The sequence below is a fragment of the Ornithodoros turicata genome, chromosome 1, assembly GCF_037126465.1.
Source record: "Ornithodoros turicata isolate Travis chromosome 1, ASM3712646v1, whole genome shotgun sequence".
Lineage (NCBI taxonomy): Eukaryota > Metazoa > Arthropoda > Arachnida > Ixodida > Argasidae > Ornithodoros > Ornithodoros turicata.
Genome location: NC_088201.1, coordinates 3,550,000 through 3,675,653, shown reverse-complemented (window position 1 = coordinate 3,675,653; position 125,654 = coordinate 3,550,000). Strand labels below are relative to the sequence as shown.

General features: G+C 46.2%; 5 protein-coding genes across 16 annotated transcripts; 3 read left to right on the top strand and 2 right to left on the bottom strand.

Annotated features, from left to right (window-relative positions):
* Positions 1-13,044: 13,044 nt before the first annotated feature.
* LOC135377320 (epsilon-sarcoglycan-like) lies at positions 13,045-31,166 on the bottom strand. Its single transcript, XM_064609671.1, has 9 exons — positions 30,897-31,166; positions 30,720-30,812; positions 30,128-30,264; positions 27,178-27,250; positions 25,014-25,212; positions 24,768-24,948; positions 16,213-16,430; positions 14,913-15,020; positions 13,045-13,567 (listed from the first exon to the last, which is right to left on the bottom strand). The coding sequence occupies exons 1-9, from the start codon at positions 30,946-30,948 to the stop codon at positions 13,501-13,503; spliced, it is 1,128 nt and encodes a 375-aa protein (XP_064465741.1). The 5' UTR covers positions 30,949-31,166; the 3' UTR covers positions 13,045-13,500.
* Positions 31,167-31,843: 677 nt separating this feature from the next.
* LOC135377317 (N-acetyl-D-glucosamine kinase-like) lies at positions 31,844-41,611 on the top strand. The gene is made up of 10 exons (XM_064609668.1): positions 31,844-32,091; positions 32,678-32,762; positions 32,855-32,953; positions 33,630-33,771; positions 34,791-34,901; positions 37,451-37,563; positions 37,625-37,712; positions 38,390-38,487; positions 38,640-38,718; positions 41,284-41,611. Exons 1-10 carry the CDS (start codon positions 32,066-32,068, stop codon positions 41,445-41,447), a joined length of 1,005 nt encoding a protein of 334 aa, XP_064465738.1. The 5' UTR covers positions 31,844-32,065; the 3' UTR covers positions 41,448-41,611.
* A 6,259-nt stretch (positions 41,612-47,870) lies between these two features.
* On the top strand, positions 47,871-54,900 carry LOC135377315 (hexosaminidase D-like). 12 transcript variants are annotated; one of them, XM_064609655.1, is made up of 4 exons: positions 47,871-48,110; positions 48,272-48,304; positions 48,520-48,609; positions 52,902-54,900. In XM_064609655.1, the coding sequence occupies exons 1-4, from the start codon at positions 48,094-48,096 to the stop codon at positions 54,592-54,594; spliced, it is 1,833 nt and encodes a 610-aa protein (XP_064465725.1). In that variant the 5' UTR covers positions 47,871-48,093; the 3' UTR covers positions 54,595-54,900. The 12 variants fall into 12 exon arrangements, with proteins under 12 accessions (XP_064465725.1, XP_064465729.1, XP_064465734.1 ...); XM_064609659.1 differs by having other exon boundaries at positions 47,873-48,110; positions 48,280-48,304; XM_064609664.1 differs by having other exon boundaries at positions 47,874-48,110; positions 48,280-48,393.
* Positions 54,901-56,864: 1,964 nt separating this feature from the next.
* Positions 56,865-61,587, top strand: LOC135396644 (exosome complex component CSL4-like). The gene is made up of 7 exons (XM_064627731.1): positions 56,865-57,014; positions 57,158-57,276; positions 57,491-57,654; positions 60,004-60,037; positions 60,136-60,186; positions 60,542-60,623; positions 61,411-61,587. Exons 1-7 carry the CDS (start codon positions 56,999-57,001, stop codon positions 61,530-61,532), a joined length of 588 nt encoding a protein of 195 aa, XP_064483801.1. The 5' UTR covers positions 56,865-56,998; the 3' UTR covers positions 61,533-61,587.
* Positions 61,588-65,523: 3,936 nt separating this feature from the next.
* Positions 65,524-86,083, bottom strand: LOC135379201 (spondin-2-like). Its single transcript, XM_064612443.1, has 4 exons — positions 85,882-86,083; positions 72,976-73,196; positions 69,145-69,472; positions 65,524-65,729 (listed from the first exon to the last, which is right to left on the bottom strand). The coding sequence occupies exons 1-4, from the start codon at positions 86,051-86,053 to the stop codon at positions 65,524-65,526; spliced, it is 927 nt and encodes a 308-aa protein (XP_064468513.1). The 5' UTR covers positions 86,054-86,083.
* Between the last annotated feature and the right edge of the window lie 39,571 nt (positions 86,084-125,654).

The following is a 125,654-nucleotide window of genomic DNA, read 5'->3' as shown; positions in this document are numbered from 1 at the left end:
CATCGTCCAGTCGACTCCAGAGGTCCTCAGCGAACCTTGAGTAAGGAGGCCGGGTTGCACCATCCCGGAGGCCCAGAGTGTTCTCCAGTGGAAAAGAGGCCTCTCGTCCCAAGTGACCTGTTGACCGTCGTCCGTGTATAGCGAACGCGTGCTCAGACTGGCGAAGATCCCAATCACGGTGGTGCTGACTAGTAAAAGCAACCTACATCATTTTCAGGTTCCGATTAACACGTTCGGTAATGTTAGCCTGAGGGTGATACGGGGAAGTCTTCTCGTGCTGAATGCCTAAGACAGCGCAAGAATCTGAGAACACCTTACTTGTAAAGTAGGTTGCGTTGTAGGTGATCAGCTGTGCGGGAAACCCGAACCGGCAAAAGGTGTCGAGTAGTTTTTCCCACACTCTCTGGGAAGTCAGCGTCCTAAGAGGAAACAGCTCAACCCATTTCGTGAAATGATCAGTAACCACAAACAAATACTGGCTACCTCTAGGACTACGGGGAAATGGTCCCATCACATCACAAACAACTATCTGCCAGGGTCTATTGCTCTGAACAGGCTGTAAGCGCCCAGGAAGTAAACCACCACGAGGTTTTGCTCTCTGGCATACCGGGCAAGTACGAACATACTTTGTTACATGCTGCCTCATTCCTGGCCATGTCGCAACACGACACAACATTTCATAAGTTTTCCTGCCGCTGCTCTGACCTGCCAAGGCCGAGTCATGAAAGTAACGTATGAAAGACTTACGCAACTTCCGTGGCACCACGACTCTGAACGGGGATGAGCCGTCGTCCTCGTCTGCCTAGGGTATCTATCTGAACAGGATGCCACCCTCGCCCAGCAGATAGAAGTCGTGCCGTCCGTCAGTCGTTCCTGTGTCCGCAGAGTCTTGCTCAGCTATCCAAGCTGCGACACCCGCTGGCAAAGGCCGCCCATTGCGAAATTGCATTACTTCGCATCTCCCAACATTGTGTCCGTCAACTTCCCATCTCCCAACATTGTATCCGGGGCTGGAAACTAGCGGGTGAATTAGACAGACCGAAAGGCATCCGTATAAATTCAAACAAACCTCTGACACGTAAAGGCTATTTTTGGGACATCCTCCGGGGCAACTTGGATTTGCAAAAATCCTCTACTGCAGTCAAGCGTTGAAAACACAGCTGCGCATTGCCCAGGGAATACATTACTGACTCAATGGACGGGAAGGGGTAAGAGTCCCTTACAGTTACTGAGTTAAGTCGACGGTAATCGATGCATAACCTAGGCGTATACCATCACGTTTCGGAGCGAGGACAACAGGAAAGGCCCAAGGGCTCTGAGACCTTTGTACTGCACCGGTTTGGAGCATTTCGTCAAGAGCGGCGTCTAATAAGGCGCGCTTATGAACACTCAATGGGCGCGGATTGCAACGCCAGGGCCTAGCGTTACCGGTGTCTATGCTATGCTGTAACACAGACGACCTACCGGGTTTCTCCGTAAAGATTCCGTCAAACTGCCGCAGTACTTCTTCAAGCTGACGGTGTTGCTCCTCTGGACCATGGAATGACCCATAGACATTCGGCAGTCCAGACGTTTCAACGGACGTTGCCATAGCTTGCTGTGCTGTGCAGTGTTCCCGTGCTGCGGCGAAGCGGAAAAATCCCGACGAGCCGTGGTACACATATCCTCCATTGGCCTGTCCAGCGCCAACTTCTGCCGGATGATGAAGTCTCTGCCCAGGATAACAGGAACTGCCAGGCCCGGAAGGTGCACGAAGCGCTGCTTTCGTCGCCTCCCATCAAAACGTAGCCAGAGCAGAACTGCAGCCTGTGCTGGAACGGCGCCATTGGAAGCAAGACGCAGGGTGACATCAGTGGATTGCAATTCCACATGCCGTGATACGCAATGCTCGTAAACACTGTCCCCGATAGACGACCCTCTGTTTACAAACATGTGACGTCACGATAAGACTGGTTCGAGGTTATATTTTGCTGTGGTGGGCAAGAAGCGGGAAAAACGCGTCGGCTGATAGGCCGAAAAGGCTGATTAGGTTGATAGGTGCCCACCAGCATGCTTTGCGTCGCGGCGAAACGTAATCAATCACGTAGGGGTGCAGGTCGTCTATAAGGGAAAGCGTAGCTCTTGTATCGATAAGGGCGATGTGATCTCTACCGAAAATTCGAACGGCGATCGATGTTTGGTTCCTTATCGTCGATGAAATCTCGGACAGAAAAAGCAAGAGGAGCCAAAAGCACCTCTTTGCGTTAACTTACTGCTTGCAAGCTAGTTTTTGAATGATCAAGGCCACGGATAGTAACCGTTTGCTCGCTTTCTTCGCAACCTGCCGACGTCGTTGAGCGAGCATTCATGGACGCCGGCTGCGACCGTTTCCCGATGGTACATTACGGGTGTTTGGTCGTTGTCGCGGGCACTTGCGACGAAAATGGTCAGGGCTGCCGCAATTCCAACAGCTGTTGGGCGCTCGTGGCTGCGGGGGCGCAGGATGATGCCGCTCCCGCTGCCGTGGGGTTTCGCTAGCCGAAAGGCCAGGCTGACCGCGACTTCGGGGCGGAGAGGGACGGGTCTGTCAAGGCTCGTTCCTGCAGGGATCGTCCTCTGGTCATAGAGAAAGGAATCTAGGGCTCGGTGGGATGACTCCGCATTGTATAAATTACGGGGGTTGTCACCCAATCCTGTTGCATGCAGGCGTTCGACCGAGGCGGCTCCTCCCGACCACGCGCAGCGCGGTTCCAACGCAGCTCCGAGGAGGAGGAGGAGGAGGAGTGTCGTTGGGAGGAACCCGAGAGGTCTGCCTGCCTGATTAGGCGGCATGTTTCTCGGGAAGGGAAAGGTGGTGGAGAGGAGGAGAGGAAAGGGTGAAGTGGAAGACCGAGCGGAATCCGCTCGGGGGGTGGATAGCTGCGTCCATGGGCCGACTTCAGGGGAACTGTGCCGGCATACGCCTATTACACATCTGAGGAAAACCCAGGAAAAACCCCAGATGGCACAGCCGGCCCGCGGATTCGAACCGCGGACCTCCCAGTCTCCAAGCGCACGCGTTACCGCTGCGCCACCGGAGCTGGTAACGCAGCTCCAGGGGGGAGGGGGCCGGTATTCGAGCTCTGCGAGGAGGTCGCCTTGTATTGAACGAGCCTCCTGGGCCAACGCCTCAGGGGTAGTAAGGCGATGGGCTCGTAAGTAGGGCCGGAAGCGCGGGTGGCACTGACGGATAGCCCGTGCGACGCGCTCCGTAGCAATGGGATCCGCTCTGCTGTACAGATCTTGCAACGCCCGAACGAATTCAGATAAGCTTATGCAATTCCTCTCTCTAGGACACGGTATTCGTAATCCGGGGGAAGAAATTCGTTTTTGAACCGCTTCTGGAAGTCCTGAAGGGACTTAACTCCGATTGCAACCGAAGCCAGCGGGCGGCGTCCCCGACCAAAGCAACCTGCAGGATGCGTTGGATTAGAACTTCGTCCGAAATTCCCATACCCGTCTGATAGACGGTAGACCGTCCAGGAAATCGGCAACAGACTTCTTATCGGTGTAACCCGAGAAGGTAAGTTGAGTCGCAAAGGCGCTTGAGCCTGCGGCGGCGAAACCGACCCGGCATTAAGGCGTTGAACCATCAACGAACACAAGTGCGTCATGCGCGTGACAGGAGTTCTGCCGTTGCAATGGCGTCTGACTGCGGCATTGCAGGTACCTCGGCCGACGTACCTTGGAACGAAGGCACCGCATGTGCCTTCTTGCCCTCGGCTGGTGCTTTCGGCTCCGAAGGCGCCGAGGCGTTGGACACCAGTCTCTCTTCCTAACGGGCGCGCTTCTGCACAGGGCCCTTCGGTCCGCTACGAAGGCCGTATACTTGCGTATACCTATAAAATTCCTTAATTACCCCTTTAATTAGTGGATTTCGGGCAAAAGCGAGATAGCGGAATGGGAGACAATCATCGTTGAAAGTCAACTTATCTTTTAAAAATCCAGAAACGCGAACGTGAGTTGAAATATCCGTCGCCGAATTTTGATGCGCAAATAAGCCGAAACCGCGCCGACTGGGAGCGCAGGGAGCACAGCGCTCATTCCACATCAGTGGGTCACGTGCTTTGAAGCGACGGAGATGATTGGCCAGATAGGCCTCCGTCGGCGAAGGTGAGGCGCTCTTTTGGTTTCCACTCATTTGTGATGGCACGCGCTTGTTTCGGAATTTTTCTATGGTAGAATAGAATGGCTTTCAACGTGGATTCTCTCCCATTCTGTTATCTCGCTTTTGCCCAAAATTCCCTAATTGCAGAGTTAATCAGAATCCGTTAAAATTTCGTAGAATCCTTTCAAAACCGCGCCGTTCGCTTGATTACTCCTCCTCTGCTATAGCGTCACATATCACTGAAATCCACTTTTGACCTTGATCTTTTAGAACACCGCCGAACGATGCCAAACTCGGGCTTTGTTTCATATGTTGAATTCCAATGGCAGATTCGGAGCGCCTTCGGAGCAAGTTTTGTTGCTCCGCCGAGAGCAAGTCTGTTCGATTGGCTGATTGGGAACAGTTCTGGAGTCTTCTAATGGGAGCTTCGGAGCGGCATTCGAGCCAAGGTCGCTCCAGGGAGCAACCCAGACTGCTCCGCCAAAATAGGCAGGTTCAACCGGAACTCTACGTGACGTGTCACTTGTCGCTTGTGCTTCCTATTTCCTGCCTCTGCTTCACCAACATGGACGCCTCGCAACGCGTCTTCGCCGTGACTAGTCTTTCGCGTCGTACGTTGGCGACTTTGTTTCATGAAGGAAGCGATAAGTCAGACATTACAATGGCCACGTTAGGAGATTGGAAGGACCTTGATGTTGCTAAACATGGCGTTATAATGGAACATGAGTACCTTCTTCTTCTTCTTCCTCCGTCTCTGGCCGTCATCCACCAAGGGAGATTGGCCAGAGCTAAACTCCAAGTTGTGCGGAAGTGTTCCAGTCGCAGATTCGGATCACTTGCTCTAGGCCTGACCAAGCCGCTCCATTGCCGAGTCTGCCACTTGCTCCGATTCTGCCATTGGAATTCAACAATAGTCTTTACCATTCCCCGCTCCTTGGACACAGCGCATTACTCCCCGCTGCAGCGCATTACTCTAGTTGACGTCTGGATTACTCAGGAGTGATCCGAAGGTCTACTAGTGTAATGCGCTGGAATTCCATAGCTTGATTGCGTGTAGGTAGAAAGAGTGAAAGAATAAATCAGTGCGACAAAAAATAAAAAATAAATAAAAGGCTCGCATTTATAGTGCTATAAGTGCGAGTCTTTTATTTTATTTTATTTTGTCGAACCGATTTATTCTTTCACTGTTTCTATACCCACACGCGATTAAGCTATGGAATTCCTTGCCAGAATCTGTTGTATGTCTGCCATCCTTCAAATCTGCAGCACGGTCTCACACACACACATCGCACATAATATTGTTTTCATACTCGTTTTTTTGTGTGTGTGTGTGTTGTTAAATTTGACTTCTAACCACCGTGTTCAGTCTGTTATTTATTATTGCACTCCAAGCCGCTTACTGTATTCTGATTTTGTATACTCAAAATCGTATTTGTCTTTCCATCCTCTCTCTACCGTCTAATGCCTTATGGCCCCTGGGTTTGGACAATAAATAAATAAATGAATTAATGAATTTTAGGTAATTAGTCATGTTGTAGTTGCATACTCTCTTGGAGAGGATGTCCGCTTGGCCGTAGAGATCGACTGCAAAAACGATACATCTATGCTGCTCTCATAGATTTTTTTAAATAAAAATTATGTAAATGGTAAAAAAAACGGCCTGTAGATTTGACTGGTGTGCCCCCCCCCCCCCCATTGTGGGACAAAAACTTACCCACATTCGGGAACAACGAGGTCCTTGACCTGCTGCCTCGTAGAAGTGCAATCTTCGTCCGCATCTTGGTTAACGATTTTTATTAGTTTATGAGTACCAGGTACTCAAACGTCGCCATACTAGCACTGGACAGTTGTTGCGGCCTTATTGGGCTATCGTCAGCAGTGCCAAGGTAGGCAACGTTCGAGTGGGTGACGTCTGAAGGACACGTAATATGTGATGTCCTCCTATATATATAGCTGTCCAGTGCTGGAATGGCGACGTTTTGAGCACTTGTAAAGAGGGTGTCGAACCGAACCCGAACCGAAAACTGTACCCGAACCGTTAGTTTTGCCGGAACCGAACCTGAACCGAAATTTTCATGACACTGTTGAACCCAAACCGGAGCAGAACCGTAACAAATAATAGCGGTAACCGGTTCGCAACAAAACGGTTCGGACATAAAAGAAGTCAGCATAAGAGTTGCTCTCAGTCCCTGAACGAAGACACATTGGTATCATCATCACGTGTCCATATCATGGATTTCGGAAACTTTCACCTCGCAGTCAAACGAGGACGTATAGCAAGTGTACTTTCAGCGTCTTTCTAACACGTTGAAGCGCAGTTGTCCTTGTGGGCGCCGCGGCTAGCGCCCCACGCACGCGCTGCGGCGTCTACTCTTCAGAGACGAGGCGCCACGCGGACGAATGAAACAAGAATGGAATATAGGCCAGTTATGTAGCTCTATAGGACGAATATGTGATTAAGTATAAGCGCCCAACATTTCCCTTTACACGTGAGCAGTAAAAATTAAACACGTCAGAAGCATGAGAAGTGGAGAAGGAGCGTACGCAGAACGGTGCCTGTTTGATTGGTCGTGGTTTGAAAAGTAAATGCAGTTCTGCTTATTGGTAGTGCAGTTGTGTCGTGACACATTGCCTTAGTGTTGTGGATTATCTAGTACACTGCTATGAGCTCGGACAGAGTAAGACTGGCAGGCTTATTTTCGACATGCTTCAATACGGTTTCAGTTCGATTCACGCTGCGAATGCAGTGCGCCGGCAAGTACCGTCGTCTATGTAAAATGCTGTCCATCTTATTAGGCTTCCTTTAAATATATCTTGCTGGCACTGTGCCTGCGAAAAAAGATATTTTGGGAACAGAAAGTAGCAGGACTACACCCCTTCACCAGCGTGGACTCTATTTGCAATAAGTGTCGATCCATTTCTCCTTTCTCTCGCTAAAGGGAGTACCTGACCGCTAAAAACGTCAATGCAGACAACGGCAGTAAGCTATTAGCCACGCATTTCCCGATAAAAGCAGTTTTATGGAACACATAAAATGGAAGCGTTGAACCGGTTCGCGAACCGGTTCCATTTTTGGCGTGGCCGAACCGGAACTGAACCGGAACGAAATCAAAGCAACGCGAACCCGAACCGAACCCGTATTTTTTTCTTTTTTTTCGGTTCGACACCCAGCTTATAAACACATAATCCAAAGAGATTCGTCGTCTTTTCCCTGTATTTTTTCTAGCTTGTAATCATTGTATGTCTCTTCTCTTTTTGAGACAGAGGCTGCGTTCCAATATCTCGCGCCCGCGAAGCCGCCTGACTAGGCAGCTGAGTAGACCCCTTTGCTTGTCACTATTGGAACAGACTTGCCTAGCCGAGGCGCCCGTGGCGCCATCTCGTTGCTCACGCAAGAAATGCGTACGGCGCAAGCGCAGCAGGTACTAGCGTTTCCCGCTGTCAGCCATCCCGGCTGTCAGATGGTCAGGCGTATTAACTAGACCGCATCGATGCGCACTAGGCGGTAGCCGACTGAATAGCGGACTTGGCGAGATTTGGAACGAGACTTAACATGGCGGCACTTCCGGTTAGACCGCTAGGCAGTCGACTAACCGGGGTATTGGAACGCAGACAGAATGTGTACCTACCTTAGTGATGATGATGATGATGATGACAAAAAAAAAAGATGGGAACGTAAGTCCTACCTTAGTGTTCCTCTTTGTCCCCCTGAATGAATACGTAGGCAAAGATACGTGGCCGAACCGAAGGTATAGACGGCCCTCTGTTTATAAACATGTGACGTCACCAGAAGACTGGTTCGAAGTTATATTTTGCTGTGCATGGTGGGCAAGATGCCTCGCCTGATAGGCTGATAAAGCTGATAGTGGCCACCAGCATGCTTTGGGCGGCCGTGGCGTTACGTAATCGATGCCGTCGTCTATATAGCTACGAGGCGGCTGGCAAATACAATGAGACAAAGAAATGTGTCTCAAATATTATTGCCGGTGTGCCGAGGAACCGGCTCACTTCTACACGTGACAGAAGCCAGTAAGAAAAATGGGACTCCGTGTAGTTGGAGTGAGTGAACATGCTAAGAGATAATCCGCTAAAAAAGATTATGCAAAATGGTAACAGGCTCAATGGGAGGACACGCAACACCATAATGTTATCCACTCCCCCCCCCCCCCCCAAAAAAAAAGTCCGACCGGATTCCGAAGCTCGAACCGCGTCTGACGCGTTGCATAGCCCAAGTAGGATTTTCGTTGGAGACAATCGGTGCTGCGAATACCTCAACCCAACGAGCTGTGGTGACATGACGGGACCCTTAGAAATGTCATTCCTTGGTCCCAGTGTCTTCAGCAGTCTGTACATGAGTGAGAAAAATGTAAGAGTGAAAAGGGGGGGGTGAGAGAGAGAGTGGTTGATTTGTTCCTTCAGATGGACGCGCCCTTGGAAGTCGCTGGTACGGTGTGTACGGTGTGTGGCACGGTCCCTGGACCGATAATCCTGAAGATGTGGGTTCGAGTCCTACAGCCTGCTAACCTTTCAGTGACTTTCATCTTTCATCGTTAATTTCTTATTGTATGTATTTGTCCTTTTTATGTTGTTCCAGCCTCAGAACATAGTTCTCTCATGTACTACCACATTTAGAGAACAAAAAATCAGTTCTGCCGTAGTCTTTACGCTATTATTGTTGCTCGTATCTGTCATGAAGCTGGGCACCGAGAAATTCTTCTCTCCACGGACAACGGACGGAAGCACACTGCAACGCCATTATTCCGGTATCTGAACGGCCGATAAGAACGACCAAGATAAGGAGCCCCAAAAGTGGAGGGACCTGGAACGGCTCGCTCAGGGCGGCGTCCACTGTGTCAACCGCTTTTTGGGAACGCTTGTTGTTCGACAACGATGGATTCTTACCGGCCTCACAATTGCGAGCAACTTCGGGTGAGCTGTGAGTAGTTTTCACTTTGTTCGCTGCCCTATAGGCGGGTTACGACATCTAGGATAAAGTTCGTTTTCGCCGAAACTGTATGGGGTTATACCCGTTTTTTTTATCCCCAATCGTACGAATAAATGGTACTTGATTTTTATTCCCCCAATCTTCTCAAAGGCATTTCACCCCCCACCCCCCACCCCACCCACCACCGCCAAAAAGGAAGGAAAGAGAAAAGTTGACCCTAAATGTAGCTCCGTACTGAGATGTACGGCAACAACTACACGAATGACGATGGGATGACGTCACAGGGCTGTAGCTTTTGTCACAGTCTCAGTCTTTCTGGTGTTTATTTTGTGTTGGGTCATATTCCACGCCCAATGATCCAATGGTCCTGCTCGACAGTTCGCTTCCCCAAAATCATCATGGATACGCTGTGCTATTAGTAGGCATTTCCTCTAGACATACCGAAAAATATTGAACCGCTCTCGATCAACGCAGGGTCAAAGTTTACGAAAAGACTGTATACCTACTACGAAAGAGGGAAGTCAGCGGGCGGACTTTTTCTGCCGGGCAAAGTTTTTAGTCTCAGGATAAGGTAATGAGGCAAAATAATTTTATTTTTCATCCGTCAAAATGGCTCATGTTACACCGCTATTTCTTACATGTTTGCGATTTTTTTAATACTTTACGGACAAGCAGGAATGCTAGAAAAATTTGAGCGTAGTGACGACAACACATATAATAGCAAAGAAGCGTGTTTTACTACTGGCCGCACGAGTAGTGAGAAAAAGTTACGTTCCGTATTCGTACCAATGAAATAAAACGCATATAATTAAACCGAGCTCACTATCCTAAGGCTCCGACCTGACGCTCGCTGTACGTGGATATCGTCGGATGTAGTTCCCAGCTCAACCTGGGATGCTAGTATTTTCCTATCGTTGGTCAGACAAAGGTTTTGCACTTGTTGTCTCATACTTTCTACGTCGGTGAACCTTATCTTCAGCAGAAGCGGAGTTGTAAGGGCAATGAATAAGATGGCGTACAGCTTTTATTGTCCATAAACATGGACAGAGAAAAAATATGCAGGGGGCAACCATAAAACTCGTGTCTGACCAACAGTATAGGAAAATACAGTCGACCCGCGTTTATCTGGACTTCATTTATCTGGATCCTGCGCTATCCGGACAAAAAAGCATGGGGACAGATTTCTCCCCACGTATTTCGCCCTCGTTTATCCGGACTTCAGCTTCCGGACTCGGACGAGAATTCCAGGGAACAGAAGTGACTGATACCCAACAATCGGCTTCATTTATCCGGTCATTGTCCAGGAATGACACTTGGCCCGCACCTAGTTAAGCGAGGTCGAGAACCCTGGTCGTGGCCTCCTTTTTACTCACACAAACACGGTGTTCCTAGGAAGAATTTTCTCCCTTTCCATTTATTAACGTGCACGTTACACAAAAGTAATCCACCTGAGCAGTCTGGTCATTTCAGACTAAGAAGGTCCTCAACGAGGACCCCTGCGCTGCAATCATAGGTGACGACATCGTCAGTGTCGTCGCTTCTGATAGTGTTCAAGAAGAACCTAATAATGAAAGAGGGAATGTACCAGCTGTGACGGTAGAAAATGCGCGGGCGGCACTGAGAACAGCGCTAGTATTTTTCGAGCAACAGAACAATATTTCTCAAGTTAATGCCATTAGCAAAGGTTTGCAAGAACTGGATGCGTGTATTAGAATGAAACAGATGACAATGGATAGTTTTCTGTGTAATGGTCAATAAAGATGTCCTTTTAGGATCACTCTGGATTTTCGTGTTTCACTTATCCGGTTCCCCCGCTATCCTGACATTTTCACAGGAAACGGAGCCGTCCGGATAAACGCGGGTCGACTGTAATAGCATCCAGCGAACGATATCGCTACCGAACTAGTGGAGCGAATGACATCGCTTTTATGTTGCTCAATGAATGTCGTGTACGTCTCATTCTCAATAGACCTCAACCCGAAAGACGTCATCATGACGTTGGTAGACAGACTGAAACCGAAACAGATCGGAAGGGGAGGGCTGGGTTCCACGAACGGGCATTTGTTCGCTGCTTCTACTGAAAGAAAAGTAGGACCGAAGGTCGCGTCCTTTTCAGAGACCATCGTAATCCCCTCAAGACCGTGGCTTTCGGGCGCGACCTTGTTCGCCACTAACTTTGAACGTAGTTCAACTCTACCAAATCGGTGGCGCTGTCGAACACTATGACGTCATTTGTTTACAAACAGGTAGAGGTCTATTAACACACGAAAGAAAACGAAAAAAAAACCTCCCAATTCCAAGAAATTGGAAGAGCAAATGGGCGTGTTGTGTTTCATCAGCTATCCACAACTACGCCCCTGTATTTTTGGCCGCGCAGGAGCTCGCGGGACTATTTTTTCCGTTCGCACAACCAGGGACCATTTCTTCCAGGACTATTTTTTCCTACGCCCACGATGGCAGTGCGTCGGCGGGCTTGACGAACACAGCGCTACTGTGCTATAGGGCAAGACCACCGTGTTCTCGGCTGTCCAAAACTACAGCCAGGCGATAATTTCTATCGTGCGGAGATATCGCCAATGTCAATGTTACGTGAACTATAAGGGACCGCTTCCACCACGACGGGTAGCTTACTTCGCCTAGAAGAGAAGAAGCAAAAACATAACTCGTAACTCTACGTACATAAAACGTAACGCTACACTGATGAATGCTTCTTGCTGGAGAAAGAATTCCTCAAAGCCATCCCTTCCCTGACCAGACTCCAACTTTGCTGCCTTGAGTGCAAGGCCCGTCACGGCACAGGCACCGCAGCATGTGACCTGGAGTGCGTGCCTCAAGTTTACTGCCGGCCTTTAGAGGGGGTCTGGAAATATGTAAAAGAGAGAGAGAGAGAGAGATAACCCTCAAGCAGCAAATGCGAAGGTCATTGATGTCCCATGTTGTGTGACTATAGACACTCACTGGAGTCACTATAGTTGTGTTCAACTTAAGAAGGAAAAGAAATCTAGTCCGTCAGCTCTCTCTCAAAATATTACTGCGCCGCGGATATGGCTGGACACAGTGAGGCCACGCTGCCTCCTTGCGCCAGATAATGTAATCCATCATGCTCACTCTGCTTCCGTATTGGCTGTTAAGACTGGCCGCATGACACTACGCTGCGGCAGAAAGTGCGCTACCCCAATGGTGGAGCTGCAGTATTTCTCCTGGCGCGCTATTGCGTTTCCTTATCTCAACCGACGTATGTAGTTGACGGACTAGATTTCTTAAGTTGAAGACGACTATATACGTAGTTGCGACAATGCACCGTGGCATGCAAAACCATTCCCGCTATTGGCGACAGTGTATTCGTTGATCATCACCCAACGCGTGTTTCGACTGCTTTTCTCGTCCACACGCTTCTCAATCTTCGGGAGTGAAATGACGCTTCGTGTGGATACGGGCAGCATGACATTTCTATGACACTGCACATGGGAAAGGGCCATGCGACAGAACAGGAGAGGCCTTTTGGTGGTCAAGTACTGGAACCTATTCACCTCTATATCTGGGCGAAGGCTTTAAGACAAGTCACAGCGATATGGGTACCAGAAACGTCAGCCAGAGATTTATTTAATTTTATTTATTGTTGCGTCGGTGTCCATAAAAAAACAACTTTATGAGATTACCATAGAGATACGCTGAGAATCCGTTACGACAGTGCAAGAGCAATGTCCGAATCTTGGCAATGTCACTGTTGAAAAAAAAAAAAAAAACGTCCGCCCCCTACGTAGTATATACTCTTTTCGTAAGCTTTGACCCCGCGTGTAGGTCGAGAGCGGTTCGATATTTTTCAGTAGGGTTTGGGGGCAAACTCCTACGGATAGCACGGGGTATCCACGATGATTTTTGGGAAGCGAAATGTCGAGCAGGACCATCGCATCATTTGGCGTGGAATGACAAAATGAAAATGCGGTGCCGACAACGTATCAACACAACAACATCGCCGATGTGTCTTTATTCTACAATAACTTTATGACGGGTCATTTACACTAAAGGAGCCCCGCTTGTGACGTACCATAAGTAGCCCCACCAACCACGGCCACAGGGAGGAGCCGGCACTTTGTGAAACGCCATGTAGACTGTCGAATTGCTAGTGGTCGTGACGCTGCTGCCACGACCGAAATAAAAATCCGTCATCAGTCGCTGGTAGCCACAGGCGTTTCAGATCGTCTGCCGCGATTGGCCAACGCGTGTCACATGGTGAGAGAGTGAAAGGTCGCAAACAACACCCCAACTTTTTCCGTGTCGGACATTGTTTAGTGTAGATGGCGTTGCACAAACCCGGTGGAACATGTAAGAAAATTCTTCACTGTAGCACACCGTCGTCCCGCCATTTTGCTTGAGTTGTGTTGTTCCTTTCAGACGAAGCTTTTCGTATCCTGGGAGTGAAACCCGGTTATATTTGTTCCTGGGATGAAGGGTATGGCGGTGGTGGCAGAGCCCTCAATGTTCCTTGCCTTGACCTGCGAAAAATATGGCACCTCTCTAACGAAGACACTTTGACATGGATTGAGTTTGATTTCTACTTTGGAGCAACAGTGTTGCGTTTCATATTTATCAAAATTAGAAATGAACTTTACGTAGCTTGCGCGTCAAGTAGAAATTACGTTCACAATGATTTGCTTTAACCGTGTATTCACACGAGCGACATTTCCTCAGAAGCGAAAGATGCGAAAAGCGTCATAGCTTTCTGCTCTCACGTGAGCGCGAGCGTCGTCACGTACACTGCCAACCGTGGAGAATATCCTGCTGCACAGCCACAAGATATTTCGTAGCAGACGACAGGAAAGCACGCTGACTGTGTCGTCTGCTAAGTGTCGTCTGCTATAGATGCGCAGCAAGCCACTCCCGATATTCGGCACTGTGTGAATGCTCAACATAACACGGGACAGAACTTCGGCTCTGCGAGCACTGTTTTCGCTTTTTCTTCCGCTAGAATATTCTGTGAGGATGTCGCTCGTGTGAATACACGGTAAAGGGACGGTAGCGTCTGTTCCAGTCGATTTCGAAACGATATTGTCATTTTATTCATCGTGGGTCAATGACCACGCTATCGAAAATACCACGAGAAATAGGGAGACAGTTATTATTATACATTACAAGAGCAGACGACGGATTTTGAGAGTATGCCGGAATTCCCTCTCTGAAAAGAGGCGAAAACGTCATTCCCCGCACCACCAATCAGAGCACGGCCTCGAGAAAAGAAACGCCGTGGGCGTCTGGACGGCGCGCCTTTCTCCTCTGTGCGCCGCCCTCTCCCTCTTCCTGTCAGCGAGTGACGTCACGCCGTCGGAGCCTCTAATTCGTTTGTTTAATATCTAGGCGCCTTTCGGACGAAAAAAAAAAAGGTAGAGCCACTAAATAGGGAGCAGAGTAGCGACACTGAGCCACGCCTGCGAGCGAGCGAGCCCGCCATCTTGAGTCAGGCGCGGCTGCGTTGCCTAGCAATGGGACGCCAATCTCCACCTTCTCCGATGGAGAACAACGCGCAGTGGAAGCAGCTCGCAACCCACCAAACCGGTTTCGTGGACGTTTCAACATGGACGGCGCGTTCCTGGAAGGAGAAACCACGTGACACGATCGGCCCAATCGCGGACACCGGACGGTGGCTCCGGCGAGGATAAGCAATGCGATACTCTGTACCCCTATTCAGTGACTCTAGAAGAAAAAAAAGTAGCCAAGTAGGTTGTCGGCCGATGCCGAAACAAAGTGGTATCGGCTTCATCGATGGGTTTCCTGAAGCGACCGTCCCTTTAAACAACACGTCACTTGGTCAGTATTAGGAAGCACACTGCATGCAAGACTCACGCTCGGATCCCATCAGGACTGGCAGCGCGGGAAACCGCCCGTTGTCCCGCCAGCTGACGTAGCATGTTGCTCGCCCGCTCCACGGAGCTCTGCTGCTCGGACACTGCGCTGTTTGAGAGCGACATGCTGAAGCTCAGAGCTCACAACTATTGGCCTATATCAGGGCACCTGCCTCGCACGAACATTTCAAACTGCGTGCAAGACTAAAAAAAAAACACACACACAATCCTGCCCTCCTGAGTGTACGTGCGGACCATAATCAACAGGGCGAATCATGCACATAGCGGCAGGCAAGCTCAAATAGGGGATACAATGATATCCCCCCGTTAAGAATTCATCGTTTAAGATCCCAGATTTCTAAACTGACTTGCTTTCATATGAAGAATGGCGGAATGCTAGTGTTGAATAGTACACAGCACTGACAAACCTCGCAGTATTGCGTGATTTTAACATTGGTAAAAATCATTGCCGTGACCTCCCTCAAATAAACAGCTCTGTCGCTGTCGTTGATTTTTGTTATTGCCATTTTGTAGCATCAATTATTCTTCGTTTGCGCCGGACAGCTGACCCCGCGAGCCGACGTGTTGGCCGACATGCAAGGAATACATAGACTTACAGTACTTACACTTGAAAAAAGCTTAGAAGTGTTATCATAATTAATCGAAATTAATAATAATTATCGTGTTAATCGAAATTCGTCATTCGTCTCTTCGTTCGTTTCTGGGCTGACCCCACACCGGCACACTGCGCTGCACGAAAACAACCAGCGAAATTCGTCTGTTTATTCAAGGAGGAAGTTGTACTCGAATCACACATTGACTACACTCTTAAAAATGAACTTCACCGCATAGCACGCTCCTAGCCAACCATGATCTCGAATGATATCGTTATCTGCCCTGATTTGTTGAAAACAGGGGGCGTACGCCTTTTCTGTGACAATTATGAACAGCATAAGTGTCACAAAAAAGGCGTACGCCTCCCGTTTTCAACAAATCAGGGCAGATAACGATATCATTCGAGATCATGGTTGGCTAGGAGCGTGCTATGCGGTGAAGTTCATTTTTAAGAGTGTAGGACAAGCCATTGGACGAAACCGCTAGACTCATAAACATGAAAGAACCAACATGAAAGGCGGAAAGCACATCGGCGCGCGCGGGGAAGGCACCTGCAGGGGTCGGCGGTAAGCAGAACATCGTCTGCTGCGCGCAGATTTGCGCGCCAGTGTGCGTTTGCCGCGCGTGGCGCTGTCGCGCGCGGAAAACGCTCCATGCGGGCCAGCAAGTGGAGAAATGATTCCTACCCGTGTTGACGGCGGCAGCAGCACACCAGGCATCCGAGAGATCCTAGCAGGGCTAATGTAACAGACGCTGGCGCCACCAGCGATATTAAAAAGTCTGCAAGCAGGTCACGCCGTGGCGCCGTTGTGCCTCCGGGCGCCCAACTGCCGTCGTCCAATCCTACAGGCCCGACGTCCTCCGTGTGTTGACGCATTCCTTCGCCGTCTAGCCGCTCGGGAAGCTGGAAAAGTTTCAACATCTTGCGTTTACATCTGTTACTTGTGTCAGTGTGAGCTCAATTCATCCTAGCAATTCTTACGCGAAACACGAATAAAATGAGATCAATAAAAACCAGAAATGAAACTCGAATCGGAACGCAAGACGTGCCATATACTTCTGACGTCACAAAGGTAGCGACGGCTATTAAAGGGCGAACGCACTGGACGTTTTCTCAGCGTCAAAACGTCGCGCGTACGCCATGGCCTTAAGGGCGAAACGCATTGGACGTTTTCTCAGCGTCAAAACGTCGCGCGTACGCCATGGCCTTAAGGGCGAAACGCATTGGACGTTTTCTCAGCGTCAAAACGTCGCGCGTACGCCATGGCCTTAAGGGCGAAACGCATTGGACGTTTTCTCAGCGTCAAAACGTCGCGCGTACGCCATGGCCTTAAGGGCGAAACGCATTGGACGTTTTCTCAGCGTCAAAGCGTCGCGCGTACGCCATGGCCTTGCACACGCGGCGAAGAAACGCCAGCGAGGCGACCACCCGAAACGCATGGGACGTGTACGGAGCGAGTGACGCGCGCCACTGTTGCTATATTCGTCGACCACAAATATCTGTTAGAACGTGCCGATGCTCTTCTTTCCTGTGATTTCTGCGTTCCTTCATTCCGAATACCATTAAAATGTTCCACGTAAATTTAGTGTGATGGATAATGCCCCAAAAATTTATGCTAGCTGCTCATACGCCACTTTGTCTGCCGCACGACGGCCATGGTTCTGTCTACTTCTCGGAAAACGCGCCCAGTCGCGCGCGATTACCTGTAGTCGACAGATTCCGCCGTTCGCCCTCCGCGCGCGTTGAAAAACTGGTTTTTACGACGTCACGTGCACGCCGAACGCGCGCGCGTCCTGAAAACGTCGGAAAAACGCTCCGTGCGTTTAGCCCTTTAAAGGAGCACAAAAAGCCATCTCAAAGATTTTCTGTTTCCCGGCGCCGTGCAATAAAACAGCCGTTTATTGGATCTGATAAGAATAAGAAAAACGCTGCCGATAAACACTGCCTTCCACGCCGCTCTAAACCAATCAGCGGGCTCCACCGCAATTACGTCAAAGCATTTTACGTCAAGCAATTTTGCACTCCGTAGGCGGAGCCCCACGTGACATATCCTCCGGCCTTCGCCGGAGGATAAGGAGGATCGAAGGAGGATAAGGAGGATCGAAAACGCAAGGAGGGAGAAGACAGCTCTCCCATTTTTGCACAGGGGTGACACGGGTGACACAAAACCCGCCATTCTACACTCAAGCAGGCGCTTTTGGCAAGACTGCCAAAAGGGTCCTGGTCGCACGTCATAGAAAACGTCATTTTGAGGTCATGTGACTTTGTTTGCATGCCGTTTTGCCGCTTACCGACATATTTCCGTCGTCATAAAGCCGAGAGATGAACTTATTTTGCCACAGCGTTTCCTTAGTTTAAGTACATCGCATCGGCTCAGTGGTTCTTAACGCGCGGTCGTCATCACATCTTTGGAAGTCGTCAACAGTACGAGGCATTATGTGCAAAACTGAGCGTTTTCCTGCGAGATTATCGGATAAAAATAACTGCCGTGATCGAAAGACATCTAAAACGTCGCGCAGAAACAACAACCCCATTGTTTACAAAACGGTTTGTCCGCCGATCACGGGCGTCGCCATCTTTAAAGGGACCATGAAAGAATATTTGACAAGCCCACGATCATCTTTAACTTGTTCCCCTGTACTAAAGCATTCACCCTGTGAAATATGACGTTGAAAATGGTTCAAATAGCGAAGATATTCTATACTAGCCACGGCCGTGAACGGCAGCTGCTACGGCCCGCCTCCCGAGGCGAACCGGAAGTGACATCACACACGGAACATGTTGCCGATTCGTGGATGGCCTTTTGCGAGCAAACTGCAAAATTTGCTGCATAACATCCGTGCCATCAACTTCGCTTCTTTCTCGTGTGAGGAACTATGCCTCAAATAAGCGAGCGATCAAACCGAAACAGCAATGTGGAGAGGAGTCTCAAAACACTCTCCCCACCGAAGGCCAACGCGTTACGTCACCCTGCATGGTGCGGGCAAGTCCTATACAACGCCGGTCGTAGCCGCTGCGTTGCATTCCCGAAAAAAAAAAAAACAATGGACGAAGATTGGGGATCAGATCACTCAGACACAGATAGAAAGAAACAACGGACATCTGCTTTCCTGAGAGTCAGGAAACAGCGTAGGAATGGTAAGACTAATGCACGGTGACGTCGGCCGAGTAGCAAGTCATGTGTTGACTGACCTCTCGGAACTCTTAAGAAGAAGAAGAAGAAGAAGAGAAAGACCAGACTTTTTCAAATTTCGAAAATCGTCTTTATGATTCCGCCTTCGTTTTCGAGTGAGATATTTCACAACATTGTTCAGTTCGTGTAAAATGATTGTGGGAATATCGCGAGCTTGAAATCCGTTTGGTTCCGAAGTTGGTCGGTACAAGTCCGTGGTCGATTTTGCTGATTTGTTTGCGGCATAACAACGAACACCATCGACGCTGTATGTCTAGCTGCCACAGACTATCTCGACGCACAGACGCCTTCATCGAAAGAATCATAACACTATGTCTTGCTACTCAGTTCCTTTGAACGCGCGGAAGGAGCCTATACCTCCATAGGTAGCTCTCCTGCTTGATGACAATACATCTTTGAACGCGCGGCCGATAGCAAGGTCGTCGGGGCAGTACCGCTCGCGGTGCTGTTCCGGGAAGATCTTTTCTTAACCTGTGCGTCTCCATTCGGGATACCTGTTAAAACTGAATTACGCATACTGGGATACTATTTCAATAGTCGGGGAATCGCAGTATCATCGTGGATGCGCATTCACCAGTGTAGCATTGAAGGGTCTGATGATTCCACTTACTTGTAAGGCCCGGCTAGCGGCGTCGTGGTTCTTAAGCAAGTACTGGTACCGTGGTACCATATCGCTTCCGCCACGTCAGATCTTTCTTACTGTGACCCGTATTGCTTTTCAGTTCATATGGGGTAATGGGTGTCACGCGCGCGTCTGTACCAGTCGCGTGAGGTTGGTGGCTTGCGAGTGCCACATGTAAAAGTGAAGTGCCTTGCTTTAGGTATAAAGGCCATTTTTGATGCCCTGAGTGAGCCTAACCATCCTGCACACGACCTTTTGCACTACCTTCTTGGCCCGGAGATTCGTTTCTTTTGTTCCTTTCAGCAGAATAGGCCGCGCTCAGAGTTTACAGCTCCCCACTTAAAAGAGTACGTGTCATCAGTCCGTCGCCTCCGCGAGAGCCACGTGGACGCTGATCTTTCTACATGGTCAGTGAGGCGGTTCTATGTGTCCCTGCTGGGCTTACTTCCGGCACCCACGGGTGCATCGGAGCTATCTGTTCCGCGTCAGACCGCGTGGCGCTACGCTACTGCAGGATGGTTGGACTCTCGTCGTGCAAGTTTGCAGTGGAGACTTGCGCACGATGTCCTGCCACTCAGGGATCGTTTGCGTCGTTATGGTCTCACCTCGCCTCGATGTCCTTTCTGTTCTAGCCATGAAACTGCGCAGCACGCTTTTCGTGAGTGTCTCGTTCCCGACGTTTTGTGGCACAGAGTTGAGGAGCTGTATGGGGTTCCACAGATTCGCTGCATGGAGCACCATTCAAACGCTCCTTCAACCCCCCGTTCCAATCCGGGATAGACGACAGTTCATTCTCTTAGCCGTAGAGATAAACTACCAAGTGTGGATTGCGCGCTGCATAGCAGTACACGGCGGTCGCGCTCAGGGGCCGTCACATGTTCTAAGCCTAGTTCGAGCGGGTGTTCGCAGAGTTTTACAGAGGGAGAGAGCAGTCCTTGGTGCTATGGAGTTCGGAAGACGCTGGCTAACTTCGTCTGTGCTATTCGAAGAAACGCATGGAAGGTACGTTGTTCACTACTAAGCACTTCTTGTTATCTCTAAAGTCTGTCTCAAAGTACCCTCCCCGTTCCTGGGTGATATACACCGACTCAAAATCAGCCCTGCAATGTGTAGGAACCATGGGCATCCGCGGCTCGTTGTCCCCGGTGGTTGTTAGTATCCTGACGGCGCTCAAGGTTCTCGGCGAACAGGGACACCGGGTGACCCTACAGTGGGTCCCCGGCCACACCGGCATTCAGGGCAACGAAGAGGCAGATTTGGCGGCTGCTGCGGCCCACCGTATCTCCAGAGCCCTGCCCATTATCCTCTCCAACGGGGATAGGCGCTCCTACTTGTCTGCGTTGGTGTCACCCTTGGCCCGCCAGCAATGGCTGCATGACATCACTCAATGGTCGCTCCTCCATGCAGTGGACCCGTCATTATCATTTAGGATGCCAGGTGGCTTCCCTCGCAGCTTTACGACGCTCCTGCGGCGTCTACGACTCAACGTCGCCTTCACCCCTGTGTTCCGTGTTAAGCTGGGTTACAGTAACACGGCGCTGTGCCTAGCTTGCCGCACCCCAGCTACGATCCCCCATATCATCGAGGACTGTGAGCGGTACACGTGTGAACGCCGGGTACTTCGACGCCAACTTGAACTCCTCGACCATAGACCATTCAGCTTGTCCAAAGTACTTGGCCCATGGAGCTCCCCTGAACATCAGTACCGGGCTCTTCGCTCCCTTTTCGTTTTCATGCAGGCCACTGGACTCCTTGAAGAGCTCTAAACAGAACTCCGACCTGTCGTTGCTTCACTCTCACCATAATTCATCCTCTCATATTAACCACTGTGAAATGGGGTAGTGTCCTGTGGCTACCACGGGGAAACATCACATGTCATCATCACTTCTTCATTTATTGTTGTTGTCACTACTAAGCATTACTTTCCTTCGTGACGTTATCCCGCGTACGCAACTCTCCGCAAGTCTTGGTCTGTTGCATGGCGACGACAAGCACGAACAGCAATCCTTAACGTGACGTGATTTCACAAGCAGGAGTTGGCATTGCACTAGTTCTAGTTTTAGTCCTAGCTTGTTGAGATAGTTAGATGGGAGCCAGTCCTTGTGACTGATCTTCCGCCTCGATGCCAATACACACAGTCCAAATATCCGGAACAGTATACGTTCAGATTTTCCACGAATATTAGAAGCATACCCTAGCAACACATATTTTTTTATCGATGCTGCAGCAATGTTGCGAATGTTGTCCCATGTTGACGTTAAAGGTACTATAAAGCAGTCGAGGTCAAACCTATGCAATCAGCATGACGTGAGAATGCTTGACTCAAACGCTCAGCACAACAAGTAATATGCGCAGGAGTTTACTCTAAGCATTTTTAATTGAAGAGTGATATTAAAGGTACTGTAAAGCAGTAGACAAGCATGATATGCCGGTGATGTGACTAGAGACTTTGTTCCTTCTAAATACCACATGCGGAACCATACGACCGACAACGCGCTATAAATATTTTTAATTTGCCATGAAAAATGCCGCGTAGTGGAGCGGTGCGACGCCTGGTGTCAAACAACCCCCTGTACAGCGGGCAACACTGAAAATTGGTATTACAAACTATTACATCGGAACTTCGTTATTTTAGTAACCATATTATTAGTTTCCCTGTTTACCTATGCATCCTGAAACCCCTGTTAACAGTGTTTTTTGCGAAGTAACCCAGCGCTGGACGCTGGCGATGGAGGCTCTCCCTACTTCTCTGCTGCGCCTGCGCGCTCCTTCTGTTCGCGACATCTTTCGAACGAACAATCTCTTTCTGTGAACCTCTGTGAACAAACAAGTCCCGACGCTGTCTGGCTTCTTGAACGTCTGACACATTTTTTTCAACGGCTCAGCATTTCATTTCATTTCGCTTATTCGTTTATCCTCAGATGTGGATCGTTGTGTGGATTGCAGGGGCGGATTTTATGGTGGATTGTGGTGAATTGTTATGTCGGGCCCAGTGTTATACGCATGCAATGTGGTTGCCGCCGTATGTGGCAGGGGTAGGGATTCATTTCGAATACCTAGTACAGTGTTGCCTGTAATCTTTAATTCTAATTTTCTAATTAATTGCACAGTCGATTGGAATGAAACTTGCGCAGTTTTTGTCTTGGTGCCTTGGACTATCGAATAGCCACACTAAATGACATTTGATCGGTGCTGCTTTACAGTACCTTTAAACGGTAGGGGCAACTTATTTATTTACACATGGTAACAAGGTTACCTGAAGAAGTGCAGTCTCGTGCACGAAAGTCTTGTTACCATGTGTAAATAAATAAGTTGCTCCTACCGTTTAATATCACTCTTTGATCTACTCATCACCGGCAACTTGACATCGCCTTTTTTTCTGCCTTCGTATCTTCTTATTTTTAATTGGTAAAGAAAAACGCATCAAGAATGTCGGGGCGACGCCTGGTGGGAAGAAGTCCTCAATTTGTCAAGCAACTCTGTAAACAAGGAGACCGATAAACATATGGCTTTCCTGTTGGGATTTGCAAATACTACCTTTTGAGAAAAATGTAAGTTGTGTGAAAGAAAAGAAACACAAGCCGAATCTCGCACTTAGTAGCTAAACGTCTATACCTGAGCCCGTTTCAGCCCCGTGGCGCTGCTATCGTACGTCGCTGTGTTCGGCCCAGAGTCGTGCGCATGAGACATTTCCGCCGCCGTACTTGGCGGAGTTGGCGTTTCGTCGGTGTGCTTCGCCACAGTGATGCCAGCAGATTTAAATTTTGATTTTTTCGGGAGCTATAACGTCTATGTGAGAAAATGTTGCGGCATTTTACTCCTGAGGACGTACACAATTCAGGGCACACAAAACCTGAGGTTGCACTTCGACTGCTTTTTAAGCATGTTCAAGCAACGTTGCAGGAACGTTGCAGCCGAACGTTCTTGCAGCATTGCCGAGCAACGCTTAAGGAACATTGTGGCTCCACGTTTCTTGAACGTTGTGTATTCACTTTCCGGCAAACACCGCGTAACATTCTTACCCACGGAGCGAAGGAAAGACGCGTCTCTAGAGATGCGCAATGAACAAAATAAAGAAAAAAATGGCGTTCCTTCACGAATTTTTTGCGGACGATCTATCGAACGGATTTTTGTTCTGAAAACGGCTTTGGTATCTGGTGACCGAAGAGATCAGATGTTCTCACTGGAGCAACTTCGTAGCTTTTATAATTAAAAAGTTAATTATTGAAAGTTAATTAAGACATTGCCTTAGCAGTCTGTTAATGCCCCCCTAGGGAGTGCCCTTCAGCATATGCTATATTGCAATTGATTTCATCTCGGAAAAAGTGATTGATATATTTTTAAGAAATCTGTTCACACTTAGCGTGGACACCCTGTATATCCAGCGGTCACGCACCGCTATTTTTGGCTGATAACCGCGCCCCCGTTGTACTGAGTGCGGTTAAAAGTCGATGTGTGTACGATAGTGAGGGATCATGGGAACGGTTTCCTGCAGAGTACTCGGAATTCGCGAAAATCATTTCATGGTCCCTTTAAGGTCACCCTTGACGTTTGCTGTGACGTGCGACCAGGACCTGTCCAGGATGCATTGCGTTCGCCCGGCACGCTTTCGTCTACGGAGCAATGCATTGGATGTCACCCCTGCGTCACGTGACTTCTCCACCACGTGACCCTCCTCTGGTAACGCCACGCCCGGCGTCGTGGCTAGGAGAAGAGTGCCCTCTCCAGAACATGAACGCCATCGCAATTTGTGGGTTTATGATTACGTCACCCGCTCCTGGCGACATCGAAACTCGTGGAGGATCAGGAGATCTTCAAAAATTGACAGAAATGCACAGCGTTCGCAAACAGGATTAAAATTTCGCGTATAAAATCCTTGTAGGCGCCATCTCTTCATGGACTAAATAAAATAAACGCTGTTTTCCGAGCCCGAAATGGCACTTTCAGGGAATTGCTGCTGTCAACCCTGGTGGAAAAGGTCTGCAACCCCAATTGGTTTATGAAACCATTTCTACACTCTTGAAAATGAACTTCACCGCATAGCACGCCCCTAGTCAGCCATAATATCTAATGCTGCCGTTATCTGCTCTGATTTGTTGAAAACGGGAGGCGTACGCCTTTTCTGTGACGCTTATGCTGTTCATGATTGTCATAAAAAAGGCGTATGCCTCCCGTTTTCAACAAGTCAGGGCAGATAACGGCATCATTAGAGATTATGGTTGGCTCGGAGCTTGCTATGCGGTGAAGTTCATTTCTAAGAATGCAAAGTGGTTCAAAGTGGAAAACGTTTCATAAACCACTTGGGATATCGCAGACCATTTCCACCAGGGAGCCTTCCTGTTTGATGCCTTGTTTCGGTATGAGTATACCAACGTGTACTTTTGTGGCTTGGAAGCACCCAGTAGCTGGAAAATTAATTACTTACCGTAATCAACCGAAAGCCACACCAGTCAGACAAGAAGTGCTTCCGGCGGAAGCGGTACTCTGCGGAGGTACGCTTGTAGTCGCGAGGACAAGGGACGCGGTTGCGCAGCTGATTGGCTTCCAGTTCCAGGGTACGCAACTCCTGCGAGAAGTTTGCCGATCCTCCCACACGTACTACAACACTGCGAGCGTCACATACATTCCTGTGAAACGGAACCTATATACGGGGAGCGAAAAAATCTGTTACCCTTCTTTGTCTCGTGGGTTGACCGGAACTCTTCCTCCAACATCCACAACGGATGCCACCTTAGTGACGTAGACGACGGGACTGTTCTTCCAGAGGTGTTCGCGAAAGATCTCCTCGAGGTTCGGCAGCCACTCCCCTTCAAACAGATCTTCGATGTTCAAATTCAGGAACTTCATTTCCACCTCGAAGAGGGCCTCTGCTGTAGGAACAAGTCACAATTACCTGGAAATTTGGACCACGAGTAGGGTTGCCACCTTTCGTAGTGAAAAATACCGGCTGAGGGAGAGGAGGTGGAATAGAGGGAAAGGAGGAAAGGCTCGTGGAAAGGGAAAAGTGGGTGAGGGTTGGACGAGCACACACATAGAGAGAGAGAGAGAGAGAGAGAAAGAGCGTGCTCGCTCAAGATAACACGAGGAAACATATGTTCCTGTGTGTGGCTGTATCATTGATGCTAGAAATAACAATGATAATGATAATAATAATGAATAACTAAGGAAACGACTGGTGACTGCGGAGCTGGATCTGTGTTCCAGATTTATGCAAGCTGTAGTGGAATGTTGAAGGGAAAATCCCGTAAAAGCCCTTATGAAAGGTCTTGAGCCACAAATACCGGCAAAAGGCGGCCGGTATCACCTTCCTACCGGCAACCGGCAGAGCACCCAAATAACCGGCCGTGCCGGTATAATGCCGGCCTGGTGGCAACCCTAACCACGAGCCTAACTACAGGCAAGAAAATAACAAAGACGGTTAAGAGCATCAACTGTTTACTATATACATAAAAAACAAGACTTTCGTGCAGTAGGCTGCACTTCTTCAGGTTATATTTTTTATATACGTATATATTTTATATATATTTATAGTTTTATTTTTGATTCTGCATCGCCGGAAACTTGTACATTGTTTTTTCTTCACGTTCTACAGCAAGAAACTGAGCCATGGCAAAAGCAGTCGTCGTCAATAGACCTCTACCTGTTTGTACACAAATGACGTCATATAGTGTTCGACAGCGCCACGAATTTGGTAGAGTCGAACTACGTTCGAAGCTACTGGCGAACGAGGTCACGCCCGAAAGCCACGGTCTTGAGGGGATTGCGATGGTCTCTTAAAGGGACGCGACCTTCGGTCCTATAGTTTTCTTTCAATAAACCTCTACCCGAGAAACGTCATCATGACGTTGGTATAGACACACTGAAACCGAAACAGATCGGAAGAGGAGAGCTGGGTTCCACGAATGGGCATTTGTTCGCTGCCTTCTACTGAAAGAACAGTAGGACCGAAGGTCGCGTCCCTTCCAGAGACCATCGTAATCCCCTCAAGACCGTGGCTTTCGGGCGCAACCTTGTTCACCACTAGCTTTGAACGTTGTTCAACTCTACCAAATTCGTTGCGCTGTCGAACACTATGACGTCATTTATTTACAAACAACTAGAGGTCTACAGGAGGCAGCGAACAAATTACCATTCGTGGAACCCAGTTCTCCACTTCCGATCTGTTTCGGTTTCAGTCTGTCTACCAACGTCATGATGACGTTTCTCGGGTAGAGGTTTATACGGCGGCGATTGCGCTAACCAATATTACGCTACCTCTCTGCTTTCCGACGGCTTACCAAAGGACCACACGCACAAGTACAAGGTAGAGGCATATGAAGAGAGTTAGTAGTTGAATTTGGTAAGGAGTGCAGATGGCCAGCGTAGCGTGACTGGATAGCGCGAGAGGTGCGTGGTTGAAATCCTGCCACTGTCTGCCATAGTTCAATTGTGTATGTTCTTATACGCATCTTGAGACTTGTGTTGCGTGTTTCAGCCATAGAGTACCGCTACTTTCCATCATGGAAAAAGCCATCGCTACCACCACTAGGATAAGCCTTGGCTTGTCTTGTCTCACCGTTTGGAGCTCGGATAAACCACGTCGCGGGATAAAAGTGCTTCGCGTTGGCAACATGTCCCTGAGCTTGGAAAAGACGAACGAGGCCTGACAATCACGACAGAAAGTTGGGCTTGTTGATAAACTACAGCCTGACAGCCACAGTAGTGGCATTTGATTACCAGAAGCAGCCGTTGCACGACAAAACGCGATGGAGAAGCTCCATCACATGGGAACATCCAAGACACAGAAAAAATGAACTAGGCACACGCCGGAAAATAATATCTGCAAAAACACTTACTTGGTCGTTTGTCTACCTGAAGACTAATCACTCGTAAAGAAGTTTTATAGTTGTACTTGTTGATGGCAAATACCTAGAGAACGATAAGATACGTATATGAGTCAATTTAGCGGTTACCTCAATATGGAGTACTTCAACATGTCTGTTAGCTCATTGAGCTGTAACTCATCAGTGTGCTTATTATACGTTCCTCCAATATATGCCTGTCCCCGCGATGCCATCACGTCCCATATCACGAGATGTCCCGTTGAAACTTTGTGTGGACGTCCTAGGGATATCTCAACGGGACTCCATCTGGAATGTACCCTGTACAAGTCTCTCGCACTTGGGATATGTTACGGGATGTTACATGAAGCGTTCGTTGCGAGACAGACAGAAACGCGCAACGGTGCCGCGCTGCGCAAGTTTGATTTCGGGACCGACTGAATTTCTCAGACAATAAATAAATAAATAAAATAAAATATAAAATAAAAATAAAACAAGAAAGGCTAAACCACATGGAACGATTTTTGAGAGTGATCGTCGAACACAGCGTCGTCAAGCGCGACAGGGTGGCTAGACTGTAACGAATCATTTTGAGTTCCCATAAATAAAGCAGTTTTGGGGATATAACACAGCAACGAAACTGAACTTCTAACGTGAAAATACCTCATTATTTCCTACAGCTATAGGACACCAAACCAGGAATACCGTGATCGAGGGCATGGCAAACAATATCTCAGCAGGTCCGAATCGTATCTATGTCTTCTCTCGCACGACTTTCCAAGGGCTTCCGCAGGATATGCTGGGACATCGCGTCCCAAACGTATATCCGTAGGACATCCCTCGGACGTCACCGTGCTGCCTGGGAAACTATACAAGGCGCGGCGACAACGCGATGTCGCGCACGCAGCACCCAAACGTGCGTGTCGCCGAGGTTGCACGACGTAGCACGACGTTGATAAAAGCACACCAACTGCTGTACCGACTGTACCGACGGTACAGCACCACCGGTACACCAACCGTACTGACCACGGTACACCAACTGTACCGACGGGAAGTAGAGGTGTGTTCAATACTGACAAAAGGTTTGATTTGGGTTCTTCTGACGCTGACAAAAGACGCATGTGCCTGTATGTGGCGTAATAGGCACCATGATTGCGCAACACATTTCGGTTTCGGTTTCATAATCAAACTCAACACTCGAGTTTCGTTTTTGTTTCACGCGTTCTCTGTATTCTGTCGTCGACTTCGTCGCCGCTTTTTGTTTTTATAATCGTTTTATTTCATTTTTCTTTTTATTTTTTTAATAATAGGTCTATTCTTTTCGAAAGAAAAGTGCTGCACTCGTGCTGCACCAGTTCTCAAATACATGCGGGTTTATGACGAAGAGCAGAGGGCTGCACTCCTTGAACTGGTTCAGGCGGTGCAGGCGAAAAGAATGGCCTTATTTTTGTAGTCTCTACGTCCCAAAGCGGTACACGTGCGTGCACTTGCCCAGAGTCAAAAGAGTCACATGACTCTATCCACTAAACTCCTAAGCGCACTTCCGGTGCTGTTCGTAACTCCAGACTGGAGTCAAAATTTCTGACACCATCTCTCAGAGCGTTTATATTTATTCGCTCGGAGGCGCATCCTCCAGGTGAGGATTTGGAGCGTCAAACAGAGGCTCCTTGTGGGGTTAGACAGGGACACTCCCTTCGGAGTGCAAGAGTTGCTACTTAACGCCGCACGGGATAACCTTGATCACTCCACCTTTCGAAAGAACCGCGTTGGTGGCGTCAGTGCCGGCATGTCCTGATTGGTACTTCGCGCTCTGGTTTACGGTGTCGCGCCGGACGACCGCAACGCAAATCTGGCAGAGGCGGTCGCTTGCGACGTCGCTGACCCGTCGCGCCAACAAGGATAAGTCGCGCTACGCGAAAATCACGCTATAGTTGTCGCTCCACGTGGAGAAACACAGACTTTATCCCGATGGTGAGATAATACTGTAAGACCCTTTATTTTCGCGAGCCCATAATTTTCGCGAATTTCGCGAATCGAGCCCTCGCGAATTTAAGGGGCACGCGAAAATTTCGGGCGCAGGCCGAGGCGTGTCAGCTTCAACAATGGGGACCTTTGGGAATCCGATTTTCGTCTTCCGGTCACAACTCGCGAAATTTAGGGGCCGCGAACAAATCCCGAGTGCCCAATTCGCGAAATTTGCGGGCCGCGAAAAAAAAGAAAAAAAAAGAAAGGGTTTTACAGTAGTCTAAGCAATTCCTCAGTTCAACGTTATTTCGGTATACGCCATCAAATTAGACACCTCACCCTTTTTGACTCAGAGACGAGCATGTCTCTAGAATTTGCGGAAGCTTGCAAGACGAGTAATATATCGCATCTGTATATACTTTCGGTGTTACGAGCTTTTGTAAAGGGCATAAGGGGAATTAGCAAGTTTTCTGGGCTTTGTGGCCTATTATTCCATTTATGTGATGTTTCAAACTCAACATTAAGTTTAAGCGCCCGGTGTAGTGCAGACAAAAAAAGGAAACATTTGTAGTGAAAGTAAGTCACCTCAAGCTTTCGGCTTCATGTTATCTACCTATTGGCACTAGGCAACTGCTCTGCTTGTTCAAGTACATGCCAAAGTGTAAAGCATCATATTGGGTTGCCAGAAATAAGGCAGCCATGGCAATGTATCCCTTTTACTCGACAACGACCAAACTGAACTCATATCAAAATGTTTCCTGCAGTCAGGACACCCAAATCACATTTTACAGCGAGGTGAATACCCTGAGGCCTGAGGGCGTGGCAGGCAATATCCCAGCAGGTCCGAATCACATCCCAGTGCGTCACACGTGACGTCCCAAGGAGGGTTATGGGACGTCTTTTGATAGACACCGGGATGTCTCAGAGACCTTTGCGGGATATGCTCGGACATTCTTTGGAAGTCCGACATCTCTCAAACGTATATATATATATCCGTTACCTCAATATTGAGTTCTCCGGGCTCGCGGTAAGAGCCGTATAAAAGGGCCCGGTCGTTCTTCTGCCTAAGAAACATCCATTTGGGGAGGTCTGGTTTGCCCATAAGTGCTGCTCGGTATTCTGTGTTGCCGTAGTTATCTGCACGGAAAGCAGATAGCATGGTAACAATAGATAATAGCGAGACACTAAGTTATATGCATATAGAATAGTACCAGCAAGAAAAGACAATGAAAGAAGATTGCACAGTAGGAAGCAGCCGGCATGTTATGAGCAGTTATATTATGTTGTAGTTAACGCAAAACGCCTCCATATATCGAGTAGAGTCACTAAACACAGGGTACCCGTTTGGAGCACCCTCTGAAGTGACTTCAATGTCGAGGTGCCTCCTAGGCAAGGATAAGGTCGCAGACTCGTTTATTTACAATTTCATAAGCATTGCTTTATAGCTTTTACAGCCCTAGCTTCGCTTGTCACTGAGCAGTACAGTCTTCAAAATGTTAAATTGAGCATAATCTTTTTCGAATAACACTCAGTTGATTCCCTTTTGCTGGCTTTAACACCATTCTAATAAATGCTCCCACACATGAACTCACCTATAGAAGTGTCAAACATCCCCTTTTCAACATGAAAATGGAAGACTTGCGTGGTTAGCAAAGGCTGATTACGAACATTCTGCAGTTTTAGACCTAAAAAGAAAACATTAACAACAGTACACAAAAATAATGCACCCTTAACTGAACCACGATCACGGGGGCGTCCCAGGTACACACCTAGCACTGTACACGCGCAGAAAATGGCTAACGGCACAACTCGCAGCACCATGTTGGGATTCCCTAACTGTGCGGTGCAATCGTTAGCAAACTGCGATCAAACGGAACGGGACAAATGTAAGAAAGCTACGAAGGCTTCAAATCGATCTTCCTCCTTGAAGAGCTTGCCGTTACACAGGGCGGATTCCCCCTCTTGACCGCACCAAAAACGAAGATGGGGATGCGAGGAGCACGCGCTGTTTCTCTTGCCGTGTCTCCTCCGGTGCAGACGACGCAGGCGCAGCACCATTTGGTGCTCGCTGAATTTCGGTTTCGCTTTCAATCATGCATAAAACTTGTGGTGGAAGGTAAATTCTGCGATGTGTTGCGTTCGATAGGTCACCCGGAAGTTAGCAGCGTGGGGCGGTTCCGAGCGCGAGACAAACCCCTTTCAATAACAAAGCCTTTCCTTTATTTCTTTATTTTTTTCAGCAGTAAAAAAAAGGGGGGGGGGGAAGCAGAGGTGAGGTTGCATCCTGTTTTTCGGACAATTCTTGAGATATACATCAAGTAAATAGTGAGACAGTAGAGTACATATCTCGATGGTTCACCCTGAGTGGTTACAAGATTACTAGTTCTCAACAGGATTTTATTCGCGAGCCTGACAAATACACAAAAAAGCAGGAAGAAGAAAAGGTAACAATAATAAATAGGGAAAAGGTCCTGTCCGTTTGTTATGTTTCAGTACGCCGATCCCTCCAATCACAGCCGAACAGCGCAAGCAGACGACGCACAAACGGTAAATACTGGGTAAATATCCCATGATAAGCTGATATGGGTGAAAAACGACGTCATTCATACATACGTTTTCCGCGTATTTACGTGTAGTGGTGATACACCTATCAGGCGCAAGTTCAATGTCAGAGCGGCTATCGAGATGAACTTGAAAATATCCGAGTTAATGCACTTCGAGAAGGTGCGAGTTGCATAACGCGACGACGACGCATTGCGCATATGTGTTCGAGGCTACTTGCATCTTTTTTTTACAAGAGGATCGTATCGTATCATAGTGATCGTGTGTCAGCACAGTCACCTGAGCGTGTAGGGCTTGTGAGAGACTGATTGTTGCGTTGCAGTTTCTTTCTTTCGTTCGTTCACCTACTTGAGTCTCCGTGACAGATCGGCTTGTCATGAAAATATTCGGCGGTGTCGAGGGGTATGTGTTCCGCTTTTCATATCAACGTATTAAAACTCACCACCGTCGCCTCCTAATATTTGACAGCGCACGCGACTGACGTGGCTAGGCTGCGCCAGTCCGTATTATTGTAATCAATCTTCCAATCTGCCGTCAAATAGCCATTATTGACATGAGGGTGATTTTGTGTCACACGACGAGGTTGTTGTACGTGGAAATTGATGTGCTGAGGCTGCAACACGGTAGAAAGGACAACACACGCGCTGTGGTGCTGGTGTGAGGCAAGGGGAATTTAGTGGTTTATTCAGAATCGCAGGTACACGGGGGGTTTGTAAAAACTTGGGAGGGAGAGTTATAACTACAGTTATGTTGTAACAGCATTGCGTATTATTGCCCGCCTTACTGAAGAAATACATATGTCCGCCTCTCGATAACCCACCACTTGTGTTGAGTGCACACATAACGCAATTGATTGGAACCTTTGGGTGGGCAGAATTAATGCTTAGACTGCAGAATTGCTCGTGGTTGGCAGAACAGACATGGTGCAAAATCAAAGTTCTCTGGGAGGCGCAATACATTTGACATGACAACAACTCTTTCCTCACAGTGGTGCAACCATATCCCGAGCTGTGCTTCTGAATGGAAATGGAAAAATCCTGTCTTGGTCAAATGGAGGACCCATGAACTACCTGGCAAGTACCTCACCACTATTTGAAGTTCGCTCGGGACTTTGTTAAGTAAGTAATGATCGGGTAATGATAACACTGAAGTGAGCTGCTTTCAGCTCATTGGCAGAGACGAGTGTATGAAGAAGATACACGATCTCGTCGAAGATGCAAAGAAATGCGCCGGTCTGAGTTCGGACACTGAGCTGCAGTGTTTGGTAAGTTGAAATGGAAAAGATATTTCACTTTTCAGTTAAGAAAGAGAGCTTTCTACCTTTGGAAAGCCCCACGGCTAGGGTTGCCACCAGGCCGGTATTATACCGGCACGGCCGGTTATTCGCTCGCTCTGCCCGGTTGCCGGTAAGATGATGATACCGGGAGCCTTTTGCCGGTATTTGTGGCTCAACACCTTTCATAGGGGCTTTTACGGGGTCTTCCTTTCAACATTCCACTACAGCTTGAATAAATCTGGAGCACAGACCCAACTCCATAGTCAACAAGAGAGAAACTGATGTTCTGAGGCTTTTCTCCATAGTCAGCAGTCGTTTTTCTTAGTTATTCATTATTATTATTATCATTGTTGTCTTGAGCCAGTACGCTGGTTACTTCTTTCTCTCTCGGCATACTCTCCACCCCTCACCCACTTTCCCTTTCCCGCGAACATTTCTTCCTTTCCCTCTGTTCCACTTCCTCTCCCTCAGCCGGCATTTTGCACTACGAAAGGTGGCAACCCTACCCACGGCACAAACATATGCCCCCTTTTTACGATGCGCCAAATTTGATTTCTGCCGCCACTTTTCAAACCGTGGAAGCTTGTCTTTCACTTTGAGCCACATAGCCACAGAGTTGTGCCATATACGTTGCTCTCAACTGCTATGCGTCTGATGTTGCCAGAGCATGTGCCTCAGCGGATGCGAGCAGGAGTCCGCCAACCGCGTGTTCGAGCAAGTGTTCCGGGAAAAGTATCCAGCACTGGCAAGTAACGTGCACGTGCAGAGCGACGTCGTCGGATCGCTGAAGACGGTGACACCCAACGGTGAGACAGCTGTTTTCGAGCTCAGTGCAGTTATCGTATTTATTCCGTTATAAGATGCACTGCGCTTCCGTAACTCTCCACCTGCTTGACGACTCGCATTTGTCTGAACCCGAAATATGTGAAGCACAGGCTGAGGCTGTTCAACATAAAATTGGGCACTCGGAGCTTTGGTATTGCATTTTTTGTACAGGTTGATCGCAACGCCGGCAGGACTCCGATTGCAGCTGACACGTGGTTTCGTAATTCGAGGCCTGCCCAATGTGGTCACCAGTGATAGCAACTGGCCAGTCAAATAATAACTTTTTGTATATTCAGGGTTTGGGGTAAACATGTGTGATGGTTTATGCAGGAATAGGGAGGTCTAACTTTGTGATTTTTTTTCTTGTTTTTTTTGCCACAATCATTTCAAAGTAAAGCAAAAAAAACCACAGTCACGTTTCTTATGATGCGCAGGGTTGCAGTGCAAAATATTTCGATTAAATTTGTGACAAATTATTTATAATGGAATTTCATCACCTTCGAGTTCTTGTTCTGTCAGACATCTAAGCTGAGACAAAACTATGTTTCATGATACATGAGCACCTTTACCTCTCCTTTATGAAACAAAGTGTTGTGACAAAGTGCAGTGCAGTACCTTGTGTGTATGGAACCCCAAAACTGAAACTGGATGTGATCGTGTGGTTTTGTTTCATGCCGAGTGAACATTTGCATACGGTATCCAAGCAATCTCAAAGTCTTGCTCCAGACTGCTCCTTTAAGATGCCTCTTATTGAAAGACTAATTACTTTCACGCTCTATGAAGTGTGTGGCATTGTTAATTACATTGTCAAACGATATGGGCTTTTATTAGTGACTTCTACAACCAGACCAGGATCTCATCATGGAATTTCAGCAGTTTCGATTAAGTTATCCACAAAATTGCGGAGTCCTTCTTCAAAAAGCAGTGTGTTTCGTCACAGTGTGGTAAAAAATGTGTGGAAATTTAGTTTTCCTGTTGACATTTTAAAGTTCTTATGCAGGTGGTGTCGTTCTAATTTCTGGAACCGGATCTAACTGCCTTTTGGTGAATCCGAACAACACTGTGAGACGGTGCGGTGGCTGGGGACACGTCTTGGGTGACGAAGGCTCGGGTAAACAGTTTGCAATGTTATGTCCATGTCATAGGACGGTAACTCATTAGAGATAAGATGGTATGCCGAAGCGCTTGTTCGTGAAAGATACGTTGCCAACCATGCTTATTGTTTGTATGTAAGGCAAGACCATACCTGGGTACTAATGTCATTACTGTAATCAAATTACAGTAATGAATTACCTTTTCTGGCAATTTGTAATGTAATGCATTACTTTTGACATAATGTAATTTGTAATGGAATTTAATTATATTTGGGCAGTAATTTTAATGACATTACTCATTACTTTTTACAAAACAGTCGAGTGTGTGTTCTGTATTGGCGCTTGGCAGAAAGAGAGTTGCCGACTGGCGAATTAAAAGAATTCCAACGGCCACTACGAACGGTGATGCACGCAATCGGCGCAGAATAAGATATGTCCCGTTTTTACAGCGTACTGTTGTCTGACAATGCATTTCCACATCCTCAACATCGTTACGATTAAACTCGCAGTAAAGTCTCTGTAATGCCATTCCTTTTTCGTAGGAATTGTAATGTAATCTCATTCCATTTCGATTGCAATAATGAGTAATGTAATTTAATTAAATTCTAGCTGGAGTAATGTAATTTAATTACATGTTTGAAGTAATTTACCCAGGTATGGGCAAGACATCTGTTGTGAAATCTGCCACACCCAGAAACGAAAAATTGATAAGTGCTTTCGCTGCTCCTTCGAAATTTGCTGCTTAAGGGGGGATGTGGCTCTCCAAACCAAAACCTTTATTTTTTTCAGGTATTAATCAAACTTTGCAGTTATACATATTTAGATAAGCCGATCTCAAATCTGGCTTCAGATTATAGATATCTTCATCAAAAATAAAGCTACAGGATACTGAATTTTAAACAATAGATCCCACTGCTACGCAATTTTGAAGGTGAATAGCCACCAAAACATTCTGAAAAATAGGGTTTTCATCTAGCTATCAGGTTACTGCAGGGGGTGATGCTATTTTTTTTTCTTCACATACAACAATTTTTAGTGGCAGGTACACAAAACTTGGAATGGTCAGAATAAGTGACCCAGTTATGTCCTTCTGCTAACCACAGCAAATTGCACGCCGAACTTGCAACAACAAAAATAGCGTCACCCCCCGTAGGATTTATTCATGAACGTGACAGTACCAATCTCACCGGAATCACTCGAGGGCAGGCCGAGAGAGATGAAAAATAGCGTGCGTGATACATAGTCTCAAAACTGCAAACTGGCAGTGCAAAAAGAGCCTCAAGGTTAGGGTACGTCTGGAATACGGCACCGTCAAGCGGACACAAATATACAATCTACACTCGTTAATATGACGTTCCACACTCTGTGACTGTTCTTCTGGGGAACTGTTTCTTCCCCATAGAAGCACCATATGTTTCTCCCTCATTATTACGACAACTCGTTCATCCGACTATGACCGAACTTCTGAGGTCGGATCGGGTAGAACCCCCCCGTTATCCTGACCACCAACTGTTGACCTATGACGACTATGAACAGAGTTTTGAGGACCTTGGAACTCTTCTGTTCCACAAAGTACAGGTACAGTGGCCCCGGGTGACGCGTGTGTGGATGATGTCGATCGTCCAAAGCACAACCCCATTTTCAGGTGAATTCATTGTGAGTCATAATTCTTGCACAGAAAGCAGTACTTAAAAGGGACAGGACCCTCAGTCACTTGATCATCGTTGATGCGGATAGCCCATTGGCCATGGCTGGAACCAAGCGCAAGCGGCGGCAAAGTTGAAAGTTGCAAATTGAAAGTGCTGCAAGACAGACACTTTTGACTGATTTCTATTGGAAATAAATTATGAATAAACCACTAACGGTGTATTCACACGAGCGACTTTCTCCGCAGAAGCGGAAGACGCGAAAAACGTCCTAGCTTTCTGAGCGCGAGCGCTCAACGTCCGGTGTCCGTGTACACTGCTAACTGTGGGGAATATCCTGCGACACAGTCGCAAGATATTCTGTAGCAGATGACAGGAAAGACTCTGACGGTGTCGTCTGCTAAGTGTCGTCTGCTAGGTGCACAGTACGCCGCTCCCAATATTCCGCACCGTGTGAATGCTCAACATAACGCGGGACGGAACTTCATCTCTGTGAGCAGCGTTTTCGCTTTTTCTTCCACCAGAATCTTCCGCGAGGATGAATACGCAGTGAATACGCAATCCTCCACACGCAATCCTCCACACGCAGTGTGTTTGTGAGAGGGGGGGGGGGATGATGTTTTCTGGGTGTTTCTCGTTAGTACGACAATGCGCTTTATTACCGAAATCGGCGGGAACGGACTTGGTCATATTAACGAGTTTAGACTGTATTGCTTGGATTGATATTTTGGGGTCTGAGTTTTGGAAAATACTTGATGCATTGATAGTTCAAATAACAAACATTGCAATAAAATTGTTTTCGAAAAAAAACGAGTTTTTCGCCGTTCTTCACCACCGTAAGAGCCGCATCCCCCCGTTAACTCAAAGCTGTGAGAAAATTGAGTTCCATTACATGCACCAGGTTACATTTCATTGGACAGGATTCTCCGTGGCAGTGCGAGCGATCAAAATGGTGCTCAACGAGGACGAAGGTTTCTCTCCGCCAGAATTCAGCGCCAAAAAGATCCGGAGCCTCGTCCTCGAGCACTTTAAGGTGATCTCCTGTCCGGCAGGAGCCAGTTGTTGTTTGATGACGAGCGGTCTCTTCTGGTTAGGTCGAGGACATGTTTGGTTTGCTGCCCTACGTGTACAGTAACTTCGACAAGCCACTCATTGCTAGCCTCTGCACCAAGGTTGCTCAAGGTGAGGACAGATGGGTAACGTGGGTTTATCGTCAACACCTCTCGCAAAGAATCCCCCCTTTTGGAACTCTGCAGGCTTGTTATGCCACAGGGATGTGGGCTTGTTGATAAAACTGCATCTTTTAAAGTATCGGGACCCTCTGGAACAGAAAAACAAACAACGGCTGCTTGTTAAAGTGGGACTCCACAGCGATTGTGCCATAGCAGTAGCCCTTGCGGTGTCAGGAACATGCATACGAAATATCGCGCTCCCAAAGTGCACGGATCTTTGTCCAACGCATTATTACGAAGTGAGCGCTTCGCCTCTGTGAAGCAAGAGGGCGCTGAAAGCAACACTGCCGGCGGCGGCCTACATGGAAGAACGCAAGCCTCGTAGCAGACGACAGTGCCGGGTGACGTCGCAGTATCTTCCTCCGGGCGAACCGCTGCGCGCTTTGCAAATTGGTTTCGGTTATTGGCATTATTTACGAATTAATTACTCGCACAAAATGAATGCGAATGTTGTATTCGGCATCAAGGGAGCGGTCCATGTTCGGTATGATGCTCACCTAATTTCTTTCGAATCCTTCCGAAGTCTCCCTTCAAGTGATCATGTTATCGCGCATGGTAAACTATGGACTATGCAAAGAGCTGGGAGACGATTGCCGCCTCAATAACCGCAGTTGTTCTCTCGTCTAGCTGCTGTTGAAGGTGACCCATTGTGCAAGCAGATTTTCTGGCTGGCTGGCAAAGAGCTCGCGGATCATGTGGTGGCTGTGGCGCCCTCTGTGAGCGAGGTTAATAGAATTTTTTATACAATATTCTCGTACGATCGATGCTGTGCTCATCCCATTACATTTGGGCGCGGACAAAGTGAAATTTTAGATGGATTTTGACCCGGCTCACATTCGTCTTAGTAAGCACTGTTTTTCCCACCTTCTTTTCGTAGAGCTTATTAAAGGACGAAGGAGGTCTTTGCATTGTCTGTGTGGGATCAGTCTTCAGGAGCTGGCAACTGCTCCGCGCAGGTGAGCCCGTAACCGTGCCCGCGACGGTCTTTTATACACCTGTCAAGTTGTTTTGCAAGCCGTCAGGGTAAATCTTTCAAGGGCAAAGGTTTATGCACGCACCCCAACAACACCGAATATCCTCTGGGTGTACGCATTAGGACATTATTTGTACGCCCAGAGGATATTCAGTGTTGTTGGGAGCACATTTTATGAGTTTGTGCGGGCAAGCTGGAGTGCACGGCAGAGCTCAAGTATTTTACTCATGGTTTCTCACGTTGTTTGTGCACCGAAATTGTAGTCAAATAAAAACGTCCTTTCCGTCGTTAGGTGCCTCGTAGAAACCGTTCACTGGAACAGCACAAAACAGGAACCTGTACCATAACTGCTAACCAGCTGTATCAGTGATCGCTAGAGTGCAGATTTCCATGCAAATGCATGTTACTTTCTCTAAATGCTTTTGTATCTGGACGATAAAAAAAACAAAAACACTTTGGTCATGGCTTGGGACCAATTAGAAAGGTTCTGTGGTGCATATAAATGCACGTTTGCACGTCATGGCATATTTTGCCGCATTTTCTGATTGCCACAGGTGCAAGAGCCTGCTTCTTTTTATGGAAGTTTTCAGCGGCTTCAAGAAGGCTTTACGCCATCTTTTGCGAAAATTCTGGTTCGAATATTTGTGATAAAGGTTCGGTGGGGCGTGTGGTGTTCAGCCTCACCCTGGCTTCTCCGCTACGCCGAATGCACCCACAGATCTTCTCTTAGAGTGTGGCGTTAAAGGCTTTCACCCTCGCCTGGAGCCTGAGTGCGTTCGCTGCTCGTGCAATGGCCTTTACTTCGCCTACGCCACTTTCTTTATTGTTACACATTTTAATCCGCACCGTGGTACAACGCCTTCAGCTGTGACTTACATCTGTTGCAATAACTCTGCTTTGTTGTGCACTCGTGAATGAAGGCGGCTTTATTTTTTTCGTGTTGTCCTTGATAACGTGCAAATTTTGTCAAATAGGCATTCGATGCATTGCTTTGATGACAAGATATCCCTCGGTGGATATCAGTTGGTAGCATATCCGCCTACTGGTCCCAAGGGGGCAGGTTTGATACTAGTCGAGGACACCAGCAACTTTGTGACAGGGTACAAGTTGCTTAGATATGCAGTCTTCCGTGAGAGATGTTAAATGCTGTGCACTGAGGTTTCACTGCACGTTAAAGAACCCTCGGGTGGGCGAAATTAACCCGCATGCCGACCACTGTGGGGTCATTCATGATCACAATTGTCTTGCCACGTAGCGTCACAAACTATTATTTTGTACCAAGAACAAGGAAAAACACTATATATATGCATTCAGGGCTTTTACAGCTGTTTTTACTAGGGCCGTGTCAAACTGCCACTGGCAGCGTTTTGCTCTTGCTTCTCGCATTGTGAACATTGTGAATAAACAAGCATTCATTCATTCCATAGATCGAGAAGTTACCCGTAAAAAATAACCCGTTACAAGTTAAGTTACCATGTAAAAAATGTAACTAAGTTAATAACGAAGTTCTTCAGCCTGAAATGACTTAAAAAAAAGAACGAGTTACTTCCAAGTTACTTCAGACACACTCAGAGCACTATGCAGGTGCAGCGCACGTGAGCAGTTGAGTTCAGCCTTGAGTTGCCTGTGGAGGAGTGCAACACGCTAAGATCGTTTTTGTTTATGTCCAACAATTTGAACACTTTGCATCTTACTCCCTGTGGGCACACAATGGTTCAGCTTCATTTCAATGGCAGCAGTTCATTCTTCCTGAATAGAATAATGTCATTGATTGAATATCACGTTTTATGGCATAAAATGCCGTGAAAGAACCGGAGAGAAAGCAAGAAAATATGTGGACGTGATTGAAAAGCGAATTAAAAGTAACTTGGAACTTAGCTTAAGTTACTTTGCCAAAGTTACCTGAAAAAGAAACGAGTTCCTCTGAAAGTTAGCACGGCGCAAAAGTACCGAGTTAAGTTACAAGTTATCAAAAAAAGGAACTTAGTTAAAGTAACGAGTTACCTCGAAGTCTTGTAATGTTACTTGTAACCTAACTGTGTGTGTAACTTTTCATTGTAATGTTTACAAGGCTTTCTGCGCATAGTTGAATGCATATTTCAGGAATTTTTACTGCATATTTATCCACGCTTACTATAACATGTATTATGTGTGTCTCATATATTTTGCAACAAACACAGTTGACGAACTAACCATCTGATGGCACAATTTAAGCATACTATGCTTGCAATACATACATGCATGATTCTGCGATGAATGAACAAACAATGAATTAGCAATGGTCAGAAACATGAATTAGCTAGTTAACACAACTATCAAATTAACGAATTAGCTTATTAGCTGCCTGACAATTTAATTACTGACGAAGTAACACGTATGTTAACAAATGAACTATGAAGTAAAACAATTAGATAATCAGCAGCAAACTATCAAATTAAGCAGCTAGTTTTTGGCTAATGCAGTTATTCTTAAGCTACAAATTTTAAGAACCTTCGTTCTTATCAACAAACTGCCCATTAATTAATACCACCGTTTGCAACGCTTCCAGGGTTCATGGAACGAGTATGTCCGTACATCAAGAATTTCACCCTGCTTGCTCCGACTGTGTCGTCTGCCATCGGTGCCGCCTATGAAGGAGCCTGCCATGTCGACTACCGACTACCTATAAACTTTCAGGAAAATGCTCGGGTGCTCGAACGATACTGTGCATAATTAATCGCAAGGTTTTAGAGTTTTATTTCCTCTATAAAACAGGTCTTAGGCTTGCTTAGTGGAAACTTGGTCGTGTGGGGTGTACCGCGATAAGTCCAGTTGCCTTGCCAACGTAATCCTAAACATGTTCACTCATTGCATTAACATTTTTTTGGGTATCCACACATTGTCAGACACCGATCATTAGTGCACAAAGGTCGTTACCGTGTGGCTATGCAGCAAACTAACATGTGCAAAGAGTTTTAAAAAAAAGCTCGTATATGTTAATGTTGTTGGCAGTGATATATCGTAGTTGCCAGCCTGCAAAATAAAAAAAAGCCACACAAAGCGTACCTTCCTGGAAACAGCACCTTATTTGTGGGGAGTGACTCTTTCGGGTTAAACCCGATTTCTTCCCGAATTCCAGTCACTATAAAATCCTCAAGTGACGTTTTCACCGAAGATGAACAAAGGTTGTCACGTGTAGCGCATGTAAGAATGGGTCACTTACGTTCCCAGCAATACACCCATGTGTGTCAACACTGTCTATGCATTCGGGGATTACCGCTGCAAGTTCGCAATCTCTCAAAAAAACAGCAACAAAAGAACGAAAGAGAGAGATTAGGAAAGGACTTAATAGACAAGAGGAGAAACAAAAACACGCGATAACACCCGAAGGCACAATTATCGCCCCGATTTCTCCACGAATTACAGATTTAAAAATAGCGCCCGATTAGGTTATTAACCCGAAAAGGTCACTCCCTAATTATTTGTAATGACAAACCACACTGGGAACACGATTTCTTTCGTTGTACCGAATATTTCGTTGTATCGAACCTGTACGAAATATGGCAGCAGGGAATAGAAACTATGTTGCTGTATAGCGTTTCGTTACATCGAGGTTTGGCAGTATGCACTTGTAGCACATACTGTACCGTAGAAGGTAGCGATAGATAGGGGGGCAAACGTTTTACCGTAATTTCACGCGTATAAGCCGTGGCTTATGCGAGTTTCTTTTTTTTTTTCTCACGGCCGCTCTGCGACTTATCTGATGACTATTTTGCCCCGGTATTTTCCCCATACCCAGGTTTTAACCAAGGAGCGGACAGTGTCTCTGGAACAGCACCGCCCTGCCAATGCACGAACAGTGCGTAACAGGGACGGGTCCACATTCAAGTAGATTGATCTTCCTGGTGCATTCCCCAAAGCAGCTTTGACGAAAGTGGTGACAGTGATTCATGTCTCCTGGAAGTGTCTCCACTAACCCATCGATCCGTGAAAAAGCACACAACAAGGGCACAATCCGATCTTGGTAGAGCATTAGAACTGACCTCCTCTGTTGTACACCATGCCAACCCCGGAGTATCAACCACCGGGTTTATGGCGTTTTACGTGGTCTCCTTTGTCGCACGAATCAGTCGCCTCGTATTGCCCGTGGCTTATCTGCGAGTGCGGCTTATCTGTCCGAACATTTTCAAAACGTTCCTAAAAACGTTACCTGCGGCTTATCTGCGGTGCGGCTTATACGCGTGAAATTACGGTAGTCTGGAAATAATTCGATAAGCCTTGTCAGTGTATCACTTACTCTTAACATTGTACAGTGCCAAATGATGTTATAGTTTATCAAGATACACCCTGTACATTCGATATGCATTCCCCACGTTAATTGCAAGCCTGGATTTTGAACGCAGTCGGAAAGCTTGGATTACTCTGAATCAGGGAGCAAAAACAGGGTAGTTGGTATGTATCCATGTGTGAGGACAGCGCTTAAGGACATGTTTCAGCGTCGTCCTATCCTTGTCTATCTTGTCGGTGTCCTTAACAAGCGCTGCTCTCACCCTTGTTCAGTGTTTGTGAAAGTCCAATTTATTTGGAATGTGTCAAATGCTTCAGGTTATTGTTTTGAAAACAATAATGTCATTAGATGCATCATAATGTGTACTGATGAGATTACTGTTGCTTGCACCCTCTCCTTGGCTCTAATTTCAAAATTCTAACTGGGCTGGTATATCGATTGAGCACTCATATTTTGGGGCATATTTCTCTTATCCGTCTCAAAAATCTGGGGTTGACCGTATTTATGGTCGGGCAACTTTTGCAGGGAGCTGCAATTCATGTTGCCAAGTTAAAGTTTTGCCAAGTTAAGGGAATGTTGTCTTATGTTACGTTAACTTGACAAATATGGAAACGCAGCTTGAAGCCCTGGAATTCCTCGTAATTAAATATAGTCTAATTGAGCTATTGTATGTGGCAACTATTTCACGGTGACTAGTACCATTGCCCCGATATTTTTTGGACAAATAGTGTTTTTATGTATATGACACCCTGTATATGTATGCCCCAACATGTGCGCAGATTTTTCACAATGGTTCTCCCCCCCCCAAACAAATTTTCAAGAATTCGGGTAAAACCCAATATCTACGCGAAATCCTTGAAGTCCTTCAACTTGTCGTTCTCAGTAAACCATCTGAAAAGTGAATAATAATTAGAGCCTGAAGTTTTCGGGAAATATTTTTTCCTACATTCGGGGGGTAAAAATCGGGTAAATAAACATGTGCACTAAATTCATGCAAATTCGGGTGAAAAAACTTCCAGTACGCTAAATTTGGGGAGAAATCGGGCTCAGTTATTCAAACTAATTGTAGCGGTTTAGTACAAATGGTGATGTAACTGCATTTTTCTGACAAACAAGTAAGTTAGTGCATTCCTACAGACATCCCACTGAGGGCAATTTGCCGGGTAAAAATCGGGTTTCACCCTAAAGAGGCAACCTTCAATTCGGGGTGCAAATTCGGGGAAGAATCGGGTAAAACCCTAAAACTTCAGGCTCTAATAATAATATCTGTGACACCCTATTTGTCCTTTTACGATTCCCTCCTGCAGGAGTCAAAGATGAGCTTTTGTGGAGTGTTTGAATATCCTTGGTCATTCGTTGCCCCAGTTCCGAGCGGAAATATAGAGATTATTGTTTCTCGTCCCACTGTCACAGCAGTGGCTTGTTTCATGTGCCATTTCGTTTCACCCGAAAATTCCACGGTGACATATCAAACGGAAATCGTAGCGCTTGATTTCTCCCCGAATTCTCGTGCGTAAATAGCACCCGATTTTTCCCTCTTGAATTTAAAAAATCATAAAACCCGAAAACAGAGAACCCTAAATATATATCATATATATATATGGTGTGACTTCTTCGCATTAAATGCCTTTACTGGATTCGGGAGGGTAATATCGGGTGCTACTCATACATTGGGGTGTTATTGGGGTGCATTTTGTCCAGCAAGCCGCCGGTGGTTAAAGTGCATATATTAGTCGAATGTACGCACCTTGGGATTTACAGGGACTAGCAGCGTGTCAAATGTGTTTCGCACGCTTACTGTTGCACTCAAATAATATCTGCATCACACTTTCCTGTAAATTGCTAGTAAATGGTGCACATCATAAGTAGGGCCTGACTTTTTAGGGTTAAACCCGTATCTGCCCGATATTTACCCCCCGAACAAAATCTGTAAAATTCGGGTTTAACCCGAATCTACCCGAAAACATCCGGGTCGCGTGGCACACTCATAAGTGTGCATTAAAATAAAGTTTGATAACATTGCTAAACATTAGTTCCATGTTAAGACAAATTTTTATTAAACAAAAAAAATCACCCGAATACACCCGAATTCCTGACGACAGAATATGCCGTAACGGGATTTAACCCGAATACACCCGAATTTTCGAATGAAAAATATCACCCGATATTTACCCCCCGAATTTGGCCAAAAATAAAACCCGAAAAAGTCAGGCCCTAATCATAAGTGGTAAAACCTGATAGATTAGAATTCAGGGGGAAATTGAGTTTATCCCGAACGGGTCCCGTAGTGATTCGGGAGAGAATAATTGGGGGAATCAGGTTTAACCCGAAAAAGATCAAACCCTAATTGTATATTGTTGGGTGGAATGTAATGTCCCTTACGTGCATTACTTAGTGCAAAAGGAGTTCATGTGTTTACGCGAGTGCGTATATGTTTTAACTCTGCAATGTCTTTTATTGCTTACGTTGATGGTACTGGTATAGCACATGCAAAAGGGGTGTTGCATGCACCTGTGGCCCTACCACATTTGTTGTACCATGGAATACCACTTGAACCAAGTGCCTGCATTTTGCATGCTCTTTTATGACCCATGATGCTATGGATTACAGAGATTACAAATTCTTATTAAATCTTATTAATCAGTCTACTTTAATTAACGTGATTAGTACAGTGCTGTGTTGTCTGACGTCGTGAGTGTTTTCTGGTGGAAGGATAGCGGTTTTAATGCTTTCAGCATGAACGTGATACATGATTTATTGATTTTGCGCACTGCAATTTGTGTGCAGCCTCTTCACCTTGTAGTCACGCTTTTTGACCATTTTATTCGCGAGTGACAGAACAAGAGGAAAAAGAAATGGAGGCAGACTTCTTTTTATGTATAACACGTATTGGCACAAATGTCAGCTTTTGCACTCTATATTGAACAAGTTCTTGTTCCAGTTTCTCTCCTGCCCATGCGTGTTCTGGTTTGAAAGAAATTTTTGATCGTCAAGCTACTAGGTTAGAACATTTTCATTTGTGTAGAACTTAAATGAGATTAATGGGCCTACTAAAATATGTATAATAAGCACGTTATATCCGGGGATTTTCTTACCCTCAAAAGATCTCGGAATGGTCCCCAGAAAGTCCAAAAAATGTCTGAAAAGCCAGTAGATACTTTTAAAGTGCTACTGGAACACGACAGGGAGAGGTACACAACGCAGTAGTGCTTCGAAACTGATCTCGTACCAACAGGCTTCCGCTGCCGAGATATGGGGGTGATAGAAGGTACATGATGACGACAGGAAGAAAACCCAGAGACACTGAGACAAGCACAAACACACATGGAGGTCTGTGGCACCCAATTTGTGATACGTAATTTCTTTTTATTGAAATTCGCAGCTGGGGGAGGGCAACCCTTTCTTCAAATTCCACCATTATAGAACTTATTTTAGAGGGAGTAGCACACTGTGTATTTTTGGATATCGCATTTAGTTTCTGTGTGTGGGTTCTAATTGCCTAGACTTTGCTTCGGGCCTTTCTTGGATGAGGATCACCCTCTGACAACTGATTGTGCACCAGCGATTTTAGCTACATATAAATGCATGATAAGTCCAGGGAATGAGGCACTCTGTGGAATTGAGCTTTCATAAATTGAATCATAACTTTCATGGAATCATAAGCTTATGATTATTAAAGTTCAATTCAACAGACAGCTTCATTCCCTGGACTTATTGTGTTTTCACTACCGGACTGGACTGTGAACATTTTTTGCCTTCATCGCTCAAGTGTAACGTATAACTGCATGCAATAGATTGGTCGCAAAATCTACACCTTGTTGTGTAGCGTGTTCCGAAACAGCTTCCATTTCTTTCGTCATTCTCCAACTTTTTGTCCCAGGAGATATTAACGTGTTGCCAGAAACTTGGCCGTTGCTGACAGAGAGAGCTTTAGTCATACGAAAAGGCAATGTATGTTCCATAAACTGTGCCTTGGAATGTGCCGTGAAATATCGCACATATATTTGTTGTGATTGCTTTATGAAGGTAGCAAAGATTCCTGGGAAATGCATGTTTTGTTGGCGTTGTGTTACCATGGCACATTTGGTACGGCATAGCCCGATCAGACTGGTTTTTGGAAGCAGCACCGAATCCAACGATTAATAGAAGATCAAAGGAGTGGTTTCCCCATTGAATGCAACCATGGATGTTTTTCACGCAACGAAAAATAGTCAAATGCGGAAGAAAATGAAACATCTTCCACATTGTTTCTTTATTTGAAAAGATGGCTAGGAAGCAATTGAGCTGGTGAAGATGATGCATGATGTAAAAAGCCCGAGACTAGGGAACACGAAGGGACAGACACAACTCAACTGTGTCTGTCCCTTCGTGTTCCCTAGTCTCGGGGGTTTCACATCATGCATCATTTTTCTTTTCTTTTTTTTAGCGAGGGGTTCTGATACTCAGTTTATGATCCTCCAGGTGTCTCCACTTACCATCAAACTATTGTGTCGCCCATGTCCTGTGTCCTCCCGCTGACCCGCTCCCACGGTACCCAAACCCCCCAAACCATAGACAAACATGGGAATTGTACCAGTGTGTGGGTACAAAATGTGACCATGTGACTGTGCCCTGGCGGAGAGAGGGAACGAACGGAGATGGACCCATGCCTTTTGTTCTGCTATTCCGTTCCGAACCAAGCGCTCCTCAGCTCCAATTGCGGTTTGCACGAATGCTCTCATAAAAAGACTCCCATTTACTTATAACAACGACGCACAGCAGGAAGTTATACGTTACACGTAGAACTTCCAACTACACCTGCACTGCCTGCACTGACTTGTGCCCCTGTGCACCGGTCACCAAAATTACGACAGACTCTTTCCTGTACGTTAGGTGGCGCCAATGACAGAAGTCGCTCACGAAAAGTCGGCTCTAGATGGGTAGACGTGTTGCTCTGTCCAAATGGTCGACGTCGTAGAGTTTTAACAAAAATAATACGGTAGCGATTGGGGATTCCCTTTATAGTCGCACCGTTTTCGCATCCATTAATTTCCGGTTCAGCCTACTTGGAACACTGAACACTGCCAGGTGGCCGCAAAATCTAGCGCATTAATGGGAACCAAGACGAGGTAATGTATCACTTCCCTTACGTCTGTTATGTCAGTGGACGAGAAAAAGGATGACAAAAATTTGTTTATGAGCCTGCGTGCTGAATGTTTGCTAGAACGTGAAACACAAACCGTGTGAACTTTTCTTACTCGAATCGATTGCCTTTGGCGTTCTGCTCTAGGACCACAGTGTGCAGCCACCGTGAAATGGAAGGGTAATGTCCTGCCGAACGTCTTAGGCTGCGACCATGTAGCTTGTTCTTCTTCTTTACGCTCCGACGTTAGAAGGTGATAAATAATCAGTGTGAGTGGTTGCAGTGTGCAGTCACTTTCTATTGAAACGTTCGGGTAACGTTGTGTTTGCTACTAGTTTCGATGTAGTCGCATCATTGCTGCGTTTGGAACACTTGCATGTTGTTCTCGTGCACAGGGAATCCCATTTGAACGACTCATCTGACAGCGGCTTCATGGGGACTATCACCACACGTATCTTTGTCCGCCGGCAATACCCGTTTTACTGGTTTGTAATCTAATGTGTCGTGAGTTAAATTTTTGGCCTCTGTGTAGCTAGACTTTCACACGGTAACATGTCTGTAGCGTTACGTAGTTAGGCAGCGTAGCAGTGCTTTCTGCATGAGTTCAACTTGCAGAAGGAAATAGTGCCTCTGACTTGTTTCCCATATTCTGTAGTCCTAATCGCTTGTTCAATTCTTTTGCATGCAAGAAAAGTACAAAACAAAAATGCACAAGGCCGACAAAAACCATGTTAGTAGAACATTTTATTTGTTTCGCTGTTTCTTGTACTACCAGTATGTTCTCTTAGCTGTGTTAAGACCGGTTTTAATGCGGACGGGACAGGGACGGAAAATGTGTATAGGCATGCCACGGCTTTACCCGTGCTTTCTCCCTCCTTCCGGTGAACCGACGCACCCCACCTATAGAACTATAGAGACTGTGGCACACAGTGTAATAACACGCATGTGTGTTTGTGCACATTAAGTGAATGCTTCCTGTCAGAATTGTCGAGCTGCCGGTTCTCACATGATGACAGCTGAATTACGTTGCAGAGCAACGACCGTTTGTCGACGTTTTGAATTTGAAGAATGACGCCCAAAACAATACAGAACCATTGAAATACGGCAGTCTTCGAAAAAAAGCCAGACAGCGGCAGGATTTGAACCGCGCGTTTCTCGATTAAGCGGTCGGGCGCCTTTACCAATTCGACCGCGCTGGCGTCCGCTTTCCGACGACTTTCCGACGGGCATCTTTTGACAGGCGGGACCACGACCCACTAGATTACAACGACCATGTCATAATCTGCAGCCCCTATGAGGAGCCCGTCCGCACGATCCGCTAGGGGGCGCTACTCATCGGCACGCGAGACCTGCATCACGATTGGACGATGGAAATTTGAATTCTGAACGCGCAGAAGCGTACGTACGACTGCCGTAGCAGACGACAGCGATAGCTCCTACGAAAACGCTAGAATGATGATGATGATGATCAACCTCGGAATGAAACATCTTCCGTGGAATATTCACCGGTTGTACAGAAATACTAAGGTAAGCTGGAGTACAAAGTATCATAGAAGTTGAGGAAGCAATAATTGGGTCGATGGGTAGCGCCACCTCTACCTTCCAAAAATGCGGCGCTGGGAACGGGTGCCTATGACATGGTCGTTATAATCTGGTAGGTCGTGGACGGGACAGGCGTTCACTCTCGCTCCTATAGTTCTCTTTTCAGACACACGCACATTACTTTTGCTTCTATATTTGCTGTAAAATTTTGTAAATTTTGCTGTAAATATCTCAGTATGCTAGGGCGAAATTGAGTCGCACAGCTCAAGTCTTGTAAGGTATTGCGGTTATTAAAATTGACTGCGGTTACACGCTTTAGCTGCTAGAGATGCAAAATTTCTGGAAATTTTCAACACCTATAAAAAAAAACTGTTTTTCGTTTTTGAAAAAAAAAAAAAGAAAACGAAATTTTTGCTCTTGTACAACTTACACTTAGTAGGGAACAAATCGTAGGAAAAGTAAATTATATAGATTTTACTTGTTTTGCGCATCAATATGAAATATAACGAGTTTGAGTCAGTGTAATCATTCATGCAAGTCTCCACGAGCAAACGTGTAAAATTGTTATGTGGAGATGCAGAATTCCCGGTAATTTTTACTTGCTGGAATAAGGATGGGTTTCTCAGATTTTCTGTTCAGGAGGAATTCAAAGAAAGAAAATGCTGGAGTTACGCTAACGCTCATTGTTCAGTGGTTAAGTTTAGTAATAGAGTGCGATTGTTCGCCATGTACATAAAAGGAGGAATAGCTTTTGTTTGATATGACTCAAAAAGACTGACTTGTTGGAAAAACTATGAAACAAAATGTTTCGTTCAGATTTTCGCCTCATTTATGCGATACGTTGTGCAATAAATTGATTTTTTTTTTTTTTTCATTTCTGGAATGAGATATTCTGGGCAATTTTTCTGACACTAACGTAAAATGGGAAACAGACTACTACTATTCGTCGTTGTCTGGGTCGCGCAATAGGAAAACGCGGGCGAAGAGGTGAGAACAAACACTAACTTGCAACTAACTTTTTCTCCGTAGAGACAGATATTTTACCCCTTGCTGATCCCTTAATCAGTGTAATCTGCCATGCTGAATAAGGGATTGGCAAGTGTTAAAATACCCGTTTCTAGGTAAATAAAGTCAGTTGCAAGATAGCGCCTGTTTTCTCTCAGTCTGTGTTTTCCTATTGCGCTTCCCAGTCAATGATGACCTTCTACCAGCAAGCCCAACCTCCCACCTTTTGAAGTGCTTCTCTTCCTCGAGATATTTTTTTTCTTTTTCCGATTGATGGAAAGTATTGTTGCCTTGCATATTGTGGATGTCTGTTAGTAACGCTCGTAAGTGTCAGACGAACATCCCTGCACTACACAATCCTCCCAGTATCGTCCCAGCTGTGGCACCATAAAGATCTGCTTAGGAACACCTGTCTACTTAGATCGAAATTCGAGAAGTCATGTGTATTGCCTACCACGTGCGACAACATATTCAAGCCCCCATGGCCTTTTCGTACACTGCAACACCTGTTAGTTATATGAAGAATAGGTTATATAAAATATAATTTGTATGATTGATGCAGCTTGGCTTGTGACAGTAATTGCTTTCATTAGCTGTCGTAGGCGTGGATTTACAGGCCGCGAATGTATAAGCTTTAATTTGGAGTGTCTAGTGGAGGAATGGTTAACAGAACAAGCTCCTCGTACTATTCAGCGGAGAACGTTGTAAGTTCCTTCCGTGGTTATCCCAATCTTTATTATGAACCGCCCTTTAATTGACAGCAGGTGCAGGAGAAAATGTTTAGTGCGCCGCTCTGTCACGATTTCCTTATAATCTGAAGTTGCATTTCGCGAAACTTGTTAATACAAAGGTACATTGTATTGCTTACCGAAGGCACTTTCGGGCTCTGGTAGAAACAGCATTTGAAACGAAAAAGATATATATCTTTATGCACGCACAGCATGCTCTAGACTTGCAATCCTTTCCTAGATATTTTGTCACGTTTGTTACCCTGTTATAGAATGTACTGAAACGCTGTGTAGAACGAAATGCAGGGTGTCATACTGCAGTCACCTCTGGGTGAGGAAGTGCACCTAGCAACCAGAGAAAGTGCGGGAAGCACCAGATGGCGTTGCTCGACACCACCATGGCCCCAGGAAAGCGAAGGTGCCTTTGGAGCACCATAGAAAATGCTGTTTCCTACGGGCAGCAGCATAGCATAAGTGGTTAACCGAGGAAGTATCTACGGGGTGCTTCACCTAAGGGGACAAAAAATTCTAACTGGCTACATACTCACCGGAGGATTGCCGGACTTTCGGCAATTAGCTTCCGGAAACTTTTGCCACCACCGAGGAAGGCTTTGGGCAATTTTTAATTGTGGGAGTTTTTTTTTTTTTTTTCAAAAAAACTTCGAAAATTGCCGAGCGAACCTCACTTTTTTTTTACAGAAATATCGAGTCCTCCACGGATAACCACAGACCCAACCGAAACTATGCACAGTATCGCAACGAAAACAGTCTTTAAAAAAATCGTAAATATTCCTCCAATCCTCCAGCGAGTACATAGCCATTTGGAATTTTTTATCACCTCAGGTGAAACACCCTGTATGTACTGTAGCTATAAGCTACGTAGTTATCCCCACATCCTAATTTGTACTGTGGTGTACAGTGTTGGATAGAAGTTTACAGATCACGCTCCGGCGCATTCCTTCCTCAAACGGACACCCCAGCAGCGAATGGGAGCATACGGACTTACAGACATGGACCTAGGTAACCCAGTCAACTGTTCGGCAAGTCCGTACGGTGTCATTCGCTCCTAGCGTGTCACTCGGAGGGAGGAATGCGCCGGAGCATGTTCTGTAAACTTTTGCCCAGCACTGTACAAGAAAGAGAATCGCACGTGGGGGAGGATGACACACTGCTGTGTGCTCCAAAGACGTGCTACGCGCGTGTTTTATCGAACAGTTTTGTTAGGGTCTTGTACTGCCCCTTAAAAATGAACAAAGTGCTTTGCAAACTGACACAGTGGCAAGTTTTGTTGAATGCTGTGCACAGAAACTGTAACCACAGCTTTAGAGTGACTATTTATTTATTGTGAGCAGCGACGGTGTTTTTTTACGGATGGATCTCGTAGAGCTGTCGACTTCACATCTTTCTTACCGTTATGTCTTACAGGTCCTCTGTGTGAGGGATGCAATGTTTGCCACGGGAAGGCTGTGTGTGCATCAGGTCATTTTGGCAATGTGGCGCAGGAAGCCATTACTCGTCCTGGCCGTGTTGACGGTGCTGGCCATCTTCGTGTTCCTGCAGTACAGCCCTGTCAGAGTCACTTCAGCCCATCACATGCGGGACGAACCGGGACCCGCTGTCGCCCCCATTGGCATGGTGGGGCAGCCCGAGCGGGTCTCCGAGGAACGAAGACCCGTCGCGGGAAGCGTCTACGACGCCGCCTCTCGTAAGCGGGTCTACATTCCGGAACAACGCTACGTCCACCTGGACCTGAAGGGGGCACCACCGAAGGTGTCTTACATGAAGCAAGTCTTTCCGCTTCTCCACGAAGCCGGAGCCAACGGACTCTTACTCGAATACGAAGACATGTTCCCCTACGAGGGAACCTTAGCTCCCGTACGTGCAAAGAACGCGTATACCAAAGAAGAGCTGGCGGAGATCCTCGAGGCGGCCCGCCAGAACGAGTTGGAGGTCATTCCGCTCGTGCAGACTTTTGGCCACATGGAGTTTGTATTAAAGTTGCCCGAGTTCCGTCACAATCGTGAGACGGACGAGCATCCGACAGCGCTGTGTCCGTCGCGGAACGATAGTTTCACGCTGGTGACTGCCATGGTTGACCAGGTGCTGTCCCTGCATCCGCACGTTCGTTGGTTGCACATTGGTTGCGACGAAGTGTTCCATCTCGGCTACTGTTCCCGCTGTCAGCAGCGCGACAGGGAAGAGCTGTTCCTCAGCCACGTGACGCGCGTCGCGCGTTACGTGCGGGAGAAGCACAACCGCATCCCCATCATCTGGGACGACATGCTTCGGCAGATTAGCACGGACAAACTGCGGCAGTACTCTGTGGGCACGCTCGTGGAGCCCATGGTGTGGACGTACGTCAAAGACGTTTACCGATTCGTGAGCTACAGCAACTGGGCCACGTACGGCGAGATATTTGACTCTGTCTGGGCGGCGTCTGCTTTCAAAGGGGCCTTTGGGGAAACGCTGACGGTTCCCAATGCAAAGATGCACCTCGAAAATAACGAAGGCTGGCTCGAGGTCATGTCCGAACAGCACGGGAAGTTCAAAAACTTCCGCGGCATCGTGGTGACGGGGTGGCAGCGTTACGACCACTTCGCGTCGCTCTGCGAGCTCTTTCCGTCGGGACTGCCGTCGCTCATACTTGACTTACTGGTACTCACAAACGGAGCATACACCAATGCTCTCCCTACTCGTTTCCACAGCATGCTCAAGTGCACCCATTCTCGGACTCAGATGGATCTCGAGGGTGATCCGTTCCTCTGGCAGAAAGGTTACGGCTGCTTTTTCCCGGGCTCGGCCGTGTTCCGGATGACACAGACTCACAGCGAAGCGATCAAAAAGGCCAGAGACTACCTCATGGACGTCACGGTGAGCAAGGCATGGCTCACGGACTACAATATCCGCCGCAACATGAGCCTTCCGAGCCGAGTCGACCAGGGCCTGGAAGAGTTCTCGTCGACGATGTTCGCCCTGACGTCGCTCGTTCACCAAGCCAGGGACGTTCTCCGCGAAGTGTTCGACGAGTACACGGTCGCCGAGTGGATCGAGCAAAATATCTACCCGTCGATTCTTCGTCTGGACAAGCTGCAGAACGACGCTCTGGCCCTAAAGAAGCCGCGGACGTGGCCGGTTCGGCCGTTGGAACCGCTGCCCGATCTCAAACGCTTCAATGTGGGGAGTCTAGGGAACTAAAGGACAGAAAGTGCTTCTTCTTTTCCTGTTTTTTTTTTTTTTTCTTTTTGTGACCCAATGTTCTACATTGGCGTTGGTTTTAGGGGGGGGGGAGGGGGGCTACACCGCCCCCTTTTGTTCGTCCGGTCGGTGCGGACGTCTTTGCTGCGAGACTGTTTTTTCATAGGAGATGGCTGTTTTTTAGTCTTGTGCTTACTACCCCCCATTTCTCCCGTTCACGGCTGTTTTCATGTCACAGACTCTGTAGCATTTTCGAAAAGGTACTTATTTGTCCAGATGTGTCAATAAAATCTTGTTTTTAGATCATACGGGAGTTTGACAAGAAGGTGAGGCTGGCTGGTTCGTAACAAAAACTAGTTACGTAGTGTGCTATTATAGTTCGTGTTTGTGCCGACAACTGTGAAAAAAATTTAAGCTTTCTTAGCAGAACTGTTGAATTTTGTTTTATTTTGAAAGATTTGCGTTATATATGAAAGACCAGGCTCTTGTACAAATTAGGTAAATTCTATACAATTGCAGTATTTACAGTGAATTAATTCCGTACAGTAGTACGATATAAAGAAACTCACTACCTGCTTGTAGTTGCAGCTAATTGTGGTCCATACAAATTGTCGAAGGTTACAGTGGAAATGAGAATTATTGCATCAATAATTACCTGCAGCGAGGTCCATTGTTTCATCCGCACACCTGAGCGCTAGAACACTACAGCCTGTGGGGATCTATCCAAGACTGCCACAGGTCTGGCCATTTCCATACATCAATACAAACTTCACTGAAACATTTGGAAATAAAAATACTTAACGTTGAAGAAGCATTTATGCTTGGGTATGTATATAGTAACACAAATAATTCTCCTGATTCTGCGTGCATATGTAAGATGGAATATTTGAAATTATTCGACCACTTATTGCCAAGAATTTGCATATAAATGTGTCATGTTTTTAAATAAAAGCACACAATAACAACACTGCTGGCCTGATTTGTTAGCCGAAGAAATTTTAGCCCTTACGAACTATCCATGCAGAGATTCCCCCCCCCCCCCCCCCCGGTGTTTTGCAAACTCCCCTCTGATACTTCTGAGATTGCCCAATCCAGCCTGTTCTAGCACAATTCCCCCTGAAGTCGACCCAGGACCCCCACCCACCCCCCTGTCTCCCACTTCTTCCTGTTGTCCTCTTTCCATCTGTCCACATCTTTCCGCCGCTCACCACAGTTGGTTTGCGGCGCTAACACGGGGAATGAAAAAACAAAGAGAAAAAACAGCTTCCAGACAAAATTGTTCAAAGTGTTTCTACCAGTACAGTGTTACACTCATGTCGCGATATAATATGAAGCATAAATGAAGGCTATATAAGAGGGCTAACATGCATATGTAACAACAAATTTGCAAACAAAAGTGTATATATGCACTAGTGTTGCAAATTTGCTGACATAAAAGGATTATTCCTTCATTGATGCCCGAGACCGTACGAACTATTGCTGTTACATAATGTAAAAAACCCCGAGACTAGGGAACACGAAGTGACAGACACTGTCTGTGTCTGTCCCTTCGTGTTCCCTAGTCTCGGGGTTTTTTACATTATGCATCATCTTCACCAGCTCGCTTGCTTCCTAGCCATTTTTTCATTATTGCTGTTAGTTTACTTTTTAATGATTCGTTCGTGCTGATCCGAACAGCGGCGGATCCGGGGTGGTGGATCCCCCCCCCCACACACACACACACACACACCAAAAAAAAAAAAGATAATAATAAATGAATAAAAACGAGTGTCTGTTTCCGCCCCTGGATTCGAGGGATTTAGCACTAGCTGAAAACCACAGTGAAAAATGCACTCAGTGTTTCGTTGTGTTAATTGTGCAATATGCAGAAAATTTACGTATACATTAGGTCGCTTATCCCGTGTTGCATGCATTTTTCTACAAAAAGCCGTTTTCTATAAATATCTGCGGAAGTGCTCATACCCTGCTGTGCTCATTTCCCGCTTGTTTCCATTTCAATTATTCCCGCGTAAAATGAATATGGACGCGCCCAAGGTCTCAATTTTTGACGAATTCAAACAACTCAAGGTAAAGAGGTGCTGACACCAGGCCCAGATTCGTGTTGTGTCTGTCTTTTCGTGATCCCTAGTCTCGGAGGTTTTACATTATGCATCAACTTCACCAGCTCGCTTGCTCTGCTTGCTTTTTACTTCTTAGCCATCTTTTCATTGGGAAAAGGGTGCAAAGTGGGAGAGAGTGGGAATGAGCGTTAAAAGAGTCACGTGGGTAGGCTGATAGCCGGCAAAGAGACCTTCCCATGTGACTCGACCAACTCGAACTTTACCATCGGTGAGTTGGTCGTGATCACATCGTGGGGTTGCGTTGGTTGCGTTATTTACGCTCGGTGCCGGCGAATTCTGTGAGCATGTTTTGCATACCTGGTACGTGCTGTCTCTCTCTTTACAATTAAAACGCCCTTAATAAAGAATCTTGACTCCGCGCGAAGTAGCCCTGTGGCCAGATAACACACAGTCCGCGGAAACGAAGTCAGTTACCGCCATACAACCCACTGTTTTTCGTACAGGTCAAAGGCTGTGCGCCAGCAAGGAGTGTTTCGTTGGCGGCGAAGGTACTTATGTGCAGCATGGATATGTGTATTCCAGTCTCTCGGGCCGAGTAAGCATCAAGCGACAACAGGATAAGGTACAGCAATACTTTCGATCAGTTTGCGACGTACTGTTCGATAATGAAGAAACCCCGTGACGAGGGAAGACAAACACTAAAAAAGGGGACAAACACAACGTTGTGTTTGTCCTCCTTTTAGTGTTTGTCTTCTTTTTTGTATGTCTTTCTTTTTTTTTTTCCCCCTTTGTTCTATCAGTTCGATAAGTCCAGTTTCTATTCGTTACTCTTACAGAAAACACTGGTACAAGTGAAGCGTTGCGCCAACCTAAACATCATTCCAACTCCAGGCAACGTCGTCACCGTGAAAATAACGAGCATCAATCCACGGTTTTGCAAGTGCACCATCATTGCCATTGAAGAATCGCAACTTTTGGAACCTTTTAGAGGCATCATCAGGTAACCTCATTCGCATCTGTGGCCCCTTTGCCGACCTCAATGTTACTGCATGGCGACCTCGGACCTCGGTTCATTTGATAGGTGTTGGTTGACATTGCCGGAACACGTGTGAGGACGAAATCAGGACCGCGTAGAGTGGACCAAAGAACAAAAAGAAAGTTTATTATCAGCGCACGTTTCGGTTCAGGTTCAGTTGCGCCTAATCCATTTTCCCCCTAATCCCGGAGGCGGTCTGTAGATGGCGCTGGAGATGTTTCACGTATGGGGTGCCTCGATAACGTATCCCGCTTGGCTAGCTGGCTGTCGGATTGGTCTGAGGCTCTGGATGTGGGACTGGCTCAGGCTTCCATCTCGATGGTCGCCTTCCTGCGCCCTTTTTCTCGGGCATGTAGGTGTCGCTTTGTCTGCTCTGTGGCGCGGTGCGGATTGCTACCGTCGAAGCCAAGTAGTGTTGAAAGTGATTCCGGTTTCGGTCTCATTGATGTTATCGCCAGGCATGAGAACAGTATATGCTGCTGAGGATCTGGTAAGGGCTTAACCAGGCGACAAAGGCACCACCACGAAATAGCACAGATATAACGATCCCTACAAACATTTGGCGTCCGAGGAATAACCCAGGAACACACCACAATACAGTGGATAATTTGCGAGGCTTTTGGTTAGACCCCGTGTCAAGCTGTCATGTCAGAGAGCCATTCCAATTGGTTCTGAAGCATGTGACCTCTCTTGCTTTCTGATGTCGCTCGAGTTACGCCTCGAGTCATGCTGACGAGAATTGAGAAATAAAAGATTACTGCGAGCACGAGAAGAGATTGTGAGGCAATTTGATGGTATTAAAATCTCGGCAGATGAACGCGTTCAGCCCAAACACTTCCACCTGCCTGAGCCAGGGCGACATCAGAAAGCAAGCCTCGCGAACTACTTTTTAACTACAATCTGGTAGTTTAACTAGTAGTTTAACTACATGTAGTTAACTACTGGCCATCACTGGTATTTGCAGTGCCAATGGATGTGAGTTGGTATTCCAGAGTCATGACCAGGGCTACTAGTTTTCCACAGTAAAAAAAGAAAAGAAAAACAAATGTGGCACTAAAATTTAGCAAATTCTTCTTTTTTTTTTCCAAGTCAACGATAGACGTTTAACGTAACTTACGATCTGTCCCGCATTCTGCAAAATAAACCAGCCAGCTCGTAAATCTATACATAAACCGTAATACAGAACCGTTATTAGAGGCTCGTAATATTAAAGGGGCACTAAAATGCAAAAACAAGCTCACTTCAAATTACGTTACACGCCATTTTAATTTCGCATTTGTTATCGTAATTCAAGGCTTCAATTCCATTACGAAGCTACGATCGAAATTACGTTACTGCATTACGATCGTGTGTTCCAGTTCCTCTGGAGCGAGCGAGGTTCACAATGGAAACCTCGCGGTTTTCAGCGACACAGAAAGAGTTTTTCGCTCGCTATCTACAAATGACAAGCCCACCTCCTTCCGTGAGCAGTATCGAATTCCACGTTTCTCAGTGCTTAAAAAAATCTGAGTTTTTCCATGACGTCAGAATCCTCCCTCCCTCTGGTCTGCAAGGTGCACTACTTAAAGTAGCACAGAAGTCATTTTTAACACCCAGTTTTCTTCCTATAAAACTGTTAAGTAGGCCAGTAAGATGCACCGTGCGAAGTAATTCGCACCACAGAGTCATAATTATCGCAAAAATTGAATTTAAAATACGCCGCAAAAAGCGACCGTGCGCAACGGTGGTGAAGAGCAGTACTAGCCTGTGATCTGCCTGAAACCTCGCGCTGACGCTATAAGGAGAACGCTCGCTGATTGGCCTAGAGAAATGTTGTCTGCTCTGTCGTCTGCTACTCGGCTGTTCGGGGTTCTGAAAATGCCTTTCTCCAAAGGCAAAGGGACAAGGCGCTGACCCCCCCACTGACCGGTGAACCAGAATGAGTTCTCCTTATAACGTCATCGGTGACGTGGCATCATACCTTCTCATTCTCATGATACCCGGAGTGGAGAGTTAAGGGTGAACGCGCGGAGCCATGTTTTTTGTGTATATGTGAGTTTTTTTCGGGGAAACAAGTTGCACACATCAAAACCTTTCACGCTATGCGGTAAAATGACACGCACAATTTCATCAGACGTCTTAATCTGTAATTTTTTTTTATGGCCCTCTGTACTCCTTTAGCACCAATTTTCTGTTACTTCCTTTGTTGTAATCGCTTCTCTTCCATTTATCTGGCATAACTCTGGACCAAGTGTCGTAACCCTTTTAAGGTTTGGAAGAATTTTGTGTTTATATTCCAGCAAGTTGATGTGATCTGTTCTGTCGTACATTCAGGAAAGAAGATATCAGAGCCTTTGAAAAGGATAGGGTATGTCCTGCAGCACCTCTTTGTGCGCTTTTAGTGTTTGGAATATTCGTGCGCTTTTCCCTCCTGTTTTATGCACTTTTCTTTTTTCCCTTCTCTAGGTAGACATTTCAAAGAGTTTCCGTGTCGGAGACATTGTGCTTGCTCGGGTGGTATCCTTGTCCCTCTTGGTTTCAATCAAATCGAATTTTGTCGAGCACGATGTCTTCGTGTAATTTTTGGATAATTTCTGTTATATCAATTAATGAAATTTTCGAGGCTCTTTTAACATTTCCTCGTGACTGATCCCTGAAAAGAGGTGGTCAAAATCGTCTAGTGGCACGGTACAGCTGGCTTTGGACATGTTCTCTGCAAGAAATATGGGTGCCGAGATTTTAGAACCCCTCAAATGGACGGAACTAAGCCACGGATCGATCGCAGTTGTCTCGTAATATAAAAAACAAAATTGTCGTATATTATGCGTTGTGCATTGTACTGTGTTATTGTTCCTTGACGAAGATGTGTCAGATATCTATCGGAGATGCTATGTCTTACTTTTTGACAACCGCAGAGAACGAGCTGGGCGTTGTCGTGGCACTTAGCGTTGCAGGTAAGCCTTGTAAATTCCTTGCGGAACAGGACCTTGACACATACGAGTTCTATTTCCGTGCCTGATGCTTTGTAGATTGGTACAGCTCCGATCAACCTTAATAATAACACTGGAAAAAAATGTGGTCTCGTTCCCGAGCGCGATTACAGCAACCCTTGGGGCCATAAGGAAATCTTAATTGAACAAAATTATTCTGTCAGTTTAACACAAGGATTTTGTTCACTTAACATTCCTCCAGTGCTCCAAGGGTGGCTGTTATCGCGCTGGAAAATGAAACAGAATTTTTTTCAGTGTTATTATTAAGGTTGACCGGAGCTGTACCACTTCAGTATATTCAGGGGAATATGTTTTTTTTTGGGGGGGGTAAAGATAATAACGGGATAAAAAATTCGGAAAAATAACAAAAATAGAACGTCATACTGTAACCGATGAATGGTGGCAAGCCTTTGACAAAGGTTGTCTGGAAGGCGCAGAGGGTACGAATTCGCGAACGGTCATCTGCTAAGCCAGTCGACCGTGCGCTGCCCTGCTAACCCGTAAAATTGGCTTATTTAATATCCGCGCACTTTTTTCTGGAGCTAAAATTGGTTAAGTAGACTGTCGAACAATGGCAAACATTGTGGTGCATCTTTACATAGGTACATTTCTTCAGGAGACGACTGACGCTTCGATGCAGTACAAAGTGCTGTGACCTGTAGCTAACTTGATCGGATAAAGAACCGGATAACGGCACATTTCCAGCACACTGCCATAGCTCTTGCGCTCACTGCTCATCCGTTTCGTGCAGGCTATCCTATGACCCCTATCAGCTGGACGGAGATGCAGTGTCCTGTTTCGTACGTCAAACAGTTTCGAAAGGTGGCGCGACTTCCCGCTGACGTGAGGACACCTCAATCAGAATCATCCTAGTTCATGGAAATCCCCCTTGGTCTTGCATTTGGAACACATTGGCCATAATACAGACACAGCTGTCTTCATATTAGAAAGCTGTCATCCAAGGAAGGACTATTACTTTACTGAGACCCAATGACATATCAAGAAAAGCATGGCCACTCTGCAACTCATTTGCCAATTTGAGAAGTTGTATAAATGAATTGTTTCAAACATCCTCCGTTACTGTGTTACATACGTAGGGGCCATGACCGTAAAGCATGTTTGGGTTGTGACTGTAAGTAGCTGCTATTTGTGGTGAAAGTGAGACTATAGTGTCTTTGTACTCCGCATTCGCCACTGATAGTAACGCCGAACATCCAAGACTGTAGCCACGGCCTTTTCACGGAAATCATTTCACAAGTCCCTTGCTGGATAACCCATCACACTTGTCTCAACCTGCCGTTACTTGGGTTTTACCGTCGACCGAGGCTTGACGTGGTCTCCTCACGTGAAGCCAACGTGGCGTTGCCAGCTTCAAGCCTGGTTAACGTCCTTAATGGTGGCGTATCCAGGGGGGGGGGGGGAGCGATCGCCCCTCCCCCCCAAAAAATATCAGTTTATACATTGGATTTCCCTCTCTCTCTTCCCCCACTACGAGCTTCGACAAAGGAACCCCCCCCCCCAAACCGAGGGTCTGGATCCGCCCCTGGTCCTTAAGCGTGTCGCAGGTGCGTCCTGGGGTCCCTCCTGCCGTGACCTCCACCGAGTCCATACGGCTCTTCTCTTGGGCACGCTACGGTGTAGCCTCCCTATCCTCCATGGAATCAGCCCCACGCCAGACCGAGAGCTTCTCAACCTTCGAGCCTGCAGCCTCTGTGTCTGCCTAGGGGTCCCTCGGACAACGGAGACCTACTCCGTCCTCGCAGAAGCTAGAGAACACCCTATTCCTACTCTACGGGACTCAACCACCCTGCGCGTATACACCCGCTGTCTGACCCACCCTTTCCATCCCCTTGGTCAGATTGCAGAAAGCTGCCCTGCTTCCGCCTTCGGTACTGCCATTGCCCGCCTAAGGGATTATCTCCCGCCCACGGCACCTACTCCCTCCTTTGCGCCAGCTATGTGGACCCTTGAATGTCCCGTCATTCAACCTGCAATCCCGGACCTCCCTCGAAAACACGAAGCTCCTCCAGTAGTAGTCCATCAGTTCTCCTTGGCACATATCAACTCTACCTACCCTTGCTGTCGTCAAGTCTTCACAGATGCGTCTGTGACGCGTGACACATCAGGGCATTTTACGTCACAGATACGGACCACGAACAAGCCTACACGTTGCCCTATCCTATGTCCTCTGCTGAGGCGGAACTGGTATGCCATCCTCGCAGCCCAAGAACACATTGCTGGCCTGTCACCTGAGAAGTCCTGGGTTGTCCTCACTGACAACAGGGCGTCCCTCCTTCTTTTGCTATCTTCCCACCCCACCATCATATGTGACCTGCCCAGCATGATCATTCGTGCATACAATCGGCTCTGTGCAAATGGTCATGTTCTTTCTCTGCAGTGGATTCCCGGCCATGTGGGCTTATCCGGTAACTCACGCGCAGATGCGGCTGCACTACGTGCTGCACAAGTTGTGACTCATGCTACTGTACATCTGCCCCTTACTGTTTCTGCTTGCCGTATGTCTATATGCCGCCGGTGTGCTGCTCGGGCCCAAGCGTTCAGAGCTGAGGCCGCCTCATACAGCAGTCACCTGCAATCAATCTACCCCGCAGTGGACTTCTTTATTACGCGTCGCTGCACTCGTCACAAGGAATCGCTCCTTCACCGTCTCCGCCTAAACGCCGCCCGCACACCGCTGCAACTGTTCAAAATGTGTCAATCTAGCAGTCCCCCTCTGCACTAGCTGTGGCGTGGTGGGTGATATTCCCCGCTGCATCCTACACTGCCGGCAACACCTTCTGCACCTTGACGCCCTCTGTCGTCGTCTATCCCAACTTGGCTACGGCACTGTGACACTGGCTGCCTTACTGGGTCCCGTTCTTCAGTCGACCCAGTGGGCAGTCACCAGTGCGCTCCTCCGCTCCGCTTTCTCACACCTCCTAACCTTATCAACGCCTTGTGATTGTATGACCGTGTGTGTGCTTTTCAGTTTTAGTTTTGTGTTCTTCCTTTTCTTTTCTTCTTTGTCTTCTCATTTTCTTTTCTTCCCCTTTTCTTCTTTTTCTTCTTTTCTTTTCTTCCCCTTTTCTCCTTTTTCTTCACATTTTCTTTTCTTCCTCTTCTTTTCTTCTTTTCCTTTCCTTTTCTTCCCCTTTCTCCTTTTTTTGGAATAGCAAGCCGACCTCCGTCTGGCTGACCTTTCCTTTCTTTTCTCTTAATAAGCATACCCCCCTGACGCGAATGGACCTTTTTCACATCCGCGTCGTATCCTAGCGGCTCTCCATAGCAAACCACTCTCGGGGTGCGTCAAAACAAGTCCACGTGGGGAGCACAAAGGACCCAAACCTGTCTGGAGTGAGACCGACGAGCTTGCGCCGTTCGTGCGGTCTCCTCACTGGTCCCTACTTCTAAATGGCTCTGGTGGTGGCGGTGATAGGGCTTGCCGTTGTCGGCCTCACGTATGTGGGCAACGTCACGACTCACGCCCTGGGGGAATGCGCGTCCTGGGCCGACTTCTAAGGGAACTGCGCCGACATATGTCTGAAAGCGTCTGAGGCTCTGAAATGGCTCTGTCTGTCGTCCCCATACTGCGCCATCTAACGAAGACGGAGATAACCACCTCCGGCGCCTCAAGGTCATGCGCATGCGCATAGCCCGTTGTGAGAAAAAGGCTCATTAGTGGCGTTCTTCCTGTGCAGTGCAGTTTGATGTACAACACATTGCAAGAGCCGGCGAAGATGGCGATTTCGGGAGATGCATTTGGGGCACTTTTTCCTGCCCTCAGAGCGGGTTGTAAATTCGGATGATGCCAATTTAGTAAGCGTCGCGTGTTCGAGTCATGCAGCACGGAGCACTTCTCGCCCCTTCTAGGCCGCTTTTTTTGGCTCCTGCTCGGAGAGGCCGAGCCAGAAGTTCTCCTAGTGCGCAGCGCCTCTGATGGTAAGTGTGGCTGGTGAATTCAGCTGCCCACTGCCCTAGGGCGGTCCTTGTGTGGAACTTAAACCGGGAGCGCTCTCACTCGTGCTCGAAATGCATCACCCTAATTCGCCATGAGAGTGTTCCGGGATTCCCTCTCTGGAAACGTCACCCGAACAAGGCCAATCACAGAGCTAATCAGTGAGCGGAGCGCCCTTTGGCGCGGACGAGACCAGTCAGGGAGCGGCTGGAGGGACCTTGGTAGCACTAGCGACCGACCGACAGGTGGGCGGGGAGCCGGTATACTAGGGGGACTATAGGGGACGGCGTCTGCTCTGTGGTCGGCTTGCGGAATGTTGTTTCTGGTTAGCGTCGGACGTGTTCGTACAGCCAGGAGCGTCACACTGTGTTCCACGCAACTGGTCACGTCAGAACTCACACTCGTAAGCGAAAGTCGGCGTACATCTACCGAGGACATTTTCACTTAGTATATTGCAATGCGAGCGAAAAAGCAGACGACCTCGGAGACAATCGCCTGTGGTGCCCTCCCATTCGTGCACCTGGCTAAGTCATCATGGTGTTAGCTGCAGAGGGAGTGCGCATCTTTAAAACTCGTTTATTTAATATGTAAGCTGTTTCCGGAAGAGAAACTTGGCCAAGTTGATTGTGAAGCGGTGACGAACATCACCGTATCGGTCTCATATACATACGTTCCCGCAGACGTTCCCGGATGCTATAGTCCCTTTAAAGGAGTAGGAAAGGCTCCTCGAACGTATATATATATTTTTTTTTATCGCGTGATCTGAACATTCAGGAACTGTCACGCAAAAAATTTCTTTCGCGAAGCGCGCAGCATATATCCTGAGAAAATTCGGTTACAAGAGAGCGGCGGCAATATCTCTCCCTCCTTCCTTCAGGCGTGTTGTGACGCCATATCACCGGGGCATGTCTATTGGCGCTGGAGGAAGCCAGGCATCGGGTCGGCTCCGGCTGCTCTGCTCCACGTGGTGGTGGTGTGGTGCGCTATTTCCGAGCGATCTGCCTGCCGGCGTGGCAGCATGTTGCTCGTTGGGGGATCCTTGTCCTTGCGTCCGATCCGTGCGTCCTTGGCCGACTTCACAGGGAACTGTACCGACGCGCTCTGCTTCAGATGCGCTAAATACAACCGCAAGAAGAAAGTAAAGCAGGCGCGCAGTCTGGAAGCCTATAGGGTTTATTCACTGACGTCACCTCGCCGCCATACTGTAGCTCCCTCGAAATTATGTTCCCACATTAGTTCGCTGCCATGTGCTTTTTGGGTGACTATTAACGTCGCAAACATGGAAATTGCTTGGTTATGCTACAAATCACACTGCACAATAACTTTGAAACACCAAATATACGGTGGGTGCGATGTGGGTAATGGCTTGGATGGGACCTACAATATGGCGGCCGATGCAGCACATCTGCCTGCACACGACAGTGGCGGCAGGTCCCCCAAACTCACCTCGGAAAAGCTGCAACGAAGAAGGCCGCCACTAGATACCCCACTGTTGCCGTTCCGGATCACTTCAGCGCGCTAAGTTTATAGCGGCAAAATGTTTTTGTTGTTTCTGCGAATGAATCTAGTCTTTATATGTACAAATAAAACGCGTATAACAACTTTCTGTGTCGTGTTTCACCTTTTGGTCGCGTTTTTAAACGTGTTGAGCGATCGGAAGGATCTAGTGCACGGCTGCGTGCATCACATGGCGTACCTGTCGTACGAAGCGCCGCCTCTGGGCGCCGCAGGCGCAGTCGTCCATTTCTCCTTCGGTGACTTGGCCTGGCTTAGATTGTGCTTCAACTGGATCTTTAGCGCGCTACAATCAAACGCAAGCCAACGTCTGGTAACAATGGGGTATCTAAGGGCGGCCTCCGGCATTGCACGCATCGGGATAGGAACAAATACATGGGAAAATGGCGACCTTGGGGGACCTGAGTGGCGGTCTCCTGCGGATGACGTCATGTGAATAAACCCTATAGAGAAGCTTTTCTAACCTGAAAGCTATCTTGCGCACTATAGGATTAGGCGCTCCACTGGTACTTTTTGTGCGAATATATGCTGGTACTTTTTGTGCGTGCTGAGCAGAGTTGATCCAGCGCTCGGTTTCCTCATGCCTCCATATATATCTCGTCAAGATGCCGCATTAGTTCATCGAATGCGCCTCGATGTGGCTTTTACAGCACAGTGGCGTTACCGCTTGAGGCAACTTGACTCTCCCCACTGCAGTCGCTGCGGTGCTGTAGAAGATCTAGAGCACATTCTTCTCCATTGCCCACACTACCAACCCTTCCCGAACCGTACTCTCCGGATCCCTTAACGAGTTAGACTCCCGCCCCCCTATCTCTCTTACACAAAATTGCTTGGTCCCTGGCCACATCCAGCCCACCAACACTCTGCCCTCAAAGCCCTCTTCATCTGGATACCATAGGACTTGGATCCTTATTGTGAAGGGGCTCGTTATTTCATTCTCCACATCACCATCAGCAATGGGGTAGAGTATCGCCCCCTGGCGATGAAACTCCTCAGTCATCATCTTGTAATGAAGTTGTTGTTGTTGTTGTTGTTGTGCGAATATATGTGTCCCAGGGCCTAGGACCCTAATTCGTTCTGACATATTTTTGGAGCCCTTCCATGCCCCTTTAAAGAGGACACGAAGGCTCAAACCAAAAGCGAATATTCGACGACAACAGATAAATTGATGACGAGGAATGGGGAAATTCGCCACATGAGGTGCGGCCCATTACCCCAAGGCATGGGATGGAATGAGATGTGACATGATGACGAGACAATGAACGACGCTGAAAGTAAGTGTACGTACACATTACACGTATGCAATGTATGTATACAGAATTATACACAGACCAATTCATATATTGGTATATCAGCCAATGTACAGCCTCAAAGTATGGATGAAACTTTGTTGGGTTGTCTATGGCAAGTCCGCAGTGCAAACCTGCCATCACCATTCGCCCTGCACAGCACCGAAGAACAACAAATTGCTTGAGCACATTTTTAAGGTGCTGCAGTACAACCTGGACGCCGACGGAAATCTCGGCCACACACACCTATGGAAGAACTATTTGAACTATGGCTGTCATTGGCACCGGACAGCTATTCGTGCCTTCAGAACTCGTTAGCTTTGGTGCTAATTTCATAGACAACTAGGGAGTGACTTTTTTGGGTTAAACGCAATTCCGCCCGGTTATTCTGCCCCGAATTGACCTCCGACCAATTCGGGTTAAACCCGATGTCTCCACGAATTCCAGACACTATAAAATCCTCAAGTGACATTTCCACTGAAGACGAACAAAGGTCGCCACGTGTAACGCATGTAAGAATGGGTCACTTACGTTCCCAGCAATACGCCCATGTGTGCCAACACTGTCTATGCCTTCGGGGATTACCGCTGGAAGGTCACGATCCCACAAAAAACAACAACAAAAAAAGAGAGATTAGGAAAGGACTTAATAGATAAGAGCAGAAACAAAAACACCCGATAACACCGAAGGCACAAGTATCGCCCGATTTCTCCAAGAATTAGATATTTAAAAATAGCGCCCGATTTTTACCCCCCGAATCCGAGAAAGGCATTTAACCCGAAGTAGTCACTCCCTATAGACAACTAATGGCGCCTGCCTGTCCGTTGCCGATGAAATCCTGATAAACCATCAACACATTTTGAACTGTTCGTTGTTCATGGACTGAAGATTGAAAACCCTGCATGTATACCGAATACTATCACCACAGGAATTGTATGCTCGAGTCGAGGTTTGAAGTGCAGCCTTTCGATGTGCCACAGGGTCTTACTTCACTCAGTGCTGGACAAAACTCGCCAGATCGTAGCAGGACTCTTTGCCGTTGTGTCTGACCCGCGTTGCACGTTCTGCTGCAGGGACTCCAGGGCGACCACGGGGACACCAGACATCGATGTTTCGTACGTCTGCCGCTCGCAGGTGACGACGCGAACTGAGCGCGTCTGGCGCGCTGTCCGTCCAGCTTGGGGAAGCCTTGAATCGCCAGTTGGGTTGGCTCGGCTCGCAGACGACCCTTGCCGAGTGTTTTCACGTTCCCACCCGATTCTCCTAAATCGGAACGCGGCCCTTGATGGCTTCTAGCACCTTGAAATTGAAAACGAAACAAAACGATACTTGCGTCATCCACTTGGACGTTAACCATAACTGAGAAGCAGCATCGCGGCACAGAAACGAGTACTGTCACGATGGCAGAGGGCCGGTCCAAAGTTTTAAGCGTAAGTTGTAAAAATTGATAATGTCTTATGTCTTAGCCCTGTAATATACTATGCTTCTCGACACGTCAGCACCCGTTCGAACACCATCTTCCGGTGTAGTGAAAATAAAATGAGGGGACGTTAAATACGGGGTGGCCGTGTGATGAGCTTTCATCGCACGTTAAAGAACCCTCAGGTGGGCAAAAGCAATCCACAGACCGACCGCTGCGGCGTCGCTCATGATCTCAGTTGTCTCGCGACGTAAACCCCAAATTATTAAATAATAATAATAATAATTAGTGAAATGAGAGATTCACCTGTTTCCTGTGGGCTGCTCTGCTTCAGGCTGTAAGATTGCTGCCTTCGAAAACGGAAGGCTGCAATCCGAGGCAGCTTGTTCAGCTGTGGATAGTAGAAGGAAGATGCTGGGTGGGCAGGGTGTCGGGACGTGATTCTCGTCATGTTTTCCCGCGGTTCGGCCTTCCATCTGGGCGCCGTAAACGTGAGCCCCAGATCCGTGCCAGCGTCTACCACGTCGGCTTCCAATTGGAAGGAGTCGCGCCACTGGCCGTCAGGGCATAGGTCCACGCTATCTACACCGACCAACCAGTCGGGGCTGGGCACCAGCCGGGCAACGGCGGACACCTAAGGCCGGGGGATGAACGCTTAAGTCAAATCGATTCTATTGCGAGAGTAGAAAGATTCATCATTATCTAGCTCCCTCTCCTCATAGTGCTCTTTTCTGTCTTTGCCGACCCTTCGCAAGGTTATTCTTCGCTGTGACGTTCACAATTTTCAGTCTTGGGTAAGTTACTTCTAAAAAGTAACTGAGTTACAGTTACAGTTTATCTGCCAAAAATGGTAACTAAGTTACAGTTATAGTTACTTTCTCGGTCGAGTAACTAGTTGCAGTTACAGTTACTGAGAGAAAGTAACTTAGTTACATTACAGCTACTTTTTATGAAAATGACCATGAGAGGGTGATAAAATAGTTAAAAACGTACATTTATCTACGTTTACTGAAGTGCGATAAAAATTGTCTTCCACTAACTGCTTCCAGTAACCAAAAAGGGTCACTAACTTCACTAATATCTGTTCGCAAAGCTGGAATACCCTGCTCGGTCGAGAGCCCAATGGAAGGGGGGAGGTAAAGGGGAAGTAGGGGAAGGTAGGGTAAAGAAAAGAACGACATTTATTCGAGGAACTAGTTACATTTTGCAGTTACATTCACAGAGAGAGTAACTAGTTACAGTTAAAAGTTACTTCTCTGGAAATGTAACTAGTTGCTGTAACTAGTTACCCCCAAAAGTAACTAGCTACAGTTACAAGTTAAAAGTAACTGAGTTACTACCCAAGACTGACAATTTTGGCAACAGGACAATCATCGTCTTGCATTCCAATTCTACTGTCACTATCGGCGCAAGGGATGAAGTGCGTCTATCTTACACTTACCTCCCTTTCACTCTCCTTTTACTCTCTCTTCACTCCTTGGTCTCCTTTTATTATACCTTTTTCTCTTTCTCTCTTCACTCCTTTCTTCGCCCTCATTTAACGATATTGTTATAACATCCTCAGGTGAGCTAAATTAATCCGACCTCTGTGGCGTCTCTCATGATCGTAGTTGTCTCGCGGCGTAATTTATATAGGTATTTTTTTGCGCCTGCAGATTAGAAAAGAATAATTATTTTATTTCGCGTTCGATCTCGCCCAAAGGCTCGATACGCAAAATATAAATGCCGTCAGTGAGTATCACGAAGAACCCGTCATAGTTTCAGATTCTCCAAGAGTACATGGCGTCATCGAGAGTTGGCGTCTCTCTTCTAACAACAACGTAGGCGCGTCTGCTGTTTACTGAATGTTGGAGGACAGCCCCGTGTATATGTCATGCAGGAGCGTCACTTTATGGCCTTAGCAGTGGATGCATCATAAAAACTCGAATCATCGTCAAAGGAGAGTCACTTCTCAGTGTTCGATGACCATATACTCTGGCCACTTACAGCACTCTTGCTATTCGCTGCGGGATCGACCTATAGGGGGCGACACCGTCACCTTTCTGGTGTGGATAACACGCCGACCGATGTTCGGAGTTGCTGGTTCTTTTCCGTAATAGACCGCTCCCTGTTTGTAAACAAATGACGTCATATAGTGTTCGACAGCGCCACCAATTTGGTAGAGTTGATAGGCTCGAAGCTAGTCGCGAACAAGGTCACGCCCGAATGCCACGGTCTTGAGGGAATTTCGATGGTCCCTGAAAGAGGCGCGACCTTCGGTCCTACTTTTCTTTCGATAGGAGGCAGCGAACAAGTGCCCATTCGTGGAACCCAGCCCTCTCCTTCCGATTTGTTTCGATTTCAGTCTGTCTACCAACGTCATGATGACGTTTCTCGGGTAGAGGTCTATTCTTGTGATTTTCACCGGAAGATCACTAGTGCCGCGATGGTACGATACTGTTCGGTTCCCCAAACCTAACCTAATCTAGTTCACTGCTAACGCGGAATAAACGTGGAAAAGCAGACGACGCGAGGAAGCTATCCACACTACGGTAGTTCATAGTTTCTCCGCAGCGTTCCATCTGGGAGCGAATGGGGAGGAGACAGAAATCGACCTTCGGAGAGAAATTACAGGCTGGAAATGAGTTTAACAGCTTGTTGCTTGGAAACCCAGCACGACAAATTATAAATGTGACAGGGAACGCTAAATGTTTCTAACTTGCCAGTAAAATTGCGGTAAAACGTCTCGGGGGCGACGTCTGGTGGGAAAGAACCCCCAATTTGTCAAGCACACGACCTACTAGGTTATAACGACCACGCCGAAGGCACCCCTTCCCAGCGCCGCATTTTTGGAAGGTAGCGGTGGCGCTACTCATCGTCCCAGTTATTGCTTCCTCAACTTCTACAATACTTTGTACTTCAGCTTACCTTAGTATTTCTGTACAAGCGGTGAATATTCCACAGATGTTTCACTCTGAGGTTGATTATCATCATCATTCTACGCGTTTTCATAGGAGCTATTGCTGTCGTCTGCTACGGTAGTCGTACATACGCTTCTCCGCGTTCAGAATTCAAATCTCCATCGTCCAATCGTGATGCAGATCTCGCGTGCCGATGAGTAGCGCCCCTAGCGGATCGTCCGGACGGGATCCTCATAGGGGTTTCGGATTATGACATGGTCGTTATAATCTAGTAGGTCGTGGTCAAGCATCTATGTTCCCGACTGGCTTGCTGCTCATGATGACTACGCCTGGTACTTGACGGACGGACAATGCGCAGTTGGTGGCAACTTGGACACAGTGTTGCCCGTACTTTTAAATTTTAATTTTCCAGGGAACTATGAGCGCAGTTGGGACGTAAGAGTACTGAGGATATCGAATAGAGAAATCTTGTGAAATTGCACTTCTGCTGCTCTTTCATATAGGGAAACAATGTATTAGGAGAACACCGCAATTGCATAAATTCTGGAGACCCAAGATTTAGTCCGTACACTCTTAAAAATGAACTTCGCCGCATAGCACGCTCCTAGCCAACCATCATCTCGAATGATATCGTTATCTTCCCTGGTTTGTTGAAAACGGTAGGCGTACGCCTTTTTTGTGACAACAGCATAAGTGTCACAAAGAAGGCGTACGCCCCCCGTTTTGAACGAATCAGGGCACATAGCGATATCATTCGAGATAATGGTTGGCTAGGAGCGTGCTATGCGGCGAAGTTCATTTTTAAGAGTGTACACTGTTAAAACAGAACTTCACCGCATAGCACGCTGTTAGCCAACCATCATTCCGAATGATATCATTCTGTGCCTTGATTTGCTGAAAATGGGAGGAGGCGCCTATCTGGGACAGATTATCTTGTCCCAGATAGGCGCCTCCCCCCTGTTTTGAACAAACCATGACACTGAATGATATCATTCGGTATGGTGGTTGGCTAGGAGCGTGCTATGTGGTGAAGCTCTGTTTTAACAGTGTATATAGTGGCACTTCAAGGGGGGTGGGGCGTGCGCCACAAAAAAGGGGGGCGGTCGATGCTGAATGTTGTGCCTTTAGGACGGATAAGAGCCGACGTCCTTCCAGACCATTTGGTGTCCTTATTCGCCCTTTTAGATATGACGTCCTTGCTCGTTGTGGGGCTCTTATCCGTTTTTGTCACAATCACCTTGGTGTGAAGAGCATCTGCAAAGAAAGTCGTGGCTGTGTAGCCGCTGCCCTTGGAGATTCCAGGAGCATGGAAGGAGTCCAGGATGCCGCGTTTCCCTTGTACCAATGACGAGAGCAGGACCGAGGGGCCAAAGCGGTTGTCATTGGCCAACTGTGCCAAGGCATCCGACGCCGGGGAGCCCAACTGCCACAGTCGTGCCGCCTCGGTGTGGCTCATGCCTGTTCAAGATAAGATTGACCAGTTAAAGTGGGACTCCGCAAAAAAATCACCGCAACGATTGTGACATAGCAGCAGTGATGGCCAGTAGTTAACTACATGTAGTTAAACTACTAGTTAAACTACCAGATTGTAGTTAAAAAGTAGTTATCAACTACTTGCTGAAATGTAGTGGCAACTACTAGTTAAACTAGTATTTTAAGTAGTTAACTACAGTAGTTAGGTTACTGAAGGCGCCAACTACTTCCGATTTTGCCGCAAGCTTTACGGCACGATTGTGCTTCCCACTTTTACCTCGAGCTACTTGTTTGATGAGAACGGAGGTGCAGAGCAATTGTGTCGTACATGTGTACTAAATCTTAACTTTTAATGCTTGTCCAGTGAAGCCTCATTTGCTGTGAAGTAATTCTGCAACTTAGTTTATCGCGTAGGCACAGAAAGAATCCCGCCGCAAGCTTTGTATTTGACTGTCGTAGCAGTGGCTTGAGCCAAAGTTTATCATTCCGTGTGATTCATATTTAGGTGTCCAAGAACACTACAAGGGATTAGTGTTGATGGACAACGTTAAGTAGTTATAGATGTAGTTAAACTACATTGCAGTAGTTAAAGAAGTAGTTTTAACTACTCACCTGAAAAGTAGTTGAACTACTAGTTAAACTACTCCATCGCGAAGTAGTTAGTAGTTATAGTTAAACTACTGTAGAAGTAGTTAGTGGCCATCACTGCATAGCAGTAACCCTTGCGGTGTCAGGAACATACGTACGAAATATCGCGTTCCCAAAGTGCGCAAAGTATTTTATTCGAACGAATTATTACGAAGTGAGCGCTTCGGCCTCTGTGAAGCAAAGGGGGCGCTGAAAGCAACATTGCCGACGTCATCCTTCATGGCAGAATGCGAGCCTCGTAGCAGACGACAATGCCGGGTGACAGTCACGGTATCTTCGTCAGGGCGAACCGCTGCGCGCTTTGCATGTTGGTTTCGGTTTGGCATTGTCATCATTAACGAATTAATTACTCGCACGAAATGAATGTGCGAATGTTGTATTCGGTATCCAGGGAGCGGTCCGTATTCGGTATGATGCTCACCTTTTTTTTTTTTTTTTTTTTTCGAATCCTTGCGAAGTCCCCCTTTAATTTCTTTCCTTGTTCGAAGCAAAACTTTCTTTTCCATTATTTCATTCCCCTCATCACCGCCAGCAATGGGCGACGAAACTTCCCATACATCACCTTAAGGTGAAGTTGTTGTTCATTTTCACATACCGGCCGCGGTGGCTCAGTCGGTAGCGTGTTCGCCTTCTGATCCTGAGGTCACGGGATCGAACCCGGTTTAGGACGCCAGCAACTTGGTGGCGGTGTTCAAGTTGTTTAGACACGCCGTTTTCCGAGCTTTCATCGCAACGTTAAAGAACCCTCAGGTGGGCAAAAGCAATCCACCGACCGCTGTGTGGCGTCGCTCATGATCTCAGTTGTCTCGCGACGTAAACCCCCCAATGATTAAAACTTTTTCACGTCCTGTCGAGCACCCTAAGAACACACGCGTTTAATATGGCTGTCCAATTCTAGATCGTTTCTAATAATGACGGCGGAGTATTTATAATAATTAGCATTCTTCAATAGCCTATATACACCGTAGAGTTCAGTCTATTTTCAAAATACTCATATACAGGTATACAAAAGACAGTATATTTGTTGTAGTCGGATAATATTCTGATGACAAGTAATTGTCATCTGCCGCAGCGTCACTGGGTTATGTTACCGCTTCTCATTTTTGTTGTTTGGTCAGAAACCGATTTCACTGACGTCAAACCCCCCTCCCCCCTCACACACCCCTTCCTGCTGTCCTCTGTCCTCTGCCTCTCTCCATGTCATGTCGACATCTGTACGCCAATCATAGCCACAGCTGCTTCGCGGCGTTAACGCAGAATAAAAAAAAATGACGACGAACCACAATTCCGTCTATACTATGAAGCCGGTGACACAACGGGACGCATCACAACGGAACGCATCACAACGGAACGCATCGCAACGGAACGCATCACAACGAAACGCATTGCAACGAAACGCATCGCAACGAAACGCATCGCAGCGGAACGCATCGCAACAGAACGCATCGCAACGGAACGCAACGTGAACATACGTTTGGCACAGTAGCCACGTTCATCAACATCGTGAACACAATGTCTTGATTTGTTTGAGGCACAACAACGCACACCGTTGACATTGTATGCTTAGCAGCGAGATACCCTCTTGGCGCACAAGGGCATTAGTCGAAACTGTTACATTAACCTTAAAATATTCTCTAACGTCCAAGTTGTATTGGTATCCAGATACCATGATTTTCCATGAACAGCAGAAGCATATTTATTGTTTTTTTTTTTTTTTGCCATGGGTTGATGGCATGGTTTGAGGTGTCCGACAAATTACCTCTTAAAATGTGGGGCACTACAAATCAACTAGACTGGATCAATTGGATTAGATTCTTTTCTTGCAATGTGCAAAACTGGATATTTTTCTGCCACACTCTTAAGAACAGAACTTCGCCGCATAGCACGGAGTGCGCCAACCATTGCCACAAATGATATGTGGTTATCGCTTCTGATTCGAAGAGAGAGTTGGGCGTACGCCTTCTTTGTGGCAATTTGGATACATGAAAATTGCCACAAAAAGGCGTATGCCCCCATCTCTCTCCGAATCGGAAGCGGTAACCTTATCATTCTCGGCAGTGGTTGGCGCACAGCGTGCTATGCGGTGAAGTTCTGTTTTTAGAGTGTGGCAGAAAAATATCCAGTTTTGCACATTGCAAGAAAAGAATCTAATCCAATTGATCCAGTCTAGTTGATTTGTAGTGCCCCACATTTCAAGAGGTAATTTGTCGGACACCTCAAACCATGCCATCAACCCATGGCAAAAAAAAAAACAATAAATATGCTTCTGCTGTTCATGGAAAATCATGGTATATCTGGATACCAATACAACTTGGACGTTAAAGAATATTTTAAGGTTAATGTAACAGTTTCGACAAATGCTCTTGTGCGCCGAGAGGGTATCTCGCTGCTAAGCATACAATGTCAACGGTGCCATTTTTTTCTTTTTTAAAATCAATCAATCAACGGTGCCCGTTGTTATGCCTCAAACAAATCAAGACACGATGTTCACGATGTTGATGAACGTGGCTACTCCCATAGACAACCTCCCACCCACCCACCCCTAAAAAAAAAGAAAAAAAAAAGAAAACACAAAGCCAAATAAGCGGTTAAGCGAAGCACACGACAATAAAGTAAATCTCGACCTCTCGCATTCTCAGCAAACCAAACACGCTCAATCGCGCGACTCGACCTCAATCAACGAGCGCCCTATCAACATCGGTCTCAGTCCTCACCATCACCTCGCACTCACCCTTTCTTGCACGTCTCCAGACACTCCGTTGAGCACCTGCAACGTATAGAGTCTTGCCACGCATTCAGTCGACATCACAACGGACACTGGTGGTGGTGGTGGTGGTGGTGGTGGTGGTGTGATATAAGTAGGGTTCCGCGTTTTCGGTTTTTATTTTTCGGCGGATTGGCGGATGTTTTTCGGTGTTTATTTATTTTTCCGCGAAATCGGCGTTTTTCGATGTTTTTTTTCTCTTGGTGTCTATACATGGTTTACCCGACAGTAAACCTCTACCCGAGAAACGTCATCATGACGTTGGTAGACAGACTGAAACCGGAACACACCGGAAGGGGAGGGATGGGTTCCACGAATGTTCGCTTGTTCGCTGCCTCCTACTGAAAGAAAAGTAGGACCGAAAGGTCGCGTCCCTTTCAGGGATCATCCTAATCCCCTCAAGACCGTGGCTTTCGGTCTTGGCTTTCGATCTTGTTCGCCACCTAACTTCGAGCATATAGTTCAACTCTACCAAACTGGTGGCGCTGTCGAATACTATGACGTCATTTGTTTACAAACAGGGAGAGGTCTATTTCCGCGGGACGCTCATTCAACATGGCGTTGTTCGCTGGGGTGGCATTTCACGGCTATCGAAAAAGTACACGGACATTTTTCACGACCATCGTATTTTTGTACGTTTTTTTGTTGTTTTTTTTCTGCATCAACAAGTTGCTGAGCATCTGTGCAGCAATTTATCTCTGCACTCTTAAAAATGAACTTCACCGCATAGCACGCTCCTCGCCAACCATCATCTGGAATGATATCGTTACCTGCCCTAATTTGTCGAGAACGGGAGGCGTACGCCTTTTTGTGACACTTATGCTGTTCATAATTGTCACAGAAAAGGCGTACGCCTCCCGATTTCAACAAATCAGGGCGTACAACGATATCATTCGAGATTATGGTTGGCTATGAGCGTGCTATGCGGTGAACTTCATTTCTAAGAGTGTGGCATCGTTCCTGGAATGCTCCTCTGTGTTCGGTGTTTTTTTTTTTTTTTTATTGAAACCGAATGAGGGAAAATTTCCCAGGCGTATGTTTTTCGGCGTTTTTCGATTAAAACCGGAAACGCGGAACCCTATAGATGTAAGGAAGAGGAATGTGAGGCTTGCCGGACACTGTGTTGCAGCAGTGCGATATATACCTTGATAACCTTGATACCTTGATAACGATAGTTGCAATATATAGTACCTTGTGCTCAACGAGACATGAATGCGCGATCACGAGTCCGCTGCATCGATCACCGGCCTGGATGCGTGTCCCGTTCGAACTACGGCGGCAAAACACATTGCCGGTGGTGTTGCAACATACAAGCAGAAATAACGCTCGACCCTGCCCCTCGGCTCCGTCTTATACATACTTCCCGGCTCATCGTCACATGACATCGGTATACAGTGAACCCTCGTTATTATGACCCCCGTTAATCTGACATTCACGCTTTATGACCGAATTCGTGGGCAACAGTTTTTCCCCATGTAAATCTTTCCCGTTAATATGACATTCCGCTTATCGGACTATGACCGAGATTTTTGGGCACAGCTGGGATCAAAGACACGTATTATCCTCCCGTTGTTATGACCGAGTCACGCACCCCTTTGAGTGGCTGCTTAAGTTTCTCAGGAACAAAGTGACACAGTTAAGGTGGGGCGCAAAGGATTAGGGTGACTCGAGGCGTTGTTGTCCTCAAGATTACTCATACCTCTTCTCGGATTGCTAAAGCAGTGAAGCACTGAAGGTTGCCTTATTGTTTTTTGAGCAACACAATGACATTAATAATGTTTGCGTGATCAATAATACTCTTGTACAGTTAGAAAAGCTGATCACTGCAAGCTACTCCAAGCAGTCATTGCTGACAGACTTTTTTATTAAATAAATTGTTGTACAGCATCATGCGTACGTTTTGTTCTGCCGTGCATGCCCTCTGGTCCCACTGGACCGCTTTCTCGTTATTATGACAATTCGCTTTATGACCAAAATCTGCGGGAACGGAGGCGGTCATATTAACGAGGGTTCACTGTATACAGTGAACCCTCGTTAATATGACCAGGGCCGTTCCCGCGGATTTTGGTCATAAAGCGAATTGTCATATTAACGAGCAACATGGATGATGAATTGATGATCCACGTAAACCCTTCATAAAAGAACTCTGTTTGGATCTGTCTAGTTTATTGAAGGTGTAGACATTGCAGGCGCAGTATTTCATTGCAGTTCGCCTTTAGCCAGCGAGTCACCTCAGGACTTGGGTCGTGACTTCGGCATTCATCGCGCGTGCGTTTTCGCGGGACCATAAACTGTTTGTGTTGATGTTGAAAATACTAGGGAGGACCTTGGGTCAGCCGGATGACTCAGTCACTGGTGGACGGTCACAATAACGAGAGAATAATACACGTGTTCTCTCCGGTTTATCCCCCCCCCCCGGTATGTTGTCCATAGTCGGATTATCGAGTTGTCATAATAACGCGGGGCCTTTACAGAGGACCTCGATTGGGAGCAAACCGTGCGCCAGAAAAATGGTCACAAAGCGAGGATGTCATACTAACGGGTGTCATATTAACGAGGGTTGCCTGCATATGTTCTTGTTTCGGTCACTAGCGCCTTACATCGCCAACAACAACAACCCTCATCCGTTTTTCGAACAGACGCCGACATGATCTTATATGGTCACTTGAACGTGGACATAACGCAGTAGAACACACACTTGGTCGGTTTCATGAAGGATGAAAGTCACTGAAAAGGTTAGCAAGCTGTAGGACTCGAACCCACATCTTTTGGATTAACGGTCCAGGGCTCTACCAATTGAGCTAAGCTAAAACACGCCTCCTTAGCGACTTCCAGGGTGCGTCATCTGAAGGGACAAACCAGCCACTCTCTCTCACTTATCCTCCTTTCACTCTTACATTTTTGCTCACTCAGACACACATTCATACGACGGGATCGACGCGAGCGGCAACTGTTGAACATGAGAAATTGATGTTCTGAGGCTGGAACACATAGAAAGGACAAGTGCACTCTTAAAACTGAACTTCACCGCATAGCACGCTCTTAGCCAACCATCATCTCGAATGATATCGTTATCTGCCCTGATTTGTTGAAAACGGGAGGTGTACGCCTTTTTTGTGACACTTATGCTGTTCATAATTGTCACAGAAAAGGCGTACGCCTCCCATTTTCAACAAATCAGGGCAGATAACGATATCATTCGAGATGATGGTTGGCTAGGAGCGTGCTATGCGGTGAAGTTCATTTTTAAGAGTGTACATGCAAAGCCTCAAGGTGCCTCAGAAATTAATGATGAAAGAAGGAAGTCACTGAAAAGGTTAGCCTGCTGGACACTGATAAAACACAACTTCACCACACAGCACGCTCCTAGCCAACCATCATTCCGAAGGATATCATTCTGTGTCCTGATTGGTTGAAAACAGGGGGGAGGCGCCTATCTGGGACAAGCATAATTTGTCTCAGATAGGCGCCTCCTCCCATTTTCACCGAATCAATGCACAGAAATGATATCATTCGGAATTATGGTTGGCTAGGAGCGTGCCATGTGGTGAAGTTCTGTTTTAACAGTGCACTCTTAGAAATGAACTTCACCGCATAGCACGCTCCTAGCCAACCATCATCTCGAATGATATCGTTATCTGCCCTGATTTGTTGAAAACGGGAGGCGTACGCCTTTTTTTGTGACACTTCTGCTGTTCATAATTGTCACAAAAAGGCGTACGCCACCCGTTTTCAACGAATCAGGGCAGATAACGATATCATTCGAGATGATGGTTGGCTATGAGCGTGCTATGTGGTGAAGTTCATTTTTAAGAGTGTGTACAGCTGGCTAACCTTTTCAGTGACTTCCTTCTTTCATCATCAATTTCTCATGTTCATGAAGGACACGTTCAATATCGATTGCGCGACACGGGTGACGACGAGTATACGACTCTTGGCAATACTTGTCACCACGCAACATGAGCGTCGAATGTCTCAATAGGCGATTTCAGAAAATCCCAGTGCTCCTTGCGCTCGCGTTGCATGCTGGGAGATTACTGGAATGAACTGTCCCTTCGCGTTTCGTTTTCGCCGACGTTGACTCCTCGTGGATAATCGGCCGAGAGAGGAGGAACCGAAACAGCTTGGAGACCTTCTCCTCCTTTGTTTCCAGCAAGTTCCCATAGTTCAATGCGGCGCTTAGCGCTCTGGGATTTTCTCGAGTCGTCTATATTACATCTCCTACTTCTCGCACTATCGTCCGGTGTGTTGAACAAAATGGTGAAACGAAATCTCCGCCGCCCACGATACCGTCCTCGCCCAATCGAGACCATCACGCAAGCGTGATTGATTGATTGATTGATTTGTAAAAGAAAAAACGGAGGTGTTAGTCCAGCGTGGTCCAGTCGAGCGTGGCTGTATCGTTTACCCACTGACTTTGTTTCAGGAACAACACTATAATATTTTTTGTTTGAGTTTGATTATAGAAAACTATAATAAAAAACTATCGCATACCTTTCATTTACTGTGTATACATGGGTACTAAACTCGAACAGCAGTAGTGTTGTGACGTTGAAATTATTATTTATTTTGTTTGCATCTCCTGGTATAAACATACATCAAACAATAATTATATATATTATAAAAATTATTATAATAAAAAAAGATAGATGCGGTAGGAAAGTATACATAAAGATTATAGAAAACTATAATATAAAACTATCGCGTACCTTTCATTTACTGTAATAAATAGGTGCTAAACTCGAACAGCAGTAACGTTGTGATATTGAAATTATACACAGTTAATTCAAACTACTATCGTTATTTGAACTCTCTCCATTCACACCGAGTATTCACGTTAAAAACTTGAGGCCATATCCCGACACAGCCTAGTCCCATATTTTGCTTTCAAGTTCAAGACACGGTGAAGAAATCGGAATACTCTGTGCTGTTATGTATTTGATGAAACAATTGAATGCATACACTCTTAAAAACGAACTTCACCTCATAGCACGCTCTTGGCAAACCATAATCTTGACAGATATCGTTATCTGCCCTGATTTGTTGAAAATGGGGGCGTACGCCTTTTTTGTGACACTTATGCTGTTCATAATTGTCACAAAAAAGGCGTACGCACCCCGTTTTCAACAAATCAGGGCAGATAACGATATCAATCGAGATGATGGTTGGCTAGGAGCATGCTATGCGGTGAAGTTCATTTTTAAGAGTGTACCTGAAGCAAAAGTATAATCGGACGTCAATGTCAAGCTCTGTTATGCATTACATCGTTCAAAACTCGAGGGAAAGTTGAAAATCTTTTAACCTTGCTTGAACTTAACCCTTTGAAATCCTTGAAATAATTGAATTGCCCCCGAATTTTGGGTCAGAATTTTTGTGCGAACCCTGTAATAGGTGCAACCAGGGTGTAACGTCATTGTGGCGTCCCCTTTTGCTTCGCCATCATCTGCGCCTTATATGCAGAGGGCGTTCGAAGTGGTTTCATTCCACACTTTATCTCGAGAAAACGCCGTGCCACAGGATCAAGGCAATATCTCTATGATATCGTCCTCATTTATGGAGAGAGCTATCAGTGACATTAGCATAAATGCTACAAAGAGGCGTCCGTCCCATTTTCAACGAATCGGATAGACGCATCAAATGCCGGCTAACTGAAAGGCTCAAATGGTGCCGTCCATCAGGTGCCTTCATTGACACAATGACAGTGCCCAAAAGACAGGCGCTGTCACGAAAGCGGAGCTATGTAGGAATATAATTGCTTGGATGGAAAATAACTCTTTCTATAGCAGCAATCGAGTCAAGTGGGCAGGGTTTAACTCGAGTCGTTCTTTTGTCATCTCACAATTTATCTCTGGCCATTTCTCATCTTCTAACCTCTTTACCCGCTGCGACGCTATTTAGAGGATAACTGAACCTGGGCTGCACGGATAGCGACTCTATATCCGGAATCATTGCGTTCGTCAGGAAAATAAGTACTCGATGAAAAATTACGAATGTGACGTTTACCTCTGTGCTTACCAACTGTTTAGGGACGTCTTCCACAATATAGATCTCTACACGAGAAACGTCATCATGACGTTGGTATAGACGGACTGAAAACGAAACAGATCGGAATGGAAGGGTTGGGTTCCAGGATTGGGCACTTGTTCGCTGCCTCCTATCGAAAGAGGGCCGAAGGTCGCGTCTCTTTCAGGGACCATCGAAATTCCCTCAAGACCGTGGCTTTCGGGCGTTAACGTGTTCACCAGTGACTTCGAGTCTATCAACTCTACCACACTCTAAGAAAAAAAGGAGTAAAACGGGGAGTAATTGCAGCTTCTACTCCCCTAGTCTGCAATTACTCCCCATTTTACTCCCCTAACCCAACATTTAGTCCCGACGTTTACTCCCCAGGACTGCAAATTGTCACTAAACTTCGCGAATGGTCTCCTGAATGCAAACGTCTACGTAAATATGTGTCCTTGGTCAATTTGAACGACATAAAGGCTGTATAACTCACACAACGTAGCAATTTTCCAGCCACATAGAGTAAGAAACAGTTAGCGCATCTTTCTTCGCAAATTGTGCCCTAGTATGGCGCAAGATTTTATATCACTCGATATATCACGGTTGACGGTTTGCTTCAAAGTATCTTCATGCATGCGCACCAATTATGTACCTGGGACTCTTACAACAGCGCGTGAAATGCGGTCTTCACTCTGTGACATTCATTTACTCCCGTGCATTTACTCCCGAAAGGGACTATTTTTTGTGGTAATGCGATTACTCCCCAAAAGGAGTAAAAGTACTCCTTTTTTTCTTAGAGTGCAAATGGGTGGCGCTGTCGAACACTATGACGTGCAGTTTGGGGAGGAATCGGGCGATAATTGTGCCTTCGGGTGTTGTCGGGTGTTTTTTTTTTTTTTCCTCTGGTCTATTAAGTCCTTTCCTAATCTCTCTTTTTTGTTTTTTGTTGTTGCTTTCGCGGGAACGTGGCCTTCCAGCGGTAATCCCCGAAGGCATAGACAGTGTTGACGACACACATGGGTGTATTGCTGGGAACGTAAGTGACCCATTCTTACATGTGTTACACATGGTGACCTTTGTTCGCCTTCAGTGGAAACGTCACTCGAGGATTTCATAGTGACTGGAATTCGGGGAGAAATCGGGTTTAACACGAATTGGTCGGAGGTCAGTTCGGGGGGAATAACCGGGCGGAATCGGGTTTAACCCCAAAAAAGCCACTCCCTAGCTAGAGACTTTTTGGAAGACGGTCATTGACACCTTTTTTATCGACAGCCATACCTATAATCTCCGGATACATTTACAGTGTACTTGCTGTCCATCCTGCGCCGGCCGAACGTCCCCAATCTGGGTTTTCCTGTGCTTTTCAACACACGAACGCGTGAAATGGCACATCTGTGATGTCTGTGGAATCTTTCTAGCATGGAGTTAGACCACATTGGGTTAGACGTCTAGCTCTCCGACATATTCTGCGAACGGTCACTTTTTGCCGGGTCATTTTTCCGTCCCGGGATTTTGGGAATTTTTTCCTGATAAATCCCGGGATCCCAAGACGGGTTTTGGCTCATTTGCGCAGCAAAATTCGACTATCGACATTTTAGCGCACGCGTGCTCGTGTCAGGAATTTTATTTTTTTAAATAGAAAGCCTTTCCACGCGAAGTCAGTCTCCCGTTCTGCTATCTCACTTTTGCCTAAAATCCTCTAATTAAATCATTAATCAATTTTAAGTAGTAATTAGTCATAGTAGTTACATATACTCTCACGGAGAGAATGTTCGCCTGGCCGAATAAACCCACCTAAAAAAAAAACGTTATCTATACGCTGCTCTCATAATTTTTTTTTATATATATAAAAAACATCTGGAAAGAATAACAGAAGTAATAAAAGAAAGCACCCTGCAGTATATTGTGTAAGCCGAGGCACCGTGCGCTCGGTTGAATCAACTGTTGGTCTCCGACTTCGCGTCCTTTCCGTGTAGGATTGCCGTGCTTGTTATTTTTTGCAGCGCTTCACTGTCTGGGGCTCCGACTTGTTCGGACTGTCTCGCAGTGGTTCCTTTCTTTACAATTTTTTGAAGTGTTCAACCCTCCAGTACTCACAGTCGAACAACAACAACTGTACTACATGAATGACGATGGGTTGAGGTGATCCACAGCGACAACTGCGGTATACCATACCTCTCACAGTCGATATACTTCTATACGGCTACAAATTTTGGTACGACACGCATGCACGGCAATCGCGCAAAAACCTTTTCTATGGACAGCTTATCAGGTCCAATCTGTTAAGAGGGTGAAGTATACACTCGCCTTTATTCGTTTCGTGTTCGAATCGAATCTCGGCTCGCCGCAAGACCACGAGTATCTCGCCTGATGTCTACCCAGGTTTATAATGCCTTTAAGTAAAACCTCGTATCGTTTGGTACGCTTTCCGTTTTGTGCGTGCACCTTTTGGACAAGCGGAAAGGAGTCAAACGAAATCCATGCATATAGTAGAGTTGTACACGTTACTCGAAAAAGTAATTGATTACAATTACTGTTATTACTGCGCGAAAAGTAATTCTTTACCGTTACAAATTACTTCATCGAAAATGTAATACGTTACCGATTAAAAATGTAACGCGTTACTTTTCCCGTTACTTTTAAATTGTGGGCCATAACAAAGCCGAGAGCCTACAGTGTGCAAATATGCAGCTCTTGTTGCAAATTCTAATGAGACACCGACATACATGATAAGTGAAATTCACAAATACATTTGAAAGCAACATACGAAACACATACACGCGTTTATTACAGATTTATGTACATATTTAAAACAACATCAAAACATCCGCTTCGTTTTGTTACTATTGTTATGTTCAGCACGCACAATTTATCAATACAGTCACCTATTTTACTGTTGCTCCAGTAGGGCGGCAGTTTTAAGGGATTATCATATTACTGTGGTGTGCATGGAACACGTGTGGACTAGAGACGGCCGTCACAGTGACCTCCGCGTCATTGCTTCAGTCGAACTCGTGGTGGAACAGAACAGATTGGCTCGCTGAAAAGGGTTGCCATTGTTGACAGAAGGTTAAAAAAGTAATCGATTACTCAGTAATGGATTACCGAAAATTGTAAGCAGATTACTTGGAAAATTACTTGCTCACAAAATTAATCGATTACTTAAAAACTACTGAAAAAAGTAATTGATTACTAGTAACGCAATGACTAGTAACGCGTTACGTACAACTCTGATTATTGCATATAGGGACGTACCTACGAGCATTGACCAGTGAGCAGGAGGTCTCCAGCGCGGGTACTGTCTAGGGAACCGTGTGGCAGTCCAGGACGTGACGAGGGTGATCTTGTATCGGGCCAGGCCTCGGCAGGGGCCTCCCAGGGCTCCGTTGCACAGCGCAAGACACGCGACCGCTACCAACAGCAACATTGCATGTGATGTGGAAATGGACGTGTGTTGGGCGACCGGCCAAGGGATGATGATGGTGGCGCTCTGCGGCACGGAGGAGGAGAACACGCGGGAGAATGCCAAGCGAGAGCGTATTTTTGTGATCGGAGGTTCGTGAACACAGTTGACCACAGAGTTAAGTTGACCGAATTAACGCGGCGAAGCACGCAAGTGGAGCTGCTGGCATATTTGCAATACCGAAGCGATTCCAATTCCGAATGGGATATGCAGCTCTTTAGTCCAATTTCGTATGAGAGCAATGTATCCTACAAACCGAATATGTTGGAATATGAGAGAACTGATGTTCTGAGGCTGGAACAACATAGAAAGGACAAATATATACATACAAAGCCTCAAATTTCCTAAGAAATTAACGATGAAAGATGAAAGTCATTGAAAAGGTTAGCCAGCTGTAGGACTCGAACCCACATCTTCTGGATTACCGGTCCAGGGCCCTGGACCGGTAATCCAGGAGTAGTTGAGAAACTGTACTTGTAAACGCTCCAAGAGAAGACAACATGCAACACAGGTCGCGCCGCTTCCGAAACTATATTCATCACCGATAATCCGACGCGAATTAGTGGAGCAGTTTCTGTTCAATTGGAGACTGAGGTTGAGAGTATGCCGGAATTCCCTCTCTGGAAATCGGAGAAAACGTCACTCGGACGACACCAATCAGGGAGCGCCCATTGGCGCGGACAAGTAAAATCAGGAAGCGGCCGGAGGGCCTTTGGTGACCGACCTGCGGGTGGGAGGGCGTCTGCAGGTCGCGGAGAGTCTGTGATATCGGCTTGTAGAGTGTAGAATGCCACTTCTGGGTTAGCGTCGGACGTGTTCGTACAGCCAGAAGCGTAACACCGTGTTCCACGCGACATGGTCGCGTCAGAGAGAAACTGATGTTCTGAGGCTGGAACAACATAGAAGGGACAGATACAGACAAAGCCTCAAATTGCCTAAGAAATCAACGATGAAAGTGAAAGTCACTGAAAAGGTTAGCTAGCTGTAGGGATCGAACCCACATCTTCTGGACTACCGGTCAAGGCTCAACTGGTAGAGCCCTGGACCGGTAATCCAGAAGATGTGGGTTCGATCCCTACAGCTAGCTAACCTTTTCAGTGACTTTCACTTTCATCGCGTCAGAACTCACACTGGTAAGCGAAGGTCAGCGTATTTACCGATTTTTGTTTTCACTTTGTATTGCGGAGCGAACACAAAGCAGACGAGCTCGGAGACAATCACCTGCGCTGCGATCCTATTCGTGTGCCTGGCTTACGTCATCGTGATGTTACTGTCGCTGGGGCTTTCTCGGTGGCGGAGGGAGCGGGAATCTTTAAAACTCGTTTATTTAATATGTAAGCTGTTTTCGGAAGATAAACTTTGAGAAGTGTGAAGCGGTGCCGGACATACACACGTTTCCGGATGCGGTAGTCCCTCTAAAGGAGTTGCGTCTCATGTTATTCCGGATAAATGCAATTCCTTGCATCGATATGAACCGGCATTCCAAGTTTTACAGCAAAGGTAGAAGTAGGTGAAACTAGGTGGTTCTAGGTGCCACTGCTTGCCGTAGTCCGAAGGCTGGCAACGTCACGACTTTCGCAAGGGGGCAGGGGGGACCCTGCGTCATGGGCTGACTTCACAGGGACGACATTTGCCTTAAAGCGTCTGAGGGGAAACCCAGGGAAAACACGCAGACAGCACAACCTGCGCCCGGATTCGGACCCGGGTCGGGGGGTTCTAGACATAGCGTAGAAAGCTAGACATATATATAGCTCTCTCCTTTCAATCAATAACCGTCACCGCAATACCAAAACTCGTGTGCTGTTCTGACGTCACGGCAGGCGAGCAAGAAAGCGCAAAACTATACCAACGGGAATGGCCGGAGCTCTGACGTCAGAGCTTGACGTGTGTTGAAAGGTTCATATCTCGCCAAGTATGACACGTATTTTTCACACGTATGTGCATTATGTGATGAACCACATCTACGAAAGTGTCACAAAGTGATCCTGTTACCCTGGTGGAGTCACTAAATAGCTTTAGTGACTTATCTAGTGACTATAAGTAGGGAGTTACTTTTTCGGGTTAAATGCCTTTCTCAGATTCGGGGGGGGGGTAAAAATCGGTCGCTATTTTTAAACCTGTAATTCGAGGAGAAATCGGGCGATAATTGTGTTATCGGGTGTTTTTGTTTCTTCTCTTGTCTATTAAGTCCTTTCCTAATCTCTCTTTTTTGTTTGTTGTTGTTGTTGTTGTTTTTTTTTTTGTTTTTTTTGCGGGATCGTGACCTTCCAGCGGTAATCCCCGAAGACATAGACAGTGTTGACACACATGGGTGTATTGCTTGGAAAGTAAGTGGCCCATTCTTACATGTGTTACGCGTGACTACATTTGTTCGTCTTCAGTGGAAACGTCACTTGAGGATTTTATAGTGACTGGAATTCGGGGAGAAATCGGATTTAACCCGAATTGGTCGGAGGTCAGCTCGGGGGGGAATAACCGGGCGGAATCGGGTGTAACCCGAAAAAGTCACTCCCTAACTACAACTGGCCTCACTATGGTCTTCAATAGTTAAAAGCCGTGATTAATCCGGCATGGCCAGATTATGCGTTTCCCGAAAGCCATTCCATTGCTAAGAGTCATCGAGGTACCCCGTCATACAGTTTGTAATGGTATACTGGCAGCAGAAATATCAGTTTCTCGGTGGACCAACGCGTCGCTGTTTTTTGAACGAAGTAGAGACTCTGTATTCGCACTAACCTGCATGGCACACCTGTACGAGTACAGTGAACCCTCGTTATTATGACCAATGGTCGTTCCCGAAAATTTTGGTCATAATGCGGAATTGTCATATTAACGGGGGGGGGATTTGCAGAGGTTTCACTGCATTGTTCCACAGGAGTATGGTCGTAAAGCGCGTATGTCAGATTATCGGGGGTCATATTAACGAGGGTTCACTGTACATATTTTGAATAACGAACGCATTTACGCGCGAACGCAATCCAGGTGACGTGTTTAACTCATTTATCTGGGGATATCCGGACGGCTGGGCCGTGAGCGGGACGTGACACCCGTTTAGCTGCCAACAAGCACCACATGTCTGTTGGTTACCACCGTGATGGAGTACCTCGGTACTCTTCCGGAAAACACTTGGCTTGCAGGAGCCCAACGCATTCCGTTGTTAAAATAGTTGGGCTCATGACTGATGCTTTTGGGATCCTCGCGCCTGAAATGCCTTGCGAGGCTCATTTCTAAGTTCGCCTATTCTGGCCGGCGTTTGCCCTGCCGTTGTACCAGTCTGTAACAGCATATAGTGCATTACCTGTGTATTCGCACGAGCGACATCCTCACGGAAGATTCTAGTGGAAGAAAAAGCGAAAACACTGCACACAGAGCCGAAGTTCCGACCCGTGTTATGTTGAGCATTCACGCGGTGCGGAATATCGGAAGTTGCGTACTGCGCACTTAGCAGACGACACTTCGCAGACGACGCCGTCAGCGTATTTTCCTGTCGTCTGCTACGGTATATCTTGTGGCTGTGTAGCAGGATATTCCCCACGGTTAGCAGTGTACGCGCTCACGTGACAGCAGAAAGCTATGACGCTTTTCGCATCTTCCGCTTCTGGGGGAATGGCGCTCGTGTGAATACACATTGCCAACCATAATCAATATGCCCACGCCTGTCGACATGAATGCGTTTGCGTGAAATCTTAGGCTCAAAAGTGCATGCCAGGTGTTCGGTGGTGGTGGTGATGATGGTCATGTGATAAAGAAAAAAAAAGAGGGTGTTGGGGTCTCCGAACACACTTTTACAGATAAATATGAAACACTGGATCGCTATAGACAACGATGTACGCAGACGCAAGGAAATACATACGGATGCCTGCTTTCGCTTTAAGCAGGCGCACTCGGGGTGTCGTCTGCCAACCGCACGAATTAACAGTTAAATGGGTCGATTCTGTGGATGAACCCACAAAATTTTTAACCGTGTTTACACATCTACCAAGTAGCACTATGGATTGGAAGCTATATTGTTGTTAAAATTTAACTCGATTCATATTTCAATAAACATTACGCCGGAGAATACGCCAGCAACAGCGGTGCGCGCATGTATGTACTGGAACGTCATGCTTAGCCTCCACAACTTTTGCATATTTTTTAGATAATTATTTACGATACTTAATTTAAATTAAATGACGGAATGTTCGAATGACAATGGTTTTAAGAAAAGATCACGTTAAATACTTGACCGAAATGATGCTCGTGCTACATGGTTTGCAAATTTTTCGTCATTTAAATTTGCGAAGGACCACTTCGATGAAACGACGACTGTTACACACCGTGTGGCTCAGAAAGGCATGCATGAGAGGTGCTTTGCTCGTTTACATTATCACGGTCGCAATAACAATATAACATATAACAATGAACATTCGCATTCATTTCGTGCGAGTAATTAATTCGTAAATGATGACAATACCAAACCGAAACCAACATGCAAAGCGCACAGCGGTTCGCCCGGAGGAGCTACTGTGACGTCACCCGGCATTGTCGTCTGCAACGAAGCTTGCATTCTTTCACGCAGGATGACGTCGGCAGTGTTGCTTTCAGCGCCCTCATGCTTCACAGAGGCGAAGCGCTCACTTCGTCGTAATTCGTTCGAATAAAATCTGCGCACTTTGGGAACGCGATATTTCGTATGTATGTTCCTAACACCGCAAGGGTCACTGCTATGTCACAATCATTGTGGCGATTTTGTTGCGCAGTCTCACTTTAAAAAGGGTCATTCAACCCATGATCGCGGCTCAACACGTCGTCTGCGAAGGACGCCAACGAGGCGACTAATACTTCCCGCAACTTTTGTTAGAGAGGTCGCTTCAGAAGCAAACATTTTATCGAGGAGGTCCTTGAGCCGAGAAGTAAGGGGTTGTGCTTAATTTGTTGGAGCTCGGCAAACTGTACAGCACGAAACCTATGCTCCAGGCTGGCAACTATGCCCCATCTGTTTGCAGAAAGCAAATCGGCGTCTGCTTTGGTGAATCACACGAAGCTATACTTATTGTGCATGGCGTTTACGTTAGTCACTGGAAATTCGTATAAAGTAAATATGGACTATATTTGTCCATGACGCTTCGATTTTTGCAGAGTTCTTTTTGGAGTCGACATTTTTTCTTAATTTCTTTAACGAGTTTTTAAAAGAGTACAGAGGGCCATCCAATTTTTATTTTTTTTTCAGATTATGACGTCTGATGAAAGTGTGCGTGTCATTTTACCGAACTGCACGAAAGGTTTTGATGTGTGCAGTTTGTTTCACAGAAAAAAAAAAGAAAAAAAACTCACATAAACATGGCTCCGCGCGTTCACCCTTAACTCGCCACTCCGGGTATATAACGAGGACGAGAAGTATGATGCCACGTCACCGATGACGTTACAGGGGCAACTCGTTCTGGTTCGCTGGTCAGTGGGGGTCAGCGACCTGGTGGGGTGAATTACTTCTTATGGTGCATCTTACTGCCCTGCTTAGCCCCTGCCTTAGCCTTAGCCCCTGAAGTCTGCCCAGGACGCATACTAACCCCCCTGTCCCCCACTCCTTCCTGCTGTCCTCTCTCCATCTGTCCACGTCTGTACGCCGCTCATAGCACCAGTTGCTTCGCGGCGCAAACACGGAAGTAAAAAAAAGGGGAAGCCGCATAGCGTTGAGGGAGAGGGGCATTTAATCCCTCCCCCTGCTGGTAATACTGTCGGCGATTCAAACTTGTACGTATTTAGAGTATTATATTTAAGATACTGTATCTTACATACTATTTGTGGTACCTTGGTATCTTACTCAATACTTTTTCCGGAGGAGTATTTGTACTCTATTTCAAATACCTCTATCTTCTACTGGTATCTTCTACTGGTGGTATCTTCTACTCTAACTACTTTTTGGACCGCCTCTCAGTTTTCCAGTTTCCTCTTCTTCTTCTTTTTTCTTTTTTTCATTGGCATGCTTCCTGTCCGGGAATTTCCATTCCCACGCCCATTGAACACCCTACGTTGACCTTTCTGGGAAATCCGAATTCAAGAGCAAGGGGTGTGTGCTGTGTGCCCTGCAGCTGCAGCAGAGTTCGGACCTAAATATCCCCCCTGGCTCTGTTCTAGCCTTTCTAGGTCACCCCTACATGGCAAGCTTCTACTCTTTCTCTTTGTGATGTATGACAGATCGGTCAATGAGTGCCGCAGTCCCTGTTGGGCTTTTGCATTTAGGGACATAAGTCAAGCGTCCACTCCCTTGGTCATACCTTCGGACGTTTTTCGAATATATTTCGGAAACCGATGATAATATTTCAGTCAAATGCAAGCTTTGCTTACCGAAAAAGAAGACACTTTCGACCGGGAAGACATCAAACTCAAACGTGTGTTAAATTCACGTTCACTCGTTTTTCTACGACGCCTACCGAAGTATCTTAAGTGTATCTTAAATACTTTCGGAAGTATTTGCTACTCTAACTTAATTACTTTAATTTTAAAGTGTTTATACCCTATCTTAATTATGATTTTGTGGCAGTATTTGCTATCTTATTATACATTTTGAGGTATCTTGTACATGTCTGCCGGGTGATTACGGCAAAGCAAACAAACACAACGTACACTCACTGTTTCAGCAAACTGGCTGGGCAGCATCGGCTCTTCCGCTTACTTGAAAGAAACACACTAAACACCGCTGGTGTACACTTTTATCTACAAGCAGTAGACTTAATGTTGGATGTCTCTTGGCGCGACTTCTGTTGTACAGCTCACCTCTCCAGCAAGCAGTCCTCATCTTCTATCTACGTCTCCGATTGCGAGGTTTTCGTCTTCGGTAGGTTAGGAAGAATTGATTGGATGCCGGGGAGGATAATCACAGACTATAGTGGATTGTGAAGGACAGCATCAAACTCTTGACACTTGAATGCTGAGCGCGGCGTACAGAGGGTTCCAGGTTATCTACATTGTCTTCGTGTGGATCAACGTAGCTTTGGTTGCTCATTTTCGCTATCGCTCAATCTTTGGTGACGATGACGCAAACGAAAAACTCAGGTCATAAGGTTTTTTTCTCCGACTTCACCAATTCCTGAACATTTTGTGTCCAGATTACCCCTTCACCCGGACACCGAACGCAAGCCTTGAATTTCCGAATGTTCGGGTGAAATCCGACGTCCCGTTTGACTGACCTTTACTCCATTTGTTTTTCTTTGTTCTAATCAATATATCCCCCCCCCCCGAACAGGCGGCAAGCCTAGAGTCACTAAATAAGCTAGGCTTCAGAGTATGGATGCAACAAGATGGCGCTCCTGCTCTCCCTTGGACCTCAGTGTCGATACTCTGAAGCGAAGCTCATTTAGTGACTCTAGGCAAGCCCACCTCCAAACCTCTCTCCAACGTCCTCCTCCAAACGTCCTCTGGCCTCATCATAACCCCCCATCACCCCTTTGCTCCCTGCTCATACTCCATCACGATATATGCCGACGTCATCTGTATCTGGTCTTCTGCAATACAGCGAGATACGATCCAGCGCCGACTGCAACGCTCTCTACACAGAATTATACCACCTTGCCTAACGGTCTCCCCGGTCGTTGCAATGGCGTTCTCGTGCAAATCTTTTCGCAAGTATCCCTTCTCCCTTGACGGCTTCGCCTTTGACTTTTTCTCACGTCGTGCCGATACCTAGGTATAGCGACCTGACGAGATCCCGCCACGTGAAAATTATTGCTACAAAGGAGACAGCCTTAGTTCTTCGTCAGGCGCATCGCTGGTGCATCCTGGGGCCCGTCTTGCTCTAATCTTCGTCGCGTCCACCAGGCCCTCGTGTTGGAGACACGACACTGCGTTACAGCATCCCCGTCCTGCACGCCCTCAGCCGAACCCAGGAGCGCGAGCTACTTAGACTCCGGGACAATCCGAAACTATTGTAATGGCTGTGTAAATAAGTTCGACACATTCTTCCGATATGAGAAATACAGTTGGTTTGGCAATCGGGGACTCGTTAGTTGACAATAGAGCTGGGAAGCTCAAAACGAAACCGAAACTTCTGAAGGTTCCCTCTACTACCTCCTGTACCATGCGTGACGTCACCGGTCGTCTCGTGTGGGCCACCGGCTGTTTTTCGGGCCCGCGCGCTTTGTAACTTCTTCGGGTCGCATATAGATGACCTGCTTCCTCGATTTCGTTCTAAAATATTCGCCAGCGGTAAAAGCGAAACCTACAGAAAGCCATAGACGAGGAATAGCGCTGAGGTGAAGCCAGACTTGTGCCCGTTACTCGAAAAAAGTAATTGATTACCGTTACCGTTACTTCTGTTGAAAAAGTAATTGATTACCATTACCAATTACTCGACTTCAAATGTAATTGAGTAACGAGTAGAAAAGTAACGCGTTACTTTGGTCGTTACTCTGCATTCACGCAAATTATAACCGTCTTTGTGTGCCTCAGAAAAAAAAAAAAAGGTTCAACAGCGGAACAGCTGAAATAACGAGACAAACAAAAACACGTAGGACAAGGAGATCTGTACGCCCGGGAAGACGTTGACCCGATTGTGGAAGAGCATTGCGTGGAACTTCCCCATAACTCACTAAACCTCCAAAAGGTTCAGGTACCATCACACTGGTGTAGGAAGAGATTAGGGAGAGAGACTCTGCAATTCCAGAGCGTTATTACAATGACCTCCGCTTGCTATAGTAGAACAGCCCAACAAAGGCTGATGGCACCAGGGGTTTGACTTGGGGCAGAACATCTGAAAGATAAGCCAATCTCTGCCGGAAAAGTAATCAATTACTGAGTAATCGATTACTCAGAAAAGTAATTGATTACTCGAAAAATTACTTTGACAGTAAAGTAACTGATTACTCGAAAAATTACTCAAAAAGGTAATTGATTACAAGTAACGCAATTACTAGTAACGCGTTACGCACAAGTCTGGCGTGAAGCACAGTGTTCCTGGACTGCTTTTCCGTGGAGGAGCGTGTAATCATTCAAAGGAAAATATTAATCATCCGGGCTGAGTTGTGCCTAACTCGTTACAAGTAACTCGTTACTTGGTAACGGTTACTTTTTTTTGGTAACGAAGTAACGATTCAGTTACCTTTTTAAAAAATGGTAATAGTAACGGAATCAGTTACAAAAATTGGTAACTCGTTACTGACGTCACTCGTTCCTCTTCTGCAGCGCTGGGGAGCTTGCACTCGGCACTCCGTGTGGTGCAATGCGTGGACTTGCGTGACCCACGACTACGTGTGACTCAAAGTATAGTATTGCAGTCCCTCCCTGGATGTGTTGTTGACGTGCTGAACCGTCTTAAACGAAGGCCCTTGTCTTTTCTCTTGCACACGAAGGGTCATATCTTCCTTCCTCCTCATACACCCCCTCTTATGCACCAGCAATGTGGACCTTTGCCCATCGGACCAGCTCCGGTGGCGCAGCGGTAACGCGTGCGCTTGGAGACTGGGAGGTCCGCGGTTCGAATCCGCGGGCCGGCTGTGCCGTCTGGGGTTTTTCCTGGGTTTCCCTCAGATGTGTAATAGGCGTATGCCGGCACAGTTCCCCTGAAGTCGGCCCAAGGACGCAGCTGTCCTCCCCCCGAGCGGATTCCGCTCGGTCTTCCACTTCACCCTTTCCTCTCCTCCTCTCCACCACCTTTCCCTTCCCGAGAAACATGCCGCCTAATCAGGCAGGCAGACCTCTCGGGTTCCTCCCAACGACACTCCTCCTCCTCCTCCTCCTTTGCCCATCGGGCAACACCCTGCAACTATTCAATGGACGACCTGCAACAATGATCCTGCAACATTACCAACGCTGCTCCACGTGCACTGTTCCCCTCTCATTTCCCCCTTTCCCTTGTACATAAGCCCTTCCCTAACTATAAATATATTTCGAGTACCCCCTTAACTATTAATGTAATAAAAGTAGCAACCGTTTTTAACCCTTCTATACGGCCTCCCAAGTCTCTTCATCACTTCTAGTCTATTTTTTTTTTCGCGTCCATCTCTACCCAGTTATCCATACATACTATATTAAATATATTTATAATATAAATATTAATCGTAATAAATAATAGTGTAACTAGTAGTTCAACTACTTTTCAGGGGAGGTAGTTAAAACTGCTTCTTTAACTACTTCAATGTATTTTAACTACATCTATAACTACTTAACGTTGTCCATTAACACCAGTCCCATTCTATAGTGTTCTTGGACACCTAAATATGAATCACAAGCAGCGATAAAAGTGAAGATTTAGTACACATGCACGGCACAATTACTCTGCACCTCCGTTCTCATCAAACAAGTAGGTCAAGGGAAAAGTCGGAAGCACAATCGTGCCGTAAAGCTTGCGGCAAAATCGGAAGTAGTTGGTGCCTGCAGTATAACCTAACTACTGTAGCTAACTCCTCGAAATAGTAGTTTAACTAGTAGTTGCCACTACATTTCTGCAAGTTTAATAAAATGAAGGATAGCACTGGCTTACATAACAAACAAAGTAACAAAATTTGTCTGGACGTTTCAACGTCTATGCAGACGTCATCATCAGCAAAGAAACTGAGTTGCTTTCTGAGAGGCTTTCTGGTCTATTTTCATTTCTGCAAGTAGTTGATCACTACTTTTTAACTACAATCACATAGTTTAACTACATGTAGTTATCTACTGGCCATCACTGCCTGCGCGTATATAGAAAAAACGGAGCTGAACGGTTAATTCCCGTATAGGCGTCTGCTCCGCAAATCAAGTAATACTTTCGTTGGTTGGATTGATTGACTTTATTGTCGTGTGCTTCGCTTAACCGCTTATTTGGCCTTGTGTTTTCTTTTGTTTGTTTTTTTGTTGTTGTTTTTTTTTGGGGGGGGAGTTGTCTATGGGAGTAGCTACATTCATCAACATCGTGAACACAATGTCTTGATTTGTTTGAGGCACAACAACGCACACCGTTGACATTGTATGCTTAGCAGCGAGATACCCTCTTGGCGCACAAGGGCATTTGTCGAAACTGTTACATTAACCTTAAAATATTCTCTAACGTCCAAGTTGTATTGGTATCCAGATACCATGATTTTCCATGAACAGCAGAAGCATATTTATTGTTTTTTTTTTGCCATGGGTTGATGGCATGGTTTGAGGTGTCCGACAAATTACCTCTTGAAATGTGGGGCACTGCAAATCAACTGGACTGGATCAATTGGATTAGATTCTTTTCTTGCAATGTCCAAAACTGGATATTTTTCTGCCACACTCTAAAAACAGAACTTCACCGCATAGCACGCTGTGCGCCAACCACTGCCGAGAATGGTAAGGTTACCGCTTCCGATTCGGAGAGAGATGGGGGCATACGCCTTTTTGTGGCAATTTTCATGTATCCAAATTGCCACAAAGAAGGCGTACAACGGACACCGTTACGCCGTTGACACTGTATGCTTAGCAGCGAGATACCCTCTTGGCGCACAAGGGCATTCGTCGAAACCATTAAATTAGACTTAAAATATTCTCCAAAGTCCAAGTTGTATAGGTCTCCACACTCTTAAAAATGAACTTCACCGCATAGCACGCTCCTAGCCAACCATCATCTCGAATGATATCGTTATCTGTCCTGATTTGTTGAAAACGGGAGGCGTACGCCTTTTTTGTGACAATTATGAACAGCATAAGTGTCACAAAAATGGCGTACGCCTCCCGTTTTCAGCAAATCAGGACAGATAACGATATCATTCGAGATGATGGTTGGCTAGGAGCGTGCTATGCGGTGAAGTTCATTTTTAAGAGTGCAGGTACGAATACCAAATATTCTGACCAGTATGTTTTGATTTTCCATGAACAGCAGAAGCATATTTATTGTGTTTTTCTTTTTTTTTTCTTTTTTTTCTTTTTTTGCCATGAGTTGATGGCATGGTTTGAGGTGTCCGACAAATGGCGTCTTGAAATGTGGGGCACTAATCAATCAACTAGATTGGATCGATTGGATTAGATTAATTCAAATGGATGCTTTGCTTGCAATGTACAAAACTGGTATATTTTTCTGCCACCCTGATTAACGCCACAAGGACTCCCCAAAGCACGTGAGGAATTTCCATCTGCCATCCTCGGCTGCTATACTTGTACCGCTCCGAAACCCCTGCCAGTACAGATCTGGATGTTGGTACAAGTTTTAAATGTAACGACATAACTGGTATATATATACTTGCACTCTGCCGTCAGAACCACCTGCTAGTACAGATCCGGATGTTGGTACAGGTCTTAAATTTAACGACAATAGTAGAGGCGAGAACGTAATTTCGCGATTAAATTGAAATTCAAAATTGTACGGGCGGAGCAGCGTTTTCGTTATTTCGTTGACCACGGTGTTCACGATGCCCTAACAGCATAATTATTATATAAACTATTATACTATATAAATAAACTATATATATAAACTTATACACTATATAAATTATTATATTATATTATATAAACATATTATTTTCGGATAGATATCCATAGCGGAGCATAAATCAAAACTGATTTTCGAGATATTGATAAGGAGATGTGGATTTGCAGCGTAAAATCAGAGCAGTTTGTTAATTCCGAAAGTCATGTAAGAATTTCATCGGTTCGATTGACTGATTTGTGTGTCTGTGTGTGCTTTACTTAGCCGCTTACTTTGCCTCGTGCTTTTTCTTTCTTTTTATTTCGAGGGGAGGGGGGGAGGGCAGGTTCTTTATGGGAGTAACCGAATTCGTCGTGCGAAGAATTCAATCCCTACCCTTTATTTTTGTTGATCATCATCAAAATCAACAGCAGTTTGTTGATTTATTTGCGGTATAACAACGGACATGTTTAACAGCCACATACCGTCTTGACCCACATGGGCATTCATCGAAACCCTCATATCCCATATGATATTGCGCCGTAGTTATCCCATAGGGATAACAGAGAGAGAGAGGGAGTTATACAGAGAGAGTTATCCCATAGGGATAGTTATATGGAAGCCAGTCCTTGTGACTGGTCTCCCGCCTCGATGCCAATACACACAGTTATCCCATAGGTAGCTCCCCATCCCATGTCCCGCTTGTCCCACGTTGGCAATACGAGGTAGCTCTCCTGCTTGATGACAATACACGCCCAGCCGGCCTTCCATTTGATGCCAATACACTGTTATCCCAGAGTAACCCAGATATTTCAGCTATCGACTGTCGCCTGGGCCACCGTACAGTTCCTGGAACCGTTGCCTGTTCCGCGCGTTCAGCGTAAACAATTGGCTTGATCAGGGGCGCCGGAACAAGGGGAGCAGGGGGAGCGACGGCTCCTCCTCATTTACAGATGAGGTAGCACGGCTCCCCCAGATTGATATTCATTCCCTATATTCATACACATTACTTCAGCAATGTTAGTTTAGTTCTGCTGTACAAGTATGCGCATGTCGTAATTTGCCTGGCGCACGTTTTCAATTTGTGTACCACCCCTGTATTGCCTGCATGAGCCCTCAAGGAAAATAAATGATGATGATGATGATGGTAGCATTTTTTTTCGCTCCCCCAATGGAAAAATAGTTCCGACGCCACTGGCCGCTTGATTAATTACCGAGATCAACTTTCAAATTTGGATCCGTCGTTGCCGGCTGGCTTTCGGTGGCCCAGACTTCGGAGGCGCAGCTATATTTCAGGCTGTCAGGGCAGGGCTTCGTAGTCACATTGTCCGTGAGCAAGCACTCTATGGTCTTGTGGAGTGCTCTCGCCGCTGACTGACGTCTACTCGTCTTTTCCGCCACGTTCAGGGTGAGTGGCAAATCATGTTCTAGCCAGTTCGCTAGGACCGTACTGCACTCCGCAGCGACCCTCCCGTATTTGGATTGTTCGCTTGGTATGGTCAGTACGAAAAGGAAACTCTCCTAGAGAGTGTTGTTATCTAGCTTGTAGGACTGTAACGTAAAGTTAGTGTCTGTCCAAAGGGGACTACCTCCATATAGGTAGCTCTCCAGCTTGATGACAATACATATCGTAGAGGCCGCTCCGATGCCAATACATATATATCGTAGAGGCTACCTCCATAGGTAGTTATCTTGCTTGATGACAATACACACTTGGACTGTAACGTAAAGTTAGTGTCTGTCCAAAGGGGACTACCTCCATATAGGTAGCTCTCCAGCTTGATGACAATACATATCGTAGAGGCCGCTCCGATGCCAATACATATATATCGTAGAGGCTACCTCCATAGGTAGTTATCTTGCTTGATGACAATACGCACTTGGACTGTAACGTAAAGTTAGTGTCTGTCCAAAGGGGACTACCTCCATAGGTAGCTCTCCTGCTTGATGACAATACACACGACTCCATGACGACTCCTGCTTGATGACAATACACAAACACGACTCCTTCGCCTTCGTCATCGGATCGTCATCGTCAAGTGAAGAAGACGTGTGTTATTGGAATCTCCGCTCAGATTCTCGAATTCTTGCTCATTTTGCTGAAGTTGTGGGTTCTCTGTGAGTTTTCACGACATTCAAACAGCCCGGGTTCTGGCAGTGTGCCGGGGTCCTGGTATTTTCTTCGCCGCATCGAGATTTGGAAGCTTCTAGCTCCCACTTCGTTTCTAAGATGGCTATGCGCAAGATCAACAGAGACTTAATTCAGCTTCGAGCTGGAGACAGATAGGGGCGTCAGGATGTCCCAGGTCTTTCAAGGTCTAATGAAAGAGGGGTGGGCACATCGGTGCGGGCCGTGGACCCTTTCGGAAATGGGCGTTTTGTCGTTAGGACGAAAACGCTACAGGCGGCGGAGACCCTTTCGAACAAGGGGATACTTGAGGTTGCTGGACGGGAGTATCCGTTAAGGATGTAGTTCCGTTTCGGGACCACTGGCTTTTTCAAAAGAAAAAGGAATAAAAACAAAAAATCAAGAGCTAATTAGTAGCCAAATTAAACAGGAATGACCCTCGTATATTGCGTGAAACGTATAAAAATTAAATTTTACCGCCGGTGTCTTGATGGCGATCCGCCACCTTGGCTGAGGACCTTCTGACCTAACCCGAGGCACAGTCTCGACGCCCGCACCGCCTAGTGCGTGCCTGGGGGGGGGCGCCGTCCCCCAGGCCCCCACCCCAATCTGTAGAACCAAACTTAACCTAACCTCACTAAAGTGAGGGGATTTAGCCCATTTCAACGACCCTACCTTTCGCAAGACGGCAAGTTTCGAATCCGTTAGGCTTAGCATTCCCGTGTTTCTCCTGCGCTAAAAGTGAATCAGATGGGGTTGTTGAAATGCATATAAAAAAACTTCTAGTCCACGGAATTTTATAATTCTTACATTTTTAGATTCAGCGTATGACCTTCTTCCACTTCTATGCAATATTTACCTTCCTAACCCTTTCACTAATTTTTAAAAACGAGTGGTCCCGATACGGAACTATATACACCGCTCCGTTAATACCTTTGGGTTGCACTATACGGTGCTCGTAACAGTGCACTTCTTGCTCGGTTGAAGTGCCCGACGACGACATTAGGGAAGTCTTAGCAAAATATGGCGAAGTGTTATAAGTCAAGCGAGACTACTTCAGGGAAACTCCGTCAGTGGAGAAAGGTTCTAGAAGAGTTGTCGTCGAGCCGCGAATGGAAATCCCCAACTATACCTGGAGATCGACGGCTTGCAAGCCATGTGTATCTATACACTGGCACGAGGGGGCACATGTCCTTCCGCACTCTAAGAAAAAAAAAGGAGTAAAACGGGGAGTAATTGCAGCTTCTACTCCCCTAGTCTGCAATTACTCCCCATTTTAGTCCCCTAACCCGACATTTACTCCCCAGGACTGCAGATTGTCACTAAACTTCGCGAATGGTCTCCTGAATGCAACAGTCTAGGTAAATATGTGCCCTTGGTCAATTTGAACGACATAAGGCTGTATAACTCAGACAACGTAGCAATTTTCCAGCCACACAGAGTTAAGAAACAGTTAGCGCATCTTTCTTCGCAAATTGTGCCCTATGTATGGCGCAAGATTTTATATCACGCAATATATCACGGTTGACGGTTTGCTCCAAAGTATTTTCATGCATGCGCACCAATTATGTACCTGGGACTCTTACAACAGCGCGTGAAATGCAGTCTCCACCCTGTGACATTCATTTACTCCCGTGCATTGACTCCCGAAAGGGACTATTTTTTGTAGCAATGCATTTAGTCGCCAAAAGGAGTAAAAGTACTCCTTTTTTCCTTAGAGTGCACTTGGAAGGAGCACTCCTTCCAAGCGTTGGAACACAAACTCGTATATAGGTCATGCCTTTGCTATAGTATGTCCCGCTGAGGTGTGTGCTGTGCCTGAACGACACATACATAGCCACCTCAATGCGTTGAGAGAAATTTCGGAGTATGTATACGGACAAAGTGCCTGGCGTGCCTCATGGTCAGTGTTGACCAGGAGAAGGCATTTGACCGCAATCGCAAGTTTTTGTTCTTTCTGCTGGAAAAAAAAATGGGTCTCCCTATACGTCTTTTTTACGCTTCGTTCAACTGCTGTACGCGGGAGCGAAAAGTTCTATTAATGTTAATGGAACTCTCACCGATATCTTCGACGTTGGCTCCGGAGTACGGCGGGGCTGTCCGCTTTCTCCTCTGCTCTACGTGCTTGCTTTCGACCCTTTCGCCAGAAACCTCGCTGCCGTTGTCGAGATACCCCGGGTATCTGGGAGTCAGTCTCAGTCGACGTGTTTCGCGTATACGCAGACGATCTGACTCTCAGTATACAACTCAGCCCTTGTGTTGTGTTGTGTCAGCCCTTGGCTGATCTTTCCTTTTTGCCTGCTTTTCTTTGTTGTTGTTGTTCGTAATAAACTTATCCCCCCCCTTGTGTTGATGCTTGATGTGTATGGGCGTGCGTCGGGGAAAAGTCGTCCGTGTTGGTACTTTGGGGTTCTCTCACTCAGAGAGATGTGGCGGGCATTCCTGTGGTGGAATCGGCTAAAAAATATTGGCGGTCGATTTCACTGCACAGGGAGCGTCGATCCAGACTTGGAAAAGAATTGGCTCTGATTTGGAAGAAATAAAACACAGAATACACAGGCACATGATACATAAGGCACAGAATAGACTCCGCCTCCCGTTTTCAACAAATCAGGGGCGAGAACGTTGTCATTCGGGATGATGGTTGGCTAAGACTGTGCTATGTGGTGAAGTTCGTTTCTAAGAGTGTAGGCCTATCCAGGAGGAACTCCGAGCTTCTCCTCTGGTGTCTGTTCCAAGGACACATGAAAAGAAACAATAGGAGACGAAACAGAACAGGAGCAGAGACAAGAGATAACTCACATAACTACACAATCAGGAAATAATAGTATAAAGATGAAATGAAAGCACTGGCTGGCTGAATGGCTGCATCGACACATGCAAACACTTTGACCATCTCTCAAATGTCAATTTCACTGTGTCTATGTAACAAGCGATAGGCGCCTTCGGGTGTGTGTCGTTGGATGTCTTTGGTGGCACAGTAGACCTCCCCAGGAGGAACTCCGAGCTTCTCTGGTGTCTGTGTCTTCTAATTCCAAGGACACATGAAAGGAAACAATAAGAGAAGAGACAGAACAGGAGCAGAAACAAGAAATCACTCACATAACTACACAATCAGGAAAGAATAGTATAAAGATTAAATGAAAGCACTGGCTGGCTGAATGGCTGCATCGACACATGCAAACACTTTGACCATCTCTCAAATGTCAATTTCACTGTGTCTATCTTACAAGCGATAGGCGCCTTCGGGTGTGTGTCGTTGGATGTCTTTGGTGGCACAGTAGACCTCCCCAGGAGGAACTCCGAGCTTCTCTGGTGTCTGTGTCTTCTAATTCCAAGGACACATGAAAGGAAACAATAAGAGAAGAGACAGAACAGGAGCAGAAACAAGAAATCACTCACATAACTACACAATCAGGAAAGAATAGTATAAAGATTAAATGAAAGCACTGGCTGGCTGAATGGCTGCATCGACACATGCAAACACTTTGACCATCTCTCAAATGTCAATTTCACTGTGTCTATCTTACAAGCGATAGGCGCCTTCGGGTGTGTGTCGTTGGATGTCTTTGGTGGCACAGTAGACCTCCCCAGGAGGAACTCCGAGCTTCTCTGGTGTCTGTGTCTTCTAATTCCAAGGACACATGAAAGGAAACAATAAGAGAAGAGACAGAACAGGAGCAGAAACAAGAAATCACTCACATAACTACACAATCAGGAAAGAATAGTATAAAGATTAAATGAAAGCACTGGCTGGCTGAATGGCTGCATCGACACATGCAAACACTTTGACCATCTCTCAAATGTCAATTTCACTGTGTCTATGTAACAAGCGATAGGCGCCTTCGGGTGTGTGTCGTTGGATGTCTTTGGTGGCACAGTAGACCTCCCCAGGAGGAACTCCGAGCTTCTCTGGTGTCTGTGTCTTCTAATTCCAAGGACACATGAAAGGAAACAATAAGAGAAGAGACAGAACAGGAGCAGAAACAAGAAATCACTCACATAACTACACAATCAGGAAAGAATAGTATAAAGATTAAATGAAAGCACTGGCTGGCTGAATGGCTGCATCGACACATGCAAACACTTTGACCATCTCTCAAATGTCAATTTCACTGTGTCTATGTAACAAGCGATAGGCGCCTTCGGGTGTGTGTCGTTGGATGTCTTTGGTGGCACAGTAGACCTCCCCAGGAGGAACTCCGAGCTTCTCTGGTGTCTGTGTCTTCTAATTCCAAGGACACATGAAAGGAAACAATAAGAGACGAAACAGAACAGGAGCAGAAACAAGAAATTTCTCACATAACTACACAATCAGGAAAGAATAGTATAAAGATGAAATGAAAGCACTGGCTGGCTGAATGGCTGCATCGACACATGCAAACACTTTGACCATCTCTCAAATGTCAATTTCACTGTGTCTATGTAACAAGCGATAGGCGCCTTCGGGTGTGTGTCGTTGGATGTCTTTGGTGGCACAGTAGACCTCCCCAGGAGGAACTCCGAGCTTCTCTGGTGTCTGTGTCTTCTAATTCCAAGGACACATGAAAGGAAACAATAAGAGACGAAACAGAACAGGAGCAGAAACAAGAAATTTCTCACATAACTACACAATGAGGAAAGAATAGTATAAAGATGAAATGAAAGCACTGGCTGGCTGAATGGCTGTATCGACACATGCAAACAGTTTGACCATCTCTCGAATGTCTATTTTCCTACGTCTATTTTACAAGCGGTACACGCCCTCGGGTGTGTGTCGTTGGATGTCTTTGGTGGCACAGTAGACCTCCCCAGGAGGAACTCCGAGCTCCTCCTCTGGTGTCTGTGTCTCCTAATTCCAAGGACACATGAAAAGAAACAATAGGAGACGAAACAGAACAGGAGCAGAAACAATAAATTACTCACATAACTACACAATCAGGAAAGATGAGTATAAAGATTAAATGAAAGCACTGGCTGGCTGAATGGCTGTATCGACACATGCAAACAGTTTGACCATCTCTCGAATGTCTATTTTCCTACGTCTATTTTACAAGCGGTAGGCGCCCTCGGGTGTGTGTCGTTGGATGTCTTTGGTGGCACAGTAGACCTCCCCAGGAGGAACTCCGAGCTCCTCCTCTGGTGTCTGTGTCTCCTAATTCCAAGGACACATGAAAAGAAACAATAGGAGACGAAACAGAACAGGAGCAGAAACAATAAATTACTCACATAACTACACAATCAGGAAAGATGAGTATAAAGATTAAATGAAAGCACTGGCTGGCTGAATGGCTGTATCGACACATGCAAACAGTTTGACCATCTCTCAAATGTCAATTTCCCGGTGTCTATGTTACAAGCGATAGGCGCCTTCGGGGGTGTGTCGTTGGATGTCCGTGGTGGCACGTAGACCTCCCCAGGAGGAACTCCGAGCTCCTCCTCTGGTGTCTGTGTCTCCTAATTCCAAGGACACATGAAAAGAAACAATAGGAGACGAAACAGAACAGGAGCAGAAACAAGAAATTACTCACATAACTACACAATCAGGAAAGATGAGTATAAAGATTAAATGAAAGCACTGGCTGGCTGAATGGCTGTATCGACACATGCAAACAGTTTGACCATCTCTCAAATGTCAATTTCCCGGTGTCTATGTTACAAGCGATAGGTGCCTTCGGGGGTGTGTCGTTGGATGTCCGTGGTGGCACGTAGACCTCCCCAGGAGGAACTCCGAGCTCCTCCTCTGGTGTCTGTGTCTCCTAATTCCAAGGACACATGGAAAGAAACAATAGGAGACGAAACAGAACAGGAGCAGAAACAAGAAATTACTCACATAACTACACAATCAGGAAAGATGAGTATAAAGATTAAATGAAAGCACTGGCTGGCTGAATGGCTGTATCGACACATGCAAACAGTTTGACCATCTCTCGAATGTCTATTTCCCTACGTCTATTTTACAAGCGGTAGGCGCCCTCGGGTGTGTGTCGTTGGATGTCTTTGGTGGCACAGTAGACCTCCCCAGGAGGAACTCCGAGCTCCTCCTCTGGTGTCTGTGTCTCCTAATTCCAAGGACACATGAAAAGAAACAATAGGAGACGAAACAGAACAGGAGCAGAAACAAGAAATTTCTAATATAACTACACAATCAGAAAAGAATAGTATAAAGATGAAATGAAAGCACTGGCTGGCTGAATGGCTGCATCGACACATGCAAACACTTTGACCATCTCTCAAATGTCAATTTCCCTCTGTCTATGTTACAAGCGATAGGCGCCTTCGGGTGTGTGTCGTTGGATGTCTTTGGTGGCACAGTAGACCTCCCCAGGAGGAACTCCGAGCTTCTCCTCTGGTGTCTGTGTCTTCTAATTCCAAGGACACATGAAAGGAAACAATAAGAGACGAAACAGAACAGGAGCAGAAACAAGAAATTTCTAATATCACTACACAATCAGAAAAGAATAGTATAAAGATGAAATGAAAGCACTGGCTGGCTGAATGGCTGCATCGACACATGCAAACACTTTGACCATCTCTCAAATGTCAATTTCCCTGTGTCTATGTTACAAGCGATAGGCGCCTTCGGGTGTGTGTCGTTGGATGTCTTTGGTGGCACAGTAGACCTCCCCAGGAGGAACTCCGAGCTTCTCGTCTGGTGTCTGTGTCTTCTAATTCCAAGGACACATGAAAGGAAACAATAAGAGACGAAACAGAACAGGAGCAGAAACAAGAAATTTCTAATATAACTACACAATCAGAAAAGAATAGTATAAAGATGAAATGAAAGCACTGGCTGGCTGAATGGCTGCATCGACACATGCAAACACTTTGACCATCTCTCAAATGTCAATTTCCCTGTGTCTATGTTACAAGCGATAGGCGCCTTCGGGTGTGTGTCGTTGGATGTCTTTGGTGGCACAGTAGACCTCCCCAGGAGGAACTCCGAGCTTCTCCTCTGGTGTCTGTGTCTTCTAATTCCAAGGACACATGAAAGGAAACAATAAGAGACGAAACAGAACAGGAGCAGAAACAAGAAATTTCTAATATAACTACACAATCAGAAAAGAATAGTATAAAGATGAAATGAAAGCACTGGCTGGCTGAATGGCTGCATCGACACATGCAAACACTTTGACCATCTCTCAAATGTCAATTTCCCTGTGTCTATGTTACAAGCGATAGGCGCCTTCGGGTGTGTGTCGTTGGATGTCTTTGGTGGCACAGTAGACCTCCCCAGGAGGAACTCCGAGCTTCTCCTCTGGTGTCTGTGTCTTCTAATTCCAAGGACACATGAAAGGAAACAATAAGAGACGAAACAGAACAGGAGCAGAAACAAGAAATTTCTAATATAACTACACAATCAGAAAAGAATAGTATAAAGATGAAATGAAAGCACTGGCTGGCTGAATGGCTGCATCGACACATGCAAACACTTTGACCATCTCTCAAATGTCAATTTCCCTGTGTCTATGTTACAAGCGATAGGCGCCTTCGGGTGTGTGTCGTTGGATGTCTTTGGTGGCACAGTAGACCTCCCCAGGAGGAACTCCGAGCTTCTCCTCTGGTGTCTGTGTCTTCTAATTCCAAGGACACATGAAAGGAAACAATAAGAGACGAAACAGAACAGGAGCAGAAACAAGAAATTTCTAATATAACTACACAATCAGAAAAGAATAGTATAAAGATGAAATGAAAGCACTGGCTGGCTGAATGGCTGCATCGACACATGCAAACACTTTGACCATCTCTCAAATGTCAATTTCCCTGTGTCTATGTTACAAGCGATAGGCGCCTTCGGGTGTGTGTCGTTGGATGTCTTTGGTGGCACAGTAGACCTCCCCAGGAGGAACTCCGAGCTTCTCGTCTGGTGTCTGTGTCTTCTAATTCCAAGGACACATGAAAGGAAACAATAAGAGACGAAACAGAACAGGAGCAGAAACAAGAAATTTCTAATATAACTACACAATCAGAAAAGAATAGTATAAAGATGAAATGAAAGCACTGGCTGGCTGAATGGCTGCATCGACACATGCAAACACTTTGACCATCTCTCAAATGTCAATTTCCCTGTGTCTATGTTACAAGCGATAGGCGCCTTCGGGTGTGTGTCGTTGGATGTCTTTGGTGGCACAGTAGACCTCCCCAGGAGGAACTCCGAGCTTCTCCTCTGGTGTCTGTGTCTTCTAATTCCAAGGACACATGAAAGGAAACAATAAGAGACGAAACAGAACAGGAGCAGAAAAAACAAATTTCTCACATAACTACACAATCAGAAAAGAATAGTATAAAGATGAAATGAAAGCACTGGCTGGCTGAATGGCTGCATCGACACATGCAAACACTTTGACCATCTCTCAAATGTCAATTTCCCTGTGTCTATGTTACAAGCGATAGGCGCCTTCGGGTGTGTGTCGTTGGATGTCTTTGGTGGCACAGTAGACCTCCCCAGGAGGAACTCCGAGCTTCTCGTCTGGTGTCTGTGTCTTCTAATTCCAAGGACACATGAAAGGAAACAATAAGAGACGAAACAGAACAGGAGCAGAAACAAGAAATTTCTAATATAACTACACAATCAGAAAAGAATAGTATAAAGATGAAATGAAAGCACTGGCTGGCTGAATGGCTGCATCGACACATGCAAACACTTTGACCATCTCTCAAATGTCAATTTCCCTGTGTCTATGTTACAAGCGATAGGCGCCTTCGGGTGTGTGTCGTTGGATGTCTTTGGTGGCACAGTAGACCTCCCCAGGAGGAACTCCGAGCTTCTCCTCTGGTGTCTGTGTCTTCTAATTCCAAGGACACATGAAAGGAAACAATAAGAGACGAAACAGAACAGGAGCAGAAACAAGAAATTTCTAATATAACTACACAATCAGAAAAGAATAGTATAAAGATGAAATGAAAGCACTGGCTGGCTGAATGGCTGCATCGACACATGCAAACACTTTGACCATCTCTCAAATGTCAATTTCCCTGTGTATGTGTTACAAGCGATAGGCGCCTTCGGGTGTGTGTCGTTGGATGTCTTTGATGGCACAGTAGACCACCCAAGGAGGAAATCCGAGCTTCTCCTCTGGTGTCTGTGTCGTCCAATTCCAAGGACACATGAAAGGAAACAATAAGAGACGAAACAGAACAGGAGCAGAAACAAGAAATTTCTCACACAACTACACAATCAGAAAAGAATAGTATAAAGATGAAAAGAAAGCACTGGCTGGCTGAATAGCTGCATCGACACATGCAAACACTTTGACCATCTCTCAAATGTCAATTTCCCTGTGTCTATGTTACAAGCGATAGGCGCCTTCGGGGGTGTGTCGTTGGATGTCTTTGGTGGCACAGTAGACCTCCCCAGGAGGAAAATCCGAGCTTCTCCTCTGGTGTCTGTGTCTTCTAATTCCAAGGACACATGAAAGGAAACAATAAGAGACGAAACAGAACAGGAGCAGAAACAAGAAATTTCTAACATAACTACACAATGAGAAAAGAATAGTATAAAGATGAAATGAAAGCACTGGCTGGCTGAATGGCTGCATCGACACATGCAAACACTTTGACCATCTCTCAAATGTCAATTTCCCTGTGTCTATGTTACAAGCGATAGGCGCCTTCGGGTGTGTGTCGTTGGATGTCTGTGGTGGCACAGTAGACCTCCCCAGGAGGAACTCCGAGCTTCTCCTCTGGTGTCTGTGTCTTCTAATTCCAAGGACACATGAAAGGAAACAATAAGAGACGAAACAGAACAGGAGCAGAAACAAGAAATTTCTAACATAACTACACAATGAGAAAAGAATAGTATGAAGATGAAATGAAAGCACTGGCTGGCTGAATGGCTGCATCGACACATGCAAACACTTTGACCATCTCTCAAATGTCAATTTCCCTGTGTCTACGTTGCAAGCGATAGGCGCCTTCGGGTGTGTGTCGTTGGATGTCTGTGGTGGCACAGTAGACCTCCCCAGGAGGAACTCCGAGCTCCTCCTCTGGTGTCTGTGTCTTCTAATTCCAAGGACACATGAAAAGAAACAATAGGAGACGAAACAGAACAGGAGCAGAAACAAGAAATTTCTAACATAACTACACAATCAGAAAAAAAATAGTATAAAGATGAAATGAAAGCACTGGCTGGCTGAATGGCTGCATCGACACATGCAAACACTTTGACCATCTCTCAAATGTCAATTTCACTGTGTCTATCTTACAAGCGATAGGCGCCTTCGGGTGTGTGTCGTTGGATGTCTGTGGTGGCACAGTAGACCTCCCCAGGAGGAACTCCGAGCTTCTCTGGTGTCTGTGTCTTCTAATTCCAAGGACACATGAAAGGAAACAATAAGAGAAGAGACAGAACAGGAGCAGAAACAAGAAATCACTCACATAACTACACAATCAGGAAAGAATAGTATAAAGATTAAATGAAAGCACTGGCTGGCTGAATGGCTGCATCGACACATGCAAACACTTTGACCATCTCTCAAATGTCAATTTCACTGTGTCTATCTTACAAGCGATAGGCGCCTTCGGGTGTGTGTCGTTGGATGTCTTTGGTGGCACAGTAGACCTCCCCAGGAGGAACTCCGAGCTTCTCTGGTGTCTGTGTCTTCTAATTCCAAGGACACATGAAAGGAAACAATAAGAGAAGAGACAGAACAGGAGCAGAAACAAGAAATCACTCACATAACTACACAATCAGGAAAGAATAGTATAAAGATTAAATGAAAGCACTGGCTGGCTGAATGGCTGCATCGACACATGCAAACACTTTGACCATCTCTCAAATGTCAATTTCACTGTGTCTATCTTACAAGCGATAGGCGCCTTCGGGTGTGTGTCGTTGGATGTCTTTGGTGGCACAGTAGACCTCCCCAGGAGGAACTCCGAGCTTCTCTGGTGTCTGTGTCTTCTAATTCCAAGGACACATGAAAGGAAACAATAAGAGAAGAGACAGAACAGGAGCAGAAACAAGAAATCACTCACATAACTACACAATCAGGAAAGAATAGTATAAAGATTAAATGAAAGCACTGGCTGGCTGAATGGCTGCATCGACACATGCAAACACTTTGACCATCTCTCAAATGTCAATTTCACTGTGTCTATGTAACAAGCGATAGGCGCCTTCGGGTGTGTGTCGTTGGATGTCTTTGGTGGCACAGTAGACCTCCCCAGGAGGAACTCCGAGCTTCTCTGGTGTCTGTGTCTTCTAATTCCAAGGACACATGAAAGGAAACAATAAGAGAAGAGACAGAACAGGAGCAGAAACAAGAAATCACTCACATAACTACACAATCAGGAAAGAATAGTATAAAGATTAAATGAAAGCACTGGCTGGCTGAATGGCTGCATCGACACATGCAAACACTTTGACCATCTCTCAAATGTCAATTTCACTGTGTCTATGTAACAAGCGATAGGCGCCTTCGGGTGTGTGTCGTTGGATGTCTTTGGTGGCACAGTAGACCTCCCCAGGAGGAACTCCGAGCTTCTCTGGTGTCTGTGTCTTCTAATTCCAAGGACACATGAAAGGAAACAATAAGAGACGAAACAGAACAGGAGCAGAAACAAGAAATTTCTCACATAACTACACAATCAGGAAAGAATAGTATAAAGATTAAATGAAAGCACTGGCTGGCTGAATGGCTGCATCGACACATGCAAACACTTTGACCATCTCTCAAATGTCAATTTCACTGTGTCTATGTAACAAGCGATAGGCGCCTTCGGGTGTGTGTCGTTGGATGTCTTTGGTGGCACAGTAGACCTCCCCAGGAGGAACTCCGAGCTTCTCTGGTGTCTGTGTCTTCTAATTCCAAGGACACATGAAAGGAAACAATAAGAGACGAAACAGAACAGGAGCAGAAACAAGAAATTTCTCACATAACTACACAATGAGGAAAGAATAGTATAAAGATGAAATGAAAGCACTGGCTGGCTGAATGGCTGTATCGACACATGCAAACAGTTTGACCATCTCTCGAATGTCTATTTTCCTACGTCTATTTTACAAGCGGTACACGCCCTCGGGTGTGTGTCGTTGGATGTCTTTGGTGGCACAGTAGACCTCCCCAGGAGGAACTCCGAGCTCCTCCTCTGGTGTCTGTGTCTCCTAATTCCAAGGACACATGAAAAGAAACAATAGGAGACGAAACAGAACAGGAGCAGAAACAATAAATTACTCACATAACTACACAATCAGGAAAGATGAGTATAAAGATTAAATGAAAGCACTGGCTGGCTGAATGGCTGTATCGACACATGCAAACAGTTTGACCATCTCTCGAATGTCTATTTTCCTACGTCTATTTTACAAGCGGTAGGCGCCCTCGGGTGTGTGTCGTTGGATGTCTTTGGTGGCACAGTAGACCTCCCCAGGAGGAACTCCGAGCTCCTCCTCTGGTGTCTGTGTCTCCTAATTCCAAGGACACATGAAAAGAAACAATAGGAGACGAAACAGAACAGGAGCAGAAACAATAAATTACTCACATAACTACACAATCAGGAAAGATGAGTATAAAGATTAAATGAAAGCACTGGCTGGCTGAATGGCTGTATCGACACATGCAAACAGTTTGACCATCTCTCAAATGTCAATTTCCCGGTGTCTATGTTACAAGCGATAGGCGCCTTCGGGGGTGTGTCGTTGGATGTCCGTGGTGGCACGTAGACCTCCCCAGGAGGAACTCCGAGCTCCTCCTCTGGTGTCTGTGTCTCCTAATTCCAAGGACACATGAAAAGAAACAATAGGAGACGAAACAGAACAGGAGCAGAAACAAGAAATTACTCACATAACTACACAATCAGGAAAGATGAGTATAAAGATTAAATGAAAGCACTGGCTGGCTGAATGGCTGTATCGACACATGCAAACAGTTTGACCATCTCTCAAATGTCAATTTCCCGGTGTCTATGTTACAAGCGATAGGTGCCTTCGGGGGTGTGTCGTTGGATGTCCGTGGTGGCACGTAGACCTCCCCAGGAGGAACTCCGAGCTCCTCCTCTGGTGTCTGTGTCTCCTAATTCCAAGGACACATGGAAAGAAACAATAGGAGACGAAACAGAACAGGAGCAGAAACAAGAAATTACTCACATAACTACACAATCAGGAAAGATGAGTATAAAGATTAAATGAAAGCACTGGCTGGCTGAATGGCTGTATCGACACATGCAAACAGTTTGACCATCTCTCGAATGTCTATTTCCCTACGTCTATTTTACAAGCGGTAGGCGCCCTCGGGTGTGTGTCGTTGGATGTCTTTGGTGGCACAGTAGACCTCCCCAGGAGGAACTCCGAGCTCCTCCTCTGGTGTCTGTGTCTCCTAATTCCAAGGACACATGAAAAGAAACAATAGGAGACGAAACAGAACAGGAGCAGAAACAAGAAATTTCTAATATAACTACACAATCAGAAAAGAATAGTATAAAGATGAAATGAAAGCACTGGCTGGCTGAATGGCTGCATCGACACATGCAAACACTTTGACCATCTCTCAAATGTCAATTTCCCTCTGTCTATGTTACAAGCGATAGGCGCCTTCGGGTGTGTGTCGTTGGATGTCTTTGGTGGCACAGTAGACCTCCCCAGGAGGAACTCCGAGCTTCTCCTCTGGTGTCTGTGTCTTCTAATTCCAAGGACACATGAAAGGAAACAATAAGAGACGAAACAGAACAGGAGCAGAAACAAGAAATTTCTAATATCACTACACAATCAGAAAAGAATAGTATAAAGATGAAATGAAAGCACTGGCTGGCTGAATGGCTGCATCGACACATGCAAACACTTTGACCATCTCTCAAATGTCAATTTCCCTGTGTCTATGTTACAAGCGATAGGCGCCTTCGGGTGTGTGTCGTTGGATGTCTTTGGTGGCACAGTAGACCTCCCCAGGAGGAACTCCGAGCTTCTCGTCTGGTGTCTGTGTCTTCTAATTCCAAGGACACATGAAAGGAAACAATAAGAGACGAAACAGAACAGGAGCAGAAACAAGACATTTCTAATATAACTACACAATCAGAAAAGAATAGTATAAAGATGAAATGAAAGCACTGGCTGGCTGAATGGCTGCATCGACACATGCAAACACTTTGACCATCTCTCAAATGTCAATTTCCCTGTGTCTATGTTACAAGCGATAGGCGCCTTCGGGTGTGTGTCGTTGGATGTCTTTGGTGGCACAGTAGACCTCCCCAGGAGGAACTCCGAGCTTCTCCTCTGGTGTCTGTGTCTTCTAATTCCAAGGACACATGAAAGGAAACAATAAGAGACGAAACAGAACAGGAGCAGAAACAAGAAATTTCTAATATAACTACACAATCAGAAAAGAATAGTATAAAGATGAAATGAAAGCACTGGCTGGCTGAATGGCTGCATCGACACATGCAAACACTTTGACCATCTCTCAAATGTCAATTTCCCTGTGTCTATGTTACAAGCGATAGGCGCCTTCGGGTGTGTGTCGTTGGATGTCTTTGGTGGCACAGTAGACCTCCCCAGGAGGAACTCCGAGCTTCTCCTCTGGTGTCTGTGTCTTCTAATTCCAAGGACACATGAAAGGAAACAATAAGAGACGAAACAGAACAGGAGCAGAAACAAGAAATTTCTAATATAACTACACAATCAGAAAAGAATAGTATAAAGATGAAATGAAAGCACTGGCTGGCTGAATGGCTGCATCGACACATGCAAACACTTTGACCATCTCTCAAATGTCAATTTCCCTGTGTCTATGTTACAAGCGATAGGCGCCTTCGGGTGTGTGTCGTTGGATGTCTTTGGTGGCACAGTAGACCTCCCCAGGAGGAACTCCGAGCTTCTCCTCTGGTGTCTGTGTCTTCTAATTCCAAGGACACATGAAAGGAAACAATAAGAGACGAAACAGAACAGGAGCAGAAACAAGAAATTTCTAATATAACTACACAATCAGAAAAGAATAGTATAAAGATGAAATGAAAGCACTGGCTGGCTGAATGGCTGCATCGACACATGCAAACACTTTGACCATCTCTCAAATGTCAATTTCCCTGTGTCTATGTTACAAGCGATAGGCGCCTTCGGGTGTGTGTCGTTGGATGTCTTTGGTGGCACAGTAGACCTCCCCAGGAGGAACTCCGAGCTTCTCGTCTGGTGTCTGTGTCTTCTAATTCCAAGGACACATGAAAGGAAACAATAAGAGACGAAACAGAACAGGAGCAGAAACAAGAAATTTCTAATATAACTACACAATCAGAAAAGAATAGTATAAAGATGAAATGAAAGCACTGGCTGGCTGAATGGCTGCATCGACACATGCAAACACTTTGACCATCTCTCAAATGTCAATTTCCCTGTGTCTATGTTACAAGCGATAGGCGCCTTCGGGTGTGTGTCGTTGGATGTCTTTGGTGGCACAGTAGACCTCCCCAGGAGGAACTCCGAGCTTCTCCTCTGGTGTCTGTGTCTTCTAATTCCAAGGACACATGAAAGGAAACAATAAGAGACGAAACAGAACAGGAGCAGAAAAAACAAATTTCTCACATAACTACACAATCAGAAAAGAATAGTATAAAGATGAAATGAAAGCACTGGCTGGCTGAATGGCTGCATCGACACATGCAAACACTTTGACCATCTCTCAAATGTCAATTTCCCTGTGTCTATGTTACAAGCGATAGGCGCCTTCGGGTGTGTGTCGTTGGATGTCTTTGGTGGCACAGTAGACCTCCCCAGGAGGAACTCCGAGCTTCTCGTCTGGTGTCTGTGTCTTCTAATTCCAAGGACACATGAAAGGAAACAATAAGAGACGAAACAGAACAGGAGCAGAAACAAGAAATTTCTAATATAACTACACAATCAGAAAAGAATAGTATAAAGATGAAATGAAAGCACTGGCTGGCTGAATGGCTGCATCGACACATGCAAACACTTTGACCATCTCTCAAATGTCAATTTCCCTGTGTCTATGTTACAAGCGATAGGCGCCTTCGGGTGTGTGTCGTTGGATGTCTTTGGTGGCACAGTAGACCTCCCCAGGAGGAACTCCGAGCTTCTCCTCTGGTGTCTGTGTCTTCTAATTCCAAGGACACATGAAAGGAAACAATAAGAGACGAAACAGAACAGGAGCAGAAACAAGAAATTTCTAATATAACTACACAATCAGAAAAGAATAGTATAAAGATGAAATGAAAGCACTGGCTGGCTGAATGGCTGCATCGACACATGCAAACACTTTGACCATCTCTCAAATGTCAATTTCCCTGTGTATGTGTTACAAGCGATAGGCGCCTTCGGGTGTGTGTCGTTGGATGTCTTTGATGGCACAGTAGACCTCCCAAGGAGGAAATCCGAGCTTCTCCTCTGGTGTCTGTGTCGTCCAATTCCAAGGACACATGAAAGGAAACAATAAGAGACGAAACAGAACAGGAGCAGAAACAAGAAATTTCTCACACAACTACACAATCAGAAAAGAATAGTATAAAGATGAAAAGAAAGCACTGGCTGGCTGAATAGCTGCATCGACACATGCAAACACTTTGACCATCTCTCAAATGTCAATTTCCCTGTGTCTATGTTACAAGCGATAGGCGCCTTCGGGGGTGTGTCGTTGGATGTCTTTGGTGGCACAGTAGACCTCCCCAGGAGGAAAATCCGAGCTTCTCCTCTGGTGTCTGTGTCTTCTAATTCCAAGGACACATGAAAGGAAACAATAAGAGACGAAACAGAACAGGAGCAGAAACAAGAAATTTCTAACATAACTACACAATGAGAAAAGAATAGTATAAAGATGAAATGAAAGCACTGGCTGGCTGAATGGCTGCATCGACACATGCAAACACTTTGACCATCTCTCAAATGTCAATTTCCCTGTGTCTATGTTACAAGCGATAGGCGCCTTCGGGTGTGTGTCGTTGGATGTCTGTGGTGGCACAGTAGACCTCCCCAGGAGGAACTCCGAGCTTCTCCTCTGGTGTCTGTGTCTTCTAATTCCAAGGACACATGAAAGGAAACAATAAGAGACGAAACAGAACAGGAGCAGAAACAAGAAATTTCTAACATAACTACACAATGAGAAAAGAATAGTATGAAGATGAAATGAAAGCACTGGCTGGCTGAATGGCTGCATCGACACATGCAAACACTTTGACCATCTCTCAAATGTCAATTTCCCTGTGTCTACGTTGCAAGCGATAGGCGCCTTCGGGTGTGTGTCGTTGGATGTCTGTGGTGGCACAGTAGACCTCCCCAGGAGGAACTCCGAGCTCCTCCTCTGGTGTCTGTGTCTTCTAATTCCAAGGACACATGAAAAGAAACAATAGGAGACGAAACAGAACAGGAGCAGAAACAAGAAATTTCTAACATAACTACACAATCAGAAAAAAAATAGTATAAAGATGAAATGAAAGCACTGGCTGGCTGAATGGCTGCATCGACACATGCAAACACTTTGACCATCTCTCAAATGTCAATTTTCCTGTGTCTATGTTACAAGCGATAGGCGCCTTCGGGTGTGTGTCGTTGGATGTCTGTGGTGGCACAGTAGACCTCCCCAGGAGGAACTCCGAGCTCCTCCTCTGGTGTCTGTGTCTTCTAATTCCAAGGACACATGAAAGGAAACAATAAGAGACGAAACAGAACAGGAGCAGAAACAAGAAATTTCTAACATAACTACACAATGAGAAAAGAATAGTATAAAGATGAAATGAAAGCACTGGCTGGCTGAATGGCTGCATCGACACATGCAAACACTTTGACCATCTCTCAAATGTCAATTTCCCTGTATCTATGTTACAAGCGATAGGCGCCTTCGGGTGTGTGTCGTTGGATGTCTTTGGTGGCACAGTAGACCTCCCCAGGAGGAACTCCGAGCTTCTCGTCTGGTGTCTGTGTCTTCTAATTCCAAGGACACATGAAAGGAAACAATAAGAGACGAAACAGAACAGGAGCAGAAAAAACAAATTTCTCACATAACTACACAATCAGAAAAGAATAGTATAAAGATGAAATGAAAGCACTGGCTGGCTGAATGGCTGCATCGAGACATGCAAACACTTTGACCATCTCTCAAATGTCAATTTCCCTGTGTATGTGTTACAAGCGATAGGCGCCTTCGGGTGTGTGTCGTTGGATGTCTTTGGTGGCACAGTAGACCTCCCAAGGAGGAAATCCGAGCTTCTCCTCTGGTGTCTGTGTCGTCCAATTCCAAGGACACATGAAAGGAAACAATAAGAGACGAAACAGAACAGGAGCAGAAACAAGAAATTTCTCACACAACTACACAATCAGAAAAGAATAGTATAAAGATGAAAAGAAAGCACTGGCTGGCTGAATAGCTGCATCGACACATGCAAACACTTTGACCATCTCTCAAATGTCAATTTCCCTGTGTCTATGTTACAAGCGATAGGCGCCTTCGGGGGTGTGTCGTTGGATGTCTTTGGTGGCACAGTAGACCTCCCCAGGAGGAAAATCCGAGCTTCTCCTCTGGTGTCTGTGTCTTCTAATTCCAATGACACATGAAAGGAAACAATAAGAGACGAAACAGAACAGGAGCAGAAACAAGAAATTTCTAACATAACTACACAATGAGAAAAGAATAGTATAAAGATGAAATGAAAGCACTGGCTGGCTGAATGGCTGCATCGACACATGCAAACACTTTGACCATCTCTCAAATGTCAATTTCCCTGTGTCTATGTTACAAGCGATAGGCGCCTTCGGGTGTGTGTCGTTGGATGTCTGTGGTGGCACAGTAGACCTCCCCAGGAGGAACTCCGAGCTTCTCCTCTGGTGTCTGTGTCTTCTAATTCCAAGGACACATGAAAGGAAACAATAAGAGACGAAACAGAACAGGAGCAGAAACAAGAAATTTCCAACATAACTACACAATGAGAAAAGAATAGTATGAAGATGAAATGAAAGCACTGGCTGGCTGAATGGCTGCATCGACACATGCAAACACTTTGACCATCTCTCAAATGTCAATTTCCCTGTGTCTACGTTGCAAGCGATAGGCGCCTTCGGGTGTGTGTCGTTGGATGTCTGTGGTGGCACAGTAGACCTCCCCAGGAGGAACTCCGAGCTCCTCCTCTGGTGTCTGTGTCTTCTAATTCCAAGGACACATGAAAAGAAACAATAGGAGACGAAACAGAACAGGAGCAGAAACAAGAAATTTCTAACATAACTACACAATCAGAAAAAAAATAGTATAAAGATGAAATGAAAGCACTGGCTGGCTGAATGGCTGCATCGACACATGCAAACACTTTGACCATCTCTCAAATGTCAATTTCCCTGTGTCTATGTTACAAGCGATAGGCGCCTTCGGGTGTGTGTCGTTGGATGTCTGTGGTGGCACAGTAGACCTCCCCAGGAGGAACTCCGAGCTCCTCCTCTGGTGTCTGTGTCTTCTAATTCCAAGGACACATGAAAGGAAACAATAAGAGACGAAACAGAACAGGAGCAGAAACAAGAAATTTCTAACATAACTACACAATGAGAAAAGAATAGTATAAAGATGAAATGAAAGCACTGGCTGGCTGAATGGCTGCATCGACACATGCAAACACTTTGACCATCTCTCAAATGTCAATTTCCCTGTATCTATGTTACAAGCGATAGGCGCCTTCGGGTGTGTGTCGTTGGATGTCTTTGGTGGCACAGTAGACCTCCCAAGGAGGAAATCCGAGCTTCTCCTCTGGTGTCTCTGTCTTCTAATTCCAAGGACACATGAAAGGAAACAATAAGAGACGAAACAGAACAGGAGCAGAAACAAGAAATTTCTCACATAACTACATAATCAGAAAAGAATAGTATAAAGATGAAATGAAAGCACTGGCTGGCTGAATGGCAGCATCGACACATGCGCAAACACTTTGACCATCTCTCAAATGTCAATTTCCTGTGTCTATGTTACAAGCGATAGGTGCCTTCGGGTGTGTGTCGTTGGATGTCTTTGGTGGCACAGTAGACCTCCCAAGGAGGAAATCCGAGCTTCTCCTTTGGTGTCTCTGTCTTCTAATTCCAAGGACACATGAAAGGAAACAATAAGAGACGAAACAGAACAGGAGCAGAAACAAGAAATTTCTCACATAACTACACAATCAGAAAAGAATAGTATAAAGATGAAATGAAAGCACTGGCTGGCTGAATGGCTGCATCGACACATGCAAACATTGTGACCATCTCTCAAATGTCAATTTCCCTGTGTCTATGTTACAAGCGATAGGCGCCTTCGGATGTGTGTCGTTGGATGTCTTTGGTGGCACAGCAGACCTCCCCAGGAGGAACTCCGAGCTTCTCCTCTGGTGTCTGTGTCTTCTAATTCCAAGGACACATGAAAGGAAACAATAAGAGACGAAACAGAACAGGAGCAGAAACAAGAAATTTCTCACATAACTACACAATCAGGAAAGAATAGTATAAAGATGAAATGAAAGCACTGGCTGGCTGAATGGCTGCATCGACACATGCAAACACTTTGACCATCTCTCAAATGTCAATTTCCCTGTGTCTACGTTACAAGCGATAGGCGCCTTCGGGTGTGTGTCGTTGGATGTCTTTGGTGGCACAGCAGACCTCCCCAGGAGGAACTCCGAGCTTCTCCTCTGGTGTCTGTGTCTTCTAATTCCAAGGACACATGAAAGGAAACAATAAGAGACGAAACAGAACAGGAGCAGAAACAAGAAATTTCTCACATAACTACACAATCAGGAAAGAATAGTATAAAGATGAAATGAAAGCACTGGCTGGCTGAATGGCTGCATCGACACATGCAAACACTTTGACCATCTCTCAAATGTCAATTTCCCTGTGTCTACGTTACAAGCGATAGGCGCCTTCGGGTGTGTGTCGTTGGATGTCTTTGGTGGCACAGCAGACCTCCCCAGGAGGAAATCCGAGCTTCTCCTTTGGTGTCTCTGTCTTCTAATTCCAAGGACACATGAAAGGAAACAATAAGAGACGAAACAGAACAGGAGCAGAAACAAGAAATTTCTCACATAACTACACAATCAGGAAAGAATAGTATAAAGATGAAATGAAAGCACTGGCTGGCTGAATGGCTGCATCGACACATGCAAACACTTTGACCATCTCTCAAATGTCAATTTCCCTGTGTCTACGTTACAAGCGATAGGCGCCTTCGGGTGTGTGTCGTTGGATGTCTGTGGTGGCACAGTAGACCTCCCCAGGAGGAACTCCGAGCTCCTCCTCTGGTGTCTGTGTCTTCTAATTCCAAGGACACATGAAAAGAAGCAATAGGAGACGAAACAGAACAGGAGCAGAAACAAGAAATTTCTAACATAACTACACAATCAGAAAAAAATAGTATAAAGATGAAATGAAAGCACTGGCTGGCTGAATGGCTGCATCGACACATGCAAACACTTTGACCATCTCTCAAATGTCAATTTCCCTGTGTCTATGTTACAAGCGATAGGCGCCTTCGGGTGTGTGTCGTTGGATGTCTGTGGTGGCACAGTAGACCTCCCCAGGAGGAACTCCGAGCTCCTCCTCTGGTGTCTGTGTCTTCTAATTCCAAGGACACATGAAAGGAAACAATAAGAGACGAAACAGAACAGGAGCAGAAACAAGAAATTTCTAACATAACTACACAATGAGAAAAGAATAGTATAAAGATGAAATGAAAGCACTGGCTGGCTGAATGGCTGCATCGACACATGCAAACACTTTGACCATCTCTCAAATGTCAATTTCCCTGTATCTATGTTACAAGCGATAGGCGCCTTCGGGTGTGTGTCGTTGGATGTCTTTGGTGGCACAGTAGACCTCCCAAGGAGGAAATCCGAGCTTCTCCTCTGGTGTCTCTGTCTTCTAATTCCAAGGACACATGAAAGGAAACAATAAGAGACGAAACAGAACAGGAGCAGAAACAAGAAATTTCTCACATAACTACACAATCAGAAAAGAATAGTATAAAGATGAAATGAAAGCACTGGCTGGCTGAATGGCAGCATCGACACATGCGCAAACACTTTGACCATCTCTCAAATGTCAATTTCCTGTGTCTATGTTACAAGCGATAGGCGCCTTCGGGTGTGTGTCGTTGGATGTCTTTGGTGGCACAGTAGACCTCCCAAGGAGGAAATCCGAGCTTCTCCTCTGGTGTCTCTGTCTTCTAATTCCAAGGACACATGAAAGGAAACAATAAGAGACGAAACAGAACAGGAGCAGAAACAAGAAATTTCTCACATAACTACACAATCAGAAAAGAATAGTATAAAGATGAAATGAAAGCACTGGCTGGCTGAATGGCTTCATCGACACATGCAAACACTTTGACCATCTCTCAAATGTCAATTTCCCTGTGTCTATGTTACAAGCGATAGGCGCCTTCGGGTGTGTGTCTTTGGATGTCTTTGGTGGCACAGTAGACCTCCCCAAGAGGAACTCCGAGCTTCTCCTCTGGTGTCTGTGTCTTCTAATTCCAAGGACACATGAAAGGAAACAATAAGAGACGAAACAGAACAGAAGCAGAAACAAGAAATTTCTCACATAACTACACAATCAGGAAAGAATAGTATAAAGATGAAATGAAAGCACTGGCTGGCTGAATGGCTGCATCGACACATGCAAACACTTTGACCATCTCTGAAATGTCAATTTCCCTGTGTCTATGTTACAAGCGATAGGCGCCTTCGGGTGTGTGTCGTTGGATGTCTGTGGTGGCACAGTAGACCTCCCCAGGAGGAACTCCGAGTTTCTCCTCTGGTGTCTGTGTCTTCTAATTCCAAGGACACATGAAAGGAAACAATAAGAGACGAAACAGAACAGAAGCAGAAACAAGAAATTTCTCACATAACTACACAATCAGGAAAGAATAGTATAAAGATGAAATGAAAGCGCTGGCTGGCTGAATGGCTGCATCGACACATGCGCAAACACTTTGACCATCTCTCAAATGTCAATTTCCCTGTGTCTATGTTACAAGCGATAGGCGCCTTCGGGTGTGTGTCGTTGGATGTCTGTGGTGGCACAGTAGACCTCCTCAGGAGGAACTCCGAGCTTCTCCTCTGGTGTCTGTGTCTTCTAATTCCAATGACACATGAAAGGAAACAATAAGAGACGAAACAGAACAGGAGCAGAAACAAGAAATTTCTCACATAACTACACAATCAGAAAAGAATAGTATAAAGATGAAATGAAAGCACTGGCTGGCTGAATGGCTTCATCGACACATGCAAACACTTTGACCATCTCTCAAATGTCAATTTCCCTGTGTCTATGTTACAAGCGATAGGCGCCTTCGGGTGTGTGTCGTTGGATGTCTTTGGGTGGCACAGTAGACCTCCCCAGGAGGAACTCCGAGCTTCTCCTCTGGTGTCTGTGTCTTCTAATTCCAAGGACACATGAAAGGAAACAATAAGAGACGAAACGGAACAGGAAGCAGAAACAAGAAATTTCTCACATAACTACACAATCAGAAAAGAATAGTATAAAGATGAAATGAAAGCACTGGCTGGCTGAATGGCTGCATCGACACATGCAAACACTTTGACCATCTCTCAAATGTCAATTTCCCTGTGTCTATGTTAAAAGCGATAGGCGCCTTCGGGTGTGTGTCGTTGGATGTCTTTGGGTGGCACAGTAGACCTCCCCAGGAGGAACTCCGAGCTCCTCCTCTGGTGTCTGTGTCTCCTAATTCCAAGGACACATGAAAAGAAACAATAGGAGACGAAACAGAACAGGAGCAGAAACAAGAAATTACTCACATAACTACACAATCAGGAAAGAATATTATAAAGATGAAATGAAAGCACAGGCTGGCTGAATGGCTGCATCGACACATGCAAACACTTTGACCATCTCTCAAATGTCAATTTCCCTGTGTCTATGTTAAAAGCGGTAGGCGCCTTCGGGTGTGTGTCGTTGGATGTCTTTGGTGGCACAGTAGACCTCCCCAGGAGGAACTCCGAGCTTCTCCTCTGGTGTCTGTGTCTTCTAATTCCAAGGACACATGAAAGGAAACAATAAGAGACGAAACAGAACAGGAGCAGAAACAAGAAATTTCTAACATAACTTCACAATCAGAAAAGAATAGTATAAAGATGAAATGAAAGCACTGGCTGGCTGAATGGCTGCATCAACACATGCAAACACTTTGACCATCTCTCAAGTGTCAATTTCCCTGTGTCTATGTTACAAGCGATAGGTGCCTTCGGGTGTGTGTCGTTGGATGTCTTTGGTGGCACAGTAGACCTCCCCAGGAGGAACTCCGAGCTTCTCCTCTGGTGTCTGTGTCTTCTAATTCCAAGGACACATGAAAGGAAACAATAAGAGACGAAACAGAACAGGAGCAGAAACAAGAAATTACTCACATAACTACACAATCAGGAAAGAATAGTATAAAGATGAAATGAAAGCACTGGCTGGCTGAATGGCTGTATGGACACATGCAAACACTTTGACCATCTCTCAAATATCAATTTCCCTGTGTCTGTTTTACAAGCGATAGGCGCCTTCTTGTGTGTGTCTTTGGATGTCTTTGGTGGCACAGTAGACCTCCCCAGGAGGAACTCCGAGCTCCTCCTCTGGTGTCTGTGTCTTCTAATTCCAAGGACACATGAGGAGAAACAATAGGAGACAGAACAAGAACTTACTTACATGGGTGAAATATCAGTGAACCGAAGTAGATAAAAATGACTGGTATAAGCGCTTCCTCTAACTCGTTAACACGCGGTGATACTCATGTACTGGCAAATATTGTAAGAGGGTTCAGTTAAGTTGCGTGTATTTGTATCGTGTATGATTGTTTTGTACTCTAACGGCCTGGTGGGAGCTGTTCCTCTTCTGTGGAGTTGTTATCCAGTATGTGCGGTAAAGCTGGAATAATTTTGCGTACCTTCGTGAGTAGGTTCGCTATTTCATGACAATACACGCTTGGATTCTTTAAAGGGGTTCTGAAACCATTTCCAAACTTTTGAAGAAATCACCTTGTACATATTTATCTGTGTGTACAGAACGTGCACATCGAAACGCTTTGTCTCTGCGATCCAGTGTTACAATCCAAAGGTCGCGCGCCGTCTCGCATGACGTCTCATGTTCGAGAAAGGAAGCCCATTCTTTTCCGTTTCCATGACAACGCAAGCTGTTGTAAAGAGGGAGACGGCCGCCGGACCCGTTTCGGCACGGTGACCCTCGGGAACTT

Coding starts and splice junctions, on each gene's coding strand:
- LOC135377320 (XM_064609671.1), bottom strand. CDS start 30,948: ATGGTGCTGCGAGTTGTGCCGTTAGCCATTTTCTGCGCGTGTACAGTG. Junction 30,813..30,896: donor CTGCGCGTGTACAGTGCTAG/GTGTGTACCTGG, acceptor TTTTCTTTTTAG/GTCTAAAACTGCAGAATGTT. Junction 13,568..14,912: donor AGTCCTGATGGGATCCGAGC/GTGAGTCTTGCA, acceptor TATTTTTCGCAG/GTCAAGGCAAGGAACATTGA.
- LOC135377317 (XM_064609668.1), top strand. CDS start 32,066: ATGAAAATATTCGGCGGTGTCGAGGG. Junction 32,092..32,677: donor ATATTCGGCGGTGTCGAGGG/GTATGTGTTCCG, acceptor CTTTCCTCACAG/TGGTGCAACCATATCCCGAG. Junction 37,713..38,389: donor CTGCACCAAGGTTGCTCAAG/GTGAGGACAGAT, acceptor TCTCTCGTCTAG/CTGCTGTTGAAGGTGACCCA.
- LOC135377315 (XM_064609655.1), top strand. Junction 48,305..48,519: donor AGCCACCGTGAAATGGAAGG/GTAATGTCCTGC, acceptor TCTCGTGCACAG/GGAATCCCATTTGAACGACT. Junction 48,610..52,901: donor CGGCAATACCCGTTTTACTG/GTTTGTAATCTA, acceptor AATGTGGCGCAG/GAAGCCATTACTCGTCCTGG.
- LOC135396644 (XM_064627731.1), top strand. Junction 57,277..57,490: donor TCAAGCGACAACAGGATAAG/GTACAGCAATAC, acceptor TTACTCTTACAG/AAAACACTGGTACAAGTGAA. Junction 60,624..61,410: donor CGTGGCACTTAGCGTTGCAG/GTAAGCCTTGTA, acceptor CGTTTCGTGCAG/GCTATCCTATGACCCCTATC.
- LOC135379201 (XM_064612443.1), bottom strand. CDS start 86,053: ATGTTGCTGTTGGTAGCGGTCGCGTGTCTTGCGCTGTGCAACGGAGCC. Junction 69,473..72,975: donor CAGATGCTCTTCACACCAAG/GTGATTGTGACA, acceptor CCCCGGCCTTAG/GTGTCCGCCGTTGCCCGGCT. Junction 65,730..69,144: donor GAGCAGCCCACAGGAAACAG/GTGAATCTCTCA, acceptor GGTTGTATTTAG/CGCATCTGAAGCAGAGCGCG.